The sequence below is a fragment of the Geotrypetes seraphini genome, chromosome 2 (genome assembly GCF_902459505.1).
Source record: "Geotrypetes seraphini chromosome 2, aGeoSer1.1, whole genome shotgun sequence".
Taxonomy (NCBI): Eukaryota; Metazoa; Chordata; class Amphibia; order Gymnophiona; family Dermophiidae; genus Geotrypetes; species Geotrypetes seraphini.
This window is the reverse complement of record NC_047085.1, coordinates 11,590,352-11,734,530: the sequence shown is the minus strand read 5'-3', so window position 1 is coordinate 11,734,530 and position 144,179 is coordinate 11,590,352. Positions and strand designations below refer to the sequence as shown.

Genomic DNA, 144,179 nt, shown 5'->3' with positions numbered 1-144,179 from the left:
ACGGGACAGATCTTCAGGTGTCAGGAGCACCGACAACAGAATCGGTACCATCCGGCTCTGACCGTGGAGAATGTGGGAATTTGGGTCCAGATGCAAATGGGCCAGTTCTAATTCCTGCTCCATCCTGATACTTCACCCCCCCCTCCCACCACACACACATGGAAGGGGTGCAGGATTAAGCTCATCCCAATAAAGATTACCCAAAAGCACCCCAAATATACGAGATGTGGCACAATAGCTCTTTCTGGAAGCTCTTTGCAAACAGATGTGAGCAGGTATCCCTTCCATAGATATAATGGGAGACTGTCCACTGGTGCAGGGAGACTGAGAGATGTATTTGATAGGAGTGTCTGAAGCGTTTCGCAGGGTCTGCAGTTCACAGGTTAACATTCCTGGCCCAGTTAGGTCCAAGGTCTCTAGGGTGTATGGCGGATGGCTGGGGAGGAATGAAGCTGCTTCTGACCAGTCAGATTGGTATTTTTGTATGAGAATAACAAGTAGTCTCCAGGATCTGTTGGCTCACCTTGGCCTGCTCCCATGAGCTCTCTGACAGTCCTTCTCCAAATCACAGCCAGGTTTAGAGATTTACCACAGATCAGAGCCTAGACAGGGACTCCACTGACAGTCACAATCCAAACATAGACTCCTCTGATAGTCAGGACCTGACCACGAACTCCTCTGACAGAACACAAGAGACTCCTCTGACACTCAAGACCCAAACATAGTTTCCTCTGAAGTTCAGGACCTGGGCACAGAATCTTCTGACACTCAGGACCTAACCACAGACTCAGAACCTAAATATGGACTCCACTGATACTCAGGAACTGACTACAGATTCCTCTGATGCTCAAAACCCAACCACAGACTCCTTTGACACTCAGGACATGACCACAGACTTCTCTGACACTCGGGACCTGACCACAGAATCCTCTGACACTCAGGATGACACTCAGGACCCAACTACATACTCTTCTGGCACTCAGGACTCAACCACAGACTCTTCTGGCACTCAGGACGCAACCATGGACTCCTCCAACACTCAGGACCTGACGACAGACTCAGAGCCTAAACATGGACTCCACTGACATTCAGGACCTGATACAGATTCCTCTGATGCTCAAGACCAAACCACAGACTCCTTTGACACTCAGGACATGATCACAGACTTCTCCGACACTTGAGACCTGACCACAAAATCCACTGACACTCAGGACCCAACCACATACTCAAAACCTAAACATGGACTCCAATGACACTCAGGACCCAACCAAAGACTCCTCTGACAGTCAGGACCTAAACACGGACTCTGCTGACAGTCAGTACTCATCCACAGACACCTCCAAAGGTGATCCATTGACTTTGCTACTATGCCCATAGAACATACGCCAGCCCTCATGGTAAGACTGAAAAAAAAAACCCCAACTAATAATAATATTTTTTTTTATACACCGCCAAACCATCAGTTCATGGCGGTTCACAATAATAATGCACTGGGCATTAAAAGTGCAAAGTCATACAACAATGTTAAAAATGAAAATGACACAAATCTAAGTAATTCAACACTAAGCAAAGAAATAGCAACATCCAAAAATGTATTAAAAATGGAATTCGGTTAATAGTACAAATTCATCAAATAATCGATTAGAAACTTAAATGGATTAGTAAAGGTTATAAAATAAAATTAATTCTATGTTTCATGTTTTTTTTAAAAAGATAAGTTTTAAGATCTTTCCGAAATTGATAATAGGAAAGGGATGGGGGAAATACGAACGTTGACTCCAGCCTGGAATGCCAAGGTCCGATCTCAAAAATCTTTTTAACGGCATGGTTTCACTGACGGAAGAGAGAACCAACCTGGTCTTAATATTATAAAATCTAAAATGGGAAGGGAGATAAGAAGGTGCTAGGCCAAATGAAATCTTAAAACAGATACAGCCGAATTTAAACAACACTCTGGCTTCAAATGGCAACCAATGAAGCTTTTGATAATATAAGCTAATATGATCATGTTTTTTAAGATATAAAATCAGGCGGAGAGCTGTGTTTTGTATTATTCTCAATCAACTGTTTGTTTGTTTTTTATAGGAACCCAAATAAATGATATTACAATAATCTACAACCGTTTCTGCAAATTATAGTCTAATAGCTAATATTCTGATTTTAGCAAAATATTTGGGAATACAGTGATGCAGTAACTGAGCGCTTTTGCGGAGGACTGTGCTGTTGTGGAGAGTTACAGGCAGGGCCAAGTTTTGCACCCAGAGCAGAGCTAATACTAGTATTCGTTCAAGGTGAAATCTTGAGGAATATTGATGCTGATTGTCAAGCTTAAGTGACCTTTCTTCAGCTTTCGACCTCATCAGTCATATAATCCTTCCAGGAAGGTGCTAGCGTTGGAAGAACGGCTTTGCAGCTACTGTGGCTGTTTTAAATTCCTTGTAGTTTGTCACGGGAATCATCTGTGTCTCCTTTACTGAGATGTTTGTGTCTCCACTGGGACAAGTTCTTTGATCTATGGGACTCTATGTCAGTGGTTCCCAACCCTGTCCTGGAGGACCACCAGCCAGTCGGGTTTTTGGGATATCTATAATGAATATGCATGAGAGAGATTTGCATATAACGGAGGTGACAGGCATGCAGATCTGCTCCATGCATATTCATTAGGGCTAGCCTGAAAATCTGACTGTCTGGTGGTCCTCCAGGACAGGGTTGGGAACCACTGCTCTAAGCCTCCAACAAGGCAGAAAATATTAAAATTCTTAATCTCATAGGTACAAACCAAAATAAGGTCCAAGTCCGACTCAGCCAGGACATATATGTTATCTCATTGCTAATAAGCGAATATTTAAATGGCATATGACAAAGATAATAATAAGAATAATTTATTCTTTTATACCGCCGTACCAAAAGAGTTCTAGGCGGTTCACAACAACTGGGCAAGTCCATAAAATACAGATGAAATACAACAGATTGGAATAATAAAATTTAACAATAATCAGAATGCATATTACAATATTATTATTACGAAATCTTTTTTATTGGCAAAGAGAATAACAATTCACAACCACTGAATACAGACAAGGATTGTAACTATTCTAATAACTGACAAAAGAGGGACAACTCCCCCCCCTAAGAGGATTGGACTCTGATGTCCTCTCAGGGAACAAAGAGACCCAAATACCCCCCAACAGAACAGTTTCCCCCCTCCCCCCAAACCACCCTCCCCCCTACCCCAACAAAAAAGAATCCCAGGTCAGACAGGTGGAGCAGAATACAATTGCAATCCGTTCACAATACGACTATGACTCCTTGGCGGCAAACTGTCCAAGAAAGGAGCCCAAGTATGAATAAAGTCTCTGCTCTTACGACGAGAGGAACAAGCCAGCCTGGCCTCCCAGCACATCAGCTCATGAAGCTTGTTCCGCCAATACCAAAAGGAGGGAGGAACATCGGCCATCCAATGGTTCAAAATACACTTCTTCCCCAAAATATAACATTTGCTCAAAAACAATTTTTCAGCAGAAGAAAAAACTGAGAATGCAGGGAAGTGAGCAAACAGCATAGGAAAAACAGAAAGAGGGACAGGAACCTGAAGAAGACCCTGAAGAAAAGAGGCCAGAGCCCCCCAAAAACCCTGAATACTCTCACAACTCCAAAAGCCATGAAAGTAAGAATTCACCTTGGTGAGACAATACTGGGTATCCACACAGCCCATATAGAAGGCCCGGCTCTGGGAGGCATAGGCCCGCAACATGGTTCTGAAATGGCACTCACGCAGCTCCGCATTATAGACTAAAGCCGGAACCCGGCGGAGAGCGCGGTGCAACCAGTCCGCCCCAAGCTCCCTCCCATATTACAATATAATGCCAGTGAAATACATTAGAAGTAAAAGAGTGCAAGAAAACAAACTGGTAGAGCAGATCCATTGACTTTGAACAGTTTAACCATTTCACCTGCACAATTCATGAAGAATCGGGCTTTCGTTTTGATTCCGGGTCTCTTTGACGAGGCCATGGGCCGCTGTGATAACAGTCCTGAAGCCAGTGGCATATGGTTAGGGGATTCAAGGAATCCCCAGCTCTACAGTCCTGCTTTTTAAAAAAAAAAATTTGTGTACTTTTTTGCTTGATGTAGTTTGATTTGTTGAGCGCTCAACCACTCAAACTGCATCAAACAAAAAGTAACCCTCCCCCCCCAAAAAAAAAAAAAAGCAGAGCTCTTGGGGCTGGGGATTCTCTGAACCCCCTGAAGGCCCCGGCAGTACTAATCTAAATTTGATTGCGTGAGCTGCATCTGCCTGTTACCTGCTCAACCAATCAAATTCAGAGCAGTACCATCAGGGCCTTTAGGGGGGTGGAACGAATCCCCTGAAGGCTCTGGCCGTACGCCACTGCCTGAAGCCCCTAGAGATTTAAAGGGCATCGGGGCCGTTGCCACGTGGCTTTGTAAAAGAGGAGGTCAGGTGGCACAGTTACACACACGACATTTTCTGTTATGACCTGAATTTTATAATTTAGAAAATACTTAGGGCTCCTTTCACAAAGCAGCATTAGCGATTCTTCTGTGGCAAATGCTCCAAAGCCCTTAGGAACTGAATGGGCTTCGTCGCATTTGCAGTGGGAGAATCGCTACCTTAAAGATTTTTTATTTTTTGCTTTATAAGTGCACACCGATGGCTTTATGACATTCTGGATTTTTATTACTATTACTAGTCGTTAAGCCCATTACATTAACGGGTGCTAGAATATATGTCTGTCTGTCTATCTGTCTCTCCCCCCCCCCCGAGCATAGCTGTCTGCCTCCAGCACACCCCTCCCCCCAAAGCAGCCCCCTTTCTCTCTCCCTAACTGTCTCTCCAAGGCCCTCTTCTGTCTTCCCCCCAGTGCAAAACTGTCTGTCCCCAGCACACCTCCCCCCCAAAGCAGCCCCCTTTCCCTCTCCCTAACTGTCTCTCCATGGCCCTCTTCTGTCTTCCCCCAGTGCAAAACTGTCTGTCCCCAGCACACCTCCCCCCCAAAGCAGCCCCCTTTCCCTCTCCCTATCTCTCCATGGCCCCTTCTGTCTCCCCCCAGCACACCCCTCCCCCAAAGCAGCCCCCTTTCCCTCTCCCTGTCTCTCCATGGCCCCTTCTGTCTCCCCTCAGCACACCCCTCCCCTAAAGCAGCCCCCTTTCCCTCTCCCTCTGGCCCCCTGTATTGATTCCCCTGCTTACCCTCCCTGCATCCCGGCGTCTTCTGGCCTGCTCCAGGATGCGATCGTGGTGGCCGGCCCCAGCGAACCTCACAGGCCGCTCCCCAACCCGGAAGCACGCTCCCTCCCGACGCGATCCCGTGCGTCAGAGGGAACGTGCCACCGAGGCCGGAAAGCAGCCCGCGAGGCCCGCCAAAGCCGGCCACGATCGCAGGCTGCCCTGAAGAGAAGGATCAGCGGCAGCGGCAGCGGTGAGCGAGGGCGGGAGGTGAGGAGCTTGCTTCCGATTGGTGAGTGAGGAGGGGAGTGGCCAGAGTGATCCCTGGCCGCGTTCTAAAATGGAACACGGCCACGGATCAGAAAACACGGCGCCAGGGATCACGATTTTTCAAGAGCGCGTGCGCGCTCTAGGGTTTTATTATATAGGATTTTAATTATATTTTACAGCCGTTTTTTTTTTTTTTTACCGAGGCGCATAGAGGTTTTTAGCGTGGGCTGGCGAGGTAAGTGCTCTGACGCTCACAGGAATTCTATGAGCATCAGAGCATTTACCGCGCCGGCCCGCACTAAAAATCTCTAGAAAAACTTGATGAAAGGGGCTATTTTGTCTTAATATTATGGGCTCCTTTTATCAAGGCGCATCGGACATTTCATCACGCGCTAACCCCCGCGGCAGCCTAAAATCCTAACGCCTCGTCAATGGAGGCGTTAGGTACTAGCATGGCAGGCGGTTTAATGCGCGGTATTCCATAGAAACATAGAAATAGACGGCAGATAAGGGCCCACGGCCCATCTAGTCTGCCCACCTTAATGTCCCTCCCCTACCTTTGCCCTGTGAAGAGATCCCATGTGCCGATCCCATTTGGCCTTAAAATCAGGCACGCTGCTGGCCTCAATCACCTGCAGTGGAAGACTTTTCCAGCGATCAACCACCCTTTCAGTGAAAAAGAATTTCCTGGTGTCACCTCGTAGTTTCCCGCCCCTGATTTTCCACGGATGTCCTCTTGTTGTCGTGGGGCCCCTGAAAAAGAAGATATCTTCCTTCTATGTGTATGTGATACATATGTACTGCATTTACAAGCTCTGCCTAGAACCAAAGGATAGAGCGGACTGTAAATATTTTCTATACATAACTACAATTTTCAATGACATTTATTGTGTAAATTGCATCCTTTGCTACACATTATATCCATCCAGGTGCTAGTCCTGCCTTATTAGGATTACTCTAATGTGTTTTCAGAGGTCTAGAAATATACAAAAATAACTTCAACATTAATAACCACAAAAAAATCATTTTTTTGGGAAAAAAAACCTCACCCCTCTTTTACACAAGCGAAGAAGAGGTTTTTAGCGTCGGCCGGCGCACTGCTCCAATGCTTGTAAAGTTCCTATAAGTGTCGGAGCAGCGCACGGCATTCAGAATGCCGGACAGCGCTAAAAACCTCTTCCACGCTTTTGTAAAGGGGGGAGGGGGTCAGTGGGGAGGAAAAAGTCTCAGAAAGCAGCAAAATAATATTGCTCACCACTTTACCATCATTGGTTATTAAAAAAAAAAAACCCCAACAAACTTCCCATAATTCAAATTGAGTCCGTCCCAAAATCAGCGTAGCATTTTGTGCAAAAGCAAATAAATATATCAGGCGGAGATTTAACTTCTACTCCTTGGTTCTCATAGAGCAATCTCAGGATTTGAGTGCAGTGGCGTACCTAGGGTATGTGGCACCCGGGGCCCATCATTTTTTGACACCCCCCCCCCCATGTAAAAAAATATTTTTTGTAATGACCATGAAACGGAATAAATGGTCAGAATAGAAACAGGCAGTGAAAATTTTCTTATATTCCAAACATAACATAACATAACATAAATTATGTCTGAATTGTCATGACATCAGAAGTACATATGGAGTAGTTGCAGGTGATGCTTGGGACAGTTCTGATTGTGTTAGTTCGGTTTTATGTGTTTTTTGAATAGAAGGTTTTGCAGTCTGTGGTTGATGTCAATTGGTTGTAGAGTTGGGGGTCGAGTGTTGCAGCTCGAATGGCTAGGAGGTTGTCGAACAGTTTTTTTCTTTTGACGTTTTTGGTTGGAGGGTGTGTGAATGGTGCGTGAGTTCTCCTATGTCTGTTTGAAGTGGATTGAATTATTTAGCTGAAGAAATTAGTTACCCCCTCTTCCCACACACATTAATTCTCTTCCATTTTTGTTCCCATTATAAAAAACACTGATAAGTTCCCAGAAAAAAAATACATTAAAATAAGAAGTGAAAACAAAGGCCCCTACAGATGAGAACATAACATAAGAATAGCCTAACTGGGTCAGACCAATGGTCCATCATGCCCAGTAGCCCATTCTCATGGTAGCCAATCCAGGACACTAATACCTGGTCAAAACCCAAAGAGTAGCAACATTCCATGCTACCGATCCAAGGCAAGCAGACACTTCCCCCATGTCTTAATAACAGATTATGGACTTTTCCTCCAGGAATTTGTCCAAATCTTTCTTAAAACCAGCTACACTATCTGCTTTTACCATAACTTCTGGCCACTTCATTTTTAAGTTTAAATCTTTCCTTTCAAACAGAGACCTTGCTAGATGTCAAATACAGCACAAGGTAACTTCACATGGACTTAGCAGTGCAGGAAATGTGAATCTCCTCATACACCCACCATATAGTGCAAAAATGTGCAAAGGTCTGTTTTTTTCTTTCGATCACTACATAGCCTAATGCCACACAAGCAGCGCTGTTACAAACATATTCTGTAGGTCAATGCTAAGGATAACAAAGTTTCCTTCCTTGGACCAGAAGGAGATAAACCACTGGAAGAGATCCCAAAACAACACCCAAAGACCCACTCAGTGTGTGAACCAGTTGAGTGGAGTGGACTAACTGGGGGGTGGAAATGGGCCCGGAGTTTGCTCAGCAGAATTTCCCAGACCACCTCTTCCTCTCAACACATTGACACGCTGCCACCATCACCACTAGGAACACCTCACTGGGTAGGCCAGCTATGCTATAAACTTTATAAAACACATTATTATATTTTCTTCTAAAGCACATATTTTAACTGAACTCTCTGACATCCTCAGCCTTTCCATTCACAAAAATAGAAGGAAGAATAGTTCCCATTTCCTGCTGTCTCATGTCCCCGGCCTATACAATATTTTTTTTCTGCAGACCCTTCAAAAGTCTGACTAAATCCTCGTTTCACTTGCATTATAAAGTACTGAGGATGCCATCTCTCCCCAATCCCAGGTCCTAAAGTCTAAGACAGTAGCGCAAACTAATGCTGCCAGATACAGGAAAAAAATTTTTGATTCGATTCAGCCCTATTGAATTGGTTTTTCAATTCGATTTTCCTGCCCAGTTGGGTGATTTTTTTCAAAACTCCTGGTGGGTTTTATAGCTTTTTCACCCCCTTTGGCTTCTCCTAACCACACTGGCGCTGTGGTGTAAATAAAATAAAGAAACAAAAAGGACTTTTCCTCTCTCTGTTAAATCCTAGCTCACGTTTGCAGTCCAACACCAGCTCTGTCAGGATACTCATTTCAAATCTGACATATTATAATCACAAAACAGAAAATAAAATTAATTTTTCTACCTTTTGTTGTCTGGTTATATTTCAAATCTTGTTGGTCCAAGGCTCTGGTTATCTTCTGATAACTTGCTTGCCAGGGTCTCCTTCTTTCTGCATGCTAACCATCCATCTGCCAACTCTGTCCTCCCTTTCCATTTCCCTTCCCTTCCCAGGAAGTCTGGTATCTTTCCTTTTTTTCATCTCCCTCCACAGATCCACCTTTTCTTAAATACCCTTTCATCCGGCATCTCTCCCTCCTTCCCCATCACCCCAGAGTCCACCATCTCTCCCTTTCTTTTCCTAATTACCCTCCTTAACTCAAGTCCTTAACTGGTTTTCTTCTTATCTTACTAATCGAACCTCTCATGTCAAATTCAACAACGAAGAATCAGAAGAATATACAACAACCTTTGGCATCCCTCAAGGTTCAATCCTATCTCCCCTGTTATTCAATATTTATCTTGCACCGCTACTGAATCTATGCCAGTCTATAGGATTCACTGCTTTTTCATACGCAGATGATATACAGTTAATTCACCCATTTAATCCTGAAAATTACGAAGACATCAAATCTTTAAATGTAAAACTCAAACAAGTTCATAATTGGCTTAACAATAATAAATTATCATTAAATATAAATAAAACAAAAGCAATGATTTTTAACTGGAAAAGAGATATAGGACTAAATTCTTCTTTCCTACTTAACAATAAACCCATTGAAATCGTCCCCAAAACAAAAATATTAGGCGTAATAATTGACGATAGTCTGGAATTTAAAGATCACATTAATAATCTAGTTAAAACCTGCTTCTACAAATTGCGCTTAATTCGATCTCTTTCTAAATTTCTCGAACTCAAATCTCGCAATATCTTAATTCATTCTTTGGTTATATCAAAACTGGATTATTGCAACTCTTTGTTGCTCAATGTTACCCAAAAGCAAAAACGACAAATGCAAATAGTTCAAAACTCGGCCATAAAACTAATTTATGATGCCAAGAAATTCGATCACGTCACTCCACTCTTTAAAGATGCACATTGGCTTCCTATTTGCCAACGCATACAGTTTAAAGTTTTACTACTTATCTATAAAAACTTGATCTTCAAAGAACCACAATGCATTTCTAAGATGCTAATCCCCTATTGTTCTGCACGCTCTCTCAGATCATCTTCCCAAAACCTATTAGTAATTCCATCTTTGAAAATTATAGGCACCCGTAGATTGGAAATGTTTTCGGTCGTCGGCCCCCAATGGTGGAACTCTTTGCCCCAATATATAAAAAACGAAAAAGATGTTCCTTCTTTTAAGAAATCTCTTAAAACTTATCTTTTTAAAAAAATTTTTTTTAATACATAAATAATAAAAATTAAATTCTCCCATTTTTTAATTTTTCGTTTCAAGTATTTTAATACCTCCCTGATGTTCTTTCCTTAAATGTATTTCTTTTTTTACGATATGTAACTTTAACCTCCCTTTCCTCCCAATTGTTGTTGGTCTTGTCTAAAATCTATCGTTTTTTTATTGTATGTTATCATTATTTTAATGAATTGTATGTTTTTATTATCTTATCTGATTGTATTTTAATGTACATCGCTTTGTATAACGATATAGCGATCCATCAAATATTTAATAAACCTTGAAACCTTGAAACCTTGAAACCTCCTATCCAGTATTTCTATCCCTCCTCCACACCATCCCTTGTGTCCAATTTCTCTCCCTTTCTGTTCCTTCCCTCCCTAAATCCCATGGTCCATCATCTCTCTCCCTCTCCTCTATTTTCAGACCCATTATTTCTCCCCCCCCCAAAGTTTGGCATATGCACGTCTCTTTGAACACCCCCTTCCCTCCGTGTACTTCTAAATCATGGTCCCCCCAAAGGCCTGTCCCCCCTTAAAGGTCTGCCTGTCCCCCCTTGAAGGTCTGCACCCCCCGAAGGCCTGCACCCCCCCGAAGGCCTGTCCCCCACTTGAAGGCCTGTCCCACCCCCTTGTAGCTTCTCCCCCCCCTTGTAGGCCTGTCCCCCCTTGAAGGCCTGCCTGCCTTTCCCCCCCTTGAAGGCCTGTCCCCCCTTGAAGGCCTGCACTCCCTTGAAGGCCTGCACCCCCCCCCCGAAGGCCTGCACTCCCTTGAAGGTCTGCACCCCCCGAAGGCCTGTCCCCCCCTTGAAGGCCTGTCCCACTCCCTTGTAGGCCTGTCCCCCCCTTGTAGGCCTGTCCCCCCTTGAAGGCCTGCCAGCCTTCCTTTCCCCCCCTTGAAGGCCTGTCTCCCCCTTGAAGGCCTGCACCCCCCCTTGAAGGCCTGCACTCCCTTGAAGGTCTGCACCCCCCCCCGAAGGCCTGTCCCCCCCTTGAAAGCCTGTCCCACCCCCTTGTAGGCCTGTCCCCCCTTGTAGGCCTGTCCCCCCCTTGAAGGCCTGCCTGCCTTTCCCCCCTTGAAGGCCTGTCCCCCCCCCTTGAAGGCCTGCACCCCCTTGAAGGTCTGCACCCCCCCAAAGGCCTACACCCCCCCTGAAGGCCTGCCTGCCCCCCCTTGAAGGCCTGCACCCCTTGAAGGTCTGCACCCCTCCCCGAAGGCCTGTCCCCCCTTGAAGGCCTGCCTGCCTGCCTGTCACCCCCTCCCCCTTGAAAGCCTGCCTGCCCGCCCGCCCCACCCTGAAGGCCTGATGCCCCGACCCACCCCAAAGGACCGCTCGCCCCCCTGGCCTCCCCGCACCACCTATGAAGCAACCGCAGCAGGATCGCGAAGTCAGTGTCAGCGATCCCTGCGCTGCTTCCTGCGCCACGGTCCCGCCCCTCCTCTGACGTCAGAGGAGGGGCGGGATCGCGGCGCAGGAAGCAGCGCCTAAGCAGCGCAGGGATCGCTGACGCTGACTTCGCGATCCTGCTGCGGGCTGCTTCACAGGTGGTGCAGGAAGGTCAGTGGGGCGAGCGGTCCTTCGGGGGTGGAGGGGGACTGAACGGCAAGGCCGGGAGCACCCCCTTAGGGCTGGCACCCGGGGCGCACCGCCCCCCCCTTGGTACGCCACTGTTTGAGTGGACTATTCCCGCCCCTGCTGGTTCCTATTGATCCAGATGGGTGTTTCATTTTCTTTGTTGTAAACTTTACTGTGAACCTTAGCGATTGAACATTCCCAGATCCCAATGCATACTATAGCTATCAACCTTGTAAACTCCCTGGGAATGCCCAGGCTAATTTCTTGTTCTAAACCGCCTGGAACTCAAGTTTCAAGTTTATTAAGGTTTGTTATCTATGCAATATCATATATTTATCAGGGATCTCAAAGTCCCTCCTTGAGGGCCGCAATCCAGTCGGGTTTTCAGGATTTCCCCAATGAATATGCATTGAAAGCAGTGCATGCACATAGATTTCATGCATATTCATTGGGGAAATCCTGAAAACCCGACTGGATTGTGGCCCTCAAGGAGGGGACTTTGAGACCCCCTGATATATTTCAATGCGTAAAACAGTTTTTTAAAAAGGGGAGGACAAAACAAACATTGTATACAAATTATATATGTTCTCATACAAACTGGTACAAAGGGCAAGAGGAATGAGCTACAATCTTTAAAGGAAAAAAAACATTTAGGAAAAAACACATATGGTGGGAACACATAAGAAAAAAAAAAAGGAAAAGTAGAAGAAAAAAAATAAAAGGATAATTTAGCGACCTAGTCGTAGGATTGATTAAGGTCTAAGGATTTAGTTAATAGTAAGTTATGCTGTCTATGTTTCAAATGCATCCTTTTACAGAAAGCTTTTTAAGGAGCGCTTGAATTTATCTAAGGAAGGTTCATTACATAGGTATAGTGGTATATTGTTCCAAAGCTGGGGTACTATGACCGAGAAAATGGTAGATCTCCTGGTCCCTATCATTTTTAGAGAAGGTATTGGCGGGATAGAAGACATCAATGTAATGTAATGTAATAATTTCCTTAATGGTTGCTATATACAGCGACACCTAGTGCTTGAACTGTGTAGTTTCTTACTGGTTGCTCTGTATACTGTCAACTAGTGGTGAAGAAGCAGAATACATCTTGCCCTGAGTTTAAGCTATAAAAGCAATCCTTTGGACTCTGTTCACAATGACGTCTACTGGTAAAGCTGCTGCCTCTGCCCCCAGAGGTTGTAAGATCAAATCCCAGTGCTGCTCCTTGTAACCCTGGACAAGTCACTTAATCCTCTAGGGCCAGATTTTGTAACTGTGTGCAATAAAATCTGACGGTTCAACGTGTCAAAAGCAGAAAAACCAAAATGCTTATCTCATCTATAGTTGCTGCAATTAACACCTCATTCCTGTGTACCTTGTGGAAAACATGTTATTGATATGTCATAGGATATTAGATAGTGCTGGGGAGGAGCTGGCTGCCTTGGTACATGTAGGTACTAATGACAGGAAAATATGAGGGGGAGATTCTGGAAGCCAAATTTAGGCTCTTAGGTAGAAAGCTGAAATCCAGATCTTCCAGGGTAGCATTTTCAGAAATGTTTCCCATTCCACGTGCAGGACCCGAAAGGTAGGCAGAGCCCCAAAGTCTCAATGTGTCAATGCGTGGTTGAGAAGGTGTTGATACCCCTGTACAGGTCGTTCGTGAGGCCCCACTTGGAGTATTGTGTTCAGTTTTGGAGACCGTATCTGGTGAAGAACGTAAGAAGACTTGAAGCAGTCCAGAGGAGGGCGACAAAAATGATAGGAGGTTTGCGCCAGAAGTATGAGGAGAGACTGGAAGCCCTGAATATGTATTCCCTAGAGCAGGGGTGCCCACACTTTTTTGGATTGCGAGCTACTTTTAAAATGACCAAGTCAAAATGATCTACCAACAATAAAATTTTAAAAAAACACAACGCACACTGTACGCATAGTGGTTTTTAGCGCAGGGAGCCTATGAGCGTCGAGAGCAGCGCTGGGCATTCAGCGCAGCTCCCTGCGCTAAAAACTGCTATTGTGGTTTAGTAAAAAGGGAGGGGGTGGGTATTTGTCTATTTTTGTATGGTTGTTACTGAGGTGACAGTGCATAGAGTCATCTGCTTTGACCTCTTTGATAAAACAATTCTATTGCGGTTTAGTAAAAGGGGACCATATTGTAAAATATAGACAGCAGATATAAATTCAGACACATTTTGATCACTAAATTAAAAATAAAATCATTTTCCTACCTTGTCTGGTGATTTCATGAGTCTCTAGTTGCACTTTCTTCTTCTGACTGTGCATCCAATCTTTCTTCCCTTCTTTCAGCCTGTATGCTTCCTCTCCTCCACACCTCATTCCCTCCCCCAACATTTTCTTCCTCTCTCCCTGACCTTTCTTTCTTTCTCTCTTCATGCCCCCTTTCTTTTTTTCTATTTTTCTTCTGTCTCCCTGCCTGCCCCCTTTCTTTCTTTCTCCCTGCCCTTCCCCAAGCCACTGCCGCTGCCGCTGCCATCGGGGAACAGGACCCAAATCCCCACCAATGGATAACAGGCCCCAAAGCCAACGCCGACCCACCCCATGCTCTGCCTGCTTCGGGCCGACCAGCATATCTCTCCCCGACGTCAATTCTGCCGGCGGAGAGGAAGTTCCGCCCAGCCAGGCAGCGATTGGCTGGCCCGAACTTCCTCTCCGATGGCAGAATTGACGTCGGGGAGAGGAAGACTGATCGGCCCAATAGATCGCCAAGGCAAAGTGAGTCCTGGGTGATCGACTCACTTTGCCTTGGCGAGCTACCCGTCGATCGCGATCGACCTATTGGGCACCCTTGCCCTAGAGGAAAGGAGAGACAGGGGAGATATGATTCAGACGTTCAAATACTTGAAGGGTATTAACTTAGAACAAAATCTTTTCCAGAGAAAGGAAAATGGTAAAACCAGAGGACATAATTTGAGGTTGAGGGGTGGTAGATTCAAAGGCAATGTTAGGAAATTTTTCTTTACGGAGAGGGTGGTGGATGCCTGGAATGCACTCCCGAAAGAGGTGGTGGAGAGGAAAACGGTGACGGAGTTCAAAGAAGCGTGGGATGAACACAGAGGATCTAGAATCAGAAAACAATAGTAAATATTGAAGAACTAAGGCCAGTACTGGGCAGACTTGCACGGTCTGTGTCTGTATATGGCCTTTTGGTGGAGGATAGGCTGGAGATGGTGTAGATGGGCTTGAGTGAGCTTTGACGGAGACTTCAGTAGTTGGAACCTAAGCACAGTACCGGGCAGAACTTTGGATTCTTGCACAGAAATAGCTAAGAAGAAAAAATATATATATTTAAATTGAATCAGGTTGGGCAGACTGGATGGACCATTCGGGTCTTTATCTGCCATCATCTACTATGTTACTATGTGCAGAGATGAGGGATTTAGATTTGTTAGAAGCTGGGCTACCTTCTGGGAAAGGGGAATCTATTCCAAAGGGATGGACTCCACCTTAACTGGGATTGGAACCAGGCTGCTGGTGCTAACATTTGAAAAGGAGATAGAGCAGCTTTTAAGCTAAGATGCAGGGGAAAGCCGATAGTCGCCCAGGAGCTGATGGTTCGGTGTGAGGCATCCTTGAAGTATACTATTGAAACAGGATATTTAGGGAGTCCCGGTGGAGAGGTTTCAATAATGGTGAAAGAAAGGCAGAAGTTTTTAAGAGGAAGGCAGAGTAAAAGACTCAAATTTCCCCTGTCTTCTCAGCAGCCTGTAGTTACAAGGAATAAAATAGGAGAGTTAAAGTATATAGCACAGAATGATGAGACAGATATAATAGGCATCTCGGAGACCTGGTGGAAGGAGGACAATCAATGGGACACTGTTACCTGGGTACAAATTATATCGGAAGGATAGAGTAGATCAAATTGAAGGGGGGGGGGTGCAGTATATGTTAAAGAGGGAATTAAAACAAATCAAATAAACATTCTCCATGACATAGATAGCAGTGTGGAATCCTTATGGATAGAAATTCCATGTGCGAAGGGAAGGAATATCAAGGTAGAGTTATATTACCGTCCCCCTTGTCTAAGGGCTCCTTTTATTAAGGCGCGTTAGGGCTTTAACGCACAGAATAGCATGCGGTAAATTTCCGTGCACTCTAGACCTTAATGCCAGCATTGAGCTAGCGTTCGTTCTAGCCGCGTAGCACGCTAAAATGCTGCGTGCGCTAAAAGCGGCAACGCAGCTTAGTAAAAGGAGCCCTAAGTCGTGTTAGTGATGTGTTCAAATACGCTGGATGTCTTATCCCCAATTTTAAGGCATTGTCCATCGCTTAGAAATCTGATACGCGATCAGATCAAATTTTTAATAAATTAGAAACTTGAAACATCAAGATTTTGTAAATATAGTAACATAGTAACATAGTAGATGACGGCAGATAAAGACCCGAATGGTCCATCCAGTCTGCCCAACCTGATTCAATTTAAAATTTTTTTTTTTTTTTCTTCTTAGCTATTTCTGGGCGAGAATCCAAAGCTTTACCCGGTACTGTGCTTGGGTTCCAACTGCCGAAATCACTGTTAAGACTTACTCCAGCCCATCTACACCCTCCCAGCCATTGAAGCCCTCCCCTGCCCATCCTCCTCCAAACGGCCATACACAGACACAGACCGTGCAAGTCTGCCCAGTAACTGGCCTAGTTCAATCTTTAATGTTATTTTCTGATTCTAAATCTTCTGTGTTCATCCCACGCTTCTTTGAACTCAGTCACAGTTTTACTCTCCACCAACTCTCTCGGGAGCGCATTCCAGGCATCCACCACCCTCTCCGTAAAGTAGAATTTCCTAACATTGCCCCTGAATCTACCACCCCTCAACCTCAAATTATGTCCTCTGGTTTTACCATTTTCCTTTCTCTGGAGAAGATTTTGTTCTACGTTAATACCCTTTAAGTATTTGAACGTCTGAATCATATCTCCCCTGTCTCTCCTTTCCTCTAGGGTATACATATTCAGGGCTTCCAGTCTCTCCTCATATGTCTTCTGGTGCAAGCCTCCTATCATTTTCGTCGCCCTCCTCTGGACCGCCTCAAGTCTTCTTACGTCTTTCGCCAGATACGGTCTCCAAAACTGAACACAATACTCCAAGTGGGGCCTCACCAATGACCTGTACAGGGGCATCAACACCTTCTTCCTTCTACTGACTACGCCTCTCTTTATACAGCCCAGAATCCTTCTGGCAGCAGCCACTGCTTTGTCACACTGTTTTTTCGCCTTTAGATCTTCGGACACTATCACCCCAAGGTCCCTCTCCCCGTCCGTGCATATCAGCTTCTCTCCTCCCAGCATATACGGTTCCTTCCTATTATTAATCCCCAAATGCATTACTCTGCATTTCTTTGCATTGAATTTTAGTTGCCAGGCATTAGACCATTCCTCTAACTTTTGCAGATCCTTTTTCATATTTTCCACTCCCTCTTCGGTGTCTACTCTGTTACAAATCTTGGTATCATCTGCAAAAAGGCACACTTTTCCTTCTAACCCTTCAGCAATGTCACTTACATACATATTGAACAGGATTGGCCCCAGCACCGAACCCTGAGGGACTCCACTAGTCACCTTTCCTTCCTTCGAGCGACTTCCATTAACCACCACCCTCTGGTGTCTGTCCGACAGCCAGTTTCTGACCCAGTTCACCACTTTGGGTCCTAACTTCAGCCCTTCAAGTTTGTTCAACAGCCTCCTATGAGGAACTGTATCAAAGGCTTTGCTGAAATCCAAATAAATTACATCTAGCATATGTCCTCGATCCAGCTCTCTGGTCACCCAATCAAAAAATTCAATCAGGTTCGTTTGGCACGATTTACCTTTTGTAAAGCTATGTTGCCTCGGATCCTGTAACCCATTAGTTTCAAGGAAATACACTACAATAAAGTACAATCAAAGATGTAGGGCAGGTTTTTCACAATATCTCTATGATTATGCCTCGGAGAGATTTGCATACGCACGGGATTCTCTCTCATGCATATTCATTAGGAATATCCTGAAAACCTGAGCTGTGACGGCCTTCAAGAACTGACTTCCTTCGAGCTTCTCCTGTCCGGGCAGTGATCTTTTTTGTGAATCCTTTTTTAGGTTATGAAGCTCCATTGAGCTGCTGAAGAAATCATAGCTATTGGAAGCTTCTTTGAAATATAAGAACATAAGAAGAGCCATACTAGGACAGACTGAAAGTCCATCAAGCCCAGTGTCCTATTTCCAACAGTGGCCAACCCAGGTCCTAACTACCTGATAGAAACCCAAAGAGTAGCAACATTCCAGAACTGAGATTGTGACGTCATAATGCCTCATTCCACTAATGCCTAAGAGCCCATCTCAGCAGTGATGTCACAATGGCTGGATTGTCCTATACTTGGCTCTCATAAGAGCTGCCATACTGAGACAGACTGAAGGTCCATCAAGCCCAGGATTCTGTTCCCAACAGTGGCCAATCCAAGTACCTGGCAGAAACCCAAAGAGTAGCAACATTCCAGAGCTGAGATTGTGATGTCATAATGCCTCATTCCACCAATGCCTAAGAGCCAACATCATCAGTGGCTGGATTGTCCTTTACTTGGCTCTCATAAGAGCTGCCATACTGAGACAGACTGAAGGTCCATCAAGCCCAGGATTCTGTTCCCAACAGTGGCCAATCCAAGTACCTGGCAGAAACCCAAAGAGTAGCAACATTCCAGAGCTGAGATTGTGATGTCATAATGCCTCATTCCACCAATGCCTAAGAGCCAACATCATCAGTGGCTGGATTGTCCTTTACTTGGCTCTCATAAGAGCTGCCATACTGAGACAGACTGAAGGTCCATCAAGCCCAGGATTCTGTTCCCAACAGTGGCCAATCCAAGTACCTGGCAGAAACCCAAAGAGTAGCAACATTCCAGAGCTGAGATTGTGATGTCATAATGCCTCATTCCACCAATGCCTAAGAGCCAACATCATCAGTGGCCGGATTGTCCTTTACTTGACTCAAGAACATAAGGATTGCCATACTGGGACAGATCGAAGGTCCATCAATCCCAGGATCCCGTTCCAACAGTGGCGAACCCAGGGCCCAAGTACCTAGCTAGATCCCAAGTAATAAAACAGATTTTATGGTGCTTATCCTACGAATCAGCAGTGATGTCACAATAGCTGGATTGTCCTATACTGTACTTGGCTCACATAAGAACATAAGAGTTGCCATCCTGGGACAGACTGAAAGTCCATCGAGCTCAGTTTCCAACAGTGGCCAACACAGGTCCCAAGGGCCTAGCTAGTTCCCAAGTAGTTACTCCATAAGGGGAGCATTTTAGAATTGTGTTACACGTTAGGGCACTTTGTTTTCTCCTCATTTCTCTGTCTCTTTCCTCTGAATTTTCTTTCCTTATTCCCCTTCTTCCATCTCTCTCGCTTCTGCTTAGACTCCTAGGCCCAAATCCTATATATGGTGCTGCTAGCTAGGCCAGATTCTCTGGACACAGACGTAGTCAATATAAATTATACTCAATGTAAACGTGCTGCTGTGTAAGTATTATTGGGACCGCCATTCAAACAAGCATAACTAAGAGAAATAAATAATAAAGGACAAAGTGGAGAAAAACAGACCTCATGTTAGGGTTACCAGACGTCCGGATTCCCTTTTGAGGACATGTCCAGGGGTCCGGACGGCTTTTCAAAACCCATCGCTTTGTCCAGGTTTTGAAAAGCTTCAATCAAATCGCCGTCGGGCAGGAAGGCATCCAGGCAGCAGGGGGCGGGGCTAGGGCAGGATTGGGGGTGGGACTGGGGCGTGATGGGTTGAAATGGGCGGGGCTAGTGATCCGGATTTTCCAAATGGAAAATCTGGTAAGCCTAGCCTAACTGGCAGTAACCTGGGTGAGCTCTCATGAAAACTGTCCCAGTGTATCATCAAAAAAGACGGTGCCTCCGCAAACGGCACCAGAGCTGCAACGGTGGTAGGCACCCAAGAGTAACATAGGCGTGGATGATGCCGGAAGTACCCTTAGGCGTCACTAGGCACCTCCGTAGTCGTGATTCTAGTCACAGATGTAGGCCTTGAAAACCCTGTCATACATTTCTGGCGCCTTTCTGTGACATAGCTGTGATTCTGTAAATGGCGCCAATGCGTGACTGACACGCCATCAGCGCCACTTATGTGGGCAGCTGCCATTCACGGTGCAATTTGTAGTGGAGTTACCAGACGTCCGGATTTCTCTGCACACGTCCGGGGGTCCGGACTGCTTTTCAAAACCCGGCACATTTGAAAAGCTTCCTCAAAGTCACGTCAGGCAGGAGGACATCCAAGCATGCGCAGATACATAAGAACATAAGCAATGCCTCTGCTGGGTCAGACCTGAGGTCCATCATGCCCAGCAGTCCGCTCACACGGCGGCCCAACAGGTCCAGGACCTGTGCAGTAAACCTCTATCTATACCCTTCTATCCCCTTTTCCAGCAGGCAGTGGGGGTGGGGACTGGGGCAGGGCTCGGGCAGGATTGGGGTAGAACTGGGGTGTATAGGAGTGGGGATGGATGGAAGTGGGGGCAGGCCTAGGGGTCCGGATTTTACTAGAGTAAAAAAAAATCTCATAACCTTAAATTATAGAATCTGGGCCCTAATGTTTTCTCCCTCCCTCTCTAGACTCCATCTTACTCCCATCTTCTCCCTCCCTCTCTCTCTCCTACTACCTTTCTTCTCTGTGATCTCTCCCCCTCCTTTTCTACTCTGCATCTCTCCCTGCCCTTCCCAGTACTCCATAGCACTAAGAACATAAGAAGTTGCCTCCTCTGGGTCAGACCAGGGGTCCATTGCGCCCAGCAGTCCGCTCCCACGGCGGCCCATCAGGTCCATGACCTGTAAGTGATCCTTTGTCTAAAACCTTTCAATACCCTTTCATCATCCTATCTCTGTCTCTAACTATATCCCTCAATCCCCGTATCCTTCAAGGACTTGTCCAATCCCTCTTTGAATCCTCTTAATGTATTTTGTCCTATTACATCCTCCGGAAGCGCAGTACAGGTGGCAGCAAAGGTAGTGGCAACCCAGTGAATCTAGGCAATGTTAAAAGCAATCATGAGTCTCCTGTATTCTATTAGGTGAGAAATTCAACCTGGATCCTGTCAAAAGGATTTTATCTGCTGTTGATTTGAACTTTTCACATTATTAATAGTCGGCCCAGCATCTCTGGGTCTCCTTATCTGCAGAGGAAATGTTCCTGGCTGTCCTAATCTTGGGCAGCACAAATATATCTATTCAAATGTCAGTAAACTGAGTTTCTGGCTGTGACGAGGGGGGGGGGAAGCTTTCTCTCTAGGACCACAAATATGAATCTTAGTAGCCTGAGCTGCTCTGCAAGGCGACCCCCATTCCTCAAAGTCTGTTCCGGTTTTTCCCTTCATCATGTCCTCTGGGCGTCTATCATATGCATGCCCCAGAGGAAACAGAGACGTGAGGGCCTGGGATAGGCACGTGAGATCTCTCGGAGCAAGAAAGAGATTATGGTTACTATGGATGGACAGACTAGATGGGCCATTTGGCCTTTATCTGTCGTCATGTTTCTAAGGTACTGAGTGCCTCAAATTAGTCATTGCTCTCTCACCACATAAGAATAGCCTTAGTGGGTCAGACCAATGGTCCATCAAGCCCAGTAGCCCGTTCTCATGATGGTCAATCCAGGTCCCTAGTACCTGGCCAAAACCCAAAGAGTAGCAACATTCCATACAGAGCAGGGGCAGGACCGTAGCAGAGAGAACGTGCCGCTGAGGATGTCAGGCAGCTGCAGGGATCGCTAATGCACCAGCGATCCTGCAGGCCACCATATTAGCTGCTTAAGGTTAGAGCGGGGAAGCTGGGGGAACATCCAGGCCTTTCTGACTGACCCTCCCCGCTCAAGCAGGAGCGGCTGCGGACGGCCAGCAAGAGGCAGCGCTGCCGCTCCTGCTTTAGGAAGGGCAGGTCATCGAATCGGGAGGCCGATTTTTTTAAAAAATTGAATCAATTTGAATCGTGAATCGGGCAGCACTAGTCCAAACCTTTCTCAAAACCAGCTACTTTAACCACTCTTACCACAACCTTTGGCATTGCGTTCCAGAACTTAACTATTCTCTGAGTGAAAAAAAATGTCCTCCTATTGGTTTCAAAAGTATTTCCCTGTAACTTCATCGAGTGTCCCCCTAGTCTTTGTAATTTTTGACGGAATGAAAAATCGATCCGCCTGTACCCGTTCTACTCCACTCAGGCTGGCACCGCACACACGTAATTGTCATAATACAGCAATTAGGATCAGGAAGGGCTGGCCCTGTGATCACCCGTTTTGAACGTACTCGTTGTGCCCGGATTCACAGCTCAAGCTCCCAATGCCCCATCAGGCTGACGAAATTTCCTCCTCTGCTGGCAGGGCGTAAGGATCTCTTCCCGCCACGCTGCTCCATCCGGCTGCCTCCACGTGCGGTTTTGCTGCCCCACCCCCCTGAATTCAGGCCCTCCCTTAGTAGTAGGGCGGACCTGGCTTTATGCTCGATCTTTGCTGTTTGGGCCAAGTGTAGGCTTACTCCTACAGATTTAATACCCCTGCTCCTGGGGGTATTATAGCGTGTCTCACTTCCCAGCAGGATTAGATGGTGTTGCTCCTAAGTTACCCTCGAACACTTGCTACCTTGGCTGAAAACAGCAGAAGAATAAATAAAACATTTCAAGGTCTCCAGAATCTTTTAGGAGCTGTAAATTATGGTGATGTATTTTATGCCCCTAATTTAATACAGCCTAAACTCCTTTTATGTTGGCTCATCGTTCTATGATAACAAGGAGAAAATGAACCAGAGTACACACAGAATAGCGATAAGGACTTGTATACTGTCTTTGTATAGTTGTACAAACACTCTCAAAGCACGTTACATACAGGTAACATAGAAACATAGAAGTCTGCCCACTCTGCTTACCCACCCCTGTCTATGCCCTAATGACCCAATTTCCTTATCTTGACCCTCATAGGGATCCCACATGGGTATCCCATTTATTCTTAAAGTCTGGCACGCTGTCTGCCTCGATCACCTGCACTGGAAGCTTGTTCCAATGATCAACCACTCTCTCTGTGAAGAAATACTTTCTGTGTCGCCATGAAATTTTCCGCCCCTGAGTTTGAGCGGGTGCCCTCTTGTGGCCGAGGGTCCCTTGAGAAAGAAAATATCATCTTCCACCTCGACACGTCCCGTGAGGTACTTAAATGTTTCGATCATGTCTCCCCTCTCCCTACGTTCCTCGAGAGACCCTTGAGCCCCGAGATCATCCTGGTGGCCATCCGTACTTCAAGCATAAATGTTTCGATCATGTCTCCCCTCTCCCTACGTTCCTCGAGAGACCCTTGAGCCCCGAGATCATCCTGGTGGCCATCCGTACTTCAAGCATTTTCCCTATCTGTCCCAATGGACTCACAATCTGTCTAATATACCTGGGGACGTGACTTGCCCAGGGTCACAAAGAACAGCACGGGGTTTGACCCCACAACCTCAGGGTTCTAGGGCTGTACTCTAATTACTTTGCCACACTCTCCTCCAATATCAGAACTGAGCCAAATATAGAACAATGAAGCCATTGTGACATCACTACTGAGGTTGGCTCTTGGGCATTGGTGGAATGAGGCATTATGACATCACAGTCTTAACTCTAGAATGTTGCTACTCTTTGGGTTTCTGCCAGGCATTATGACATCAGGGAAAGGGACTGGGACTTGTATGCTGCCTTTCTGTAATTTTATAACCATACTCAATGCAGTTTACATACAGGTACTTCAAGTATTTTCCCTGTCTATCCCGATGGGCTCACAATCTATCTAATGTACCTGGAGCAGTGGAGGATTAAGTGACTTGCCCAGGGCCAGAGGGAGCAGCACAGGATTTGAACCCACAACCTCAGGGTGCTAAGCACTGCGCCACACTCTCCTCCCAGAAAAGAAGCGGCCTGAAGAACGGGGACCAAAATAGTTTTTTATTGGTTGATCCGACACGGCCCATGTTTCAGCAAGAAGCCTACGTCAGGGGTCCTTTGGATTGCTCTGTCCCTTTGTTGTATCTGACATGTCAGAGCTAGCAAAGTCGGATGAAGAGTCCCAATACTTGAAATGAAGTCACGTGTCAACACACCTAACTCCTCGTTCTGATAATCAAGCCATGAGACTTGCCTTCACATTACAGGGGGTTAATAATAATAATAATAACGGTTTATATACCACAGGTTCTATGCGGTTTACAATGATTATAGAGAATGTTACAAATTGAATAGAATTGACATAGTTAGTGTCTATTGTTTAGCAGATCTGGAGGTCTGGTATTGAGAGAGATATTCTGCGAATCAGTTTCCTATGTACTTTAAGAACAAGTATGTTTTCATTTGTCTCCTAAATTCCCTATATGTATTGGCAAGCGTCAGTAATTGTTTCAGATCGTTGCCCCATAATGCTGCTTGATAAGAGAGAAGGTATTGGTGATGAATTTTGAATTTGCATCCTCTAACTGGGGGGGGGGGGGGAACGAAGTGCAAGTTAGAGCTTCTTTTATGTCTGTTGGTTGAAAAGGAGAATAGGTCGGTTATGTATTTGGGGGCTAGACCGACTAGAACCTTGAAGCAAAAGCAACCGAACTTGAACCTCACTCGCGCCTCCATTGGCAACCAATGCAGGAGTCGGTTGGAGGGAGTTATGTGATCGAACTTCTTCAACCCGAAGATCAGCCTGGGTCATTGATTTGATATACTGCCTTTCTGTGGTAAATCAAAGTGAATGACTTATTATGTATAGGGACTTTCTCTGTCCCTGGTGGGCTCACAACCTAAGTTTTGTACTTGGAGCAGTGGAGGGTTAAGTGACTTACCAAGTCACTTAAGAGTGTGGGGAGAGTGTGGCATAGTGGTCAAAGCCCCAGCTCCAGCACCCCAAGGCTGTGGATTCAAACCCATTCTGCTCCCTGTAACTCTGAGCAAGTCACCCAATCCCCCCATTGCCCCAGGTACATTAGATAGATGGTGAGCCCACCAGGACAGACAAGGAAAAATATTTGAATGCCTGAATAAATTCATGTAAACCATTCTGAGTTCCCCTAGAAGAACGGTATAGAAAACTGAATAAATAAATAGCGTGAAAAGTTTCAGCCTCTGATAGGCAGAGCTGCTATTGTGATGTCATAATGCCTCATTCCACCAATAAGAGCCAACCTCATCAGTGATGTCACAATGGCTGGATTGTCCTACACTTGGATCACTTTTGCTACATTTTGATTTCTAGAGTGGTGCAGTGGTTAAAGCTACAGCCTCGGCACCCTGAGGTTGGGGGTTCAAACCCACGCTGCTCCTTGTGACCCTGGGCAAGTCACTTAATCCCCCCATTAATTAGACAGATTGTGAATGACAGACAAGGAAAATGCTTGATTAGCTGAATAAATTCATGTAAACTATTCTAAGCTCCCTTGGAAGAACAGCATAGAAAATTGAATAAACAAGGGGCTCTGGTGGGAACTGAACCCTATTCTCTACTGATTTGTATGTCTCAGGTCCTATATTCAGAGTAGATAATGACACAGTGACAAAATTCATCACCGTTCCCATCTCCACAGGAAACCATCTTCCAAGTTTCCAAGTTTATTGGTTTTTAATATCCCGACCATCAAACAATTGTCTGGCCGGTTAACAATTAATTAAAAAAATAGAGTTAAATGTAGCAATATGTGTAAAGTGATGTCTAAAGATAAACATAAATGACAAAGACTTGACGTACTGGAGTGTGAGGGCAGTAAGTGAGGAAAGGGGAAAAAGTTACATTGTATTGGTGAGAAGGGGAGAGTGGGGGGGAGGATTGAACAAAAGGGAGGGGAGCGTTAAAATGATGGATGCTTGCTTAGCAGAAAGAAGAGAGAGAAGAAAGAAAAAAATATATATATATATATATTTTTTTTTTTTTCTTTTTTTAGGTTTGATTAAAAGCATCTCGAAATAGGAAAGTCTTTAGATTGATCTTGAATTTGACTAGTTGTTGTTCGTCGCGGAGATGTTGTGGAAGTGAGTTCCATAATGTAGGGGCTGTTATAGCGAAGTTTGTTTTGCGAGTATAATAAAAGTCTTTAAGGGATGGAATATAAAGAAGTTTTTGGTCAGATGATCTTAATGTGCGAGTGGAACTTTGAGGTATAAGGAGTTTATCGAGGAATGTAGGTTGATGTAAGAGTTTGATTTTGAAAGTGAGTAGAATAATTTTATAAGTGATGCGATGAGAAATTGGAAGCCAATGGGCTTCCTTTAAGAGAGGAGTGACATGATCATATTTGTTTTTTTTATAGATAAGTTTTATTGCGGTATTTTGTATCAGTTGAAGGCGTCGTAGTTCTTTTTGAGGGAGGCCGTTTAGAAGCGAGTTGCAGTAGTCTAAGTGAGAAATTACTAAAGAGTGAGTCAAAATAGTAATGGAATCAGTATTTAGAATGGAAATTAATGATCTGATGATGCGAAGTTTAAAGAAGCAGACCTTTGCTACGGAACTAATATGTTCATGAAAAGAGAGATCTCTATCAATAATGACGCCAAGTAGTTTAAATTTTGTTTCCATATGTAGTGGGATGGATTTGATAGAGATACAGTGGTGCCTCGCATAACGGACGCCTCGCACAGCGAACGCTGCGCACAACGAACTTCTTGTCTTGATTCGTACAACGGACTTCGTTTCACACAACGATCGCCCGAGCTGCATCGTTCAGTGGCGCTACATATTTTAAACCTCCCCCCGCCGCCACCGCATATTTTTAAACCTCCCCCCGCCGCCACCGCATATTTTTAAACCTCCCCCTGCCGCCACCGCATATTTTTAAACCTCCCCCCCGCCGCCTGGGCCTGCGCTGATCTCTGAATGGCTGCAGTCAGCTCTCGCGGGACTCACAAGAACTAACTGCAGCCAGCTCTCGCGGGACTCACAAGAACTAACTGCAGCCAGCTCTCGCGGGACTCACAAGAACTAACTGCAGCCAGCTCTCGCGGGACTCACAAGAACTAACTGCAGCCATTCGGAGATCGGCATGGGCCCACACAGGCGTGCAGAGGAATTGCTCCTGATCTCTGCGCTTCTGGCCTGTACGCCACTGGCTGGGAAAGATGGGAGGAATTAAAAAAGGTACTGGGGAGTATGTGCGGGGTGATTATAATACACAGCAAGGATCAACAAAACCCCTGTCTCCCCTCCCCTTCACATATATCCCCTCTATATCATGCTAACAGCTCTAACAAGATAAATTTATCTTTTTTTATGTCATCTTAGCATATTTTATGCTACAGAACGAATTATTTTTTTTTACATGTATTGTTATGGGAAAACGCGTTTCACATAACGAACTTTTCGCATAACAAACTTGCTCCTGGAACGAATTAAGTTCGTTGTGTGAGGCACCACTGTAGTTCCTGGTAATGATTCTGATTGTTTAATGGGGAGTAGGAGTCCAGAAGATTTGTCAATGTTAAGTGAAAGTTTATTTGTGTATAGCCATTCGTTTATGATATCCAATTTATTATTTATGTCTTTTATGTCAGAGATGCTAGTGGTGTTAATAGGGTGAAGAAGTTGAATATCGTCTGCATAGGCGAAAATAGTAAATCCTATTGATTGGGCTAATGTAAGGAGAGGAGAGAGAAATACATTGAATAATAATGGTGATAATATTGAACCTTGTGGCACTCCGAAAGTTTGAAATATAGTTGAGGAAATTTCGTTTTTTACGCAGACTTTAAAGCTGCGTTCCTGAAAGTAAGATAAGAACCAAGAGAGTGCAGAACCAGAAATGCGGCAATCTTTTAATCTAGAAATAAGAAGAGAATGGTCGATAGTGTCAAAAGCTGCGGAGAGGTCTAAAGAGATTAGAATGACAGATTTTTGGTGTTCATGGTAATATTGTATGGTTGAAATAAGGCCCAGTAAAGATAGTTCTGTAGAATGTGAAGAGCGGAAGCCTGTTTGACAAGGATGTAATGCATGAGTTTTTTCGAGAAAGTCTGTTAATTGGGAGTAAATTATTTTTTCCGTAATTTTGGAGAGTAGAGGAAGATTAGCGATAGGACGATAGTTTTTGGGGAGAGAAGGATCTTCATGTCATTCTTTAAGGAGAGAGGGAAGAATCAGAGTATGAATGGCCACAACCACTGACCCGCAAGCTTTGCTTTGAAGAATGCTGGTGTAGAAGGACTGAGGTTGAGATAGACACTAAAGAATGACAGTCTTTGGTATCCAGAGCAGATATTGTGATGTCATAATGCCTCATTCCACCAGTGCCTAAGAGTCAATCATATCAGTGATGTCACAATGGCTTCATTATCCTTGGCTCACATAAGCACAGCCACTGACCCCCAAGCTTTGCTTTGAAGAATGCTGGTGTAGAAGGACTGAGGTTGAAACAGACACTACAGAATGACAGTCTTTGGTATCCAGAGCAGATATTGTGATGTCATAATGCCTCATTCCACCAGTGCCTAAGAGCCAATCATATCAGTGATGTCACAATGGCTTCATTATCCTTGGCTCACATAAGAATCAGAGTATGAATGGCCACAACCACTGACCCACAAGCTTTGCTTTGAAGAATGCTGGTGTAGAAGGACCGAGGTTGAAACAGACACTACAGAATGACAGTCTCTGGTATCCAGAGCAGATATTGTGATGTCATAATGCCTCATTCCACCAGTGCCTAAGAGCCAATCACATCAGTGATGTCACAATGGCTTCATTATCCTTGGCTCACATAAGAATCAGAGTATGAATGGCCACAACCACTGACCCGCAAGCTTTGCTTTGAAGAATGCTGATGTAGAAGGACCGAGGTTGAAATAGACACTAAAAAATGACAAGGGACTATTTCTCGCGGTTATCCGCGGGGACAGGAACGGTGATGAATTTTGTCACCGTGTCATACTCTAATTCAGAGCCCCTCCTTCATGGGTTCCTTTAACATTTGCCCTTGTTTCTGCAGGTGGAATATCCAGCAGATCTTCAGCCCCCATCAGCAACACTCCCATTACTCTTACAGATGTCTTGGGCTAAATTTCCATCCAACTATTCTGCTAGAGCTCTCAGATTATACTAGATCCAAGACCATCCAAGACCCCCTTCTTCCCAGCCCCACACCTTGTCAGGGCCATAGAAGGCAGAAAATGCTAAGAAAGACTGACTGGGCTTTCATGGAAATACAGGACTGGATGGCATCTCAAGATAGGGTGACCAGATTTTAGGGGTTCATAGTCATCCGCGTGCAGGACTTCGGTGCGCTGACATTGCAGCGCAGAGAAATCAGCACAAGACCCCAGCGCGCCACCTAAAAAGTTACGTGAGGTGTGAATGGGGAACCCCTCCAGTTTACTTCATACTCTTCACACTGCCGTTGGTTGGGGGGGGAGGTTGGAACCCTCCATTATAGAGTAAACTTAACTTTTTCCCGATCATCAATACATTCATACATACATCACTTGGCAACCCCCAAAACCCATTAACCCAATAAGAAAAAAACATAAGAATAGCCTTAGTGGGTCAGACCAATGGTCCATCAAGCCCAGTAGCCCGTTCTCACGGTGGCCAATCCAGGTCCCTAGTACCTGGCCAAAACCCAAAGAGTAGCAACATTCCATACAGAATCCCAAGGAGTAGCAAGATTCCGGAATCCCAGAGAGTAACAAGATTCTAGAATCCCAAAGAGTAGCAACATTCCATGCTACCAATCCAGGGCAAGCAGAGGCTTCCACCATGTTTTAACAGTGTTAATATTCAACATAATCGAAACAACCCTATTCGGCACTTGGACGATCTAAAAGACAAGTTGTCCAAGTGCCGATATTTGCATATTAACGCTATGGACATTGGTTTAATGGGTTTGGGGAGATGCCAACTGATGTATTTATGATGATTTATATTTGTATTACAATTAAATTATATTGTAATTAGAAATTAGGCAATAGCTTCTTCGTGTGTTGAATGTATATTCATTAGGGATATCCTGAAAATCCCACCCATTAGTGACCCTTGAGGACTGGGAGTGAAGATGAAGGATCTAGACCAGGGGTGTCAAAGTCCCTCCTCGAGGGCCCCAATCCAGTCAGGTTTTCAGGATTTCCCCAATGAATATGCATGAGATCTATTTGCATGCACTGCTTTCATTGTATGCTAATAGATCTCATGCATATTCATTGGGGAAATCCTGAAAACCCGACTGGATTGCGGCCCTCGAGGAGGGAGTTTGACACCCCTGATCTAGACCAGTGGTTCCCAACCCTGTCCTAGAGGACCACTAGGCCAATCGGGTTTTCAGGCTAGCCCTAATGAATATACATGAGAGAGATTTGCATATAATGGAAGTGAAAGGCTTGCAAATCTGCACCATGCATATTCATTACGACTAGCCTGAAAACCCGATTGGCCTAGTGGTCCTCCAGGACAGGGTTGGGAACCACTGATCTAGACCAGGGGTAGGGAACTCCGGTCCTCGAGAGCCGTATTCCAGTCGGGATTTCAGGATTTCCCCAATGAATATGCATTGAAAGCAGTGCATGCAAATAGATCTCATGCATATTCATTGAAGAAATCATGAAAACCCGACTGGATTGCGGCCCTCGAGGAGGGACTTTGACACCCCTGATCTAGACTGTCCCTTTCCTCTGCAGGACTCTCTCTGCCCAAACCATCCCAGTCAGCTGAGTTCCTAACCTGGTCTTGATAGCCGTCAGCCACTGAGATGGCATCGCTTTCCTAGGTATCTCCTTTCAGAGCAGAAATGCCTTCACAGTGAGAAAGTTCACTCTACCATGTTTATAGAAAGCTGGTAATTATCAGTAGGCAAACAACTCCACATTTATGAGAAAGGTGTTAACCCAAGTGTTTGCATGGAAAAGATGAAGTAGGAGTGAACGGTGCAGGAGAAATATTTGCACTTATTAGTCTCTGTTCCTCCTTAGTTTTCACACCTTGTTTCTCTGCTTTCATTTAATAATGGGGAAGGGCTGGAGCTGACTTCCTGCTGCAGTTCAAGAGGAGAAGAATGCCAGTCCACATCATAAATCACATCCAAGAACTGTGATGACTCTGTGCAAGATAAGAACATAAGAATTGCTATATTGGAACAGATTGAAGGCCCATGAACCCAGTATCCTGTTTCCAACAGTGGCCAATTCAGGTCCCAAGTACCTGGCAGAAACCCAAATTGTAGCAACATTCCAGAGCTGAGATTGGGATATCATAATGCCTCATTCCACCAATGCCTAAGAGCCACTCTCTCCCCTGTGTTCAATTTTGGAGGCCACATTATCGAAAGGATGTGCTGAGAATGGAGTCGGTTCAGAGATTGACCACTAGGATGGTCTCAGGACTCAAGGATCTCCCATATGAAGAACATCTTAGGTAGGCTGCAGCCATACTCTCTCGAGGAACGCAGAGAAAGGGGAGATGATAGAGACGTTCAAATATGTTCAATTTTGGAGGCCACATTATCGAAAGGATGTGCTGAGAATGGAGTCGGTTCAGAGATTGACCACTAGGATGGTCTCAGGACTCAAGGATCTCCCATATGAAGAACATCTTAGGTAGGCTGCAGCCATACTCTCTCGAGGAACGCAGAGAAAGGGGAGATGATAGAGACGTTCAAATATGTTCAATTTTGGAGGCCACATTATCGAAAGGATGTGCTGAGAATGGAGTCGGTTCAGAGATTGACCACTAGGATGGTCTCAGGACTCAAGGATCTCCCATATGAAGAACATCTTAGGTAGGCTGCAGCCATACTCTCTCGAGGAACGCAGAGAAAGGGGAGATGATAGAGACGTTCAAATATGTTCAATTTTGGAGGCCACATTATCGAAAGGATGTGCTGAGAATGGAGTCGGTTCAGAGATTGACCACTAGGATGGTCTCAGGACTCAAGGATCTCCCATATGAAGAACATCTTAGGTAGGCTGCAGCCATACTCTCTCGAGGAACGCAGAGAAAGGGGAGATGATAGAGACGTTCAAATATGTTACTGGCCGCATGGAGATGAATGAACACATCTTTTTCCTTACAGGACCTACGACGACAAGAGGGCATCCGCTAAAAATCAGGGGTGGGAGATTTCATGGGGACATTACGAAGTATTTCTTCACCGAAAGGATGGTTGATCATTGGAATAATCTTCCACTCCAGGTAGTAGAGGCCAGAAACGTGCACGATTTTAAGAATAAATGGGATAAACATGTGGGGTCACTTCGAGGAAGTGCTTAGGGGGGTGGGTTATTTGAGTGGGCAGACTTGTTCGGCCGTTGGCCCTTTTCTGCCGTCATGCTCTATGTTTCTATATGTCACAATGGCTCCATTGTCCTATACCAAGATCCCTAGCTAGATCCCAAGTAGTAAAACAGATTCTATGCTGCTTTTCCTAGGAATAAGCAGTGGATTACCCCAAGCCATCTCAATAATGGCTTATGGATTTCTCTTTTAGGAAATTATTCAAATCTTTTATAAACCCCGCTAAGCTAACAGATTTCACCACATTCTCCGGCAACATATAATGATTTCTCAGTCCCCTCTAAAACCTGATTCAATCAGAAAACTTGATAAACACTGCAGTAGATTTGACTTTGTCTGAACTTGCTCTGCCATCCCTGACCTTAGCTCAGGTTGGTCTGACCATTGGAACAATAGGGCAGTGCCCAAGGGTCCACAGCAATAGGGGCCCCACTCTCCCCTAGCTTCAATCTAATTTAATCTCTGTTGATAGGTGGTTAGGGTCCACCTTGGGAGTTAGCGCCCAAGAAAAGAATCTGGGCATCATCGCAGACAATACGATGAAACCTTCTACCCAATGTGCGGTGGCGGGCAAAAAAGCAAACAGGATGCTGGGAATTATTAAAAAAGAGATGGTTAACAAGACTAAGAATGTCATAATGCCCCTGTATCGCTCCATGGTTCGATCTCATCTGGAGTACTGTGTTCAATTCTGGTCTCCTTATCTCAAGAAGGATATAGTGGTGCTGGAAAAGGTTCAAAGAAGAAGCGACCAAGATGGTAAAGGGGATGGAACTCCTCTCGTATGAGGAAAGACTAAAATGGTTAGGGCTCTTCAGCTTGGAAAAGAGACGGCTAAGAGGAGATAGGGCTAAGGGGAGATAGGATTGAAGTCTACAAAATCCTGAGTGGAGCAGAACGGGTGCAAGTGGATCGATTTTTCACGCTGTCAAAAATTACAAAGACTAGGGAGACACTCGATGAAGTTACAGGGAAATACTTATAAAACCAGTGGTAGGAAATATTTTGTCACTCAGAAAATAGTTAAGCTCTTGAACGCATTGCCAGAGGTTGTGGCAAGAGCGGATAGCGTAGCTAATTTTAAGAAAGGTTTGGACAAGTTTCTGGACGAAAAGTCCATAGTCTGTTATTGAGAAAAATTGGGGGGAGGTCACTGCTTGCCCTGGATCGGTAGCATGGAATGTTGCTACTCCTTGGGTTTTGGCCAGGTACTATGGACTTGGATTGGCCACTGTGAGAACTGGGCTTGATGGACCATTGGTCTGACCTAGTAAGACTATTCTTATGTTCTTAATCCTAAATTACATAGAACAGGTCAAGTGAATTAATTTTTTACTCCATCAAAAATTACAAAGACTAGGGAACACTCAGTGAAGTTACAGGGAAATATTTTTAAAACCAATAGAAGGAAATAGTTTTCATTCAAAGAATACTTAACTCTAGAAATCATTGCCAGATGATGTGGTAACAGCAGTTAATGCAGATGGGTTTACAAAAGGTTTGGGCAAATGCCATTGAGACAGAAGCCACTGCTTACCCTGGAATTGAGAGCATGGAATGTTGCTACTACAGTATTTGGGATTCTGGAATCTTGCTATTCTTGGGGATTCCGCATGGAATGTTGCTACTGTTTGCGTTTTTCCCAGATACTTGTGACCTGGATTGGCCAGTGTGGAAACAGGACACTGGGCTAGATGGACCCAATCTAGCCCAATGGTATGACCCAATATGGCTATTCTTATGCTCTTATGGAATGCTGTGTGCAATTTTGGAGGCCGCATTACCGTAAGGATGTGCTGAGACTGGAGTCGGTCCAGAGAATGGCCACCCGGATGGTCTCGGGACTCAAGGATCTCCCGTACGAGGAACGGCTGGATAAGTTGCAGCTCTACTCACTCGAGGAACGCAGAGAGAGGGGTGACATGATCGAGACATTCAAGAATCTAACGGGCCGCATCAAGGTGGAAGAAGATATCTTCTTTTTCAAAGGTCCCTCGGCAACAAGGGGGCATCCGTGGAAAATCAGGGGCGGGAAACTGCACGGGGACACCAGGAAATTCTTTTTCACTGAAAGGGTGGTTGATCGCTGGAATAGTCTTCCACTTCAGGTTATTGAGGCCAGCAGCGTGCCTGATTTTAAGGCCAAATGGGATAGACACGTGGGATCTATGCACAGAGAAAGGTAGGGGAGGGTCATTGGAGTGGGCAGACTAGATGGGCCGTGGCCCTTATCTGCCGTCTATTTCTATGTTTCTATGTTTCTATTTACTATGTTACCTGGAAGAAACCCAAAGAGTAGCAACATTCCAGAGCTGAGATTGTGATGTCATAATGGCCTCATTCCAGCAATGCCTAAGAGTCAACCTCTTAAGTGATGTCACAATGGCTTGATTAGATGGCAACTTCAGCAGCTGGAACCTATGACAATAGCCCAGAAATATCAAAGAAGAGACAAGTTAATTTAATCATGTATTTGTAATGGGTATAACTAATGGGCAGACTGGATGGACCGTTCAGGTCTTTATCTGCTGTCATCCGTCATCCGTGGAAAATCAGGGGCGGGAAACTGCACGGGGACACCAGGAAATTCTTTTTCACTGAAAGGGTGGTTGATCGCTGGAATAGTCTTCCACTTCAGGTGATTGAGGCCAGCAGCGTGCCTGATTTTAAGGCCAAATGGGATAGACACGTGGGATCCATTCACAGAGAAAGGTAGGGGAGGGTCATTGGGGTGGGCAGACTAGATGGGCCATGGCCCTTATCTGCCGTCTATTTCTATGTTTCTATTGTCCACTCCTGGAAAGGAACATGGGGACAGATATAATCTGGGAAAGACATGCCATATGTTCTATTTTTACTGTGGTATTTTTCCATGTTTTGGCCTCCTTTTTTTCTTCAGATACAGACTTGGGGACTTCTGTGATGGTGGGCTCCTATGAGCTGAAGGTCTCAAAGGTGTGTAAAGGGTTAGCTTATTATTTAAGTATTCTGGCCCATTTTATCTGAGGACCTTGAAAATCAAACAGAGAGATTTAAATGTAGCCCTGGACGGTACTGGTAGCCAGTGTCGGTTTTGCAGGAAAGGGGTGATGTGGTCACGCTGCAACATTCTGGTGCAAACTTTTTGGATTTGCCCAGCGTACGGGGCATTGCGGTAGCCCAGTCCTGACGTTATGGTGGCACGCACCACCTTGATCAGACTTGTCTTCGATATATGGAGAGAGATTTCATCACTGCTATGGGTGATAGGAACAATTTTTAAAGGTTCTTTGGGCATTGGAGGAACCATCGTTTAATTTTATTTGAGGCTTGGGAGGTTCGTAAATTTCCTAGAAGAACTCGGGTTTTTTTTTGAAAATTTTGGACCCTTATATACAAAATTATCCACTAAAGCAAGAAGTATGATTCTTAATGTTTTACACTGAAGCTTTGGAAACGTTCTTTGCATTTTAATACTTGGTACATTCCTCCAATGCCAAAAAGTTTTTGGCATTGGAGGAATCAATTACATCGCTTATTTTTATTTGAGAGTTGGGAGGTTCGAGGTTCGCCTATGGAGGTTTGGGATCCTTATATTCAGAATCTTTCACCAAAAATACGAAGTTTGGTTATCAATGATTTATTATGAAAATTAGGTTTACTAATTACATTCCAGTTATTTATTTTAATTCTTTATTTTTGTCAACTTTCATCCAGGGTGAGGGATTTCATTTAGGGGAAGATAATGGGTAGGGGATGGAATTAAGGGGGGTGTAGCTAAGATTGAATTAATTCATATGGAAATTAAATTTGAAAGAATGATTTAAATTTGTATGGAATTTATTGTAATTCTTATTTATTGAATGTGTTTTTGTATTATCCTATTGTATTGATTATTTGATTCTTTCAATAAAAATTGTTATACATAATACTTGGTACATGATGTCACCTTTCATTCAAGGGTAAGGGAGGGATGAGAGTTTTTGTGTGGAATTACTTGAATTGTATTTTTGTTTAATTCATTTATTATTATGTTATAATTATTACTAAAACAATGGGGGGGGAGGGGGAGAGGAGTATGGGGGTATGGGAAGGGGGAAGGAAACAGGGGGAGTATATTCAGAGATGTAATGGATAATATAGAATATATATTTTGAAGGAATGATAGACAAATGATAAAATTTATGATGAAACTTCGGTTTTCTAATTACATTCCAGATATTTATTTTATTTCTTTATTTTTTGTCAATTTTCATCCGGGGTGGGGGATTTCATTTGGGGGGAAAGGTAGGGGGGTAGGGGATGGAATTAAGGGGGGTGTAGATAAGATTGGATTAGTTCATATGGAAATCTAATTTGAAGGAATGATATAAATATGTATGAAATATTATTATTATGATTCTTATTGTAATGAATGTATTTTTATATTATCTTATTGTATTTCTTATTTGATTCTTTCAATAAAAATTGTTATAAATTAAATGTAATGATTATTTTATTGGATATTATTGGATATTTATTGGATTCCTTCAATAAAATATTATAACCTAAAGGTCCTTTGAATTTGTGGGATCAACATACAAGATGAGTCTAGCACTATTCCTGAATCCCTGACCTGCCATTTCAAGGGGGAGTGGGGGGGGGGGTTATACTTCTCAAATTATATTTTGAAGTCTGATACCTGTCCGCTTGTGAGGAACCCACAGAATCTCTGTTTTGCTGGGTTCAGGCAGTTTGTGGTCAGTTCGCTCTATCTGGTCCATAACCTTATGATCTCGTCTTATTGCTTTCAATATCATCATGCATACTGGGAGGCAGGGGGAGCGGTCCACCCCGGGCGCCGCCTTGCTAAGGGCGTGGCCCCATCCCACGCTCCTCTCCTTGCTGCGCACACGTACCCTTTGCTTTCCCCTGTATCTTTTTTACTTCCCTGGCGAGAGGTGGCTGTCCACGTTGGCATCAGTGCTCTCTCTGACATCAGTTCAGGGACCCGTGCCTAGGAACTGATGTCAAAAGGCGAGCCGACGTGGGCACACTGATCACGCCAGAGAAGTTTAAAAGGTACAGGGAGAGGGAAGGGGGGCGTGCGCATGGCGGGAGGAGCGCCGCTCACCCTTACTACACCACCGCATGCGTGATATCTCTGAAGCAGTGTCTTGCAAACTTTTTCAAGCCCTGGTGCACTAAACTCAGGGCCTTGTCTGCAGGGCCTCCGGGCATGCGCAGATGTCGACACAAACAGACCTAAAGTGAAATCCTCCCATTTGGGAGCATCCTATGGTTCCCTTTTGTTATAAACACTGTCCTGGTTACCATCGAAGCCTGGAAGCCTGAGTAGATGGAGGGAGAAATGGAATTTGTAGAGAAGCGGGAGCTTTGCCCTGAAGAATCAGTAGAGGTGACCTCCTAGTGGATTTAAACTAGCTTCTGTGATATCGATTGCAGTTTGCTGCCGTGTAACAACGAACCCAGCAGGTGGCTGCCAGGCTTATGTTGACTCCTGACTTTATTTTATGATCACAAAATCCGGACCCATGGCCCCACCGCCCCCAAAGTCCGCCCAGTTCCATCCAGCCTTGCCCTGTTCTGCCAAATTCATGCATGTAATGTCACTGCGTTGCATCCGTGCATGCGTAGATCAAGATTCAAATTTAACAATAATTTGAGGAGGAGAGAAGATGCCTAGTTTCCTCATTGTTTTCAAAGGAAGTAAAACCCGGATGTCTCAATCCGTCCTCCTTACTTCCATGGCTTTCAGTGGAAGTAAAACCCGGATGTCTGAATCCATCCTCCTTACTTCCATTGCTTTCAGTGGAAGTAAAACCCGGATGTCTCAATCAATCCTCCTTACTTCCATTGCTTTCAAAGGAAGTAAAACCCGGACGTCTCAATCCATCCTCCTTATTTCCATTGCTTTCAAAGGAAGTAAAACCTGGACATCTCAATCCGTCCTCCTTACTTCCATTGCTTTCAGTGGAAGTAAAACCCGGATGTCTCAATCCGTTCTCCTTACTTCCATTGCTTTCAAAGGAAGTAAAACCCGGACATCTCAATCCGTCCTCCTTACTTCCATTGCTTTCAGTGGAAGTAAAACCCGGATGTCTCAATCCGTTCTCCTTACTTCCATTGCTTTCAAAGGAAGTAAAACCCGGACGTCTCAATCCGTCCTCCTTACTTCCATTGCTTTCAGTGGAAGTAAAACCCAGACGTCTCAATCCGTTCTCCTTACTTCCATTGCTTTCAAAGGAAGTAAAACCCGGACGTCTCAATCCGTCCTCCTTACTTGCATTGCTTTCAGTGGAAGTAAAACCCGGATGTCTCAATCTGTCCTCCTTACTTGCATTGCTTTCAGTGGAAGTAAAACCCGGATGTCTCAATCCGTCCTCCTTACTTCCATTGCTTTCAGTGGAAGTAAAGCCCGGATGTCTCAATCCATCCTCCTTACTTCCATTGCTTTCAGTGGAAGTAAAACCCGGACGTCTCAATCCGTCCTCCTTACTTGCATTGCTTTCAGTGGAAGTAAAACCCGGATGTCTCAATCCGTCCTCCTTACTTCCATTGCTTTCAGTGGAAGTAAAACCCAGACGTCTCAATCCGTCCTCCTTATTTCCTTTGCTTTCAGTGGAAGTAAAGCCCGGATGTCTCAATCCGTCCTCCTTACTTCCATTGCTTTCAGTGGAAGTAAAACCCGGATGTCTCAATCCATCCTCCTTACTTCCATTGCTTTCAGTGGAAGTAAAGCCCGATGTCTCAATCCGTCCTCCTTACTTCCATTGCTTTCAGTGGAAGTAAAACCCAGATGTTTCAATCCGTCCTCCTTACTTCCATTGCTTTCAGTGGAAGTAAAACCCGGATGTCTCAATCCATCCTCCTTACTTCCATTGCTTTCAGTGGAAGTAAAGCCCGGATGTCTCAATCCATCCTCCTTACTTCCATTGCTTTCAGTGGAAGTAAAACCCGGACGTCTCAATCCGTCCTCCTTATTTCCATTGCTTTCAGTGGAAGTAAAACCCGGACGTCTCAATCCATCTTCTTTTTTTCTGGAGCCATATAGTTTAGAGAAGGAAGAGCTAAGAGGCCTGTTTCCATGCAGTACGTGGCACTTCTCTTTCTGCCAAACCAGAGAGCAGGAGCTCCATTTTGTTGGATCCCTGCCCAGAATTGTTTACTGCATAGAAACCTTCCTGTTTATGAAAGCTGGCATGATATTGGTCTCTGTCTATTTTTGGTTTCAAGCTGGTGTGGTTGAAACACTGACACATTCTCTCTTCCATAAAGATTTAATGTGAGCTTATTTTCTCCATGGTTGAATTGTATTGCTTTTGAAGGGCTGGTCTGTGAAGAGCCCCCTGGGATGGCTGCTAGCATGTGCGTTGCGGACAAATGAAGACACTTGGAGTTTCCTTTCAAAACCACCTGTATGGCCACTCTTACTGGAGAGCTGAGGGAAGTATATGAGATTAATAGTCCACTGGCAGCCATCAGTGGCTTCTTAAATGCTGACTGCTCCCACAAAACGTTTGCCCTGACAGTGGCGTAAGTAAGAGGGGAGGCGGACCGTCCCAGGCGCTGGCACATCTCTGCCCCTGCACACCACACCATACTCCTGCCCTCCCCCCTGTGCCTCTTTAAATTTTCACCAGCACGAGCAACTTCCTCCGCCTGGCTCCCCTCTGAAATCACTTCCTGGTTGCAGAGCCAGGAAGTGACATCAGTGAGAGAGAAACTGCTCACACTGGCGAAGATTTAAAGAGGCATAGGAGGAAGGGTGGGCACAAGTGTGGCGTGGAGGGCGTGCAAGGAGTGGGGGAGCTAGAGAGGAGGGCGTGGGCACCTCCTACCCTTGCTAGGCCACAGTGCTGACCCATTTCGGGTACATATCCAGGTATGTGCTGGCACTTAACCGGATCAGTACAGATATTCAGCCCATAACCAGATATGTTAAGCCAGTCAAAGACAGGACGGCTGTTTATGGGGTCTGATTTGCCCACTTAACTAACCTGGCTAAGGGCTGTCTCTGCCCTGTACTACCCAACACCATAGCCAGTTTCAACGTTAGTAGTTGGGGGAGGGGAGGTGTTTACTAGCACTATCTACTAAATATTTCCTCGGGGTCCAGTCAGTGTGAGTTAACCATAACAAGAAAAGAAGAACCATCCTGGGTCAGACCAATGGTCCATCTAGCCCAGTGACCAATCCAGGACACAAGAATCTGGCAGAAACACAAATACAAGTAACATTCCAGAATCCCTAAGAGTATCAAGATTCCAGAATTCCAAATAGTAGCAACATTCTTTTCAGAATCCCCAAAGAATAGCAAGATTCCATATAGAATCCCAAAGAGTAGCAACATTCCATGCTACTGATCCCAGGGCAAGCAATGGCTTCCCCCATGTCTGTCTCAGTACAGACTTTTCCTCCAGGAACTTGTCCAAACCTTTTTTAAACCTTTCTATGCTAACTACTGTTACCACCTCCTCTGGCAATGCGCTCCAGAGCTTAACTATTATTTGAGATAAAAATATTTCCTCCTATTTAATTTAATGGTATCTCCATGTAACTTCTTTGAGTGTCCCTCGGTCTTTGTAATTTTTTTAAGCCATAAAAAGTCGATTCACTTTTACCTGTTCTACACCACTCAGCGTTTTGTATGGGGCCAAATAAATTGTTTGTTGGAAGAAGGTGATTCTTTCTGTCTGGATCGGAGACACTTTACCCTCCTTTTGGCCTCGGAGGAATCGTTTGCATGCTCTTCTGCTGCTAGAATGGAGGGATGTGTGTCATAGCTTGTGACGAAAGCGACAGTTTCTTCAGATTTGGGACTCCTATCTCCATTCTCTATCGCCAAGGGCTCGAAGTGACATTTTGAATTCCTTGTAAACCTCTCCAAGGCCAGGGCTCTCTATACTGTTCTCGCGGGGGCGCCAGGGATGCATGGGAGGCTGTGAACTTTTCTTCTGTTTTATTTTTATCTTTTTTTTTGTTTGTTTGTTTTGTTTTTTGTGGGGTTTTTTTTAGGGTGTTGGGGTTTCGATATTAGTCCTTGGCAGTGGGCTATAAGAGTCTAAGCCTACTGCACTTTGGTTTTTATTTGTTGTTGGTTCGGGGGGTGGGAAGGGTTTGGGCTGGGATTGTTGGATCTGTTTGCTTTGTACTTGGGTTTCTTTCTCTTGTTTTCTGGGTGTTGGTATTTGTTGGTTGGACTTTTGTTTGAAAATAAAACTGATTCGACATAAATTGTTTGTTGGAAAATCCAGTGGCATTATCCTATGATACTGTGCTATTTGGCATTTCAATGAGAGTTAAAAGCCAAATATCATCTAAGAACAACAGGCTTTTATTAATAACGACAGGAGTTGCCATACAACAAATTACGAGCAACTGGAAGAGACTTAACTAAAGTTTTTGGTGAAATTCCTTGTGTCATATGTATAAAATGGAAAGAACGTTAGCCACTCAGAAAGGGAATTTCAAGAAATTTCAGGAGACTTGGGAACCATTAACAAAATATTGTAATGTTTAAATATTGTTTTTTTTCCCGTGAGGGGGGAGGGGGGGTTTAATATGATAATGGATTTTGGTATGTAGATATAGGGTCCATGATAGATATGAAAAATGTGATTGATTAGGGGGGGAGGGGGATTAATTCTGATATGGACATTAATAGAATATTAAGTGTGATATTGAGTTGTATTGTATTTACTGTTACACTTATTGTAAGTTTTAAAAAGAATAAAGAATTGGAAAAGGATTTTGTAGCCTTCAATCATATCTCCCCTATCTCTTTTCCAAGCTGAAGAGCCCTAATGCTTTTAGTCTTTCCTCATATGAGAAGAGTTCTAGCCCCAATTAGTCCAGCGTTAATTCCAGGAGAACTTTTAAAACTGAGGTTTTTTGGGTGCAGTTTAAGGGTGGGGTTAACATAGGAACATAGTCGATAGACAAGGAGAGTGTGGTGTAGTGGTTAGAGCTACAGTCTCAGCACCCTGAGGTGGTGGGTTCAAACCCTGTGCTGCTCCCTGTGACCCTGGGCAAGTCACTTAATCCTCCACTGCCCTAGGTATATTAGATAGATTGTGAGCCCACCGGGACAGGCAGGGAAAACGCTTATAAACCACTTTGAATGTGGTTGTACAACTACAAAAAGGTGGTATAGAAGTCCCAAATCAAACCCAACCCATGATAGTAGGTAAAGACCTACAGGCTAGAAGTCTGCACGGGAACGGGGATCGCGGGAATCCCGCGGGGGTCCCGTGGGAATCCCCCCTAACCCATGGGACTCCCACGGGGACCCCCCTCTGGCCCACGGGACTCCCACGGGGACGGAAGGCTTTGGAAGCAGGGTTCGTCCATATAATATGATGGACACGTCAGCCTTAGTAAAAGAGGGGGTTTATAAGTGAATTACCTGAACAGAAAACAAAAAAAGGGTTCCACCAAAGAGATTCCACAAGGAAAACAGCAGCACAAACACAAAAGAAACTGTGGAATTGATGATCCTGTCAGAAGTAATTGCTGCTTTTTATGGGGACAGGCGGGGATGTAAGTAATTCCTTGCGGGGACGGGTGGGGACGGAGAGGATCCTGACGGGGACGGGTGGGGACGGAGAGGATCCTGGCGGGGACGGGTGGGGATGGAGAGGATCCTGGCGGGGACGGGTGGGGACGGAGAGGATCCTGGCGGGGACGGGTGGGGACGGAGAGGATCCTGGCGGGGACGGGTGGGGACGGAGAGGATCCTGGCGGGGACGAGTGGGGACGGAGAGGATCCTGGCGGGGATGGGTGGGGGTGGAGAGGATCCTGGCGGGGACGGGTGGGGACGGAGAGGATCCTGGCGGGGACGGGTGAGGATGGAGAGGATCCTGGCGGGGACGGGTGGGGACGGAGAGGATCCTGGCGGGGACGGGTGGGAACGGAGAGGATCCTGGCGGGGATGGGTGGGGATGGAGAGGATCCTGGCGGGGACGGGTGAGGACGGAGAGGTTCCTGGCGGGGACGGAGAGGATCCTGGCGGGGACAGGTGGGGACGGAGAGGATCCTGGCGGGGACGAGTGGGGACGGAGAGGATCCTGGCGGGGATGGGTGGGGGTGGAGAGGATCCTGGCGGGGATGGGTGGGGATGGAGAGGATCCTGGCGGGGACGGGTGAGGACGGAGAGGATCCTGATGGGGACGGGTGGGGACGGAGAGGATCCTGGTGGGGACGAGTGGGGATGGGTTGGATTTCTGTCCCCGCGCAACTCTCTACAGGCCCATCCAGTCTGCTTAGCATCTCCACTACCACCAGGCTCCCCCTCTGGCTGAATCAACAGGACCTCCCCTTTTGCTCTAGGAATAGGGTAACCAAGTTACCCATTCCAGAAGGGAGGCTTTTTGGCCAGTCCAACCTCATCCTGGTGCATCATGGGACCTGCAGCACTGGTTTCAATGCATAGAATCATGGACAACAAATACTGCACTGCTTTGGGGTGTAAGTTTAAAACCAGGATTGGCCAAAAAGTCTCCCTTCTGGAACTGGTAACCTGGTCACCCTATTGCCATGTTAAAACTGTGACAGTAATTAGCAGCTCATTGTGAAATGTCAGTGCCTGAGCTCTGAATGGTTCAAGCACTGACAAGAAGAGTGACATTTTTTAAAAAACAAATTTGCTGGCTGATTACCCTCCCCCCCCCACCCAACTGAACCCAAACTCTCTTGACATAACCAATATCGGATCCCTCACCATGAAAAGCACTGAACTCTCCCTCCCTCTCTCCCAAACTTTGAATTTGCCCTTTCCTCCCATCCACCTATCCTGTTTTTTTTAAGATCCTGATATCCAGTGGGGACCCCTGAACCCTCACTTAGGCCACCTCCAGAACCATACCTCAAATGCCTCTGGTGTTGTCATCTACAAAATGCTGGCTTTCTGCCCTGTGCAGTGCATCCTGGGATGCAGCAGACAGTCCCTCCTGCCGGAACCCCCCACCCCAAAAAGTAGCCCACCCAAACCCCTCCAAACCCATCTGGACACCCCCCCCCCCAACCTTATTGATATGGTCAGCTGGAGGCATCCTTTCTGCCTCCAGCCAGCTGGCCTGCCTTCACTAGAATGGTTTGCCTGCCCCTTCCTGGTGCATCGTGGGATGCACTGGGGAGGGGTCTAAGGCTCTGGTTGGCACTTAATTTTTATTTATTCAATTTTCTATACCGTTCTCCCAGGGGAGCTCAGAACTATTTACATGCATTTATTCAGGTACTCAAACAGTTTTCCCTCTCTGTCCCGGGAGGCTCACGATCTATCTAACGTACCTGGGGCAATGGGGGGATTAAGTGACTTGCCCAGGGTCACAAGGAGCAGCGGGGGTTTGAACCCACAACCGCAGGGTGCTGAGGCTGGAGCTTTAACCTCTCCTCTCATGTAGGCTCCTGGGCCAACTGTAATCTTAGGTCTCTCTTGCAGGGCATTCTGGGATGCACTGGTAACATAGTAACATAGTAGATGACGGCAGATAAAGACCCGAATGGTCCATCCAGTCTGCCCAACCTGATTCAATTTAAATTTTTTAAATTTTTCTTCCTAGCTATTTCTAGGCAAGAATCCAAAGCTTTACCCGGTACTGTGCTTGGGTTCCAACTGCCGAAATCTCCGTTAAAACCTACTCCAGCCCATCTAAACCCTCCCAGCTATTGAAGCCCTCCCCAGCCCATCCTCCCCCAAACGGCCATATACAGACCGTACAAGTCTGCCCAGTAACTGGCCTAGTTCAATCTTTAATATTATTTTCTGATTCTAAATCTTCTGTGTTCATCCCACGCTTCTTTGAACTCAGTCACAGTTTTACTCTCCACCACCTCTCTCGGGAGCGCATTCCAGGCATCCACCACCCTCTCCGTAAAGTAGAATTTCCTAACATTGCCCCTGAATCTACCACCCCTCAACCTCAAATTATGTCCTCTGGTTTTACCATTTTCCTTTCTCTGGAAAAGATTTTGTTATACGTTAATACCCTTCAAGTATCTGAACGTCTGAATAATATCTCCCCTGTCTCTCCTTTCCTCTAGGGTATACATATTCAGGGCTTCCAGTCTCTCCTCATATGTCTTCTGGTGCAAGCCTCCTATCATTTTCGTCACCCTCCTCTGGACCGCCTCAAGTCTTCTTACGTCTTTCGACAGATACGGTCTCCAAAACTGAACACAATACTCCAAGTGGGGCCTCACCAATGACCTGTACAGGGGCATCAACACCTTCTTCCTTCTACTGACTACGCCTCTCTTTATACAGCCCAGAATCCTTCTGGCAGCAGCCACTGCCTTGTCACACTGTTTTTTCGCCTTTAGATCATCGGACACTATCACCCCAAGGTCCCTCTCCCCGTCCGTGCATATCAGCTTCTCTCCTCCCAGCCTAAGATTTCAATTGGCCAGATCCCTTAGGCCACTCCCACTGAATATTACCTGCTAGCCCTAAACAAGTGATTTAACTGTCCAGGAGCCATTTCTGGCTTTTAAATAGCATTGAACATTGACCTCATAATGTGTCCAGAAATTGCAAGAAGAAGTTGTGAGTGAGTTAATCAGGACAGTCTGAGTGGGTAAATAGGTTTTTAACTGCCTATATCCTACATACTTTCTTTCACACCAGCTTTTCAGAGTTTATGTGAGCATTTAGCAATTTGAAAGGGGGCTTCTTTCTGACTGAGAGATGTAAGCAACATTCATTACATATTTTTTCTATATATAATGCTGTAAGTATTAGTATACTTTGGAGGGGAAAGCTGTTAAGGGATATGAATACAAGAATAGCCATACTGGGTCAGACTGATGATCCATCTAGCCCACTATCATGCTTCCTACAATGGCCAATCCAGGCCACAAGTACTCGGCAGAATCCCAAAGAGAAACAAGATTCTGGAATCCCAAACAATAGCCAGATTCCAGAATCTCAAAGAGAAGCAAGATTCCGGAATCCCAAACAATAGCCAGATTCCAGAATCTCAAAGAGTAGCAAGATTCCGGAATCCCAAAGAGTATCAAGATTCCGGAATCCCAAACAATAGCCAGATTCCAGAATCTCAAAGAGTATAAAGATTCCGGAATCCCAAACAATAGCCAGATTCCAGAATCTCAAAGAGTATAAAGATTCCGGAATCCCAAACAATAGCCAGATTCCAGAATCTCAAAGAGTAGCAAGATTCCGGAATCCCAAAGAGTAGCAAGATTCCGGAATCCCAAACAATAGCCAGATTCCAGAATCTCAAAGAGTAGCAAGATTCCGGAATCCCAAACAATAGCCAGATTCCAGAATCTCAAAGAGTAGCAAGATTCCGGAATCCCAAACAATAGCCAGATTCCAGAATCTCAAAGAGTAGCAAGATTCCGGAATCCCAAACAATAGCCAGATTCCAGAACTTACTCCACCCCACGCAATCTGGCTTCAGAACTAACTTCAGCACTGAGTCATTACTAGGCTCCCTTATTGACACAGCAAGACAACACCTCAGCATTGGGAAAAAAAATGTTGCTCATACAGCTAGACCTGACGGCGGCATTTGACTTGGTAGACCATAACATCCTACTGCAAATTTTGGACTCAATAGGCATCTCAGATAAAGTATACTCATGGTTTGAAGGTTTCTTAAAATCCAGAACATACAAAGTAAAAGCAGACAAAGAAAAATCCAAACCTTGGTCCAACCTCTACTCTCTTCAACCTATATACAGCCTCTCTCGGTGTTTACTTGAACAAACAAGGCCTAACCGCTTATAACTATGCCGATGACATCACCATCCTCATACCTTTCGACCAACCAAAGCTCGTAATGACAGACACACTACACCGAACACTAGTTACAGTTACGACGTGGATGGAAGATCACAAACTGAAACTCAACCCAGACAAAACTAAATTCATCCTCCTAGAAAATAACAAAGTCCCAACCATAACCAACTTAGAAATCATCTCTATCAACTACCCTATGCAAACCACCCTAAAACTACTAGTTATGATTATTGACAGAGGCTGCACCATGCAGCCACAAATAAACAAAACAATACAGAAATCTTTCGCAGTTATGAGAAACCTTATACAAGTCCGAAAATTCTTCGAAAAACCTTAATTTCAGCTCCTAGTACAATCACTAATCCTTAGTATACTGGACTACTGCAACATCCTCCACCTCCCCTGCCCGGCAATAATGATTAAACAACTACAAACAATTCAAAATACAGCTCTGAGACTCGTCTACTCATTGAAAAAATATGACCACATCACGGAGGCATACATCGATTCACACTGGCTTCCAATCCAGGAAAGAATACAATTTAAATTCTACTATATACTATTTAAAACTATAAACGGGGACAGCCCAATCTACCTAAACAACCGCCTTATCCAAACTACCTCTACCAGGCATAGAAAAACACACACCCCATTCACATACACATAACAGAAAAAACTATACGACGGCCTACTAGCCACTTAAGCTTCAAAAATAGATAACCAAATCTCCAACCTATTGATATCAACCCCAGACTACAGGATGTTCAAAAAGGAAATAAAAACTATACTCTTCAAGAAATCCCTGAATAAAGCTTAAGACCACGAATACCTCCCTCTTACCTCCCACTCCCTAACCCCTGAACCCACCTAACCCTCTCTTGGAAACGACCTCTGATCTAACTTTGTAATCCTCCCTCCACAACTCTTTTTGTAATTCGCTTTGAACCGAAAGGTAATGGTGGAATAGAAATCTGTAATGTAATGTAATGTAATCTCAAAGAGTAGTGAGATTCCAGAATCTCAAAGAGTAGAAAGATTCCAGAATCCCAAAGAGAAGCAAGATTCCGGAATCCCAAACAATAGCCAGATTCCAGAATCTCAAAGAGTAGCAAGATTCCAGAATCCCAAACAATATCCAGATTCCATAATCTCAAAGAGTAGCAAGATTCCGGAATCTCAAAGAGTAGCAAGAATCCGGAATCCCAAACAATAACCAGATTCCAGAATCTCAAAGACTAGCAAGATTCTGGAATCCCAAACAATAGCCAGATTCTAGAGAAATTCTCCATCCTCTTACCCTACCAATACGGCTTTCGTCCCAATTTCAGCACCGAATCCCTACTGACCTCCCTAATCTCCAAGGTCCAACAACTTCACTCCCGCAACAAGTTCGCTGTCCTCTTGCAATTTGACCTCTCTGCCGCTTTCGATGTTGTTCATCACGACATTCTACTTTACCAACTTTCCGAGATTGGCATCACCTCCACTGTCCTTGAATGGTTCTCAAAATTCCTTCGTTCCCGCTCCTACATTGTCAACATGAATGGTACCTCTTCCTCCCCCTGGACACCAATCTGTGGAGTCCCGCAAGGTTCACCTCTTTCTCCTATCCTCTTCAACATTTATATGTCCTCCCTAAAACTCCTCCATCTATCCCCCTCGAAACAATTTACACCTATGCTGATGACATCCTTGTCCTTCTTGAGACCGACTCGAACCTCACTGATCTCCCATTGAACATATCCTCCTGTATCTCAAACCTCCAATCTTGGGCCCACTCCGTCCAAATGAAATTGAATGAATCCAAGACAAAACTACTTTGGCTTGGCCCAAAATTAGCTCAGCTACCCCCCTCAATCCCACTGCCTTCCGGCTCCTCTCTGCAGCTCGAATTCTCCAGCAAGGTCCTGGGCGTCATCATTGATTCCACACTGTCCTTCAACGACCACCTCAACTCCCTGGTAAAAAAATGCTATTTCAGCCTTCACATGCTGAGGTCAGTAAGATCCTGTTTCCATCAAAAACATTTTGCTGTTCTCGTCCAATCCATCATCCTCTCAGACTGGACTATTGCAATTCCATCTTCATATGCCTAACGAAGAAAAACCTCCACAGACTCCAGCGGATCCAAAATGCCGCGGCCAAGCTTATCTTTTCTAAAAGTAAATTCGATCACGTCTCACCACTCCTTTCCAAGCTTCACTGGCTTCCGATAACTTCCAGAGTCCACATCAAATGCATCAGTCTAACCTTCAAGATCCTCCACGGCATCCTTCCTCCACTAATTCCTCTTTCCTGGAATTCCTCGAATCTTAGTACCTCCAGACCTACCCAAAAATCGAAACTATCCTTCCCCTCACTAAAAGGCATTTCCCACCCAGGAAAACTGGGGACTTCCCTCCTCTTCAGATTCACCGAGCTCTGGAATAACCTCACCTCCCCCCTTCGGAACCTGAGTGCTCTCCAACCCTTCCGCAAACATCTGAAAACCTGGCTTTTCTCTAAAATCTAACTTCTCCCCCTCTCTGACATCCTAGCTCTCTAACACTCTTCTTCCCTCCGATCTTCATCTACCCTTTCCCTGGAGTTCCTTTCTTATTACAATCCCTGTAAACCGTGCCGAGCTCCACGACCATGGAGATGGTGCGGTATAAAAACCTAAGGTTTAGTTTAGTTTAGTTTAATCTCAAAGAGTAGCAAGATTCCAGAATCCCAAACAATAACCAGATTCCAGAATCTCAGAGTAGCAACATGCCATGCTACCAATCTCAGGGCAAACAGTGGCTTCCCCCTGTCTGTCTCATGTCTGGCATATATCTAGAATATATTTTGGGAGCATTTTTATATAGTGGGACTTAGGAGTATATGTTACATATGCATCTCAAAGCTGCTATCAAATTGACAGATGCCTTTGTGCACTGGGCTTTATTTTATAAGGTAACATCTATGTAAGTGCCATAGCTCCTAACTGCAAGGGGACCTACACATGGGTGGACCATAGGTGTTTCTGCCAGTTAGAGGAATATACAGAACACTATAAGCTATGCCAGTCACCTGGTGTCCTTCAGCGCATCATATTATGGCTGTAATTGACATAACATGAGAGGGTGTCCCTTCAAGTGTCAACCTTAAGGTTAATATTCTACAATAGAATCTTGGCACCAAGGTGTCATTATACAATTGTCGCTAAACACATGGCATTGGGGCCCCTACACTAAGGTGCCAATTTATAGAATTACCCTTATTGCTCTTATCCGGTGGCTGATGGTTTTGTGCTAATGGCCAGGGATTTTCCTGTCCAGGAGCTGTTCAGCACGATCAGCAGAGTTAGAACAGGAGCTGTCCAAGTGCTGAAGGACACCTCCAGCTGTCTGGCTGTGTTCTGGGCAGACCTCCGTTACATTGCCTGGATCTGTCTGTATTCAGCAGCTGTTTTTCTAGACAGAGCGATCACTTATTTGTCCCCTAGTTTTTAAACACAATTATTCAGTTTCAGCTGTGCAAAGGGTCACACCCAAGGTGTCTTCCTTCTGCAGTGAATCTTCCATGAAACACTCTCTGTGTGAAGGAGGAGGGAAGGGGGGATGTTTATTTCATTTTAAGCTTCTATATATCCCTTGCTTATGTTGGGAATTGTTATGTGGAATATTTTGAAAAATGTATTCTACTGTCTAATTGTTTATATGAAAAAAATTTTCAATAAAAATTTTTGAACGTAAAAAAAAGAAACAGTAGCGAGTTTGTAAAGATGCTGAGTGCCCCCCATCCTCCTCCCAGAGTTAAGAACCTTTCTCACTTTTCTCCAGATCCCCTCCTCCTCTCATGTGTCCAACCCTTTTCTCGCTTCCCTCCAGACTCCAGACCCTCTCCTCCTCCTATGGTCTGGAAGTACATTTCCCCCTTCCCTTCAGCTCCCCCTCCTCCTCCCATGGGTACCCTTTCTCCCTTCCCTCCAGGCTCCAGCTCCCCTCCTCCTCCTATGGTCTGGCAGTACATTTCTCCCTTCCCTTCAGCTCCCCCTCCTCCTCCCATGGGTCCAACCCCTTTCTCCCTTCCTTCCAGACTCCAGGCCCCCTCTTCCTCCTATGGTCTGGCAGTACATTTCCCCCTTCCCTTCAGCTCCCCCTCCACCTCCCATGGGTCCAACCCCTTTCTCCATTCCCTCCAGGCTCCAGCTCCCCTCCTCCTCCTATAGTCTGGCAGTACATTTCCCCCTTCCCTTCAGCTCCCCCTCCTCCTCCTCCTCATATGGGTCCAACCCCTTTCTCCCTTCCATCCAGGCTCCTGCTCCCCTCCTCCTCCTATGTTCTGGCAGTACATTTCCCCCTTCCCTTCAGCTCCCCCTCCTCCTCCTCCTCCTATGGGTCCAACCCCTTTCTCCCTTCCATCCAGGCTCCTGCTCACCTCCTCCTCCTATGGTCTGGCAGTACATTTCCCCTTTCCTTTCAGCTCCCCCTACTCCTCCCATGGGTCCAACCCCTTTCTCCCTTCCCTCCAGGCTCCAGATCCCCTCCTCCTCCTCCTCCTCCTCCTATGGTGTGGCAGTACATTTCTCCCTTCCCTTCAGCTCCCCCTCCTCCTCCCATGGGTCCAACCCCTTTCTTCCTTCCTTCCAGACTCCAGGTCCCCTCTTCCTCCTATAGTCTGGCAGTACATTTCTCCCTTACCTTCAGCTCCCCCTCCTCCTCCTTCTCCTTCTCCTATGGGTCCAACCCCTTTCTCCCTTCCATCTAGACTCCTGCTCTCCTCCTCCTCCTATGGTCTGGCAGTACATTTTCCCTTCCCTTCAGCTCCCCCTCCTCCTCCTCCTCATATGGGTCCAACCCCTTTCTCCCTTCCATCCAGGCTCCTGCTCCCCTCCTCCTCCTCCTATGGTCCGGCAGTACATTTCCCTCTTCCCTTCAGCTTCCCCTCCACCTCCTCCTCCTCCTCCTCCTATAGGTCCAACCCCTTTTTCCTTTCCCTCCAGGCTCCTGCTCCCCTCCTCCTATGGTCTGGCAGTACATTGCAAAAGAGTGACATTGTGCCAGCAGACCAATGTGTGTGAGATTACAGGACGGTGTGTCAGTGTGCATGCATTTGCATGCAGATGAGCATTCAACAGAGAGCACATCTGTTCATCTCATTAGAGCCATGTTGCCTCACCACTGTATAACAGCTAGTCCATTTGGATCAATAGAAGAGGCTGAGCATTGCCTACAGGCATGAAAAAACTTGCAGCCTCTAGGGAAGAGAATAACCTTCCAGCTCAGCAGTGCGTCAGAGAGCGATACTGCCAACTCCTGACTCATTCTCCAGCAGTTCACAAACACAAGAAATCCCTTGGGTACATTTTTATCCCAAGTCACATCCTAGGTTTGAACAGACTGCCTGGTGCCTCCCTCCAGCACCCCTCTGGACTTTTGGGGCGCTCTTGTGTTTTTAGGACCTGGATTTGGTTTCTGGGTCTGGTGTTTCACTCTCTGGCTCAGCCAGAGTGGAGGACACTGTAGAGCAGGGGTGTCAAAGTCCCTCCTCGAGGGCCGCAATCCAGTCAGGTTGTCAGGATTTCCCCAATGAATATACATGAGATCTATTTGCATGTACTGCTTTCATTGTATGCTAATAGATCTCATGCATATTCATTGAGGAAATCCTAAAAACCCGACTGGATTGCGGCCCTCGAGGAGGGACTTTGACACCCCTGCTGTAGAGGCAGCTTTGAGAGCCCCAGGGGAAGGAATCTCAGTCATTGAGCAATGGTGACACCTAGTGACCAGATTTAGTATCTACAGTTGTAGGGTTCAGAAGGGTACCCTGAGTTATAGCCCTCCACAGCAGAGAATGGTCACTGCAATGTCTAGGCAAAGTGAGTTGGGAGAGGTATAAACTTAAAAAGTTTTCTTTTTAAAGATGCTTTTAATCTTTAAATTATACTTAAATCTTACAATAGTTACCCTCCAGGTTTATACTACTCCCTTCCTAAAGTTTTTTCCATCTATGGTTCTTTTTTTCTACTTTAAAACACTGAATTGTAACTTTATTCCTCCATCCCTTGTGTATCGATTAGTTTGTAAGTCTGTCGGTCAACCCATCATTTTTTTTATTTTAAATAGTATGTCTAAATGTATGTTTTTCCCTTTTTTATTTGAATGAGGTGATTGGAAACCAAATAGTGTCCAAAAATATAAATGTTGAAATTAATCAAATGCGATGGAACACCAATAGTGTATATAATGCAATTTAAATCAAGGGTAAAAAGACCTCAAAATACCCCAAGAATGCAATCAATGAGTCACAATCATATTGGGGTTGGGTATCATCATAGGTCAAAAACCCTTGAATTTTTAATTTTAATTCATTAATAATCTTAATTTTATATTATTTTTGTGATTGACTTTTCATTATCTCAACTTTCTTCTTGCAAATGAGCATTGAAAAACCAGCAATTGTATATTCAAGATTTTCAACTGGCTTATTCAAAAAATATCAATAAGCACTTATCTTAGTAACCCTAAGATAAGTGCTTATTGATATTTTTTGAATATACAATTGTTGGTTTTTCAATGCTCATTTGCAAGAAGAAAGCTGAGATAATGAAAAGTCAATCATAAAAATAATATAAAATTATCATATAAAATTAAGATTATTAATGAATTAAAATTAAAAATTCAAGGGTTTTTGGCCTATGATGATACCCAACCCCAATATGATTGTGACTCATTGATTGCATTCTTGGGGTATTTTGAGGCCTTTTTTCCCTTGATTTAAATTGCATTATATACACTATTGGTGTTCCATCGCATTTGATTAATTATCCTTTTTTATTGTAACTCGCTTAGCAAATTTGAATAAGCGATTCATCAAATTAAAATAAAACTTGAAACTTGAAAATCTTACAGCACCAGATCTCAGACAATGTTCAACTCGGGTGGAAACTAGAGAAAGACGCGGGGAAAAAAATTCATCACTGTTCCTGCCCCCGTGAGCTCATCCCCATCCCTGCCCCGTCCCCATAAGCTCACTCCCCATCCTTGCCCTGTCTCCGTGAGCTCAGTCCCCATCCCTGCCCCGTCCCCCTGAGTTCAGTCCCCGTCCCCGCCCTGCAAACTGTCAGATCCCATTCGCATAAGCATCGAATAGTTATGATTTTATACTGAACTTATTTTATTAAAGTATAAAAAGAGACTATTCTTTACAATTGTCATTTTATAAACACAAATAATACAGAGCAAGGATCAACAAAATCCATCTACCCTCCCTTTCACAAATATCCCCTCCACTAACGTGAAAACTGAACAAACCAAATTACTACAGAATGCTACATAGAAAAATCAAACTAGCAGAATACTTCAGTCCACATGGCAGGAATAGTGTTAGGGGAGAGCAACTAGGGCAACTGCCCCCTGGTCAGAGAGAGAGCCCTAAGCCAGCTGGAAGCTAAAGAAGCACAGCCTGGGCTTTGCGGTTCCCAGTTATGTCTAATACGAGCTCTAACAGGATACATATTTCAAATCTGAAATATTCTAATCACAAAATATAAAATAAATTTACTTTTTTTTCTTTTTGTTGTCTGGTAATTTTATTCTTCCAATCACATTGGTCTCAGGCTTTGGTTTTAGGTTCCTTCTAAACTAAACTAAACTAAATCTTGGATTTATATACCGCATCATCTCCGCAGATGGAGCTCGACACGGTTTACATGGTTAGGGAAGGAACGGAACTCCAGTGGAATTATATAAGTAAGAGAGGAGAGAGGTTAGATGTAAGAGTGCCAGGAACGGGACGGGGTTACGTTTTGGAGAAGAGCCAGGTCTTCAGATCCTTCTGTCTTCATCGTGGCATGGCTGGTTCCTGAAGGTAAAATAGGCGCAAGAGGAGCTGGGGAGAAAATGCCAAGTCTAACACGGGCACAATTTTTTTACCACAGGAGTAAGACTTTTCACCGCTCCCACGGGGTGGTGAAAGGTCTTGTCCCCATTCCTGCGGTAAACCAGTTGCAAATGTCTCCATTCCTGCGGATTTATTGTGGTGACCCGCAGTTTACTGCGGTAAATGGTTCCCGTGTCATTCTCTAGTGGAAACCCAAAACAGTGGGAGGAAACCATTGGCCTGAAAAGGGAAACAATTACGATATCTGGCGAAACCTTTGCCAATAAACCCTGATTGTCAGCAGGGGTGTGTGTGTGATACTGGAACAACGGTGTGAGGGATCTTTTTCCTTAGTACATTTTCCTGAGAATTTAAGCGGGGAAAATCGGTGCTGAGTTTTCTTAGAAATCAATGGTTTACACTTACTGCTGAGGCCAGACACTGGGACTGCTGGAGTGCGTTGTAAAGACAATGCCCATGCTGGCGCTCCTGAGGATGTAAAAACTATTTTAATGCCTTTGAACCAAGAAAGTGCTCAGATTCTATGAATGGAACGGAAATTCTCAAAGCAGGGGACAAGCCCCTATAGAGTCTTTCTCAGAGTCTATCACTGCACCAACAGGAAATGAGAAGCTATGGGCAGAGAGTCAGGAAGCATTTAAATTGGAGCTACATAAAAAGAAAAAAACAGCTATATTTAAATCAACAGAATTGTTATAATGGACATTATTTTAATTACCTTTCTACCTCAGAGGTTGGTGCAGTGATAGACTCTGAGAAAGACTCTATAGGGGCTTGTCCCCTGCTTTGAGAGTTTCCGTTCCATTCATGGAATCTGAGCACCTTCTTGGTTCAAAGGCATTAAAATAGTTTTTTGTCCCGTTTTTTTGTATTTGTTTGATTCATTCATTTTGGGACATTATTTTTGTACTTCTACCCAGTTGTTATATTGGGCTCCTGAGGATGTGGCCAACTCCTGGCAACATGAGCCAGGGATCCACAATGGAATGTGCATTTAGAAACATAGAAATAGACGGCAGATAAGGGCCACGGCCCATCTAGTCTGCCCACCCCAATGACCCTCCCCTACCTTTCTCTGTGAATAGACCCACGTGTCTATCCCATTTGGCCTTAAAATCAGGCACGCTGCTGGCCTCAATAACCTGAAGTGGAAGACTATTCCAGCGATCAACCACCCTTTCAGTGAAAAAGAATTTCCTGGTGTCCCCGTGCAGTTTCCCGTGCTGCTACTGAGGGGAGGGAAGGGTTGCTTCAGCCATCGGTGCTTCTGGGCCCTAATTTCAGCCCTCAGTCATTGGCAAGACAATTTATTCATCACACTAGACCAAAACGAGTCAAGGTGATTTACATCTGAAGAAGCCGTAAAACCTAAGGGAAAATACAAAAGCAATCAATCATTAAAATATCATCAAACCATGAATATTACAGGAAGTCATACAAAAAAGCTTTCAAATTTTTACGAAACCTTAAGTAATTGATATCAGTCCTAATGTAAACAGGTGGATTATTCCGCACTGTAATGGCAGCGTACGCAGAAGAGGAGGCGAGCTGTCGTTTATACCGTAAGAAAGTGCCCATAATCTGGTGGAAGAATAATGCAAACAAGAATAAAGCAAAATCAGATGATCTGACGAGTCAGTCTGTAATATACAATAAACTATGCAAGCGGATTTAAACTTAATTCGCCTCTAACTAATGAAGATTTTTCTACGCTGATGCAACACTTTCATATCTTTTCAGACCAACAAATGAATCTAACCGCAGTATTCTGGAGCAACTGAGATGATGAGCCCTTGTTAAGAACTTTGGCCCTGATTCTGTATAGGACGCCCGGGAGAGGTGTCCTATTCAGAATCGGGCCTAAACTAAATCCCGATTCTGTAACCGGCGTCCATGGTTCAGACGCTGGTTAGAGAATCGGGTTAGATTAGACACGGCCCGCTACACTTATTGCAGTAAGGGATCTCTCTGCCGCTATAAGTATAGCGGGCCGCGGCCGCCTGTCCGATTGACGGCAGGAGGGTGCCCAAACCCTCCTGCCGGAAGATGCCCCCCCGACTCTACCGACCGCCCCCCCGACACTACAGACCGCCCCCCCCCCCCCCCCGACACTACCAACCGCCCCCCCCAACACTACCGATCGCTGGCAGGAGGGTGCCAAAACCTGAGGAAGCACTTATATAGCGAAACTCGAGTCGAAGGGAGGACTTGGGTTTCTTGGCTTCCAGGAGCTATTTTAAAGAAAGCATGAGCACTTTATAACGCTGTGCTGCCTGATATGTGACCATCCTGTGTGACTTACCACCAGCAAAGATAAGTCTTTAAAGATATTAGTCACAACAGATTATTTTGTTATATGTAAGGTGGTATAAGACATAAAATGATGCTATGATGGTCTAATGGCAGCCAGTGTTTTGTTTCATACACTTCAACACTGAAATCTGAGCACTATTTAAAAGAATATTTTAATGAAAGATATAAAATTTATAATATTGTGACATATTTTGTAGTTCTATAGAAACATAGTAACATAATGGCAGATAAAGACCAAATGGCCCATCTAGTCTGCCCATCCGCAGTAACCATTATCGCTTTCTCTCTCCGAGAGATCCCACGTGCCTATCCCAGCCCTCTTGAATTTAGACACAGTCTCTTGTCTCCACCATCTCTTCTGGAAGACTGTTCCACGCATCTAACACCCTTTCTGTAAACAAGTATTTCCTCAGATTACTCTTGATCAACGTATAACATATAAAATATTGCTTCAAGTTTTTAAGACATTATCTACTAACCAACCTCAATTTATCGACCGACTACTAATACCACATAACACGACTCGTTCTCTTCGTTCCACAACTCAAGGGTTGCTTATGGTTCCTTCCTTAAAAATTATCGGAACCAGACGTCATGATATATTCTCAGTAATGGCGCCTCTTACCTGGAATTCCTTGCCTTTATACATAAGAGAAACAAAAGACCTCAAAATATTCAAAACCTACTTAAAAACTTTTCTCCCAAACCTCATGTTTTTTCCCCGTCTGGCTTTTCCTTTCTTCTCATCTGAAGAACAACAATTTTGTAACTTTTACCCTTCCTCTCTCTTTCCCGTATGTACCCGAGTAAGTTTGTTTTGTCAGTTTGTTTGCTTCCCTCTTTTAAAAATTGTACAACTTATATTTTATTGTAATTCGCTTAGTATGTAATAAGCGATTCATCAAATCTGATTAAACTTGAAACTTGAAACTTGACTTCATCCTATGCCCTCTCATTCCAGAGCTTCCTTTCAAATGAAAGAGACTCGACTCATGTAGGTATTTAAACGTCTCTATCATATCTCCCCTCTCCCGCCTTTCCTCCAAAGTCTACAAATTGAGATCTTTAAGTCTGTCCCCATTCTTTGTAGCTTCATCACAACCACTCGATACAAAAACTTCATTGCGCATCAATCATCTTAGTTACCCTATTCAACCTACTATGAAAGTTCTGGATGTAATACTGGCCCAGGGCCTAACCATGAAAGACCAGGTGGACTCTCTGGTTAAAAAAGGTCTCTTCACTCTCTGGAAGCTTCGGTCCATCAGTGCATACTTTGATGCTTCATCATTCAGAATTCTAGTTCAATCCCTTATACTGAGCTAACTTGACTACTGTAACATCGCCTATCTAGCAACTTCCCAGAAACTGATTTTTGGGTTGAAGAAGTTTGACCATGTATCTCCTTCTTACCGACTCCTGCATTGGTTGCCGATGGAGGCACGTGTGAAGTTTAAGTTTCATTGTTTCTGCTTTAAGGTACTATTCAGTTTAGCCCCTAAATATATAACTGATCTTTTCTCCTTCCCAACCAAAACACATAAGAGAAGCTCACACTTGAATTTTGTATCTCCACCGGTTAAAGGATGTAAAATCAAAAGTCACCACCAACATCCTCATATTAAGCAGCATTATGGGTTAAAGACCTGGAACAATTACTTATGCTAGCTAACACTTACAGGGAATTTAGGAAACACCTGAAAACATATCTGTTCCTGAACTACTTCGGCAACTGATTTGTACAATCTTTCCCACTTAATTGATCCCTAGAGCCACGATTCACTAGTATTAACTTGTCCATTCCACTCAATTTGTACTATTTTTAATCATTGTATACCGCATAGAACTTCACGGTCCTGCAGTATATAAACTGTTATTATTATTATTATACGCCTTATGACGAAGACCACCCACCATTTTCGTAGCCTTCCTCTGGACCGACTCCATCCTTTTTATATCTTTTTGAAGGTGCGGCCTCCAGAATTGTACACAATATTCTAAATGAGGTCTCACCAGAGTCTTATACAGGGGCATCAATACCTCCTTTTTCCTACTGGCCATACCTCTCCCTATGCACCCTAGCATCCTTCTAGCTTTCAACGTCACCTTTCCAACCTGTTTGGCCACCTTAAGATCATCACATACTGTTCTTATACTATTTATAAGGCACTACTTACATCGGTGAGCGATATTTATCTAGCTTTCAAATGCCCTTCATCTACATTAGAGAATGACACGGTGACACAATTCATCACCGTTCCCGTCCCCGCAGATAATCGCGGGAAATAATCCCATGTCATTTTCTAGTGTCTATTTCAGCCTCAGTCCTTCTACACCAGCATTCTTCAAAGCAAAGCTTGAGGGTCAGTGGTTGTGGCCATTCATACTCTGATTCTTATGTGAGCCAAGGATAATGAAGCCATTGTGATATCACTGATGTGATTGGCTCTTAGGCACTGGTGGAATGAGGCATTATGACATCACAATATCTGCTCTGGATACCAGAGACTGTCATTCTGTAGTGTCTGTTTCAACCTCGGTCCTTCTACACCAGCATTCTTCAAAGCAAAGCTTGGGGGTCAGTGGTTGTGGCCATTCATACTCTGATTCTTATGTGAGCCAAGGATAATGAAGCCATTGTGACATCACTGATGTGATTGGCTCTTAAGCACTGGTGGAATGAGGCATTATGACATCACAATATCTGCTCTGGATACCAGAGACTGTCATTCTGTAGTGTCTGTTTCAACCTCAGTCCTTCTACACCAGCATTCTTCAAAGCAAAGCTTGAGGGTCAGTGGTTGTGGCCATTCATACTCTGATTCTTATGGGAGCCAAGGATAATGAAGCCATTGTGACATCACTGATGTGATTGGCTCTTAGGCACTGGTGGAATGAGGCATTATGACATCACAATCTCTGCTCTGGATACCAGAGACTGTCATTCTGTAGTGTCTGTTTCAACCTCAGTCCTTCTACACCAGCATTCTTCAGAGCAAAGCTTGGGGGTCAGTGGTTGTGGCCATTCATACTCTGATTCTTCCCTCTCTCCTTAAAGAATGACATGAAGATGGTTTCCCGCGGTTATCCGCGGGGACGGGAACGGTGATGAATTTTGTCACCGTGTCATTCTCTCATCTGCATCCCTTCCAGTGAAGAGTCCGAGCACCACCTTGTTTTGGTGCCAAAGTTTAGAACATGTTCCTGTGACACTGTGATTCTGGGTGCCTGTGTAAATAGGGTTACCAGATTTTCCCGAAGGAAAATTCTGACCCATGGCCACGCCCGCCCAGTTCTGCCCCGTTCCGCCCTCAGTCCCGCCCCCAGATGGCATCCGTGCGGGTGCGGATGAGATGCAATGACTTCACGTGCACGTGTGACATCACCGTGATGCGTCCGCGAATGCGTGGATGCCCTTTCCTGATGCGATTTTGACGGGAAGCTTTTCAAAACCCGGTCAAAATGCCAGGTTTTGAAAAGCCGTCCGGACCCCTCCGGATATGTCCTCGAAAAAGAGGACATGTCCGGTGAAATCCAGATGTCTGCTAACCCTATCTAATATTTAAAAAAGCCCTAAGCGTGCATGCGCACTCCCACCTGCGTGCTCCCGTTTTTCGTGCGCTGTAGGGCACTGCAGGTAGGAGTGCGCATGCGCGAGAATCCCCCGAGGTGGATGTTGGCCGCAGCCGCTGTCAGCGGCTGCAGGCCGCAGCGGCAGATAGCTGAAGCCTGGCTGGAGGAGGACGAGGAGGATCTGCGAGAGCTCCACAGAGGCAGGAGGTGAGGAGAAAGAGACAGAGACAGATGGATGAGAAGAACAGAGGGGCTACTAGGGGGACCAGGAGAGATGATAGGGGATAGGGAGAGATAGACTTCAGGGAGTGTGGAGGGGGCAGGAGAGAGAGAGATGAGAGAGATGGTCTTGGGGAAAGATAGAGGGGGACAGGAAAGGGAAAGATGGCAAAAGGGGTGAAACAGGGCCAGAGAGAGATGGTAGAGGGTGTGAAAGGGGGAAAGGGAGAGATGGAAATGGTAGGACCACTGTTGCTTTGGGGCACTGAGGGAGGAAAGGTTGGTACGTCAGGACTGCTGCTGCCGCCTCGGGTAAGTAAAGACCCTGTCAGGAGGGCCAAAAGGGTACAAAGGAAATGGTGAAAGGTGAGGTGGTGGGACTGGGATCAGTGGGAGGATAGAGGCAGGGTATAGTTGGAGCTATTCTAGCACCCGTTACTATAACGAATGTAACGGGCTAAAACACTAGTATGTAATAATTATTTAGTGTTTTTATTGTTTATTGGGCAGCAGCACACGTGGAATTTGCCGGGGCCCACAGTTTAGAACCTTAAAAAGATGAACCCTGAATCTCCGGGTCTAATTCAACCAGCGGCAGCTAGCATTTTGGAAAAGCACTGCCACCTTCCAACCTCTTCTCTCCCTCTTCTTCTTTTGGTTGCCATCTGCCTGCTTGTCCCTTCTCTTTTTAAAATTCTACTGTTCCTCTCTTTCCATCTCTAGTGGCTGCTTTGGCCGGCCCCGTAACCAGCATATTGTAAGAGCCGTGCTCTTTGAGGGTTTCTGTTTCTTGGAGTCTGTCATTAGATGGTCCATTATTTCAAGAGCTTTGCAGAATATTCCCATAATCCCTTGTCATGCTTTTTTGGATTTGATGAAAGTGTGCTTTTAGCCTGCAATGACCTGCTCAAAGCCCTTCTAATTATAGCTCTCACTTTCCCACAGTAACCTTGCCACGGTCAGCCTTGGAACATAGCTCATAACGGTCTCTTTGTTCATTTGATGCTCCCATTTCTAATGTCCCTTCCTTGTTTATAGCAGAAGGACACAGTGCTCTACCACAGTTACGCTCCTCAACAGACGATACTAGCAAGGAGAGAGGTTAGACTGAAGACAGTCAGGACTGGGTTTGTTTTTTTAGTCCTGTACTGCCCCTGAAGAATGGAATAAACCTCCATCTTACATTAAGAAACAGGCAAGGGGGGGATTTTTTTTTTTTTTAACTACTGAAACGACATTTGTTTTGTCTCACGAAGTATGGAGAATGAGTCTGTATTTGTCTCCCAGACTCATGCTGTGGTTTGTTTCACTGGTGTTTAGCATGGAAAAAGAATATGTAATAACTCAGTTCTGGCAGGGATTTGATGGCTTGGTTATGTATTGTGAAATTTTTTTATATTTTTTCAGCTGTTTGTACGTAATTCTATTGTGTATGTTGCTTTGTGCTCCGCCTTGATAAAATCGGAATATAAATAAACATAGAAGCAAATAAACAGCATGTGAGGGCAGATGAAGGCCAATTGGTTCTTTCAATCTGCTCTCTAGAGCAGTGTTTCTCAACTTCTTCAAGCCAGGTACCCCCTAAGCCTAACAAATACCAACCGAGTACCCCCGCCCAAGCTCCGCCCCAGACCCCACCCCCATATTAATAGTAATAATTATAATGCAATTTCTGCCATCCATTTTTCATATACACATAATATAATCTTATTAATACATAATGGTAACCACAAAATTTTAAAAAAAACACTGTACGCACAGAAAATTTAAATTCTTTTTTTTTAAAGAGGTCAAGGCAGATGACTTTAAAATATACAATCAGTAACAACTACAGAAAAATATAGTGCAAAATATAGACAGCAGATATAAATTCTCAAAACGGACACATTTTGATCACTAAATTGAAAATAAAATTATTTTTCCTACCTTTGTTGTCTGGTGATTTCATGAGTCTCCGATTGCACTTCCTTCTGACTGTGCATCCAATATTTCTTTCTTTCTATCTGCCTCCTGCACGCATCTCTCCTCCAGACCTCATTCCATTCCTCAATCAACATCTCTCTTTGTCCCTCCAGGAGTCCAACTTTTTTTCCTCTCTCCTCCGCCCCTATTGGTAACAAGTTTCCCTCTCTCTCTCTCTCACTGTTCATCTGTCTTGAGAGATCCAGACATCTCTCCACCCCCTCTACTGCCACATCCAACATTTCTCCCTCTCTCATCTCCCAAATCATGTGCAGCATTTTTCACCACTGCCCCCCAGCCCCATGCCCATTTCTCCTTCTATCATCCCTCTTTGACACCATGCCACATCTCTCCCTCCATCACTATGTCCAACATTCCTTCCCCTTGCATCCCCTTCAATCTATCCTTCTGGTCCCTCTCCATCACTATATCAAACATTTCTCCCTCTCATCCTTCTATTCCCCATGCATCTCTACCTCACTCCTATGATTCCATGCTCAATTTTCCTTTCTTCCTTTCCCCATGTGCACCATCTTGAATTCAGAATAGAAGTATAAAAACATGATAGCAGATAAAGGTAAAATGGCCCACCTAGTCTGCCCATCCGCAGTAACCATTATCTCTTCCTCTGTCTAAGAGATCCCTCTCTCACTCACACTCATGCCCAACAATTCTCCCTTTCTATTCCCTCCCCCTCTTGTCCCAAGTTAGTGCCCCCTTCCTCTCTCCATTCTGTGTCCACGCTGATTCCTTCCTGCGTCCCCACCTGCTGCACCCCTGAAATCGACACTGCCACCTGACACACTCCCCCCCCCCCCCACTGCCGCAGCAGCCACAGCAACTCCAGGCAGGGACGGGATGGGCCAGGCGAATGCAGTGACTGCACACAGCCAGCTCACAAGCCTTCCCTCAATGTCGGAGAGAAGCACTTTGGGTTTTGAAAAGCTTCTAGCAATGAGCAATGTTGGGACGGCATCCGTACATGGGCACATGCAACATGGTGTGTGTGATATCATCGCGACACAACATCAGCCGTACTGATGAGCAAACAGGTAGAGGGAGCGGGGCTGGGCTGGGACGGAATGGGGAGACAGAGACTGTCTGAATTCAAGAGGGCCTGGGATAGTCACATGGGATCTCTTGGAAAGAGAAAGAGATAATGGTTACGGCGGATGGGCAGACTGGATGGGCCATTTGGCCTTTATCTGCCATTGTGTTACTATGTTTCTATAAACATGTACTGTATAAGGGACCCTTGAGTTCAGACAGGCTCATCATCTCAGTTGCTCCAGAATACTGCGGTTAGATTCATTTGTTGGTCTGAAAAGATATGAAAGTGTTGCATCAGCATAGAAAAATCTTCATTAGTTAGAGACGAATTAAGTTTAAATCCACTTGCATAGCCCTTTAAGTTCAACACAAGTTTTATTGAATTTTGTGGTATACATACCAAAACAGAAGGAATCAGAAAGTAACAATCAGGAGAAATGTACAGTTCAGGGTACATTCATCAGCATAAAGACAAGTAAATGCAACATAAATAAACTAAAAGTGTATAAGATTCTTCTACATTTGAATAAATATAGAAATAGAGCCTCAGAGTAACATCAATAGATGTGATTGTAAAGAAATAACATTGTGTGTAATTCGTTCCAAAGTGTACAAAAGGTCAATTGTCAGTGTAATCATAGATAGGTTTCCATATATCGTAAAAGTGAGGAAGGTTTCCATTCTTTTCAGCAAAAACTTTTTCAAATTTGGCTGTGATACACAGCGTATTCCACCACGTATGGTAGTTGACTTTGGATAAATCTTTCCAGTTGTATAATAACATTTGGATTGCTATTGACAACATTATAGTCAGAAGAGTGCCTTCAACTGTGGTTAATGGTGTTGATAGGGCCTGGGTTCTTAATAGTAGGACAGGGAAGGAGAAATCATCTTTGATGTTCAGAATAGAACATATTGTGGACCATACCTTGTCCCAGTATAGATGAATGATGGGGCAAGATATGAGAAGATGTTCAAGGGTTCCCTCTTGTTGAAGACACGACCAGCAAAGTGGAGATGCTTTGGAATCAATTTTATTTGATAATACAGGCGTCCAAGTTGCTCTATGATAGACAAAGAATATGGATTGAAGTATAGACGCTGACTTGATTGATTTAAAAAAAGATGACCATATTTCGGTCCAGTCAATGGCGTCAGAGGGTAGCTTGAGTTGATATTGCCATTTGGTCTCAAGTTCTATAGGATCATTGAAAGACGATTTCTGTAATATTTTATACCATATAGATGCCCGTAAGGATGCAGTGGATATCTTAACCAAGATGTTATTTAAGCCTGAGTTGCTTGTCATCTTGGAAGCGCCAGGTAAGGAGTGTTTGATGCAATGTGTGAGTTGAACCCATCTGTAGTATTGAGTGCTTGGCAGGCCAGTCTTGGATGTCAGTTCCTGGAATGATAACCACTCTCCATTTTTCATAAGATCCTGTACTGACCATAATTTATGGTTTTGCCAGATTTTCCAATCTACTACCGCATTCTGTATTTTGAATTTATCATTGTTCCATAATGCATGTAAATTAGAGTTCTCCCGTGTCATTGAGAAAGTGGAATCAACAGCTGTGATGGCCTTTTTGTATGCCTGTAATATGAGATCTCGTTTATCCTGTTTGGTCAAGTCTGTGCCTGCTAGATAATAGAGTCGATGCTCGCCATATATTGCTCTTTCCATGTGCAGCCAAGCGGGGGGGTCAAGATCACGTGAGCCATGGTAGCCTTCAGACCATTGCCGCATAATAAATGCTTGATGATAGTGTATGAAGCTAGGAAAATTTACTCCTCCATGTGATCTGGGTGCCTTTAATTTTGAGAGAGCTATGCGTGGTTGTTTATTATTCCATAGGAATTTCGTTAGTAAGGAATCAACCTGCTTATAGAAGGATGAAGAGAGATAGAAAGGCAGCATGCTCAGTACGTAGTTGACTTTGGGAGCCAGCATCATCTTTATCGTCTCAAGTCTGCCCCACCACGTCAACTTCAGTGGAGACCATCTATTAATATTGGTTTTGAGAGTGTCCATTAAGTATTCCTCGTTAAGACGGATGGTGTCGTCCAGTGAGGGGCCAAAATATACTCCTAAATATTTCATGAAAGAGGCCACCCAATGAAAGCCATATTTAGAGACTTCAAATTCAGCCGCTGAACAGTTTATCGGCATTATCTCAGATTTGCTCTTGTTTAATTTATATCCGGACACAGCGGCGTATTCAGATATTGTGGATACTAGATGAGGCATTGATGATGGTGTAATAAATAATAGTATATCATCGGCATAGGCCGAGGTTTTGAATTCACGCTCATCAATTTTAATGCCAGAGATATGCGGGTTGTGTCTAATTCGTTGCAGCAGAGGTTCTAGTGCCAGGTTAAATAGTAAGGGCGATAACGGGCATCCTTGTCGTGTACCCCTGCTAGGATGGAATGCAATAGATGATGTTCCGTTAATAAACGTCTTGGTGGTAGGTTTGGAGTATAAGACCTTTATTTTTGTAATGAAAGCATCAGAAAGGCCATACCATTTCAAAACCTGAAATAGGAAAGGCCACTCTATTCTGTCGAAGGCCTTCTCGGCGTCCAGCCCAACTGCCATAATCTCTTGGTCTTGACGGTGAATTTGAGATATTACGAGGGCAAAAGATCTTGTATTATCGCTGGAAAAACGGCCAGTGACGAAACCACTCTGGTCTGAAGAGATTAATTTAGTAACAACCTGTTGAAGTCGAACTGATAGCAATTTAGCGTAGATTTTTGCATCGACATTGATTAGTGATAGCGGTCGGTAATTGGCGACATATCTCTTATCTTTACCCGGTTTTGGAAGTACTATCAGAGAAGCTTCCGTAAATGTACCAGATGCCTCACCATCAGCTATGAGGTGTTCAATGAATTGCAAATAAAATGGTGTCAGGACTTCTTGAAAGGCTCTATAAAATTCGACTGTTAAGCCATCTGGGCCTAGAGCTTTCTTAAGGGCCATAGACTGTATGATATCCGTCAATTCAGATATTGTTATCGGATTATCCAAGGCTACATTATCGTTGTGATCAAGCATCAGGTGTGGAATATCTCTCAAAAAGTCACAAGAAAGTTGAGGATCGCATGGATTTGATGTGTATAAATTGCTGTAAAAGTCCTTGAAGGCCTGGGATATATCAGTAGGATCAGTGACCTCTATTCCGGAGTCAAGTTTGATGGATTCAATGTGTGATTTCTCACTGCGTTTCTTAAGGTAATTAGCGAGTAGACGTCCACATTTGTTTCCTGTCGCATAATAAGACGCAGATTGCTGGAAAACATTTTGAGAAGCTCTATGACTCATGGCGGAGTTATACCGAAATCTAGCCTTATTTAGATTCAGTAATAGAGACATATCCGTTGGTGTGCATTGGTGTTGTGATTCTAAAGATTTAATATTATCTTCCATGAGTTTCTGTTTGGCTTTCCATTTTTTAAGGGTATGTGCAGAATAATTAATAGTTACTCCCCGGACATAAGCTTTAAAAGCATCCCAGCAGCAAATCCATGATATATGTTCAGGTTTGTTGAATCTGAAGTATTCAGAAATCTGTAGATTCATATGTTGGCAGAATTGTGGATCTTGCAGAAGGGAATTATTAAATCTCCATTGAGAGGTGGTCGAACGGGGTATCTTCTGTTTGAGCTGTATAGATATAGCTGCGTGATCCGAAACAAGTATAGGAAAAATATCCGACTTTAGCACAGAGGTGCTTAAGGATTCACTTACCAAGAAAAAATCAATACACGAATAAGATAAGTGTGGAGGGGAGTAGAATGTAAAAGAGTCGATATCTTGATGCATGTGTCTCCAAATGTCAAGGAGTTTGGCATCTTCAATTAGATTATGCAGGGCATACCACGAGCGAGTTTTCTTGTAAGCACAAGAGGACTTTCTATCTCTGCTGGAGTCCATAATAAGATTAAAGTCACCCGCCAATATCAGTTGGGAATCGTTATCCTCAAGAAGGGTTTGATGCAATGCATGGAAAAAATCTGGGCAGTCTGTATTTGGACCGTAGATGTTCAGGAGGCAATATACCGTTCCAGCATGAAGGAATTTAACCTTAACCCATCTGCCATTAAGATCCGTAAAAGAGGATATTATTGAAAGATCAATTTTTTTTCTAAATAGTGTCAACACTCCACCTTTTCTGTCAATAGCAGGTCAAAAATATGGAGGTAGAGCCCAGGGGTATTGGACTTTAGCTGAGGAGTTGGAATCCAAATGAGTCTCCTGAAGCATTACAATATCTGGTTGAAAACCTTCAAGATACATCAATATTTTCTTGAGTTTAATTTGATTATTGAGACCTTTTGTGTTCAAAGAAATAATGTTAAGAGACATTGTTAGTCCTGTAGTAACATAGTAGATATCTATCCACAGCACAAGCATATATCCCGGTTGCCAGGCACAGTAGCCCGATGGAGGTCTCAGGCATTTTTTTTTCTCTTGAACACTCTTGTTTCATTATTTCTTGTCATATTTCTCTCCCGTGCTCTGTCCCAATCCTCTCTTCTCTCTCTAAACCATATTTAGATCCAGCAAATGTTTCTGGCAGGACAATCTGCATAAGTATTGCCAATTAAAATAAAAGGCAAGACAGAAAAAAGAAGTCATGCCAAGGGTAATAACAGTGAAATAAAATTAGAGGGAAGAGAAAGAACACTACCGAAGCCAGTGTCTAAATCAAGCCCTCTTCCCTTGTGTCTTTGGCTGTCCTTGACTGCATCATAACATAGCCGAGAAATTGGCTCGGTGCTTGGAGCACTGCGCTCAGCCTCTGATTTGCCATTTTCCTTAAAATATTTGGCACGGCCATGTGCATGAGTGAGCTGCAGGCGTCGCAAAGGGGCAGAGGAAGTGGCAGTACGGAGCGCGCATGAGGTGGCTATCGATAACCCAGCGTCTTGGCTGAGATTTGCATTCAGGGCTGGCTCAACCGTTAGAAAAAAGAGGAGGCGTTCGCCTAGGGCAGCAGTTTCAAGAGCCGTGGCAAAGAGCAGCTGTTCACAAAGCAAAGTGATACATTCTGACTGTCCACTAACTCAAAGCAGTTTTTATTTATTTTTTTAAAATCTTTATTCATTTTTAAAACACAATAAGTGTAACATAAAATACAATCATTTTATAGTTTAACATCACTTAATATATCATCAAATTCGAACTCTCATCAAATATCCCCCCCTCCTTTATATCCAACAATTATTCTAAAGCAAAAAAAAAAAAAAAATAATCATAAAATATTCCCACCCACCCCCACCCCACCCTGGACATGTATGAACAAAAGGGAAAAAAAATTAATATTTATTCTATGCAGTAATCTCAATCTTTACAGTATCTTGTTAATGGCTCCCAAATAACCTGAAATTTCTTAAAATTTCCCTGCTGCATGGCAATTATCCTTTCCATTTTGAATATCTGACATAAAGAGTTCCGCCAAAAGCTATAATTCAGCCTATCCCAATTTTTCCAATCATTCATAATCTGTTGTATGGCAACCCCTGTCATAATGAGTAGAAGCTTATTATTATTAGAGTGACTGGCTGGCCCGGAACTTCCTCTTTGACGTCAGAATTGACGTCAGGAAGAAGGCTTCTGGGCCGGCACCTGGACCTTCCATTCTGGGCGGCAAGAAGAAGTGGCGGTGGACTGGGGGGAGGGGTTGAATCGGCCCTGGAGGGAAGGAGGGAGGCTGGCAAACAGTGGCAGCGGTGGCGGACTGTGGGGAGGGGTTCAATCGGGCACTGGAGGGAGGGAAGGAGGGAGGCTGGCTTTGGTGTGGCAGGGAGGAAGGAAGGTAGGCAGGCAGGCTGGCTTTGACACGGCAGGGAGGGAGGGAGGTAGGCAGGCAGGCTGGCTTCGGAGAGAGTATGAGACAAAGGCTGGAAAGCACTGAGGGGGGACATAGGAAGGAAGGAGGGAGGAAGGAAGGAGAGAAAGAGGCAGAGAAAGGGGGGGTTGTAAGCAGAAGAAAGACTAGAGAGAGAAAGACCTGGACCAAAGGGGAAAGACAGGAGGCAGATGCAGGACTATGGGAGGTGCAGACAGAGAGGGAGAGACCCTGAGGAAGAGCAGAGAGAGGCAAGATCATAACAGAGGAGGGAGAGAGAGGGAGACCTGGAACAAAGGTACAAAGGAGAACTGACACTGGATCTGGGGGCACTAAGGACATAGGAAGGAGGCACTGAGGGCATTAAGGATATAGGAAGAGGCACTAAGGACATAGGAAGGAGGCATTGGGGGCACTAAGGACATGCGAAGGGGCACTAAGGACATAGGAAGAAGCTCTGGGGCACTAAGGACATAGGAAGAGGCACTAAGGACATAGGAAGGGGTACTAAGGACATAGGAAGGAGGCACTGGAGGCACTAAGAACATGGGAAGAGGCACTAAAGACATAGGAAGGAGCACTTGGGCACTAAGGACACAGGAAGGGGCACTAAGGATACAGGAAAGGGCACTAAGGACATAGGAAGGAGGCACTGAGGGTACTAAGGACATGGGAAGGAGGCACTGGGGCACTAGGATATGGGAAGGGGCACTAAGGACATAGGAAGTAGAGAATGACATGGTGACAAAATTCATCACCGTTCATGTCCCCATGGATAACCGCGGGAAACTATCTTCATGTCATTCTTTAAGGAAAGAGGGAAGAATCAGAGTATGAATGGCCACAACCACTGACCCACAAGCTTTGCTTTGAATAATGCTGGTGTAGAAGGACAGAGGATGAAATAGACACTAGAAAATGATATGGGTTTATTTACATTACATTACATTACATTAGGGATTTCTATTCCGCCATTACCTTGCGGTTCAAGGCGGATTACAAAAGGTTAATTTAGAAATACAGAGTTACATTGATTGGCTAGATAGGTAAGTTGTAGCTTTTATAAATATTAACTGGTTGTTGAGGGTGAGGTGGTTTGTAAGAGAATTTATAGTTGGTCATATTGGAGGTTATTTCTCGCAGTTATCCGCGGGGACAGGGACGGTGATGAATTTTGTCACCGTGTCATTCTCTAATAGGAAGGAGGCACTGGGACATTAAGAACATAGGAAGGGGCACTAAAGACACAGGAAGGAGGCAATGGGGGCACTAAGGACATAGGAAGGAGGGAGGAAATAGAAAGGGATAATTGTTGGGCCTGAGTGCAGAAAGAAATGAAAGAAAGGATGCACAGTCAGAAGGAAAAACAACCAGAGACTCATGAAATCACCAGACAGCAAAGGTAGGAAAAATGATTTTATTTTCAATTTAGTGATCAAAATGTGTCAGTTTTGAGAATTTATATCTGCTGTCTATATTTTGCACTATATTTGTCTATTTTTCTATAGTTACTGAGGTGACATTGCATATTTTAAAGTCATCTGTCTTGACATCTTTGAAAAAAACCCCGACTATAAATGATAATTAACATTTTCTCTGCATATCGTGTGCTTTGTGGGTTTTGTTTTGTTTTAATTTTTTGGTTACCATTATGAATTAATAAGATATTATGTGTACATTAAAAATGAATGGAAGAAATTGGGGGTGGGATTGGTGGCGGGACTAACAATTAATAGATGTCCCGTTTTGATGATAAAAACAAATGGTCGCATTAAGTATAACCGTCCTTTTAAGGATGTTTTATCTCCTCCTTTATCTCGTCTCCATGGCTAGCACAGCCATTTAGGCTGAGCTCTCTGTTCCCCCCGTCCTTCCGTTTTTTTTCCCTTTTTGTTCTTTCCTATCATTGATTGGAGTTCTTCCACCTCCTCTCATGCCAGTTCGTTTTGGTCAATCACGTTAGTCATGATAGTTCTTTTGATGTTTCTCTAATGTAAAGTCTGTGGCGTTTATTTTTTCCCTCTATTTTGTACCTTTTTGTTTTTTTTATTATGTAAAGCCGCCTTGATAGGCGGGATAACAAAATTTTAATAAACTTGGTGAGGACGGGCTACTGGGCTTGATGGAACATTTATCTGACACGGTACTACTTGAAAGGGTCCAGAGAAGGGTGACTAAGATGGTTAAGGGGCTGGAGGAGCTGCCGTACAGCGAAAGATTAGAGAAACTGGGCCTCTTCTCCCTCGAACAGAGGAAATTGAGAGGGAACATGATCGAAACATTCAAAATACTGAAGGGGATAGACTTAGTAGACAAGGACAGGTTGTTCACCCTCTCCAAGGTAAAGAGAACGAGAGGGCATTCTAAAATTAAAAGGGGATAGATTCCATACGAACGTAAGGAAGTTCTTCTTCACTCAGATAGTGGTAGAAAACTGGAACACTCTTCCGGAGTCTGTTGAAGTAAATGCTGCTTTGTTTACCTCACTGGAATGACTATGAGACGGCATTGTATGTTCCAAAAACAGACAATATTTGTTTATTGTTAGTATAAAAACTTACAAAATTACAGCAGCAAAGGCATAGCAGAAAGGTGTATATTGTCAGTTCAGAATATGCAATGGAGAGTAGAACTTGCACTCATATGCTTAGCAGGGGGCTAGCAGTTCCCCACAGCATAAGTAAGTGAATCTCTCTCTGGCTCTACCTGTGATGCACGTGTTTTTTAATACAGAGAAATTCTTCCTTTGTTTCAAAAAGCACATCCCCGAATTCTGGTCATGTACTTCCCTATTGGTACAAAAATGTACACCTAACTATTCCTCCCCTCAGTCCACGCCTCTCTCACTTCCCCCCCAGGAGGGGGGGCCCTTGCAGAAACAGAGAATTCTTGGTGAACTTTCTTCCTCCAGCTCTGAGATCCTTATCACCTTCCAGATGCTAATTTGTGGTTTTACACCGCTGTACATCTTCAGGATGGCGTCCTTGTATGCTGAAAGTTGGCAAGGGTGACTTTTCAACAACCCAGCTGTGCTTGGTTCCCATAACTCACTTCAGAGACAGGCAGCAAATGTTGTGGTACCAAGTTCTCTCTACACCCACATCGTCCTGCAGGGATCCTGGCTCGTTATAAATGTTTTATGGCTTTCCAGGGCCCTGGCATATGTGAAGTCATATAGCACTGATAACAGTTCACCAGAACCTTGGAGAAATATCCTCCCAGCAGGGAATGGAGACAGGAACTTTGCAGCACAAAGACCAACTGGGTTAGCATTTCAAAGGATGCATGTGTTCACAGACAGCAAGGTACAGGCTGGGCCTGGCTTTGGGAAAATATATGTTTAAAATGTCTGTAGTGTCCAGCATACACAAGTGAGGCCAGTATGTCCAGTTTATCCATCTGTATGTCCAGGTTGTCCATCTCACTGTCATAGGGGAAAACACCCTCCAGGGATTCAAGACAAAGTTAGAAAAGTTCCTGCTGAACCAGAACGTACGCAGGTAGGGCTAGTCTCAGTTAGGATGCTGGTCTTGACCAGAGGGACTCCGAGTGAGCGGACTGCTGGGCACGATGGACCACTGGTCTGACCCAACAGCGGCAATTCTTATGTTCTTTTTTTATTTGTTTGTTTAAATGTCTTTATTGAATTTCATAAAATACAATAGTTCAACACAATAATTAATCTAATGACATTTAAGCCTTTCCCCCCCCTCCCCCCAACAAAATGGTTAAAGTAGACGAATCAGGAGTACAAACCAGAAAGACAAGTCAATTAGCATGTACTCTACACTAGTCATCTAACATAGTAACATAGTAACATAGTAGATGACGGCAGATAAAGACCCGAATGGTCCATCCAGTCTGCCCAACCTGATTCAATTTAAATTTTTTAATTTTTTCTTCTTAGCTATTTCTGGGCAAGAATCCAACGCTTTACCCGGTACTGTGCTTGGGTTCCAACTGCCGAAATCTCTGTTAAGACTTACTCCAGCCCATCTACACCCTCCCAGCCATTGAAGCCCTCCCCTGCCCATCCTCCACCAAACGGCCAAACACAGACACAGACCGTGCATGTAATGTAATGTAATGTAATGTAATTTATTTCTTTAATACCGCTACATCCGTTAGGTTCTAAGCGGTTTACAGAAAATATACATTAAGATTAGAAATAAGAAAGGTACTTGAAAAATTCCCTTACTGTCCCGAAGGCTCACAATCTAACTAAAGTACCTGGAGGGTAATAGAGAAGTGAAAAGTAGAGTTAGAGGAAAAATAAAAATAAAATAAACATTTTAACAAGACAGCATTGATCTAAATACTTTGGAAGGTAGAAGAGAGGAGAGAAAGGAATTGAAGCAGAAGGGAGAAATTTAAATGATAGAAATAGAACAAAACAAAGACAAAAGGCAAAACAATAGATAAGATTAAAGATAAATCATAAGCTGGAAAGAAAAATAAAATAAAACTTTGTCTTCAATCCACGGTTTCAGCGTCAGTGATGAAGTGGAGCAAGTAAGTTTAGGAGGAGCGATTGACGTTTCCAGAAAGGGCTTCTTCAGGGAAGAGACTTGGCAGACAGTCCCAGGATGCCTATGTCTCATCCCCTGCGATGTTCTCCCATCCATGCATTCCCTCCCAGACACACTGCCCGTGCCCCAGCCGCTCCAAGGAGGCTGCCCCAGATGAGGCCCACGGTGAATGCAGGATACTCTCCTCTGCGGGAAAGCCGCCCGGAGCCGACAGTCGATCTTCTTAGCGGATTGCATGGGGGGAAGAGTTCACACTCTTGGTAGGATCGGGTCTGTGTGCTCTCGGTGGTTGTGGCTGGTCTCGTTGCTGCTTAGGTGTAAAAGCAGTTGATCTCCTACTTCTGATAATATTTAAAAGCAAGCATATTGATTTTTCCAACGGAATGCTGGGGGAAGAGCTTACTTGTTTGGCTGGATCAGGGCAAAGGGCTCTCGGTAGTGGTGGCTGGTCCTGCTGCTGCTTAGGTGTAAAAGCAGTTGATTTTCCTAGCGAACTGCAGGGAGGGTGGAGCTCATATTTTTGCAGGACCGGGACTGTGGGTTTTTGGTGGGTTGGTCCCGTTGCTGCTTAGGTGTAAAAGCAATTGATCTCCCACTGCTGCTGATATTTAAAAGCAGGCAGATTGTCCAGGGAGAGGAGCTCTACACTCAAACTGCCATCCTCCTCGCCTCCAAGTTCCGGAATGTCTGCCCAGTAAATCTAAAAGAGCCCAAACCCTCTTAAAATAGCAAACTGAACAGCAGCTACTTCTTCATATTTATGCATAAGACAGATTCCCGCCCACCACGCAGGAAGAGAAAGAGCTGCACTATTTTTCCATTCTGACCCGTAAGAACATGAAATCATTCAGCCTTATACTTTTTAACTAAGGGCTCCTTTTACTAAGCTGTGTTAGCGTTTTTAGCACATGCTAAACACACACTACACGGCTACGACTAACCCCCGCTCAATGCTGGCGTTAAAGCCTAGCGCGCGTTAAAGCCCTAACGCGGCTTAGTAAAAGGAGCCCTAAATGTGATAAGATAGCAGAACGCAAACGTCAGTTTCCTAAGTCCGCTCCATTCCATTATTCGTGGATGCTAATCATTTATTCTTATCCTGATGATCTATTTTTAATCTGCTCTATTATGGACCAAATGACCGATCTCTCTGATTCAGAATTCCGCGGCCAAGCTCATCTTCGCTAAAAGTAAATTTGACCATGTCTCCCCGCTCCTGGCCAAGCTCCACTGGCTTCCGATAATCGCCAGGGTCCACTATAAATGCGCCTGTTTAACTTTCAAAATCCTATATGGTATCCTCCCTCCCTTTATCCCTCTTTCTTGGAATTCCTCAAACCCTAATACCACCAGATCCTCCCACAAATTAAAACTATCCTTCCCCTCGCTAAAAGGCATTTCCCACACAGGAAAGCTCGGGACCTCCCTTCACTTCAAAATCACTGAGCTCTGGAACAACCTTACCTCCGCTCTTCGGAACTTGAGCTCTCTCCAAGTTTTCCGCAAACATCTGAAAACCTGGCTTTTCTCAAAAAATGTAAGTCTCCCTCCAACTTAGGAATCAAGGAAACTCTTATATCTTGGCATCCCAAGTCCTGTAAATTTTCTTCACACTTCTACCTCTAACCCTCTGTTGTAGTTCCTTCCTATTTCTCCTACTGTAAACCGCGTCGAGCTCTACGAACGTGGAGATGATGCGGTATACAAACCTAAGGATTAGATTAGATTAGATTATTTAAGTCTTGTAACAGATAAGATAAAGAGCCGGGCTGTTCAAAATCTTTTCAAATTGAATCAGGCTGAAACTAAACTGATTGCAATTGGGAATTGTGAGAATAGATCAGAGAGAGATGTACGAGGGGGTGTTGAAAAGTTCTCAGCCCAGCCAAGACGAGAATGACGCGGATAAGGTTCCATCAATGATCTGAAATGATGTCAAGACATAGAATTTTGTTTCTGCAAATTGGCACTTCATGAAATAAGATAACGCTCTTCTCAGCTCCAGTGGCAAAATAACGCTCAGAATTTAGGAAGTTGGTGGGTTGGGCTGAGAACTTTTCAGCACCCCTTCGTATGTAATAAAAGTAAGCCTAAGTGTAGAACAATCCAGCCATTGTGCCATCACTGATGAGACTGGCTCTTATTGGTGGAATGAGGTATTATGACATCACAATCAGAGAATGAAACTCTTCACACTACAAGGGGGTGCTGAAAAGTTCTCAGCCCAGCCAAGAATGACGTGGACATGGTTCAATCAATGATCTGAAACAATGTCAAAAAAGAGAATTTTGTTTCTGCAAATTGGCACTTAACAAAATAACCCCCCTTTATTATCCCACAGTAGAGGTTTCTACTGAAGCTCAGAATTCTATGAGCGTTGGCGCAGCATTGGAGCATTAGTACTCTGGGCCGTGGTAGAAACCTCTACAGCAGCTTAGTGAAATGGAGGGGGGGGGAGGGGGGTAAGACAACACTCTTTTCGGCTACAGTGGAAAATAACGCTCAGAATTTAGGCCCTATGAGCATCGGAGATTTTACCAAAAAGCCATAACGTGGCTTGATAAAAGGGGGCCTTGAGGGCGTGGTTGGAGGTAGAACTGGGCGGGGCTGGGTCAGAATGGGGCGGTGTCTCTCTGATCTACTCTGCTCCAGGGCATTTAACCACTCTCAGGGGTGGGGGGAGGGCATCCTCTGACTCAACTTTTAGCATGGCAGGTTAGTCCCACCTGCCATAAGGTGGCTTAACTGCAACTTCAGCGAGGGAGTGTTCTCAGGGACATCTACAGCTATACCACTCCCTCCCTCACACTAGCTCTTAGATTGTAAGCTCTCTAGGACAGGGAACATGGCTTAACTGCAACTTCAGCGAGGGAGTGTTCTCAGGGACATCTACAGCTATACCACTCCCTCCCTCACACTAGCTCTTAGATTGTAAGCTCTCTAGGACAGGGAACATGGCTTAACTGCAACTTCAGCGAGGGAGTGTTCTCAGGGACATCTACAGCTATACCACTCCCTCCCTCACACTAGCTCTTAGATTGTAAGCTCTCTAGGACAGGGAACATGGCTTAACTGCAACTTCAGCGAGGGAGTGTTCTCAGGGACATCTACAGCTATACCACTCCCTCCCTCACACTAGCTCTTAGATTGTAAGCTCTCTAGGACAGGGAACATGGCTTAACTGCAACTTCAGCGAGGGAGTGTTCTCAGGGACATCTACAGCTATACCACTCCCTCCCTCACACTAGCTCTTAGATTGTAAGCTCTCTAGGACAGGGAACATGGCTTAACTGCAACTTCAGCGAGGGAGTGTTCTCAGGGACATCTACAGCTATACCACTCCCTCCCTCACACTAGCTCTTAGATTGTAAGCTCTCTAGGACAGGGAACATGGCTTAACTGCAACTTCAGTGAGGGAGTGTTCTCAGGGACATCTACAGCTATACCACTCCCTCCCTCACACTAGCTCTTAGATTGTAAGCTCTCTAGGACAGGGAACATGGCTTAACTGCAACTTCAGCGAGGGAGTGTTCTCAGGGACATCTATAGCTATACCACTCCCTCCCTCACACTAGCTCTTAGATTGTAAGCTCTCTAGGACAGGGAACAGGCTTAACTGCAACTTCAGCGAGGGAGTATTCTCAGGGACATCTACAGCTATACCACTCCCTCCCTCACACTAGCTCTTAGATTGTAAGCTCTCTAGGACAGGGAACATGGCTTAACTGCAACTTCAGCGAGGGAGTGTTCTCAGGGACATCTACAGCTATACCACTCCCTCCCTCACACTAGCTCTTAGATTGTAAGCTCTCTAGGACAGGGAACATGGCTTAACTGCAACTTCAGCGAGGGAGTGTTCTCAGGGACATCTACAGCTATACCACTCCCTCCCTCACACTAGCTCTGAGATTGTAAGCTCTCTAGGACAGGGAACAACCTACTGTACCAGAATGTAGCCCACCTCTAGCTCAGCTTTGGAAGTGTGTGTAGTCGAACCTAAATTTCAGATCTCTATATGTCATTCAGGTTTGTAAGGTGATGACTGAAATGCTGGCCAACCTCCCAGAGGACAGGGGTGAGAACCAGCTATCATAAGGTCCTAATTCACAGCGACCTGTCATAAGAGGAAGAGCGAGAGGGGTCTGAGGGACAGGTCCTGTGCCATCCATTTAAGTCAGACAGTCAACAGCTCGAATCGCCACCCGGGACACATAGTGCCAGCTACTCTGACTGCAAGTCAATCCGAGTTTCGAACGAGCCTCACACATCTCTGTGCCGGGTGTTTTACGATCAGGAAAGGCGTTCGATCACTTTTATTAGTGGTTCCTCTCGGCTTTATTCTCCACAGGCTGTCGGTCTGATTTAAGAGCGTGGTTCGAGGCCCCGTTCTGTGGGGAAGGCTCATTCATTAGGAGTCAATGTCAGTCTGTAGTTTTAAGATTTAGACCGAGCAACATCTACATTCAGCTGCATTGTTCAGATCACCTCTGGATCCTGTTCTATTCAAGTTCTTCACACACTACGCTAAACATAAAGTTTAAGAGCGGTTTACAGTCTGATGCATGGATTACAAAAAAACATTGGAATTAAATAATAACAATGTACATTCAAAAATACATATTTACTAAGCAGTAATGTAGAATACAGTAAAATCCCAGTTAACGGGTAAGGGTAAATTAGATGCACATCTCCCTTGAGAAGCATACAGTGATATGGGGACTAAAACTAGGCCAGGGTACACCTGGCGGGGCCTCCGGACTTGATGGACCCAGGGTCTGATCCAGATATGGCAATTCTTATGTTCAACCAACTGGCAAAAAAAAATTTGTCTCCTATGCTTCTGACCCAACAACCCCCCTCCAGCTTCCAAAACAACAACAGCAGCCAGTCCTAACCCAACAATTCCCCTCCCTCCTTCCAGCCCCCAAAGCAACAACAGCAGCAGTCCTGACCCAATAACTCCCCTCTCTCCCTCCAGCCCCCGAAGCAACAACAGCAGCCAGTGCTGACCCAACAACTCCCCTCCCTCCCTCCAGCCCCCAAAGCAACAACAGCAGCCAGTCCTGACCCAACTCCCCTCCCTCCCTCCAGCCCCCAAAGCAACAACAGCAGCAGTCCTGACCCAACAACTCCCCTCTCTCCTTCCAGCCCCCGAAGCAGCAACAGCAGCCAGTGCTGACCCACCAACAGAAGCCAGTGCTGACCCAACAACTCCCCTCCCTCCCTCCAGCCCCCAAAGCAACAACAGCAGCAGTCCTGACCCAACAACTCCCCTCCCTCCCTCCAGCCCCCAAAGCAACAACAGCAGCAGTCCTGACCCAACAACTCCCCTCTCTCCCTCCAGCCCCCAAAGCAACAACAGCAGCAGTCCTGACCCAACAACTCTCCTCCCTCCCTCCAGCCCCCAAAGCAACAACAGCAGCATGGAATGTTGCTACTCTTTGGGTTTTAGCCAGGTACTAGTGACCTGGATTGGGCACTGTAAGAATGGGCTACTGGGCTTGATGGACCATTGGTTAGACCCAGTAAGGCTATTCTAATGTTCTTATGTCTCTTCACCTTTTTGTTATTTTCCCGCTTGTTTTTCCTCCAATAACATTGTAAACCTTTCTAGCCCTTGTCTGCCTATTTGTGTTCAGTTTGTTAATTAGTCTCGGTCTTCTTACCTTCTACGTCCTTATTGATTTTTAACTTTTATCCATTGTTTTTAATCTTGTAAAACACATTGGCTTAACTTATTTTTTTGTTAAAAATTGCAATACATTATATCAAATAAAATAATTAACTATAGAATGGATAGAAATGGATCGATTTTTTTTACTGCATCAAAACTTACAAAGACTAGGGAACACTCGATGAAGTTACAGGGATATACTTTCAAAACCAATAGGAGGAAATATTTTTTCACTCAATGAATAATTAAGCTCTGGAACACATTGGCAGAGGTTGTGGTAAGAGCAGTTAAGAAAGGTTTGGACCAGTTCCTGGAGGAAAAGTCCATAGTCTGCTATTGAAAGAGACAGACAGACAACGATTAAGGAGAGAGACAGCAAAAAAAGAAAGACAGACAGACAGTGACCAAGGAAAGAGAGAGACAGAAAGAAAGAAAGACAGACAGACAGAAAGTGACCAAGGAAAGAGAGAGACAGAAAGAAAGAAAGACAGACAGACAGAAAGTGACCAAGGAGAGAGACAGCAAAAAAAGAAAGACAGACAGCGACCAAGGAGAGAGAGAGACAGAAAGAAAGAAAGACAGACAGACAGAAAGTGACCAAGGAGAGAGAGAAAGACAGACACACACAATAAGTACCCGTTAATGTAACGGGCTTAAAGACTAGTATATAAGTACATAAGTACATAAGTACATAAGTAGTCGCCTCCGCCGGGGCAGACCAGAGGTCCATCTAGCCCGGCGGTCCGCTCACGCGGTGGCCCATCAGGCATATTGCCTGATCTGCGGTCCTTTGACTAATTTTATGCCTACCTCAACACTTATCTCTAAACTTTCCACTGCTCTTATCTGTATCCCTCAATCCCTTTGTCCTCCAGGAACCTATCCAGGTCATCCTTGAAACCCTGTACTGTGCTATTTCTTATCACGGCCTCCGGAAGGGTGTTCCATGTGTCCACCACCCTCTGTGTGAAGAAGAATTTCCTTGCGTTTGTTTTAAACCTGTCCCCCTTCAATTTCATCGAGTGACCCCTTGTTCTTGTGGTTTCTTTCAAATTGAAAAATCTATCCTTGTCAACCTTTTCGATGCCCCTCAGGATCTTAAAGGTCTCTATCATATCTCCTCTGAGTCTCCGCTTTTCCAGGGAGAACAACCCCAGCTTCTTCAGTCTGTCAGTGTATGTAAGGTTTTCCATACCCTTAATCAGTTTAGTTGCTCTTCTCTGGACTCTCTCAAGCATGAGACTTCCCACATGATCAAAAACTTCTGTTGCTGCCCGTTGCCTCCAACTCAAGCTGAGTTTCAGCGCACTCGTCGTCAGGGAGGTTTAAGAGTTATCGCTCAAGATTGTTTTTCATACATTTCTCCAGCTGGATCTCCTTTAAGATGGACTTTGAAATGATTAAGAAGATCAAAGGCCAACACAAATTGAGGAGATTTACCATAGGGCTCCTTTTACTAAGCTGCAGTAGTGTTTTTAGCGCGCGCTGAAGATTACGCGGAAAAACTAACGCCACTGCTTTCCCTGGGATCGGTAGCATGGAATGTTGCTACTATTTGGGTTTGTGACCTAGATTGGCCACTGTGGCAACAGAATACTGGGCCAGATGGATGACATGGTCTGACCCAATAAGGCTATTCTTGTGTCCTTACATGCATGCTGTCCTTAGAGAACACCTGCTATAGGTATGTAACTTTGGTTTATGCACACATGAGAATTTCTTTTTTAATAACTGTTTAGTAACTTACCCACGGCTGTTGAAAGACCCCATGAAATGATGGACAAATGAACGAGCAGCGGAGGCCAGACACGACATAATGAGAAGCATTTAATGGAGGGGAGGAATGACCTGTTTAGTTTCAGAAAACATTCTCTTCCCTTCCGACATAAAATTAAAAAAATGTGCAATGTTGTAGGAGGAAAAGGTTCAGAGATGGGCGTTGCACCCAGGTGCGGGGGCAGCTGCTACAAGCATTCTCCGTTTTAATTAATGAGTTGCAAGATGTTGTTCTTTCTGGAAACTTTGTATCATTTGTAACTATGGTGACAAATCTGAAATACAAAGTCTTGGTAGAAGCATAAAAGCACTTTTCTCATGTAGAAGCACCAGATGCTCCACCGTCCAGTCGTAGGATAAGAGGTTCCCTCTTAGAAGATCTATTAGGGGTGGGTGTTAATAATAATGGCTTTATTTATATGCCATCCTTTAATTAATTTTCTGTTAATAATTAATTTCTTTATTGTAATTATTCTTAAAAACATTCTATCTATCGCAACTACCAGGTTAAATAAACTGCTCCGTGAACTAACAAACGGCCCTTGGCCAGAACATCCCGGAACCAGAAAAAAAGACTATGGGCTCCTTTTACTAAGCTGCGCTAGCGGTTTTAATGTGCGCTTAGCACGCGTTACAATGCCGCACGTACTAGACACGAACGCCGCCATAGAGCTGGCGTTAGTTTTTCCGTGTAATCTTCAGCGCGCGCTAAAAACACTACTGCAGCTTAGTAAAAGGAGCCCTATGGTAAATCTCCTCAATTTGTGTTGGCCTTTGATCTTCTTAATCATTTCAAAGTCCATCTTAAAGGAGATCCAGCTGGAGAAATGTATGAAAAACAATCTTGAGCGATAACTCTTAAACCTCCCTGACGACGAGTGCGCTGAAACTCAGCTTGAGTTGGAGGCAACGGGCAGCAACAGAAGTTTTTGATCATGTGGGAAGTCTTTAGAAGATATACTAGTCTTTAAGCCCGTTACATTAACGGGTACTTATTGTGTGTGTCTGTCTTTCTCTCTCTCCTTGGTCACTTTCTGTCTGTCTGTCTTTCTTTCTTTCTGTCTCTCTCTCTCCTTGGTCGCTGTCTGTCTTTCTTTTTTTGCTGTCTCTCTCCTTGGTCACTTTCTGTCTGTCTGTCTTTCTTTCTTTCTGTCTCTCTCTCTCCTTGGTCGCTGTCTGTCTTTCTTTTTTTGCTGTCTCTCTCCTTGGTCGTTGTCTGTCTGTCTGTCTTTTTTTCTTTCAATCTCTCTCCCTGGGCCCCTGTGCTTCTGTGTGTGTCTTTCAGTCTGTGAATGTCCCGTCTGGTTTGTTTGTTTTTCTTTCTATCTCTCTCTCCCTGGGCCCCTGTCCTTCTGTGTGTGTCTTTCACTCCCACCTACCTGTCTTTCAGTCTGTGAATGTCCCGTCTGGTTTGTTTGTTTTTCTTTCTATATCTCTCTCCCTGGGCCCCTGTCCTTCTGTGTGTGTCTTTCACTCCCACCTACCTGTCTTTCAGTCTGTCAATGTCCCGTCTGGTGTGTTTTGGTTTTTTTTTCTTTCAATCTCTCTCCCTGGGCCCCTGTCCTTCTGTGTGTGTCTTTCACTCCCACCTACCTGTCTTTCAGTCTGTCAATGTCCCGTCTGGTGTGTTTTGTTTTTTTTTTCTTTCAATCTCTCTCCCTGTCAATTATCGTGCCCCATCCTATCTTTTTTTTTAATCACACGTTGTGTTAGGAAGGGCAACTGGCACACAGTAACCGCTGCTGGATTAGGTTAAACCGCCACTCAAAGCAAATTGTCATGCGCACACACGCCAAACGGGCGTATGCGCCGCATGCTTTAAAATTTCTCTGCCGGCCACGGAGCTACGGACGCGTGGAGCCACGAAAATTGAAGTGTGCATGCGCGCTAAGGGTATTATTATATAAGATTTTAATGGACACTGCGCACAAGCACTAGGTCACTTTTCCTTGTACTGGATACGGCAGTGCTGGACCAGAACCTAAACTAAGCAGTATGAGTGATCGGGACCATCTGAATCTTTCAAACGGATTTGGACTTTGAATGATTAAGAAGATCAAAAGCCAACACAAATTGATGAGTATAAGATTTACCCCCTCTTCTACGAAACCGCGCAGAGAGCCGCGCTGAATGGCCCGCGCTGCTCCCCCTGCTCATAGGAACGCAATGAGTGTCGGGAGCAGCGCGGGCCATTCAGTGCGGCTCTCTGCGCGGTTTCGTAGAAGAGGGAGTTAGTCTTTTTTCTGCTTCTATGAAGTTCTGGCTAAGGGCCGTTTGTTAGTTCACGGAGCAGTTTATTTAACCTGGTAGTTGCGATAGATAGAATGTTTTTAAGAATAATTACAATAAAGAAATTAATTATTAACAGAAAATTAACTAGAGGGCAATTTTTTGTACGATATCTAAGAGTGATTTCCAGAAAGTTAAATTAAATACCCCATTTATATGCCTTCATATCTTTTCAGTTCAAGACGGTGTACTACAAGAGGCGACGTAAGGACAGCGAGATAACATCATTTAGATTTGGGAAGGGGTAGATGGACAGTTATGTGACGGGGTGGTAGAGGGTAGGAGGGAGGAACGTGTAAGACGAGGTAGGAGAGCAGAATTGAAGGATCACATAAATTTGTCGAATAAATGGAGGATCAACTGAATGGGGCCCTTACATCTCTCCCTGTTTGCAGCAGCATCTATCGCAGTGTCTCGCAGACTTTCTGGCCGGCAGCACACTAAATCCAGTGCCATGGCTGGAAGGCACCTGGAAGTGCGCGGATGTCGAGACTATGACATCACGTGCGTGCGTGACATCTGCTCATGCGCGGAGGCTCATCTGGCCGCGAACTGCTTCGCTGGAAGGATCTGGGAGGTGCGGGGAGAGGAAGAAAGACGCCAGCCAGGAGGAGAGTCATCCGCGCCGGCTGACTTCCTCGCCACGAGAGACACGTCCTGTAGGCAGTCAGCTGCTGTGGACGACTCTCCTTATCTCCGCTAGAAATTACCAGATCTCTTCTTCGTGTAATACCTTTTTTAATCCGCCTTGAACCGCAAGGCAATGGCAGAATAGAAATCTCTAATGTAATCTGCTAGATTTGAGGAACAGCCTGAAGTGGATTCCTTTATACTGAACATTTTTCCCGTGTGATGTGTGCTGGCAGCACGATTTGCAGGGCCACCTACCATTCTTTTTTATCTGCGTGTCTTGCAATAAACCTGGCTCCTTATACATCTCTCTCTCTCTCTCCCTCTCATTGACTCACCCTCCGCCTCTCTTTTCTGTATCTTGCTGCCCCTTCCATGCGTAAGGTCATCTGAAATCAGCAGGAACTTTCACCTCCCGCTCTTATGTCCTTCAAGTATTTTTCTGTGCTTAATGAGAAGCCGCAGGGTGTTCGATGAAAGTTTAACAGAGCAAGCATTCTTTTTATTTACTGTGTATTAAGGCGTGTGGAAGGCAATTAGAGCAAAGACAGATTGAGAAGCCAGCCATTCCCTGGCTACGGAGCAGAAAACGAGGCTTTCATGATATGGGCCTGGGAAAATAGATGTCTTCTCCCATACAGTGGTGCTGAGGCTTGCCGAAGGCTCGTTTGCAAGGGAACACACTTTCCCTCTACGCCAGATACAGCAGAAAGACATATGGAAGGGGTTTCAGGTCCCAGAGAAGGAATGCTACCTCAGTCCATAGAGTAGTATCTAGCTAGGTACAGTACTTGGGATCTGGATTGGCCACTGTATGAAACAGGAGACTGGGCTTGATGGACCTTCGGTCTGTCCCAGTATAGCAATTCTTATGTTCTTATGTGAGCCAAGTCTAGGACAATCTAGCCATTGTGACATCACTGATGAGGTTGGCTCTTAGACATTGGTGGAATGAGGCTTTATGACATCACAGTCTCAGCTCTGGAATGTTGCTATGAGGGAGTGCTGAAAAGTTCTCAGCCCAACCATGAAGAAAAGGACGTGGATACGGTTCAATCAATGATCTGAAACAATGTCAAAACCCAGAATTTTGTTTCTGCAAATTGGCTACACTGGCAGAAGGAAGTTGGTTGGCTGGGCTGAGAAATTTTCAATACTTCCTTCTCTCTTTGAGTTTCTGCCAGGTACTTGGTCACAATTGGAGACAGGATAGTGGGCTGTTCTTATGTGAGTCACGTATAGGACGATGAAACCACTGTGACATCGCTGATGAGGCTGGCTCTTATTGGTGGAATGAGGCATTAGGACATCACCACCTCAGCTCTGGAATGTTGCTGCTCTTTGGGTTTCTGCCAGGTACTTGGGACCTGGGTTGGCCATTGCTGGAAACAGGATACTGGGCTTGATGGACCTCTGGTCTGACCTAGTTTGGCTCTTCTTAAGTTCTTATGTGAGCCAAGTATAGGACAATCCAGCCATTGTGACATCACTGATGAGGTTGGCTCTTAGGCATTGGTGGAATGAGGCCTTATGACGTCACAGTCTCAGCTCTGGAATGTTGCTACTCGTTCGGTTTCTAACAGGTACTTGGGACCTGGGTTGGCCATTGTTGGATACAGGATACTGGGCTTGATGGGCCTTTGGTCTGTTCCAATATGGTAATTCTTATGTTCTTTTTAGGTTTTTTTATTAGCATGTAATCATTATTCACAAGAACAAACTTGTTTGAGAAATACAGAAAGAAATAATTGTATTAACACTTTACTACTAACATAAAGAAAATGTCTAAATCTTCCTTAGGCCCCTATTACTCAGGAGGAATCCAGGTATCCATCAAATAAGAGAATTATTGCATAAATCAATTATAGAAGCAAGACTTAACAGCTTTCCCACAACAATATATTAGCTGTTGCTATACTAAACATTACCAGTTAACAGCTTTTTTCATATCTATAAATGCTTTTAGTTGTTCCGGGGAAAAGAAAACATATTTTAACCCCAAATATTTAATCCTACATTTACAAGGGTGGGACAAAAGAAATATCGCTTCTGATTTCATTGCCAGAGACAATTTTCTTCTAGTCACATCTGGGAATATCCAAACCTTTTTGCCATAGAAAAATTTCTGAGAATTACGGGAAAAAACGTCTGTAGTCTGGTGTTCTGTCTACCCTGATCTGACAGCTGTTTCCAGAGCTCGACCCCGTTGCCCCATATCTGGAGATAGACAGCGGACTCGCTGCGGTGCTGTGTTTGAACCAAAGATGTCAGAATACGGACAGAGGTTAACCTGTTTCCAAGTCAGCCCTGATTTTACAGTGAGAGAGCTTTAAAGCAGACCCGGCTCAGACGGTCTTTGAGGACCAGGAGGGTTGACAGCTCCAGCCTTGTGATGGACGTGGCCTGTGCAATATCACGGCCAGACTCCTCTGTGAACACATGTCCTATCGCCATGACAAAACTGCTACCGACTGACTTACAGGGTCGGCTAAGATATGTCTCCAGTAGAATGCTGATAAAGGAGAAGGGAGCAGCTTCTCTGAGTGATCCGCTCTCTCCCACTGCAAGTCAGACAGCTGAGATTCTTATCTGTCCTGGATTTTGGATAGGGCGCGGCGAGCCATCCTTCACAGATCCTGGCTCCGTTCCCTAGTTCCAACATTATCAGCCACTTCAGCTGGTGGAGGTGAGATTGTAGCGTGGCACAGTGGTTAAAGCTACAGCCTTAGTAACCCGTAGTTATGGGTTCAAAGCCATGCTGCTCCTTGTGACCCTAGGCAAGTCACTTAATCCCCCACCCCCATTGCCCCAGTCAGTGGCATAGCGAGGGTGAGAGGTGCCCGGGTAGTGGCACCTCTCCCCTGCCCTCTTCTCGCACCAGCGCCAGCTCTTTCTCTAACGTCACTTCCTAGGTGCAGGTCCACTGAGTGATGTCAAAGGAACAGCCGACACTGGCGCAAGCAGCAGGTTCGAATTGCTGCTCGTGCCGCAAACGTTATAGAGGTACAAGGGAAGGGGTGTGCATGGTAGTGGGGGTGGGGGAACAGAGAGGAGGACTGGTGCCAGCACCCGGGGCGGTCCCCCCCACTAGGGTTACCAGATGTCCGGATTTCCCCGAATGCTTGGAACAAAATGCCCAAATCTCTACAGTGGGCTCCGTCTCTGGCAATCTTCAAGTCCAAGTTCAAAGCCCACCACTATGAGACTGCTTTCAACTCCTAACTCCTCTCACTTTGGGTTCTATATCCCCAACCATACATGTCATGTCCAAGATATTTTGTAAGCTCTTCTGAGCAGGGAACGTCTATTAAATGTACAGTGCTACATATGCCTTTCAATGCTATAGAAGTGATACAAAATAGTAGGCTCAGGAGTAATCTAAGAAAATACTTTTTTACAGAGAAGGTGATAGATGCGTGGAGACAAAGACTGTGTCTGAATTCAAGAAAGCATGGGATAGGCACGTGAGATCTCTTAGGGAGAGGAGGAGATGGTGGATGCCGCAGATGGGCAGAGTAGATGGGCCATTTGGCCTTTATCTGCCATCAGATTTCTATATTTCTATAATCATAAAGCTCTATGACCTCACAATGCAGGGGTAAAGAGCCTTAGCTTATAGGAAGAGGAGATGCAAATGTTAAGAGCCTTAGCCAATAGGGAAAGGAGGAGATAGTGGATGTTGTGGATAGAGCCATTTGGCCTTTATCTGCCATCCTTGTTTCTATTTTTCTATAACCATAAAGCTCTATGACCTCACAATGCAGGTATAAAGAGCCTTAGCCAATTGGAAGAGGAGATGCAAATGTTAAGAGCCTTAGCCAATAGGGAGAGGACGAGATAGTGGATGCTGCGGATGGGCCATTTGGCCTTTATCTGCCATCATGTTTCTATAACCATAAAGCTCTATGACCTCACAATGCAGGTGTAAAGAGCCTTAGCCAATAGGAAGAGGAGATGCAAATGTTAAGAGCCTTAGCCAATAGGGAGAGGAGGGGATATAGCTGTATGACCTCACAATGCAGGTGTAAAGAGCCTTAGCCTATAGGAAGAGGAGATGCAAATGTTAAGAGCCTTAGCCAATAGGGAGAGGACGAGATAGTGGATGCTGCGGATGGGCCATTTGGCCTTTATCTGCCATCAGGTTTCTATCTTTCTTTTTTTTTGTTCAATAATGTTTATTAAATTTTTCAAGAAACAATTACAATAAAGGAAAAACAATGAGCAAAGAATAGCATACTTTCTTGCAATATTTTTAAGATACAGGGTATGATTGATTACGGAGCCTAAAGGCAAAAGACAAAAATTTATCCAAGTCGAATGTGAATAACAATTGACACAATCATTCCATACTAGAATTGATGATCTATGCAGTATTCGAAAACTTTACCCCAAGTCTTATCAAAAGAAGAGACAGTATTCCACCACTCGTTATAATTTAAGGTAGTGAAATCTTTCCAGTGGGAAAGTATTAGTTTCACCATTCTCAACAGTTTATCCTCGTATTTATTCAATTTTGAGGACAATGCTGAGCCACCCAAAATTATGATGTTAAGAGAAAGTGGTTCATGAATCGACCATATTTGACAAACAGTAGACCAGATTTCACACCAATGATAGAGCGTATGATCTAGCGTGCCAGTTTGGGCTGAGCAAGGCCAGCACAAATTTGGGCTGTATGAGGATAGCTTCGATAACTTGTATGGTGTCCATTATGCCCTGTGAAACAGTTTGTGAGCAGCACTAAATGAATTAAGCCAAATAGATTCCCATGTTGAGTATGATAATGATATGGAGAGGTCCTTTGACCACACATCATATAGAGCAGTAGGGTAGGGAAATTTATATTTCTTTAATAATTTACACCAGGCAGATGCGTCCCCTCCTTTGAGCCTAAACAGAGCACACCAAAGTAAAATGGCTGGAATTTCGTTCGAGATGAGATCTTTTTTTCATAAAAGATTTAATTGAAGCCATTGAAAAAATTGAGTCGGAGGTGATTTACTAATTGAGGTTTCGATCTTTCTATAATATCTATCCAAATCAAATAATTTATAGTGCTCAGCCCCACAACCTACTCAATGTTCCAATGTGAAGTGAACTGAACATAGGCTGCCATCAGACCATCATTGCAACTACAGTGTCTGTTCCACCACAGTCAAGATATAATATTCATAAAACAGAAAACAAATATTCACTTATCTGCTTGCAGTGGTGTCAGTAGTGGGTCACGTGACAGGCAGCCATGTTGAAAGTGCTAGTGCTTGATTAAAATGATCCTATTGCCGTGAAACACAAGTCTTCCCCCTGACTCGAGTTTCGCAACTCAGTGCTTCCTCAGGAGGAGAAATTCTAAAATACAAAATAAAAACCCTTAAACATCAATATTACCCATTTCACTACATAAATATCATTCCTCCTAACTTACATTCAGTTGTAACAATTCACCATTCACCATTCTCCTTCCGTTCGATCAACCAGCACCATCCATGACAGCCACAATACACAGAACACCTGAAACAATAGCAACTTGGATGAAAGACCATAAACTAAAACTAAATCCAGACAAAACAAACTTCATCCTACTCAAAAATAGCAAAACCCCAACCGTAACAAACCTTGTCATAAACTCTACAACATACCACATCCAACCCACTTTAAAACTCCTGGGAGTGCTAATAGGCAGAGGCTGTACATTGCAGCCACAAATCAACAAAACAATAAAAAAATCATTCACAGTCATGAGAAACCTGAGGCAAGTCAGAAAATTATTTGACAGAAAACAATTCCAACTCTTGGTACAATCCCTAATCCTAGGTCTAATAGACTACTGCAACATACTATATCTCCCCTGCACAGCAACCATGATAAAACAATTACAAACAATACAAAACACAGCCCTAAGACTGGTCTACGCACTGAAGAAATTCGACCACATCACAGAGGCATTCCACGACTCACATTGGCTCCCAATACAAGCGAGAATACGCTTCAAATTTTACTGCTTACAATTTAAAGCAATAAACGGAGACAGCCCAGCCTATTAGAACAATCGACTAATTCAATCCACCTCAACCAGACACAGGAGAACTCGCGTACCATTCACACACCCTCCAACCAAAAACGTCAAAAGAAAAAAACTGTACGACAGCCTCCTAGCCACTTGAGCTGCAACACTCGACCTCCAACTCTACAACCTACTGACCTTGACCACAGACTACAAAACCTTCAGGAAAGAAATAAAAACCCTTCTATTCAAAAAACACATAAAACTGAACTAACACAATCAGGAATGTCCCAAGCATCACCTGCAACTACTCCATAAGGGTGTCAGGTCAAAAGCGCGCCGCGACAAAGGCGCGCCCAGACAACTGAGCGCAGCGCGCACCGCCGCGCCGCTCTAAATTACTGTTTTTAGCGCTCCGATGGGGGGGCGTGGGGGGGAACCCCCCACTTTACTTAATAGACATCGCGCCGCGTTGTGGGGGTGTTGTGGGGGGTTGTAACCACCCACATTTTACTGAAAACTTTACTTTTTCCCTGTTTTTAGGGAAAAAGTTCAGTTTACAGTAAAATGTGGAGGGTTACAACCCCCCAAACCCCCCATAATGCTGGCGCGATGTTTATTAAGTAAACTGGGGGGGTTCCCCAACAAAACCCCCAATCAGAGCCCCTAAAAACTGTAATTTACAGCGGCGTGGTGGCGCACGCTTTTGTCTTTAGCGCCGTTGTCTATGAACCCTCTATATGTACTTCTAATACCATGACAATTCAAATGTAATCCTTAGCAACTCAAAGAATTGTACAAACTACTCCCTAAATACTTCTAATGTCCTGACAATCCATTTGTAATCCGCCTTGAACCGCAAGGTAATGGCAGAATAGAAATCCCTAATGTAATGTAACAATTCATTAAATTATGCTTAATCAATACCTTATCACAGATTCAAATCGCTAGGGTTTCCTAGCCGAGCCAACTCAGTGGGTAAAATCACATAAGACGCCGACTCTCTCACAGATTTAAAAAGAGGACAGAACGACGTCACTTCCTTATGAGACACTACCTACGTCAGGGGCCCGAAGAACATAACCCATTAAACTGAAAACCAGTCTATTTCATTATTAAGACCGGTAGGACTTAACGTGTGCCAAGTTAAAATAAAACGGTTTTCTTTTTCTAACAAAAACTGAGAAACATCACCCTTGTAAGAGGCGGCATGTATTAACACAGTATATCTTAACTCATCTGTCTCATGTCCAGCCTCGATCCAATGGGAAACCAACGGGATGGAGACTCTGCCTATTCGAACATTACTCAGATGGTCTATCTTTCTATAACCATAAAGCTCTATGACCTCATAATGCAGGTGTAAAGAGCCTTAGCCAATAGGAAGAGGAGGTGCAAATGTTAAGAGCCTTAACCAATAGAGAGAGGAGGAGATAGTGGATGCTGTGGATGGGCCATTTGGCCTTTATCTGCCATCATGTTACTATGTTTCTATAACCATAAAGCTCTATGACCTCACAATGCAGGTGAAAAGAGCCTTAGCCAATAGGAAAAGGAGAACATAACTGTGGATGGGAAGATTGGATGGGCCATTTGGCCTTTATCTGCCATCATGTTTCTATAACCATAAAGCTCTATGACCTCATAATACAGGTGTAAAAAGCCTTAGCCAATAGGAAGAGGAGAAGATAATTGTTACTGCGGATGGGAAGATTGGATGGGCCATTTGGCCTTTATCTGCCATCATGTTTCTATAACCATAAAGCTCTATGACCTCACAATGCAGGTGAAAAGAGCCTTAGCCTATAGGGAGATGAGGATGGGTAGACTGGATGAACCATTTGGCCTTTATCTGCCATCGTATTTCTCTGTTTCTGTTGTGTGATGGTGCAAGGAACCAATATCAGGCTCAGGAACAGAACCCGCATCGCCTGGCTAACATCCACTAACCTAAAACACAGGCCCCTGAAGTAGAACTACAGATCCCAGAATGCATCAGGACTAAACTTAAAAAGAGAGCTCCCCCCTCCCTAGCCTGGCTTTCTCTTTGTTTTTTTCATCTCATGGGTTTCTTTGCACTCCCAGAAAGCGGCTTTCCAAAGCTGATCCATCAGTGTATCACCTGGACAGGTTCACTGTGTAATGAGGGCTTGAACATGTGTGCTGGGATCATTACCCAGCCAGGTCTCAAATCCACTGTCCTCTCATGAAGCTGGAACCCACTCCTTCTTCCCTTCTTCCGAACTCTCCTTACTGTGCTTTAACAGGCAGTGCAGAGTTTGTGAACAGGCAAGCTGAGTGTCCCAGAGCTTCATGTACAGCAAGATTTTAACAACTAACTCTAAGGGACATGTTCAAATATTTACATTTCAGAGAATTGGCAGCTGTATATTGTTTATGTCTTTTATTCAATTTTCTAGACCATTCTCCCATGGGGAGCTCAGAGCAGTTTACATGAATTTATTCAGGTACTTAAGCATTTTTCCCTTGTCTGTCCTGGTGGGTTCACAATCTATCTGATGTACCTGGGGCAATGGGGAGATTAAGTGATTTGCCCAAGGTCACAAGGAGCAGTGTGGGTTTGAACCCACAACCTCAGGGTGCTGAGGCTGTAGCTTTAACCATTGTGTCACACACTCCCCATGCTATAATTGGATCCTATAATTACCACCTCTCCTTCCCTGAAGGGTATTTCCAATTGTTCATGCTCTATTCAGATTCTGGGTGTCTACAGATGCTCTTTCCCCCCTTGAGATCTATCTTCAGCCAGATTCAGGCTTTGAATATCTCAGGTTGCTTTCTCCTCCCAAAAGGTCTCCCTATTCTTAAAGATCAGAAGGTATCAATTGCCACAAAATCCAATCATAGACCATTCCTTTACCAAATTACTGGAAGGTTTAGTTAATTTAGTAAGTTATTTGGATAAATTTAATATCCTTAATGACCATCAGTCGGGATTTAAAAGCGGATATAGTACGGAGACCTTCTTAACTTCAATGCTTGATTATCTTCATGGTCTATTTAGCAAAGGCACTAGTACCTTAATTCTTCAGCTAGATTTTAGTAGTGCCTTTGATCATGAAATATTGTTGAGTTGTTTAGACAAAATAGGACTTTCAGGAAGGGTCTGGAACTGGTTTCATGGTTTTTTGAAGAAAAGATCTCATCAAGTGATTTGTGACGGTAACTGTTCTCATTCATGGAGCAACCCTTCTGGTGTGCCCCAAGGTTCTCCGCTATCGCCTACTTTATTCAACATCTACATTTCCCCTTTAAGACATTTTTGACAGAGTTTAAATGTAAAATATTATATATACGCAGATAACATTTCTATTTTAATCCCTCTAAATAATTTTACCACTGAAATTTTAAACCAGATATCTTCTACTAGTCTTTAAGCCCGTTACATTAACGGGTGCTAGAATATGTGTGTGTGTCTGTATTTCTTTCTTTCTTTCTCTCTCCTTAGCCTGTTTCTGTATTTCTTTCTTTCTGTCTTTCTTTTTCCTCGGCTGTCCACCACCACCCCTTGCCTGCTCCCCCTGTCCATTCTCCCTTCCTTTTTCTTCCCCTGTGTCCACCACCACCCCTTCACTGGTCCCCTTATCCAGCAGCAGCCCTTCTCCCTTTGTTTTAACTCCCCCCCCCCTGTCCAGCAGCACCTCTTTCCTGCTCCCCCTGTCCAGCAGGAGGACTCTCTTCCTTTTTCTGCCCCCCTCCGTCCAGCAGCACCTCTTTTCTGCTCCCCCTGTCCAGCAGTAGGCCTCCCTTCCTTTTTCTGCCCCCCTGTCCCTCAGCACCTCTTCCCCTGTCCAGCAGAACCTCTTTTTTGCTCCCCCTGTCCAACAGTAGGCCTCCCTTCCTTTTTTTGCCCCCATCCATCAGCACCTTTTCCCTTGTCCAGCAGTACCTCTTTTCTGTTCCCCCTGTTGAGCAGTAGTCCTCCCTTCCTTTTTCTGCCCCCCTGTCCATCAGCACCTCTTCCCCTGTCCAACAGCACCTCTTTTTTGCTCCCCCTGTCCAGCAGTAGGCCTCCCTTCCTTTTTTTGCTTCCCCCCGTCCATCAACACCTTTTCCCCTGTCCAGCAGTACCTCTTTTCTGTTCCCCCTGTTCAGCAGTAGGCTTCCCTTCCTTTTTCTGCCCCCCTGTCCATCAGCACCTCTTCCCCTGTCCATCAGCACCTATTTTTTGCTCACCCTGTCCAGCAGTAGGCCTCCCTTCCTTTTTTTGTCCCCCTCCTTTTTTTGCCCCCCCGTCCATCAGCATCTTTTCCCATGTCCAGCAGTACCTCTTTTCTGCCCCCCCCATCCATCAGCACCTCTTCTCCTGTCCAGCAGCAACCCTTACCTCCTTTATTTTTTGTCTGCTCTCCACCGATATCTGCCTAAAGCCGCCGCGGCCTGCAGGCACCGACAGCCTCTGCGGCCTGCTCCCTCTCCCTCCTCGCCGTCGCTTGTGGTGGCTCCGTGCTTAGCCGCGGTGGCCTGCAGCTGCTGACAGCCGCCACGGTCTGCAGCCGCCGACAGCCACCGTGGTCTACAGCTGCAGTGGCCGACAGCCGCCGGGGCTATTAGGCTTTCACCTCTCATTTTTGCCAGTCTGGTCTGGCCTGCTCGCCTTGCTGTATTTTTTTTTTTAGTTGAAACACGCGGCGGTGGCTCCTCTCATGATCCCCACCTGCGTCGGAAGTCCGACGCAGGCGGGGATCGTGAGAGTAGCCACCGCTGCATCTTTCAACTAAAAAATGCAATACGGCAGGGAGCAGGCCAGACCATAAGCCGCGCATGCGCACTTCCTATGGGTCGCTACAGCTCACGGAAAACCGGCACACGCATAGGAAGTGCGCATGCGCAGCTTACCATTTTATTATATTAGATTATGACTCAGATAGAACAGTGGACAATTAATTTCAAACTGAAACTCAATACGGAAAAGACCAAACTTTTCTTGGCTAGTCCCAATGACATAAGAACATAAGAAGTTGCCTCCGCTGAGGCAGACCAGAGGTCCATCTCGCCCAGCGGTCCGCTCCCGCGGCGGCCCATCAGGCCCATTGCCTGAGCAGTGGTCCCAGACTATCCCTATAACCTACCTCTACTCCTATCTGTACCCCTCAATTCCTTTATCCTCTAGGAACCTATACAAACCTTCTTTGAAGCCTTGTAACGTGCTCTGGCCTACCATAGCCTCCGGAAGCGCGTTCCATGTACCCACCACCCTCTGGGTGAAAAAGAACTTTCTGGCGTTTGTTTTAAACCTGTCCCCTTTTAATTTCTCCGAGTGCCCTCTTGTACTTGTGGTTCCCCATAAACTGAAAAATCTGTCCCTGTCTACCTTTTCTATACCCTTCAGGATCTTGAAGGTTTCTATCATGTCTCCTCTAAGTCTCCGCTTTTCCAGGGAGAACAGCCCCAGCTTTTTCAGTCTGTCAGTATATGAGAGGTTTTCCATACCCCTTATCAGTTTAGTTGCTCTTCTCTGGACTCCCTCAAGTACCGCCATGTCCTTCTTGAGGTACGGCGACCAGTACTGGACACAGTATTCCAGATGCGGGCGCACCATTGCACGATACAGTGTCAGGATGACTTCCTTCGTCCTGGTCGTGATACCCTTCTTAATGATACCCATTTTGTTTGCTTTTCTTGAGGCTGTGGCGCACTGTGCCGACGCCTTCAAAGTTGTGTCTACCATCACTCCCAGGTCTCTTTCAAGGTTACTTACCCCTAGCAGTGATCCCCCCATTTTGTAGCTGAACATCGGGCTCTTTTTCCCTACATGCATGACCTTGCATTTCCCTACGTTAAAGTTCATTTGCCATTTCTTGGCCCATTCTTCTAGCGTCATTAGGTCCCTTTGCAGATCTTCGCAGTCTTCCATGGTTTCAACCCTGCGGTAGAGTTTGGTGTTATCCGCAAATTTAATAACTTCACAATTTTTTCCCGCCTCCAGGTCATTAATAAATATATTGAACAGGAGCGGTCCCAGCACCGACCCCTGCGGAACTCCGCTCGTGACCCAATGCCAGTCTGAGTAATGGCCCTTTACTCCAACCCTCTGTTTCCTGTCTGCCAGTCAGTTTTTGATCCATCGGTGGACCTCACCTTGCACCCCGTGGTTCCATAGCTTCCTTAGCAGTCTTGCATGTGGTACCTTGTCAAAGGCTTTTTGGAAGTCAAGGTAAATGATATCTATTGATTCCCCTTTATCCACCTGGCTGTTTACCCCCTCAAAGAAGTACAATAAGTTTGTGAGGCATGACCTACCCTTGCAGAAGCCGTGCTGGCTCGACTTTAGCTGTCCATTGTTTTCTATGTGTTCACAGATACTGTCCTTAATCAGTGCTTCCATCATCTTTCCTGGGACCAAGGTCAAGCTCACTGGCCTGTAGTTTCCCGGGTCCCCCCTTGAACCCTTCTTGAAGATGGGCGTGACATTTGCAATTTTCCAATCCTCCGGGATCTCCCAGTTTTTAAGGATAGGTTACATATTTGGCGAAGTGGCTCTGCTATTTCGTTCCTTAGTTCCTTGAGTACCCTTGGGTGAATGCCGTCCGGACCTGGCGATTTGTCGCTCTTTAGTCTGTCTATCTGCCTGAGGACATCCTCTTGGCTTACCTCTAGTTGGACCAGCTTTTCATCCCGATCCCCATTTACGATGTCCTCCGGTTCCAGAATATTGGAAGTGTCCTCCCTCGTGAAGACTGACGTGAAGAACTTATTTAACCTGTCAGCTATCTCTTTTTCCTCCTTTACCACTCCTTTTTTGTCTCCATCATCCAATGGCCCCACTTCTTCCCTTGCCGGTTGCTTCCCCTTCACATATCTGAAGAGCGATTTGAAGTTTGTTGCTTCCCCCGCCAGTCTCTCCTCATATTCTCTTTTAGCTTTCCTAACCACACGGTGACACTCCCTTTGTTGTTCTTTGTGCTCCTTTTGGTTGTCCTTTGTTTGGTCCTTTTTCCATTTTTTGAACGATGCTTTCTTGTCACTTATCGCTTTTTTCACTGCAGTTGTTATCCACGCTGGTTTTTTGGTTCGTTTTTTTTTGCACCCCTTCCTGAATCTGGGGATGTACAGGTTCTGTGCCTCTTGCACCGTGCCCTTGAGTAGGGACCAGGCTTTTTCTACAGACTCCATCTTCCTTGCACTGCTGTTGAGTTTCTTTCCCACCATTTTCTTCATGCCATCATAGTTCCCTTTTTTGAAGTTGAGTGCTGTCGATGTGGTTCTTTTCACCTTCGATGATCCAATTTCCAGCTTGCACTGGATCATGTTGTGATCGCTGTTTCCTAGGGGTCCTAGCACCGCCACCTCCTTTGCAGGTCCCTCTAGCCCGTTGAGGATTAGGTCAAGAGTGGCATCCCCCGTGTTGGTTCTGTAACCAGCTGTTCCATGAAACAGTCCCTCGTAGTTTCCAGGAATTTGGTCTCCCTCATGCAGTTTGAGTGTCCAATACTCCAGTCTATCCCAGGGTAGTTGAAATCCCCCATCACCATCACACTTCCGCTTTTGCATACCTGCCTCAGCTCAGCCTCCAGGTCCTGGTCGAGTGCTTCCGGTTGTCCAGGTGGGCGATAGTACAGACCCAGTTTTATGTCTGCTCCAGTTCCTCCAGGTAGCTTAATACATAGTGATTCCAAGTCGTCCGCCCTTACTGTTGTTTCCATCTTGGTTGAAGGTATGGAGTCCTTTATATAAAGCGCTATTCCTCCACCCTTCTTGTGTGTCCTGTCCCTCCTGTAGAGTTTGTACCCTGGTATGGCCACATCCCATTTGTTGTCATCAGTCCACTATGTTTCTGTGACTCCAATTATGTCCAGGTCCTTTGTACTGGCTAAGACTTCTAGTTCTCCCATTTTGGCTCTTAGGCTCCTAGCATTAGTGTATAGGCAATTTAAGTCCCGGTTGTTTGCCTTTTCCGCTGGTTCTCCTCGTGGTTTGGCGACCCTGCCAACCTCCTCATGGGTTGCCCGCCCCCGAGCATTGTTGTGTTCGTCCCCATCCTGCGGTGTTTCTGTGTCGTCCTCAGCCTGCTTCCCCATGTTTGGATGACCCTCTGGCTCCTGTTGTTCTCTCTTAATCCTGTTTGCTAGGTTCATTTGTGCATTGGCTCCCTGCATTGCATCCTTGTGTCCTTTTCCCAAAAGTTCCCTCTCAGTCCCGAGCCCTCTTTTACAAATTTCTGGTTCAGTATCCTTGTTCGATACTTTGGTCCGATGTGTCGAGGTCAGATCGACTGTCGGCTTTCCCCTTCTCTTCAGTTTAAAGCCAAGTCTATGCCGCTCTGGACGTTGCGTGCCAGCAACCTCGTCCCAGCTGTGCTCAATTGCAGTCCGTCCCTCCTGTAGAGCTTGTTCTTCCCCAAAAAAGTTGTCCAGTTCCGTACAAAGTGGAAACCCTCCTCTTCGCACCATCTCCTCAGCCAACCGTTTACTGCTTGCAGCTCGGTCTGCCTCTTAGTATCCACCCTCGGTACTGGCAGGATCTCTGAGAAGGCTATCCTCCTTGTCCTCAGCTTCAGCTTCCTCCCCAGGATCCTGAACTGCTCAGTTAGTGTAGTCCTGTTGTAGCTCCTCCTGCTGACGTCGTTGGTTCCAACATGGATTATCACCGCTGTCTCCTCTGTCTCAGCTCCGTCCAGGATTCTCTCTATTCTGTCAATGATGTCCTTCGTTCTCGCCCCCGTGAGATATGTCACTAGTCAGTCCTCTCTCCCTCCTGCTATGTGACTGTCCACTTCTCTCAGGATTGAGTCTCCCACTACAATAGCAGACTTCCCCTTCCTCAGTTGTCTCTCTGGTCTCAGGTCCGTGTCAGTGGTGCGATCCGCTAATTTTTCCTCTGGGTTCTGTTGGGTCACTATCTCCTCTGTCTGTCCAGATCCTCCGCAAGGTCCTACTCCCATGGCGTCTGGTGGATTCTGTCGTCCAATTGTTGGTTCCACTCTGATGTGCTGTTTGTCCTGTGCCGCCACCATCCTGCAGGCCTCCTCGATGAATTTCTCGAGCTCTCTTACTCGCTCCGTGACGTGACTCTCTCCGGTGGTATTCTCCGTTGTCCAGCACGGTTCCTCTAAGGTGCACAGTCCTTCCAGCTCCTGGACTCATTGCTTCATCTTAATGGTCATGACTACCCGATTATTAAATCTATCAAAATTCTGGGAGTCACACTAGACCGACATTTAACACTAGCAGAACACCCGAACTTAGTGGTACAAAAATGCTTTTTACATTGTGGAAATTAAGAACCATAAAAAAATATTTTGATCCTTTATCGTTCAGACTATTGGTGCAGGCATTAGTTTTATCTATTTTAGACTATTGTAACATCATCTATTTAGGAGCACCCAAAAAAATTCTAAGGAAATTAAGGATAATTCAGAATACAGCTGTTCGATTGATTTTTGGTTTAAAAAAGAACGACCATATTAGTCGTTTACTTCATTGGCTGCCTTTGGAGGCAAGAGTATTATTCAAATTTTCCTATATCTGCTTTAAGCTGATATCGGGATTGAGTCCAGCTTACCTTTTCCTCATTTTGTGCTGCATAGACCATCAAGAGAAACTAGAAACTTCTACATATTTGCTTATCCAAAAATTAATGGGTGTAGATATAAGACCTTCTTAGATAGGACCCTAGCAACAATCTTGGTTAGGTAAATGTATTCAGCAAGCTTTGTTATCGGAAATTAATTAAGACCACTTTGTTCGATAAGTTTATTACTTAGTGAGTTTTATTATTGAAATTCTATTTTACAAATATTTGTATTTTTTACTGTATTATTGTAGTTTGCTGATTGTCCAGCTCTTTTTAATGTAAACTGCCTAGAACTTTTGGTTATGGCGGTATAAAAGAATAAAGTTATTATTATTATTGTATTTAGATTTGGGTGTCTCAGATGCTCTCTCTTTCCCTGAGGTCTCTCTCTAGATGTTCATATTGTACTCAGACTTTGGGCATCTCAGGGTACTCTCTCCTCTCCCCTGAGGTCTCTCTCCAGCTGTGTAAGCTGTATAGTATTTTGGGGAGTTTCCCGAGGAGGGAGATAGATAAAGGGAAGGAATAGAGGAATGAGGTAGGGACAGAGAGAGGAAGAGGGTCATGTGGAGGTCTTACCTCACTTGGCACTACAGAAGCTATCACAATCTTTAGATCACCTAGGTGGCCTTCCTGGCCACTCAGAGTCTGTCAGAAGGGGCTTGTCAGAGGACAGGCTGGTTAGCAAGAGCTGCCCTTTGGGAGCAGTCTATTGTGATTTGAGACGCACAAGTGAGCATGAAAGCAAATCACCCAACAGCAGCTGCCTGTAGGCTCTGGAAATCAATAGCGGCTGATAATGAGAAATCAGTGAAATGAGCTGATTAATGCTGAGCTGAAGAGCCTGTGCCCGGGATTCCCAGTGACTGCAGAGCACGAGCACCCCCCAGGGAGAGGTCACAGGAAATTCACCACTAGATTCAGGGCTTGGGCATAATTCCCAAGGTCAGCCAGCACAGACACCCCCATCCTGAGGCAGCGACCTCTTTACTATGTGTGAGACAGACCCAGGGTTTCAATCCCAACAAAAGGCCTCCTGTACACCAGTCTGCTTGGGATTTTCAGAATATCCTTAATGAATATACATGAAATAGAAAACCCTGCATGGATTGGGAGCCACAGGGACTAGCAAACCGTTTAGATACGCCTTGATAAATGGTACGAGGGTCATTTCATAAATAATGCACACTTTTTTAAAATTTAAATGTTTTTTTTTTCTAAGTATTTCTTTACAATCCTTCAATATAGTCTCCCTGCTTTGCAATGACCAAGTCCCAACGTCTGGGAAGCTTCATTATTCCATCCACGACACCGTTTTTGTTCAGTTGCCGAATGGCTCAGGTAATGGAGGAAGAAAGCTCTTCTTTTAAGGGCAATTGAGCAAAAATACTATTGAGGTTAACAGCAACCCTCCCTCTTGGTTTTTCCCTTAATTGTTCTCTTTTACTTTGCCTAATGTAGCTCTTGCCTTTTACCTTTTGTTCTTGTTTGTCGTTGTTTTTAATAGTTTTAAAAAGTTTTTATAGTTATAGTTTGGTGACGTATTGTCACCTCAAACTTGTATTTTAGCTAAAGTTTGTTCTCTGTTTTTACAAAATTGTACACCACCTAGAACGCTGATTGGGTGGTATAATAAATTTCAAATAAACTTGAAACTTCCAGAGATGCAAAACAATGACCACGCATAGTTTCAAGTTTATTTAAAATTTATTATACCTCCCACTCGGGCCTTCTAGGTGGTGTACAAAAATGTCATAACAATATGCCAATTAAAAATGCAATATAATAAAAACAAACCGAGGGAAAAGACAATGTTAAGACCAAAGACGAACGGAAACGAAAGGGAAGAAGGGGCTGGAACTACAATTGATAGAAAGAAAGAGGACACTTAAGGAGAAGAACAGAAGGATGGGGAACTGTAAGTAGAAATCTTTCTTACATCTAAGTCATCCTTAAAAGGACAGTTTAAGTTTCAAAGGCATCAAAGAAAAGGAACGTCTTTAGCTTCACATTAAAATTGATGAGTTGTATTTTCGCGCAAGTAGTTAGGGATACTGTTCCAGAGAAAAGGAGCATTAACAAAAAAAAATGTAGTCCTCTTTGTACTGATATATTTCAATGAGGGAAAGTAAGGAGATTATGAACAGAAGATCGTAGGGTCCTAGTTTGATTATAAGGGACTAGCTGATGCCCCGGCGTTGCACGGATATTTAATTATAGCAATAACACTGTAAATGGATTTAAATAAAGATACTTTATAGTGGTGAATGAAATAATTTTGTTACAGCTTTATAAAAAGTAAAATATTGAAAGTATAATGTGAAATATTTGACAAAATGAATACAATTCAACTAACACAAAAATTGATTATAAACAACATTTTTAGTTTCACCTCCAGGAGCAAGAACATATACATTATTGGGTGAACCCACCCTTCCCACGTGTGCAGGTGGGCCGCGAGACCCCCAGAACATATCACCCCAGGTAGTGAGGGATCTGCATACCAAGTTTCGTTCAAATCGGTCAAGCCGTTTTTGCGTGATCGCGGCACATACACACATACCTCCGATTTTATATATATAGATAAGTAAGTTATTAATAAATTCTGGCTGGTTATTTACTTTAGTTTTAAAGGTTAGTAATATAATTTTGTAGGTGATCCTTTGCTCTATTGGTAACCAATGAGCTTTATGTAAAGAGGAGTGACATGATCATATTTTTTTGCGTTAAATAAAATTTTTACTGAAGTGTTTTGAATCATTTGAAGTCTTTTTATTTCCTTTTTTGTAATGCCCTTAAGGAGGGCATTGCAGTAATCTATACAAGAGATAACAAGTGAATGGATTAAAATAGTCAAGGACGCGGGCTCTAACAATTTTGGTAAAGCTTTAATCATGCGTAACTGATGAAAGCAACGTTGGTGATATGTAGGTGATAGGTGAATTTACAATCAAAGGTGACTCCCAGTAATTTTAGAGAAGGTACCACTTTGATAGGGAGATTTTTGAGTTTGGGGGGTTGGTAGAGAAAGGCCATCTTTGAAAGGAAAAATCATTAATTTTGATTTATTTATATTCAGGGAGAGCATGTGTGCATTAAGCCAGGAATTGATCTTTTCTAATTTTTCATTAATGATGGTAATGTCATTCGGGTTATTTAAGTCTATTGGATGCCCTCCTGCCAGACGGGGATTTGTTGGAAGCTTTTCAAAACCCAGACAAAGTGCGGGTTTTGAAAAGTCGTCCGGAATGATTGGCAATACTTTTATGAAATGATATTCAGTACCGAGCCTGCTCAGCTCCTGAGCAAAATTAAGACTCCTTTTGGTGCTGTCCTACATTTAACCCGTAAAACACTTTAAGATGCCGGTGTCCACGTAACCTCTGACTCTTCCCTGGCTCTGTTTCTGACCCGCCCTGCCACTAACCGGAGACTGCTGCACCAATCACGCTGGATTTTCAGTGGCAACGTGCAATTAAGTGCTTCTGAAAATCTAGAGATGGCTCAGGAGCCCTCTACCCCCTCCTCGGTTATATATCGTTCTGAATATCAACCCCTCTGTAACCTCACTCAAGGCCGAGTCTGTTTTCTGCAGATCTACCTGTACAGTTGGCTTGAGACATCCGTGTTTTACTTCCATTGCTTTCTCTGTCCTCCTGTTTCTGGAGCCATATGGTAACCCTACACTTGGGAGCAGATTACCTGTAGTTTGTCAATCGCTGGAGGTGAAGGACATGGGAAGGAAAGATTTAAGAGGTGTTACTGAAGTCCCTGGAGGTCAATGGTTGGCGTTGCAAGGTCACATCGCTGTGAGAATAAACTGAGGGTTCTTTTCATCCCTCTACCCCTCCTCCCCCTCTCGTCACTGTTCTCAGACTTGTAGAATCTTGAAATTAACTGTTTTCTAAGGGGATTATTTATCATTATTTTTATTCTTATCAAATTGTTCATTCTACCCTTAAGGCACTTTGAGATAAAATTTGCAGGTATCATTGTAGGGGATCTCTCTCCATCAGACCTAAGAAAGGACTAAGAAGCTTCATAAAGAGACCTCATTAGAAAAGCATGTCTCTAGACCTCGACAGCCCCGATAAAGCATCGTTTAACATCACTTGCTTATAGGCAGAGTCAGGGCATCTGAATATTCACATCATACTCCATCACTGTCAGAATTAGTAGCACTCTCCCAGTCCATGACTTTATTTATTTAGCTCCCAAGGGAGCTCAGAACGGTTTACATTACCTTCATCACGTAATCCTCCAAGGTAGGGTACCAAGAAGCAGCATTTCTGCAGTTTCCATTGTTAGGTTACTCTGAGAGGCTCATCCCCTGAGCAGTGAGATGTGAAGACTGGATGAAATTTTATTAGTCTCTGACATCAGTGATAGGGGGAATGAATGAGACTACCACAGTGTGTGAGGTCAGGGATGGGAGGAATGAGTGAGACTCCGCTACAGTGTGCGAGACATAAGAATAACCTTACTGGGTCAGACCAATGGTCCAGCAAGCCATGTAGCCCATTCTCACAGTGGCAAATCCAGGTCCCTAGTACCTGGCCAAAACCAAAAGAGAAGCAACATTCCATGCTACCGATCTTAAAACCAACTATGCTATCCGCTCTTACCACATCCTCTGGCAACGTGTTCCAGAGCTTAACTTCCCCCCATCTCAGCCCCCCCCTCTCCTCTTCCTTCCTTTTCCGCCCGCCCCCCTTCTAAGTTTGTTGCTCCCCCCCCTTTTTTTTCCATCTAATATGCTTTGTTCCCCCCCTCTCTTAAACTTAATTGTATCCTACTACAGCACACTCTGTATGTACCCCGTATTTGGCCCTTCCCTCACCTAAATTGTTAATGTAAACGAGTTTGACCCTACGATTGCTTTGTTATGTTCTTCTTTTTTCTAATCGCACTGTATGTAATTCATCTATCTGTTGTGAACCGCCTTGAACTCCCTGGGTATGGCAGTATACAAAATAAAATATTATTATTATTATTATTTCCTCCTATTGGCTTTAGAAGTATTTCCCTGTAACTTCATGTAGTCTTTGAAATTTTTGACAGAGTGAAAAATCGATCCACTTGTGCCCGTTCTACTCCACTCAAGATTTTGTAGACTTCAATCATATCTCCTCATAACTGTCTCTTTTCCAAGCTGAAAAGCCCTAACCATTTTAGTTTTTCCTCATACGAGAGGAGTTCCATCCCCTTTACCATCTTGGTCGCTCTTCTTTGAACCTTTTCTAGTGCCACTATATCTTTCTTGAGATAAGGAGACCAGAATTGAACACAATACTCCAGATAAGGTCGCATCATGGAGCGATACAGGGGCATTATAACATTCTTAGTCTTGTTAACCATCCCTTTTTTAATAATTCCAAGCATCCTGTTTGCTTTTTTGGCCGCCGCCATACATTGGGCAGAAGGTTTCATCGTCTATGATGACACCCAGATCCTTTTCTTGGGCACCAAGAGCTGGAATAACCTCCCGACTGACATCAGGATGGAAATATTCTACAACAGAATCCGAAAAAATAAATAAATAAATAAAACCTCTCTTCTTTGAAAGCATACACACCGCAGACAACTAACTTGAAATATTTAGGGCTCCTTTTACTAAGCTGTGCTAGCGGTAGATTGACAATTTGTGGATGATCTTAAGGTGTTTGTTTTCTTTTTATCATTTTTATTAGGGAGTCAACAAGAGAAACAAGCAGGTTACATGGATGAAATGGTCAAACAGAGGCATCAACAAAAAAGAATACAATGTCCAACAACAATAGCACTTAGGGGTTGGGTATGTTCTATTGAAAATTTATGAAGCTGATGAGGGAAACGGGCTGTTCTTGCTCTTAGACAGTCCCGTGTCTTATTGGTGTCCTAAGTGTTTGTTTTCAATGTGCCTGTGGGTTGGTCCACTGAGCGCATGCAACGGTGATGGTACACATGTTACAGTGTTCACAAGCTAAATGTTGGCCAACAGAGGTAAGCGAAGTAGAATCAGACAAAAATGTTGAATGCACAACTCGATCAGAGAAGTTTCTAGGGCGAGTATACGTAACATCTGTTCTTGGAAGCAACTGAAAGACACTCAGGCTCCTACACCAGAACAACAAACCTTTTTAGATACATAAAATCCGTTTACATCATAAAAATATCAACAAAATAACATAGTCAATTATTGGCACCTTACAGTAGCTTAAAAACACCTGCATTTCATAATCATACTTTATTTACTGAAATGTGCCTGTCTCCAAAATTTTGGATAAAGGATTGTGCATTTAAGAACATTAGAATACAAGGACTGCCTTACTGGAACGGACCGAAGGTCCATCGATCCCAGTATCCTGTTCCCAATAGTGGGAAACCCAGGTCCCAGGTACCTGGCAGAAACCCAAAGAGTAGCAACATTCCAGAGCTGAGATTGTGACATCATAATGCCTCATTCCACCAATGCCTAAGAGCCAACCTCAGCAGTGATGTCACCCAAGTACCTGGCAGAAACCCAAAGAGTAGCAACATTCCAGAGCTGAGATTGTGACATCATAATGCCTCATTCCACCAATGCCTAAGAGCTAACCTCAGCAGTGATGTCACCCAAGTACCTGGCAGAAACCCAAAGAGTAGCAACATTCCAGAGCTGAGATTGTGACATCATAATGCCTCATTCCACCAATGCCTAAGAGCTAACCTCAGCAGTGATGTCACCCAAGTACCTGGCAGAAACCCAAAGAGTAGCAACATTCCAGAGCTGAGATTGTGACGTCATAATGCCTCATTCCACCAATGCCTAAGAGCCAACCTCAGCAGTGATGTCACCCAAGTACCTGGCAGAAACCCAAAGAGTAGCAACATTCCAGAGCTGAGATTGTGATGTCATAATGCCTCATTCCACCAATGCCTAAGAGCCAACCTCAGCAGTGTTGTCACCCAAGTACCTGGCAGAAACCCAAAGAGTAGCAACATTCCAGAGCTGAGATTGTGACATCATAATGCCTCATTCCACCAATGCCTAAGAGCCAACCTCATCAGTGATGTCACAATGGCTGGATTGTCCTATACTTGGCTCACATAAGAACATAAGAGTTGCCACATAGTCCATCAAGTCCAGTATCCTGTTTCCAACAGTGGCCAACTCAGGTCCCAAGTACCTAGCTAGATCCCAAGTAGTAAAACAGATTTTATGCTGCTTATCCTAGAATAAGCAGTGGATTTCCCCAAACCATCTTAATAATGGCCTATGGACTTCTCTTATAGGAAATTATCCAAGTCTTTTTTAAACCCTGCTAAGATAAATTATTTCACCACATTCTCTGACAATGAATTCCAGAGTTGTGTGAAGAAATATTTTCTCTGGTTTGTGCAATTTTCACTGAAATTTGAAACGGTTGCTGAGATAATAGCAAAGAACTCTTGGGGGTTACTTTTTTTTTTTTTGCCTCTCCTTGTATGTAAACTGCTGTCACTGTAACCACAGAAAGGTGGTATATCGTGCCCTGTTCCGTTTCCCTTTTAGCAAATGTTAAGGTGAAGAATTGCTCCTTTCAATCTGTCCCCACCCCCTCCAAACTACCCCATCAGCACTCCCCAGTAATGATCAATTACAGACATGGCCACATACAAGAGGAACATATTTCAGTGTCAGGAGCATTGGCTGGGGTCAGAGGAGAGAAGTGTGAATGTTTATCCAAAGCCAGGGGAATTCTTGTTAATGAATCAGTGCAAGAGCAGGCTTTAAGTACCTGTCAATCCCGGAATCCTGGAACAATGCCAGCGCTGCCTCTCCCTCTGACCTCCTGGCGTCCCCTATCCAGAATCTAATTTAGATCCAATCGAATGGTCCCCTTTTGTCATTCAGCACAGAAAAGGGAGGCACAGGGAATCGGTGCAGAACCGGAGCACTTGCACAACGGAAGCCCTTTTCCCAGACTGTTATACAGGGCACCCGGGGTCCAAATTTTTGGAAGGTAAGGCATAGGAGATAAGCCTCAAAGGGCACCAAGGGCTAGGTTCACTAAGCAAACCGATCAGTTTGCGACCAGATTTCCCTCCTGCACTATTCACTAACCTCTCCTGCGATCCGATTCAAATCCGTGCACGCAAACTGGACAGCGACGCGATTCATCAACCAAAAATGTAAAACCGACTGGGCTGGCCGGTCAACCCAAGAATGAGCCATTACAACAGAGACAGACATCAATGTCTCACCAGAAGTGGTGGGAAAGGTACCAGAGTACAACAAAGTCTGGCATAAGCACAGAGGATCCAGAGCTGGTAGTTTTTCTAGGCGCCGGCTGATTTAAGTGTCGTTTACAGAATCCAGTCCTAAGTGCGTACGTTCTAGAATTCTAATGTGCGCAAATGATACCTAATTATAGACCTGTTATAGAATTAGGGGGTACTTAATTAACATAAAACTGACAAAATATACATTGGTGTGGGAACTCGGGAACTGAAAACTTGTTTCTTCAAACTACGTATCATTCGTTCCCTCAGATCTATTCTAACTACTGACTCGATTAACACTTTAATTCATTCCCTAGTTATTTCACACTTAGACTACTGTAATTCTCTTCTAAATGGACTCCCCCAAAAAGAACTTCGTCGGCTGCAACTTATTCAAAACACTGCTATCAAACTCATTTATAGAATCGGTAAATACGAACACGTCACCCCTCTTCTTAAAGAGGCCCATTGGCTCCCAGTCACTCATCGGATAACTTATAAAATCATATTGCTTACTTTCAAAATTAAACATTCCCACCTGCCCCTATTTCTAGATAAACTAATAATCCCCCAAAGTTCTTCTCGTTCCTTAAGATCATCAGATCAAAAACTTCTTTACATTCCGTCTCTAAAAGAATCCTTTTACTCAAGGAATACTAATTTCGCTATAATTGCCCCCACATTGTGGAACTCTCTCCCCCAATTTCTTCGGGATGAAATTCAACTACTAAAATTTAAGACTAATCTTAAAACCTTTCTATTTAAAGATGCCTACACCAAATCTTAATCTTTTCGTCCACTTGTTTTTCCCTTTTTTATATCTAATCTTTATCTTCAGCGCATTTCACTCATATCATGCACCCCCGCCCTCTATGTTATATCCCTTCCCTCTATCTCATTTCTGCTAAGATTATGTAACTTTTTCCCTACCTCCCCATTTACCCTCACTGTCAGGTCCGTTCGTATGTTTTATATGTTGTTATCTTTACCACTAATCTTCATTAAATATTTCATTTCTTCCTATTTAAATTTTATTGTTAACCGGTCAGATATTTGTTTTATGGTCGGGATATAAAAAACCAATAAACTTGAAACTTGAAACTTGAAACTGGGGGTGAAGCTTGGGTCTCCCCCCTCAAAAAAAAAACAAAACCCTGAAAAATCATTCTGCTTGTAGTCATCATGTCCTCTTTTTAGAGGACGGTCTGGATGCCTGAAGGCATTTCCCAAAGCCAGCAGTTTGTCTGTTAGTGTGCGTGCGTGTGATGTCATTGCATCGCATCTGCGCATGATCGGAGAAGCTCAAGGCTTTCCAAAACTAGGACATACTGTTGGGTTTTGGAAATCCATCTTGACACCCGGATAATCCTCAAAAAAATATGACATGTCCAGGTTTTCCAGGACATCTGGTGGCAAAGCCCTTCCAGGCTTCAACCAATTTCCATCTCCTTCTAGTTCCAGAGCTTTCCTCTACTGGAACAGAGGTCTGCACGGGAATGGGGATCGCAGGAATCCCACGGGTCCCGCGGGGTTCCCGTAGGAATCCCCCCTAACCCATGGGACTCCCACGGGGACCCCCATGTGGCCCACGGGACTCCCATGGGGATGGAAGGCTTTGGAAGCAGTGTTCGTCCATATAATGTAATGGACACGTCAGCCTTAGAAAAGAGGGGGTTTATAAGTGAATTACCTGAACAGAAAACAAAAAAAGGGTTCCACCAAAGAGATTCCACAAGGAAAACAGCAGCACAAACACAAAAGAAACTGTGGAATTGATGATCCTGTCAGAAGTAATTGCTGCTTTTTATGGGGACAGGCGGGGATGGGTGGGGAAGGAGAGGATCCTGGCGGGGACGGGCGGGGAGGGGTGGGATTTCTGTCCCTGTGCAACTCTCTACGAACCCTCCTTAGACTAGCTGGAGTCATTTCTAGGAGGTGCAGGATGCAGAGTTTGGCAAAAGACCAGTAGCGGTACCTCTACTGTAACAGGAACAGTAACAGGAACAGTAGCGGTACCTCTCTCCTATTGGCAGGCTGATCTCGCCCTACTAACACAGTGCGAACACTGACACCAACTGGACTTTTAGGAAACAGCAGTGAAAATTCAGGCAGATTTCTCATGTTTTTATGGGAACCACCTGGAATCTTAAGCTAGTGCGTTCCATAGTAGGGTTACCAGATTTTACGGAAGTAAAATCCAGACATATGGCCACGCCCCCAGACCTGCCCAGTTCCACCTACCCCTTTCCACCAGAGTCACGCCCTGTTCTGCCCAAGCACCGCCCCCAGCCCCGTCCCCCTCAATCTGTTCACTCCTTCGGACCAGCGTCGGGAGGTCATCTGCGTTTAGACCACGTGACATCTCCGCGTTATATCTGCGCATGCCCAGAGGCCCTCTCGACACCGCTCCCAGCTGAAAGCTTTTCAAAACCTGGACAAAGTGCCGGGTTTTGAAATGCCATCCGGATGCCCAGACATGTCTTCTAAAAAGAGGACATGTCCAGTAAATCTGGACGTCTGGTAACCTTAGTCCATAGGCGTCAGAATGGGGGAGGCCACAGGGGCCATGGCCTCCCAAAAATTGGCGGTCAACTTGGTGCCCATCCTCCCACCTGTTTCCCGATATTGTACTTTATATCTTCGGGGCAGCCACCGCATAGCGTCAACAAGCAGGCCCGCCCCGGAACCCTTCATTCTACTTCCGGGGTCAGGCCTGCTCGTTGATGCTACACGGTTGCTGCCCCAAAGATTTAAAGTACAATGCCGAGAGGAGGTAGGGGGTGGAGTCGGGAGCTGGTGATAGCCATGCCGCAGGATTCTGCTGGGGCTAGGGCGGAGCTCCTGCTCCCCCCCCCCCCAGACTAGGATTGCCAGATTTTCCTTTTGGAAAATCTGAACCTCTAGCCCCGCCTCCAGGCCCACCTAGTTCTGCCAAGCCCCGCTCCCCGCTCTTGTCAGGCAGGGAGGAAGTCTTCACATGTTCAGATGCTACGTGATGGCCATGCATGCGCGGACTTCCTCCCTGCCCAACACAGCTTTTCAAAACCCGGACAAAGTGCTGGGTTTTCAAAAGCTGTACAGACCCCCGGACTTGTCTTCAAAAATCCGGACATACCCAAAACCAAATAGTGTTCCGCTGCCTATGGTGTGGTCTAGACTAGTTCTGCCTGATTCGCGATTCGAATCGATTCACCGATTCACTTTGGGTGAATCGATTCAAATCGATTTGTTTTTGTAAAATATCAAACTCACCGATTCGTCAGCCCCCTTGCTAGAGACCCATTCGGGCTTTCCCTCTGTCACCGGAGTCCTTGCGAAACTAGAAGTTACATCAGAAGCAACAAGGTGATTTTTAATTGGTTGGCTGGCAGCAGATGCCCACACCTCATCTTCCCACATGCACGCTCATGCTTTCCCCAGAGCCCGGCAAACGCCCCCAATCCGTCACCTGCATGCGCCGCTCTTGCTGCGGCTCAGTGGCGCGCGCCTACTCTCCCGGGTCCTACCAGTGGCTGGCCTTTCATTGGCCACATGATGGCCAGAGCCCCGCGCACCTGCGAGTGCCGGGTGACATGGTGGCACACAGGGGCTCCCAAGGAGTGGTGCGAATGCATTGGAAGTGCTGCAGTGTGGAGATGCTTCTCACTCGGCTTTTGCAAGGCCACGTTTTCTGCAGCTCATGGGAAAAGTGTTTGTCCACTGTGCAAAGCACCTGGAGCTCTTGGTAGGTGCCACAATGCACGAGTGTTGCCCTCTGCCAGCCAAATGCTGGGCTTCTGTGTTGGGAATCAGAACTGGGGGGTGAGGGGAGATGGGAGATGGACTTGGAGTTGGTGGACTGGAAAAGGAGAGATGGGAAGAAGATGGAGGGGGGAAGATGGATGGTGGAGGGGGAGATGGACTTGGGGGAGATCATGGAGAAGGGGGATGGATTTGGGGGAGGGAGAGATGAATTTGGGGAGAGGGCAGATGGGGAGGGATAGAAAAAATAATGGATCTATAAACAGGAGAGGGAGAGAAATGGTGGACAATGGGATTTAGGGAGGGAAGGAACAGAAAGGGAGAGAAGTTGTACATAAGGGATGATGCTGGGGGGATAGAGATACTGGATAGGAGGGTAGTTAGGAAGAGAAAGGGAGAGCTGGTGAAACTTGGGGTGGTGGGGAAGAAGGGAGAGATGCTGGATGAAAGGGTAGTTAAGAAAATGTGGATCTGGGGATGGAAATGAAAAGAAGGAAAGATGTCAGACCTCCGGGAGAGGGAAGGGAAACAGAAGGGGAGGACAAAGATAGAAGATGGATGGTTAGCACCAAGAAAGAAGGAGACCCTGGCAAGCGAGTTATCAGAAGACAACCAGAGCCTGGGACCAACAAGATCTGAATAATGACTAGACAACAAAAGGTAGAAAAAATAAATTTTATTTTCTGTTTTGTGATTACAATGTGTCAGATTTGAAACGTGTATCCTACCAGAGGTGGTGTTAGACCGTGAACGTGAGCTAGGATTTAACAGAGAGAGGAAAAGACTTTTTTGTTTGTTTATTTTGTTTACACCAAAGCGCCGGTGTGGGTAGGAGAGGGCAAAGGGGGTGAAGAGGCTACAAAATAAACCCACCAGGATTTTTGAAAAAAAAACAAAAACCAACAACAAAACACCCAATTGGGCAGGAAAATCAAATCGAATTGAAAAATCGATTCAATAGGCTGAGTCAAATTGAAATATTTCTTCCTGAATCGGGCAGCACTAGTCTATACATTGTCTAAATAAATATTTATGAGTATGTATTTTTGAGTTAAATTCGCAATACCAGAATCTCTGGTTCTACTGAGAGCTCTTCTCATCCTCAGATATCATAAGCAGACACTGTATTAGGATAACAAAGGTGTTCTCTTAAATGTCACTTACAGCAAATATTTACAAAAGGAAAAGCGAAAGAGTAGAAACAGAGAAAAAAGGTGAAAATAAAGGCAAGCAATGCACAATTGTGCTACAGATTACACGTAGAGTCAAATCACAAATGTGCATATTCTGGCTTCATTACATGTCATGGGGTTAGCCACGCCCATATCTGGTGACCTCATTCCTTTAATCTGGTCTCAATGGAAACTGCTCAATCATCCCATCCTAAATCAGTCTCTGCTGCCACCTGCTGGTCATGAGATCACTTGTGCTGCAGATAGATTAAGATAAACTGTGAAATGAAAACGTTAATGACTCTTTTTTGCATATCTGTGTCAAGTCTCCTCATTTTCTCTCAGCGGCTGCTAATGAGAGGTCATTGTCTTGGAACTCAATATTGTATCTTTATCTCATACCGCAGTCGGAGGCTCCCCCTCCCTTCTCTTCATGCTCCAGTTGGCTCAGTGTCTTGCAAAGTGAACTGGTGCCATGAGATTAGCAGAGGCTTGGGCCTGGGCCTGGGCCGTCCCTCACCAGCTCTGAACTCAGAGGCCAGAAATGGAGCAGGTGGACCGGCACTTTCTGCTTCATCTGTCCTGCAGCTGAGCCTTTGGGGGCATTGGAAAGAGACCTTTGGAGGATTTGGTATTCCTGTGATGGAGGCAGGACAGGGAGGGTTAAAGGTGGAAGAAGGCAGGGCTGGGGCAGAACAGGGCGTGGTCATGCGAGTGGGTTTTCGCCTCCTTAAATATGCGGCTCTGTGAAAAATATCTCTGTTGAGTTTTATAGTAACTCAGAGCCTGAAAACTGTTCGGTATGCCAAATCCAGAATGACAATGTTGTCCGTGGCGGGGGTAAAATTCTGGAATTCCCTCCCTGGCATTCTGAGGACCTGTTCTGACCGATTACAGTTTAAAAAGATGTTAAAAGACACAACTGTATGTGGAGGCTTTCCTCTGAAACTTTGCTAGTAAGCATATTTGATAAAAAAAATCTGAATTGTGATTACTGCACCTTATTAAATCCGTTGAGCTTTTGACGTGACTTAAGTGGATAGGAGGCTTGCGCCAGAAGACGTATGAGAAGAGACTGGAAGCTCTGAATATGTCTACCCTAGAGGAAAGGAGAGACAGGGGAGATATGATTCAGACGTTCAAATACTTGAAAGGTATTAACGTAGAACAAAATTTTTTCCAGAGAAAGGAAAATGGTAAAACCAGAGGACATAGTTTGAGGTTGAGGGGTGGTAGATTCAAGAGCAATGTTAGGAAATTCTATTTTACGGGGACGGCGATGGATGCCTGGAATGTGCTCCCAAGAGAGGTGGTGGAGAGTAAAACTGTGACTGAGTTCAAAGAAGCGTGGGATGAACACAGAGGATCTAGAATCGGAAAATAATATTAAATATTGAACTAAGGCCAGTACTGGGCAGACTTGCACGGTCTGTGTCTGTGTATGGCCGTTTGGGGATGGGCTGGGGAGGGCTTCAGTGGCTGGGAGGGTGTAGATGGGCTGGAGTAGGTTTTAATGGAGATTTTGGCAGTTGGAACCCAAGCACAGTACCGGGTAGAGCTTTGGATTCTTGTCCAGAAATAGCTAAGAAGAAAAAAATTTAAATTGAATCCGTTGGGCAGACTGGATGGACCATTCGGGTCTTTATCTGCCATCATCTACTATGTTACTATGACTAAATTACTGCGTGATTGTGAACTATTGTGAGTGCTTTAATTGTTAACTGCGTAGTTATAGGCGGTTTAGAAATTTTAGAAATAAATAAATTTAAACAAGTGCTCGCTTAGACCAGGGCTTTACACTAGGGATTAAGGAAGAGAATTCTCTATCCCCCAATATTTATTTCCATAGAAACATGATTAGGGTTACCAGATTTTCTAAACGGAGGACATGTCCGGGAAAAACCCTAAACATGATGGCAGATAAAGGCCAAATGGCCCACCCAGTCTGCCCATCCGTAGTAACCATTATCTCTTCCTCTCTCTCGTTTCCACCTCCAAAGTGAAAACAAATGCATGTAAAGCGCTGTCAATTAAGGTGTGGGTTTGTAAAACGGGACAGCTACAGGTGGAACTGGTGCTACATCCATGTGGGAGCTGCCAGGCTGTGCCACTCATTTCTAAAATGGCTCCTCCTGCTTGCCTGCCAACAAATAAGTGCACATTCCTATGGGTATTTTGGAAAAGGCCCCCTAATCCTATACACTTGTGAGCACCAGTTTTGTTTAAAATGCACAGTTGCCTGTAGTGACTTAGTAAGGGGGGACAGAGGGGGAGGAACGCTCTGGGTATCGTCTTCGTGGGGGCATCAGCATTGGCACCTCTCCTCCTCGCCACCCCCCCCCCCCACCCCTGCATACTGTCAGCCATACATACTGTCAAATCATTTCGAAAAGAAATCAAAACCCTGCTTTTCAAAAAATTTATCCAGTTATCTTAACTCTCCCCTTGCCCTTCCCCCTCCCTTCGTAAATTCCCCCTCAAATTGTTACTCTTCTTGCACTTTCTCCTCAAAGACTCAAGTATGAAACCAGTCCCCTAAACTGTAATTTCCCTGTAATGTCCAATTCTCTTCTGATTTCTTCTCTTCTTGTAATTTCTCCTATGTTCGCCACCCATCTTGTCATTTTTCCTCTAAGACTCTTTTATGTAACCAGCCTCCTAGAGTGTAATTTTCCTGGAAATGTCCAGTTATCTTCTGATGTAATCCGCCTAGAACTGCAAGGTACAGGCGGAATAGAAGTCACTAATGTAATGCAATGTAATTGCTAGCTGTCAGCATTTTCTGTTGGCCTAACCAATGTCAGCAAAGGCCTATGGGAATTGATATTAAACAGATCTGACCCTGGTAATGTCAGTGCTTAAGATTGACAAAGAGCCCTGTCAGAAGGCTGGGCGGATCCACAGTTTGAATAGATTTGCTAAGGTCCGGTGCTTAAGATAAAGCAGGGGTAGGGAACTCCGGTCCTCGAGAGCCGTATTCCAGTCGGGTTTTCAGGATTTCCCCAATGAATATGCATTGAAGCAATGCATGTAAATAGATCTCATGCATATTCATTGGGGAAATCCTGAAAACCCGCCTGGAATACGGCTCTCGAGGACCGGAGTTCCCTACCCCTGAGATAAAGAATAGCTCCTGCTGCATGTTCTTTAAGAAAGAGAATTGCCACAGAGAGATACTGGAAAATAGCAGAAACTCAAGTCTATGAGGGCAAGCTTAGCCCCTGTTTCTTTCTCTGTTACACCTTCCTTACCATTGTTTCAAACAGCTTCCGAATTATAAACAGAAAGGTACTGAAAAAGGGTACTTAACCACAATAGATGCTATTTTTAGAACAAGATTCTAACCCATAAAAGCCTTCTCTCTTGATCACCCCCTCTCTCTGGCTCCCTTCTCTCTTGCTGAATTTCCCCCTTTGCCTCTTTCTCTTTTTCTGCCTATTCACACCTATACACCCATTATTCAGGCATAAGACACACATTTATGCAGGTAAACCACAGTCTCTCTCTGTTCTGGAAAAGCCATATGTTTTCCTCCACACAAACACACAGAAATAGCTCTCTTACAAAATATCTTTCTATATCTTAGTATCAAGCATATGTTTGATGCATTTTTCTTCTAAGCATTGCTTATCTGTAATATTAAGCCTATTTCTACACAATATATTTTATGCAATCACTCTTGGCTGTCATTGTCATTAATTTCACTTCCCGCTGAACCTCCATAAGGGTATTGGACCCTGGACCTCTGGTGCATTGTAGGGGCACCTCCTTACACATACCTCTTGAAATGTTCGGCAGCACAAGCAGGCGGCTCCCTTCTGACGTCATATCTTGGTTGCAGGACCATGACGTGATATAAGGGAATTGAGGCCGGCGCAAACAGCAGGTGGAAGGTGCTGCTTGTGCCAGCAAACATTTCAGGAGGTACGTGGAGGAGGGGCACACGCATGGCGGGGAAGAGTGGGGGATGCATAGCATGGAAGAGTGGGGGGTACATGGCACAGCAGGGAAGAGTAAGGGGGTGCAAGGTGTGACGATGCCGGGCGCCACCCCACTGGCCGCCAACCTTCCTCACTATGCCACTGATAATATGATTGATTAACAAGCTGCTAATTGTGGCTATAATTGGTATTAGTTGGCATTAATTAGCAGTTAGTGTATTCTATGAACTGTGCATATCATATCACTTTATTATCAAATGCTATGAGGGAGGCTGCTGTGCATCTCAACAGGGAGAGGAAGTCAGCTTGGGTTTCATACATTGTTCCAAGCCTGCATCATATTTAACTGCCTATTTGTGCTGACCAGAGTTTAATCATGAATGATTATAACCTAGCAGAGTGGACATCAGTTGCTGGGTTAGTTATACGTTGGTTTATCTGGTGGTCAATATTTGAAAGCTGTGCATTTCGCCTTTAGTAAATCTGCATTTTCCGTTGTTTTATTGTGTACTTTCTCCTCAGTCGCAGTCTGATGTCTAAAATGGCGCCTGGGGACCCCATACTCACTCTCTTCATATCAGGCCTCCTCATTCTCAGGACCCAGGGCTGTCCAGCAGAGTGCCGGTGTTACAGCATGACTGTCGAGTGTGGGTCCAAAAGTCTCAAAGTGTTTCCTTCCAGCATCCCCCCCTCTACTCAGGTATGTGCACAACTCTCATCCCTGCACCTTCCTCTGACCTCTTCCCCCCTCCCCCATTTATTTCTCATTCTTCCCTGGGTTCTGGCTCTTCCTACCAGCTCAGTGCTGCGGTTACCAATATTGCCCTTCTCACCCTCACAAAAACGGTCATCCTCCAATAGGTATCCATAATATTTTCCCCAGCATTCAGTGCTGCACAATTTGGGTCTCTTCTTCATCCTTGCACAGGTCACCCTTGGTAAAAGCTGTGCCAAACATTATCACAGTGTTCTTAAAGCTGTCTCTCACACACATTGAGCCCCTTCTCTCACTAATTTGGAGGGTGTTGATCTCATTTGAAGGTTCTCCCATGCTCACGCTCTCCCGAACCCTTCTCTCATTAATTAGGAGTGTGTGAGATCAGTGACACTTCATCACAGTTTGTAAGGCCAATGATAGGAGCATGGAATGTTGCTACTCCTTGGGATTCTAGAACCTTGTTACTCTGGGATTCCGGAATCTTGCTATTCCTTGAGATTTTGTATGGAATGTTGCTATTCTTTGGGATTCTAGAATCTTGTCACTCTTTGGGATTCTGTATGGAATGTTGCTACTCCTTGGGTTTTGGCCAGGTATTAGGGACCTGGATTGGCCACCGTGAGAACGGACAACTGGGCTCGATGGACCTTTGGTCTGACCCAGGAAGGCTATTCTTATATTCTTATGAATGACACTCTGGTCACAGTATGTAAGGTCAGTCGACTACTGTAATAGCCTATGGCCCATGATTCTGTAACCAGTGCTGTTGTCGGCGGCCGCCAATCGCCTGACACTCACATGACGGCGTCGGGTACAGAATTATGCCTCTGTCAAAGGTAGGTGCCAGAAATGTAGGCCAGGGTTTCCCAGCACCTAGCTATAATGTGAATGCTTTAGGCCGACTAACGCCACTTCCGGCATTAGTTACACCCACAGTGGTGTTAGGCGGCCTAAGCACCTAAGGAGGTTAAGTTCCAGTGCCAAATTTTTAGACGCCTTGAAACTCAGTTAAAAATGTGGTTTCATCTATAATGCTAAGAAATCCGACCATATCACCCCCCTCCCCTTTCTGAAACAAGCTCATTGGCTTCCTGTCTCCCTCAGGGTCTCTTATAAAATACTAATTTTAACCTTTAAAACTCTCATTTCAGGGGAACCTGCATATGTACACCGATGCTTCATTCCATACAAACAACTTTTAGTCCCTAACTATTGTGATACCGCCTATGAGCACATTCGGAATTCAACTTTTTCTGTCCTTGGTCCAAAATTATGGAATTCCCTGCCTGTTCCCTTCCAACTCTTCACATCATTTTATATCATTTCTGTCATTTTAAATTTCGCCAGAATTCTATTGTTTAACGGTCTCCCTTATGCATTTACTCTTTGATCTTCTCTCTTCTATCTACCAAAGAATTTAATTCAATGCTATCTTGTTAAAATATTTATTTCTACTCCCTCTTCTATCTTTATTTTTAATTAATTTATTAATCTCCAGGTACTTTAGTTAGATTGTGAGCCTTCGGGACAGAAAGGGAATTTTTTAAGTACCTTTATTATTTTCTTATTTTTAATTTTAATGTATATTTTCTGTAAACCGCTTAGAACTTAACGGATGTAGCGGTATATAAGAAATAAATTACAAGAAATAAATTACATTACATTACATTACATCACTTGAACAATTTAAAATAGAATTAATAATAATAACTTTATTCTTATATACCGTCAACACCAGCAGTTCTAGGCGGTTTACATAAAGAAGAACTGGACAATCAGTGAAAAATACAAGTTATATAGGAAATATAATAGAAAATACAAAATGCTGCATAATCAGTCGAGTCAAGTTAAAAATTTATCAAACAAATTAGTCGTAACTAGTTTTCTAAAGGAACAGTAAGATGAGGCCCGAAAACTAATTTCACCTAACCGAGTATGTCCTTTCCAAGAACGTCTTATAACGACATTTGGATTTGGGTAGGCAAAAAGGTGAGAACTTCGAGTAATCTTAATAGACCCATATAACTCAAGCCAAATACAACTTTAAAGCAGAGGCAAGCAAATTTAAACCGGACTCTTGCTTCCACCGATAGCCAATGTAATTGCTGGTAATAAGGGCTACCATGGTTATGCTTCTTCAGCCCAAAAATTAACCTGACAGCTGTATTCTGAACTAACCTAAGTGTTCTTAATAGTTTCTTGTAGGAACCCAGATAGATAATGTTACAGTAATCTAAAATGGACAAGATTGTCGCCTGGACTAACAATCTTAAAGATGTAGAGCCAAAATTTTTTTGATGGTCCACAGCTTCCATAAAATGAAGAAGCATCGAGTGTCCCCTAGTCTTTGTAATTTTTGACGGAGTGAAAAATCGATCCACTTGTATCCGTTCTACTCCACTTGAAGTCTACAAAATCCTGAGTGGAGTAGAACGAGTACAAGTGGATTGATTTTTCATTCCGTCAAAAATTACAAAGACTAGGGGACACTCGATGAACTTACAGGGAAATACTGTTAAAACCAATAGGAGGAAATTTTTTTTCACTCAGAGAATAGTTAAGCTCTGGAGCGTGTTGCCAGAGGTTGTGGTATGAGCGGATAGCGTAGCTGGTTTAAGAAAGGTTTGGACAAGTTCCTGAAGGAAAAGTCCATAGTCTGTTATTGAGAAAGACATGGGGGAAGCCACTGCTTGCCCTGAATTGGTAGCATGGAATATTGCTACTCTTTGGGATTCTAGAATCTTGTTACTCTCTGGGATTCTGGAATCTTGCTATTCTTTGAGATTCTGAATGGAACGTTGCTACTCTCTGGGGATTCTAGAATCTTGTTTCTCTCTGGGATTCCGGAATCTTTCTATTCTTTGAGATTCTATATGGAATGTTGCTACTCTCTGGGGATTCTAGAATCTTGTTACTCTCTGGGATTCTGGAATCTTTCTATTCTTTGAGATTCTGTATGGAATGTTGCTACTCTCTGGGGATTCTAGAATCTTGTTACTCTCTGGGCTTCCGGAATCTTGTTATTCTTTGAGATTCTGCATGGAATGTTGATACTCTTTGGGATTCTGTATGGAATCTTTGGGTTTTGGCCAGGTACTAGTGACTTGGATTGGCCACCATGAGAATGGGCTACTGGGCTTGATGGACCATTGGTCTGACCCAGTAAGGCTAGTCTTATGTTCTTATTTCTTAACTAATAAATCAGTGCTCAACCAAGGTTAAATGACGATCTAGCGTAACTGCCAGAATTTTGATGGAGGAACCTATCGAATATTCCTGCCCATTAAGAAGGAGTATCATATCTGTAATTTTATCATTGGGACTTGCAAGAAAAACTCTAGTTTTATCTGTGTTTAGTTTCATCTTGAAATCTATAGTCCACTGTTCGATCTGTTTCAAAATAAACGATATTTGATTTTTAATTTCCATAGAAAAAGAAGTAATAGGTATCAAGTAGTGATGTCGTCTGCGTAGTTATGGAATTTTACATTTAAACTCTGCAGCAGGTTCCCTAGTGAAGCAATATAGATATTACACAGCCTAGGTGACAAAGGTGACCCTTGGGGTACACCACATGGGTTACGCCACGAATAAGAGTAGTTGCCATCGCTGATCACTTGGTAAGATCTTTTTCTCAGGAAACCCTGAAACCAATCCTTCTCCAAGGATGTCTATAGCTACATTTTTTTTCTCTCCTTGATTTCCAATTTTTGCAGAGATTTCACGGAAACAAAGAGCTGCCCCTTTCAGAAATTTCTAGTTCTACTTCCTATCCTCACTATTTCATATTTGTCTTTTCAATGACATCCTATTTTCCTTTTTATTAAAATTCTAAAACCACCTAGAAGGTCAATTCACATAGCGGGTAATAGTAAATCTAATTATTTATATACTGCCTATCAAAGTTGTTTACATTCAGGTACTCAAGCATTTTTCCCTGTCTGTCCTAGGGGGTCACAATCTATCTAATGTACCTGAGGCAAAGGGGGGGATTAAGTGACTTGCCCAGGGTCACAAGGAACAGTGTGGGTTTTGAACCCACAACCTGAGGGTGCTGAGGCCGTTGCTCTAACCACTCTGCCACTCCTTCCTCCTTGGATACTGTAACTGAATGTGCTTGGTATATGTAGGGTTACCAGACATCCGGATTTACCCAGACACGGCTGGAGTCCGGACGGCTTTTCAAAACCAGACACTTTGTCCGGGTTTTGAAAAGCTTCCAGCTCGGGAGCCGCGTCGGGAGGGCATCTGCGCATGCACGGATGCAATGCGGTGACATCACGCGCGTGATGTCATCGTGTCAGAACTGTGCATTCGCAGATGCTCTCTCGATGCGGCTCCCAAGCAAGAGAACAGGTTGAGGGGCGGGGCAGGGCCGGAATTGGGCATGTCTCAGGTGGAACTGGGGCGTGGAATAGGGCGTGGCCAGGGGTCCGCGTTTTACCCTAGGTTAGGGTTACCAGACGTCTGGATTAAAGGTCTACACTGGAACGGGGATCGCGGGGATCCCGCCGGAATCCCCCCTAACTCATGGGACTCCCACGGGGACCCCCCTCTGGCCCACGGGACTCCCACAGGGACCCCCCTCTGGCCCACGAGACTCCCACGGGGACCCCCCTCTGGCCCACGGGACTCCCACGGGGACCCCCCTCTGGCCCACGAGACTCCCACGGGGATGGAAGGCTTTGGAAGCAGGGTTCGTCCATATAATATGATGGACACGTCAGCCTTAGTAAAAGAGGGGGTTTATAAGTGAATTACCTGAACAGAAAACAAAAAAAGGGTTCCACCAAAGAGATTCAACAAGGAAAACAGCAGCGCAAGCACAAAAGAAACTGTGGAATTGATGATCCTGTCAGAAGTAATTGCTGCTCTTTATGGGGACGGGCGGGGATGGAGGTAATTCCTTGCGGGGATGGGTGGGGATGGAGAGGGTCCTGGCGGGGACGGGTGGGGACGGAGAGGATCCTGATGGGGACGGGTAGGGACACAGAGGATCCTGGTGGGGACGGGTGGGGACGGAGAGGATGCTGGCGAGGATGGGTGGGGACGGAGAGGATCCTGGCAGGGACAGGTGGGGACGGAGAGGATCCTGACGGGGACGGGTGGGGACGGAGAGGATCCTGACGGGGATGGGTGGGAACGGAGAGGATCCTGACGGGGACGAGTGAAGATGGAGAGGATCCTGACGGGGACAGTTGGGACTGAGAGGATCCTGACGGGGACGGGTGGGGACTGAGAGGATCCTGACAGGGACGGGTGGGGACGGAGAGGATCCTGACGGGGACGGTTGGGACTGAGAGGATCCTGACGGGGACGGGTGGGGACTGAGAGGATCCTGACGGGGACGGGTGGGGACTGAGAGGATCCTGGCGGGGACGGGTGAAGACGGAGAGGATTCTGACGGGAACGGGTGGGGATGGGTGGGATTTCTGTCCCCGTGCAACTCTCTAGACTCTGGATTTCTCCGGACGGCTTTTCAAAACCCGGAAAGTTGTGTCGGGCAGGCAACTGGGGGGGTGGGACTAAGGCGTGGATGGACTTAACAAGGCGGGCCTGAGGGTGGGCTAGGGGTCCAGATTTTCCAAAAGGCAAACCTGGCAACCCTACCCTAGGTATTTGAGGTATCCTCATAGTCTGATTCTCCTTCTTGCCTCCCTACAGACAGTGTTCCTGCAGGATAACAGCATCGCTCAGCTACGGCAACAGGACCTAATGCAGCTCTCCAGGCTCCGATACCTGTACATTCAGAACAACAGCATTTGCACCCTGGAGCCGGGAGCTTTCCGCAGCCAGCAGCTGCTGCTGGAGCTGGCCCTGAATGGAAACCACATCCAGCAACTGAACAGCAGCATCTTCCAAGGCCTGGAGCACCTCAAAGTGCTTTACCTGGCAGGGAACCAGGTCAGCAGTCTGGAGGATTACACCTTCTACCCCCTGCAGGTAAAGATGCACCTCAAGGCGAGCTATGCAGACACATATTTATCAGACCCGGGCAATCTTCTCAAGACGGGTTAAATATGCAAAAAGGACCAACAATTTGGGATATTATAAGGAAGATGACAGCTTTTCAGTCAGCCACTGTGCTAAGGCCAGGGCATACAAGCATACTAGTGAGAGGAGAAAGGGAAGGGAATGGGGTCTTGTATACCACTTTTTGTGGCTTTGGCATTCAAAGTGGTGGGCACTGGAGGATTCAGTGACTTGCCTAGAGTCACTGCAATTTGACCTCATGACCTCTGCTAGTGAGCCACACCTTCAGTCTGTCAACTCTAATGGGTTGGCCACAGTTGGAAACAGGATACTGGGCTTGATGGACCTTTGGTCTGTCCCAGTATGGTAGCTCTTATGTGAGCTGAGTATAGGACAATCCAGCCATTGTGACATCACTGCTGAGGTTGGCTCTTAGGCACTGGTAGAATGAGGCATTATGACATCACAATCTCAGCTCTGGAATGTTGCTACTCTTTGGGTTTCTGCCTGGTACTTGGGACCTGGATTGGCCACTGTTGGAAACAGGATACTAGGCTTGGTGGACCTTCAGACGATCCCAATCAAGCCACTGTGACATCACTGATGAGGTTGGCTCTTAGGCATTGGTGGAATGGGGCATTATGACATCACAATCTGAGCTCTAGAATGTTGCTACTTAGGATTTTAAAGTGAGGCTTGTGCAGATGAGGATGGAGCTTAGGCATTGGTGGAATGAGGCATTATGACATCACAATCTCAGCTCTGGAATGTTGCTACTTAGGATTTTCAAGTGTTTGAGGCTTGTGCAGATGAGAACGGAGCTTAGGCATTGGTGGAATGAGGCATTATGACATCACAATCTCAGCTCTGGAATGTTGCTACTTAGGATTTTCAAGTGTTTGAGGCTTGTGCAGATGAGAACGGAGCTTAGGCATTGGTGGAATGAGGCATTATGACATCACAATCTCAGCTCTGGAATGTTGCTACGTAGGATTTTCAAGTGTTTGAGGCTTGTGCAGATGAGAACGGAGCTTAGGCATTGGTGGAATGAGGCATTATGATGTCACAATCTCACCTCTGGAATGTTGTTACTCTTTGGGTTTCTGTCAGGTACTTGGGACCTGGGTTGGCCACTGTTGGAAACAGGATACTGAAAGGTGAAGGGAATGGGGGCTTGTTGTATACTACCTTTTTGTTGCTTTGGCATTTCAAAGCTGAAGGCACTGGAGGGTTAAGTGACTTGCCCAGGGTCACAAGGAGCAGCACCGAGATTTGATCTCACAACCTCTGATTGCAGAGGCAACAGCTCTACCAATGAGCCACACCTTCCTCACAGAGAACCGATAGCAGCTCGTGTTAAATATTTGGGCATATCTTTAAACATGGTGGCTAGCATTTAAATGCACTACTTATAATATATTGCTAGGGAGATTAATATGATAATCTGTGAGGATTAATAATAATAAACTTCAATGCTCACAGCTCTAATAAATTTCAAAAATTGTAAAGTGCTCAGACCCATAACCAAATACATCTGAGATAACTACAGACTATCACGGTTGTTGTGGGACCATCAGGCCGGATTTTCCTATAGGCTAACTTGGCTAACTAGGCTTCAGCCTAGGGCCTCAAGATCCGTGTCACATTTTTTATAAAGGTTAGTACCAATAACAACATGTTTCATTTAACATATTGATATATATCAGAGTAATGATGTATTTTATTATCTCTCATGTAATTTACAAACTTAAAAATGGGAGGTGAAAGGGCCTCATAAGTGGAATAGCCTAGGGCCTCTTTTCATCTAAATCCGGCCCTGGGGACCATCATTGCTCTTTACAGTCCCAAACCACTCGCTATATTTTGAACATATTGTATAATGAGAAACGCTGTAATCACTTATCTGATATATCGAGCGGTTGACAGTAGTTCTAACAAACAACCATAGATTCAGTAAAGTGCCCGTGCTCAGGAAAGTGCTAATGACCCCCCCCGACTCGAGTTTCGGTAACGCTTCCTCAGGAGGGGACACCTGGGTTGGCTACAATCATCTCGGACTGCAAAAAGTCGGGGTCATCAGCTTTAATGTTTTCTATTAGCACTTTCCTGAGCTATGATTTGATATATTTTTGAAATTTATTAGAGCTGTGAGCATTGACGTTTATTAGCATTTAAATGCCACACAATCATTAAGTCATCAAAATAAACACAACCATGAACTCGAACTGACCTGTACGTGTTTCCTCCACGTAACGAAACCTGTAAGAATTTACACACAAAAAAAAATAATAAAAATCCCATCACAATGAAAGCGTAGTTGTACCACACCCTGGTCTCCGGTGCTGATGGTGAGCTCTTACGAGGCTGTCGCAGGTAACAAGTTCTTCTTGGTCTGTCTGTTTCAGCGGCTGCAGGAGCTGCATCTCCAGGAGAACAGAATCGAGAGTCTGGAGGAGCAAACCCTGGCTGGCCTCTCCTCCCTCGCCCTCCTGGATCTCAGCAGGAACCACCTGAGAACCATCAGCCGAGCTACTCTCAGGCCTCTAATGAGCCTTCAGGTCCTGAGACTGACAGGTGAGGGCAAACTGATTGGGTCTCCACTGTTTACCGACTTGGATCCATCCAAACTCCAGATTCTGTAGTCTAAATCCAAAGAATTCAAAATACAGCAATAAAAATGATTTTGTATTCTAGGAAATTCGACCATGTCACTCCCATTTTGAAGAATGAACACTGACTTCCAGTATCGCATAGGCTTACGTACAAGATAGCTTTACTAACCTTCAAAACACGATTCTCCAAACCGCTTATATCTTTAGATAGACTTCTCATATCCTATGCCCCTTCACGAACGCTAAGATCAACCAAGCAACCCCTATTGTCCGTCCCTTCACTGAGAGTTAGTAACACTCGGCGCTCTAATATCTTCTCCGTCACAGCCCCACAACTCAAACTCCCTACCAGCTTACCTGAGAAAGGAAACATCCTGAGATAGATTTAAAGGAAGCCTAAAAGGTTTCTTATTTAAAGACCCTTTCGAAGCCTAAGTCCCTCTTAAAGGATCTCTTTGCATTTTTATCTTTTCCCAATCTCTAGACCAGGGGTGCCCACACTTTTTTGGCTTGCGAACTACTTTTAAAATGACCAAGTCAAAATGATCTACCAACAATAAAATTTTGAAAAACACAAAGCACACTGTACGCAGAGAAAATGTTAATTATCATTTATATTCCGGGGGGTTTTCAAAGAGGTCAAGGCAGATGACTTTATGCAATGTCACCTCAGGAACAACTATACAAAAATAGACAAATATACCCCCTCCCTTTTTACTAAACCGCGATAGCGTTTTTTAGCGCAGGGAGCTGTGCTGAATGCCCCCACGCTGCTCTCAACGCTCATAGGCTCCCTGCGCTAAAAACCACTATCACGGTTTAGTAAAAGGGGGCCATAGTGCAAAATATAGGCAGCAGGTATAAATTCTCAAAACGGACACATTTTGGTCACTAAATTGAAAATAAAATCATTTTTCCTACCTTTGTTGTCTGGTGATTTCATGAGTCTCTGGTTGCACTTCCTTCTGACTGTGCATCCAATATTTCTTTCTTCCTCCTGCATGCATCCTATCCTCCACACCTCGTTCCATTCCCCAACCAACATCTCTCTCTGGCCCTCCATGAATCCAACTTTTTCTTCCTCTCTCCATGCCCCCTCCCCTTTTTTTTTTTTTTCTTTCTCTCTTTCTCCCTGCCCCCTTTCTTTCTCTCTCTCTCTCTGACCCCACCCCCTTTCTTTCTTTCTGTATCCCTGCCCCCCAAGCCCTGCCGCCAATTTCTCCCTGCTTCCCCAACGCTGCAAAAGCCAGGCCCGGAACTTCCTCTCTGATGTCAGAATTGACGTCGGGGAGGTGGGGAGGCTTGTGGGTTTGGCATGAGCCTGGCTTTTGCGGCATCAGGGAAGCATGGCGAACACAAAGGCAACACAAGTCGTTCGCGGAGCCCATCGCGTTACCCTTGTGATCTGCTGGTCGATCGCGATCGACCTTTTGGGCACCCCTGCTCTAGACCGTCTGAAATTAATATTCTTTTCTTCACCCCTTTATGCACATCCCCCCCCCCCTACTGTTTTCACCTTCCATGTTCTTCTGTCCTGTAACTATTGTAGTTCTTTCCCCTCTTTCTCTTGCTCTGTGTGTTTGTCCAAGTCGTGTTTGTGTTGTGTACTAGGTACCTAGATTGGCAACCGTGAGGATGGGCTACTAGACCTGATGGACCATTAGTCTGACCCAGTAAGATTAGTTTTATGTTCTTATGTGTTCAAATATGCTGCATGTATTAACCCCAATTTTAAGCTATTGTACATCGCTTAAAAATCTGAGAAGCCAAATTGTTTATAATAAACTTGAAACTTGACCATTCAAATGGAAATGGTTACCGCATTTTATTGGTAGGCAGCCAGATGACCCTTAAATGTCATTCTGTGACATCAGGGAATTTTGACATGCATTTTTTTGTCTTTTCCCCCATTTTTTGTCTTCTTCACCAATTTACCTATCTGAGCACCTTGAAATTGCTGGCCCCTCTCGTACTCGAAATACCTGCCTGTTTTCCTTTCCCTCTACAAGAAATTCCTCGACCGATCTCTAGCATTCCAAGCGGGCAAATGGAACAAATTCCTCTCTACTCTCATCTCCAATTCCCCCCCCTATCAAACATTCAGGAAATTAATCAAAACCTACCTTTTTGACAAATTCCTCTGATCTACCCTCCCTCCTCCTTCCTCCTTCTTTGACCTCGACTCACCCCCAGACTCTTTACCTCCGTATGTAACACTGCCATTTGTAACACCGCTGTATGTAACTTATAGCGAATGTAACTACCCCGAATATACAACCTAGCTGTAAAAATAACTTCACCGTAATGTTATCGTCTAAAATGTAAATGTAACATGACTGAAAATGTATAGTCTATTATGTAAACGCAACATTAACGAAATTGTAACTTCGCTGTAAATGTACAGTCTCTTCATCTGTTAACCGCATAGAACTTCCATGGTAATGCGGTGTACAAGAATAAAGTTATTATTATTATTATTATCTTGTGGGGTAAAAATCAAAGGGCTGAACGGACGACTCATCTAAGATACCCCTTAGGAGCAGTCACTGGCCAGCTGTAACAGTGACCTCTCTTCCTCCACGGCACTTACCAGGCCCAAATCGCTAGAATGGATGGGGAGTTTGAACCCAAGTCCTCCATGCCACATAATACAGGGCTATAGTTCAAGACATGGGGTCAGGCCCTGGACCTGTACTTTTGCCTGTAGAACAGCAGTCTCCAGGGTATAGTGGGATAGGGGTTAGGTGGCTGGAACTGGAACCTTGTAAAGTCTCCCGCTTTCAGCATTATAATACAATCTCACGTCATTGACTTACAATGTTGTCAGGTGGACACCCTTAAAGCGTTCTAGTGAACAAAACTGGACTCATCCACAGAATACTGTCTCTTTTGTGTTAACTGGAAATCAAACGCATATGCCAAAGATCTCAAACAGTGCTTAACGATAACCTACAATATATTGCACCCAATATTCTTTCCTCAATTGGTGTCTCGGACGAACTGTTGTCGTTATTTTAATCTATCACTGTTACCTATTGCATGGACGCGTTCATATTGCTCAGTCATAGAATAAGTGGGAAAATATTACACTGCTCGTAAAGAACCTTGTTTTCCTTCTAAACCCCCCCCCCAAGGATTTTGACACTCTCGTGTATGTCACATAGTTTTATATCACACTTAATTTTGTCTGCACAAAAAGATAAAGGAGAAAAGCTGGAACACCAGTGTAATGGCAGCAAGTACCGTGTTTCCACGAAAATAAGACAGTGTCATATTAATTTTGGGTCCAAAAAATGCATTAGGGGGATGTCTTATTTTTTTTTTTATTGTACAATCATCTCTCCCTTCCTCTCCTCCACTCCAATTCTTTCTCTTTCTTTTCTCCACCCCTTCCCCAAGTGCATCTTTCTATCCCTCCCTCCCTTCCCCCCTGTGCAGCAGAACCGCACCGACCCTCCCACCGTGAAATTTACATACCTCTGTTCTGAGGACTCCAAAAACAGCAGCAGCGGCAGTGCTCTGATCAGGCTGCTTCGTGGGGTTGGGCCTTCCCTGCTCGGGCTGCATCACGGGGCTGGGCCTTCCCTCAGCAGCATCTTTCTATCCCTCCCTTCCATCCCCCTGTGCAGCAGAACCCACTGACCTTCCCACTGTGACGCAGCAGAGGGAAAGCCCCATCAGGGAAGACTACGAAGCAGCCCATTCAGAGCTTTGCCACCATTGCTGCTTTAGGAGGCCTTGGAGCAGAGGTATATCAGGTCTCACTGGGGTGGGGGTGGGGGTTGCTGAATTGACGAGTCTGATTTTTTTCAGCGAATCCGGCAGCACTAGTGTCAGGGATGGAGTCGGAGAGTGTCGGGGATATTCATGGAGGCTTCAGGGGTCGATCTTAACGGTGTCAGGTCAAAAGCGCGCCAGGACAAAGGCGCGCCCAGACAATTGAGCGCAGCGCGTGCCTCCGCGCCGCTCTAAATTACTGTTTTTAGCGCTCCGACGGGGGTGTGTGGGGGGGAACCCCCCCACTTTACTTAATAGACATCGCGCCGCGTTGTGGGGGCGTTGTGGGGGGTGTGGGGGGTTGTAACCCCCCACATTTTACTGAAAACTTCACTTTTTCCCTGTTTTTAGGGAAAAAGTTCAGTTTACAGTAAAATGTGGAGGGTTACAACCCCCCATAACGCCGGCGCGATGTCTATTAAGTAAACTGGGGGGGTTCCCCAACAAAACCCCCCGTCGGAGCCCCTAAAAACTGTAATTTAGAGCGGCGCGGCGGCGCGCGCTGCGCTCAATTGTCGGCGCGCACTTTTGTCTTTCGCGCCGTTGTCTATGAACCCATCTTAACTAGGGCTTATTTTTGGGGAAATAGGGTGTGTTGGAAAACGCCGACGCATGCGTATAAAAAGCCAACACTCGCGCATACGTTGTGCTTATTGGAAGAACACAGTGGTGATCTTAAGAGGCCCTGGAGCTCCCTCAAGTTGTGAAAAAAATGAAGAGACGTGATCTTATAAAAATGATATATGCGCATGGATTCAGCTACAGCGCATAGGTCAAACAAGTTTCAAGTTTATTTCAATTTGATAAATCGCTTATTACAAACTAAGCGAGTAACATTAAAATACAAGATAGATCTAGAGTTCATTATACAGCTTTAAAAGGGGTTAAAAACAAACTGACAAAACAGACAGACTCGGATACATAAGGGAAAGGGAAAGGAAGAGAAGACAGTTACAATATTAATATTTTTCATAATTGGGAAGAAAAGAAAAACCAAATAAGGGAAGAACATATGGAATGGGATTTAGATTATTAGAAATGAATTATTTAAACATTAAATGCATCTCTAAATAAAAAAGTTTTTAAATTATTTTTGAATCTGCTGAGATCTTTAACTTCTCTTATATATATAAAGGCAGGGCGTTCCAGGTTAAAGGGGCCATTACAGAATATATATCGTGACGTCCAGTCATATCATGTTAGAAATCTTAAAGAGCTCCAGCACAAATATTGGATTTCTTACTCTCACATCGCTGCTGTACCGATCTAACCCATATAACAATTCACAGGGCTTACAATTTATCACCGGTGATCATCTACAAAATTATCTAAAACTTGGATCTCATTCTCTATACCGTGTCATCAGCTAAAAGGAGCTCGACTCGGTTAACAAAATAGCTATGAAACAAAAGAAACATAAAAAATATAAAAACTCAGATTAAAGACGTAGGAAATTTTCTAAAAACAGAGAAATAATAAAGAAGATTATTTTGGTAACCTACAAAGATTGAAGATCTAAATATTGTTGAAATAATGTTTTCATAGATTGGCGAAATTGGAAAGAATGGGATACCATTCCAAATTTCGGTCAATCTGAAAGAAAAAAAACGACTCAACTTTCCAACAGATTTTATGCCCCTAAAGCAGGGGTGTCAAAGTCCTTCCTCGAAGGCCGCAATCCAGTCGGGTTTTCAGGATTTCCCCAATGAATATGCATGAGATCTATTAGCATACAATGAAAGCAGTGCATGTAAATAGATCTCATGAATATTCATTGGGGAAATCCTGAAAACCCAACTGGATTGCGGCCCTCGAGGAGGGACTTTGACACCCCCGTCATAGAGCTTTATGATTATAGAAACATTGTAACGTGATGGCAGATAAAGGCCAAATGGCCCATCCAGTCTGCCCATCTGCAGTAACCATTCTCTCTTCCTCTCTCTAAGATAGGGGTGTCAAAGTTCCTCCTCGAGGGCCGCAATCCAGTCGGATTTTCAGGATTTCCCCAATGAATATGCATGAGATCTATTAGCATACAATGAAAGCAGTGCATGTAAATAGATCTCATGAATATTCATTGGGGAAATCCTGAAAACCCAACTGGATTGCGGCCCTCGAGGAGGGACTTTGACACCCCCGTCATAGAGCTTTATGATTATAGAAACATTGTAACGTGATGGCAGATAAAGGCCAAATGGCCCATCCAGTCTGCCCATCTGCAGTAACCATTCTCTCTTCCTCTCTCTAAGATAGGGGTGTCAAAGTTCCTCCTCGAGGGCCGCAATCCAGTCGGATTTTCAGGATTTCCCCAATGAATATGCATGAGATCTATTAGCATACAATGAAAGCAGTGCATGTAAATAGATCTCATGAATATTCATTGGGGAAATCCTGAAAACCCAACTGGATTGCGGCCCTCGAGGAGGGACTTTGACACCCCCGTCATAGAGCTTTATGATTATAGAAACATTGTAACGTGATGGCAGATAAAGGCCAAATGGCCCATCCAGTCTGCCCATCTGCAGTAACCATTCTCTCTTCCTCTCTCTAAGATAGGGGTGTCAAAGTTCCTCCTCGAGGGCCGCAATCCAGTCGGATTTTCAGGATTTCCCCAATGAATATGCATGAGATCTATTAGCATACAATGAAAGCAGTGCATGCAAATAGATCTCATGCATATTCATTGGGGAAATCCTGAAAAGCCGACTGGATTGTGGCCCTCGAGGAGGGACTTTGACAACCCTGCCCTAAAGGAAGGAAATGAGAGTTACGTATGTTTCTTGAGTCAGAGAATCGATTAACATTCAGAGTCAATGGAACCAAAGAGAGAAATATGCCATAGAGAAGTTTGAAACCTGCACACGCACACTTAAACTGTATTCTCTAATAAACCGGGAGCCAATGAAGTTGTCTCAGTAATGGAGACACCTGATCAAATTTTCTCTTCCCAAAGATTAATTTAGCGGCAGTATTTTGTATGACTTGAAGCCGCTGCAAAATGTGGTTACTCAGGCTTAAATAAACCAAGGCCTCCTTTTATTAAACTGTGCTAGCAGTTTTTAGCGCAAGGAGGTGCGCTGAATGCCTTGCCCTGCTCCCAACGCTCATAGGAACTCTATGTGCGTTGGGAGCAGCGTGGAGCATTCAGCTGTTAGCGCAATTTAATAAAAGGGGATACAAGTTGCAGTCTGTTCCAGGCATACAGTGCAGCAATATAGAAGGGACGGAGTCTGGAGTTGGCAGTAGATGAGAAGGATACAGATAAGAGAGAACATAAGAGCTGCTATACTGGGACAGACCAAAGGTCCATCAAACCCAGTATCCTGTTTCAAACAATGGCTAATCCAGGTCACAAGTATCTGGCATGATCCGAAAGAGTAAAACAGATTTTATGCTGCTTATCCTTGGAATAAGCAGTGGATTTCCCCAAGCCATCTCAATAATGGCCTATGGACTTCTCTTTAAGGAAATGATCCAAACCCTTTTTTTTTTTTTTTTTTTTTTTTTAAACCCTGCTAAGCTAACTGACTTCACCACATTTTCTGGCAATGATTTCCAGAGTTTAATTACATGTTATGAGAGATATCCAATGAATGAAGTTCCCAGGGAGGAGTATGAGGAGAGATTCTGAGGAGCTGCAGAATCAACTTAAGAGCAGCCATGTACACCAGCCTTTGACATGGCCCACATGCTCATGCCTAAAGTTAGAGGTGCATGTTGACTCACGCTCTATTCTATAACAGCCATTTTGTACGCAACTGCCATTATAGATTTGGTGCTTAGAACCCAGATTTTCTGCACCGAATTGTTAATACTGATTTTGAATGCCTAAATGCATGCACCAAGTTTCATTAGCCTTGAAAATGCAGAAGTCTAAAAAGGATGTGGCAACAGGGGAGGATTTAGGGAGGGATAAATAAATTAGGAGCTTAGCAGCGATTTCGGACCTAGGCTCATTAACAAGACTCCTTAACGTAGGCAACAGATCTAAATTTAAGAGAGGGAGAGGGTGGTTGATGCCTGGAATGCGCTCCCGAGAGAGGTGGTGGAGAGTAAAACTGTGACTGAGTTCAAAGAAGTGTAGGATGAACACAGAGGATCTAGAATCAGAAAATAATATTAAATATTGAACTAAGGCCAGTACTGGGCAGACTTGCACGGTCTGTGTCTGTATATGGCCGTTTGGTTGAGGATGGGCTGGGGAGGGCTTCAATGGCTGGGAGGGTGTAGATGGACTGGAGCAGGGTTTTTTTTTCTTTTCCTCCATAATTGTTTATTAAAGTTTTAAGCATAAAAACCAAGATGAAACACCATCAAAACAGCACAAATCACACAAAACCAGACGTCATGACACCTCGTCTAGACACATATCCTCTAGCTATATACAAAGATCAGCACGCAAAAAAAAAAAAAAAAGGAAATCATGACCATAACTAATACCCTTCCCATGGTGAAACAACCCAACCCTCGAAGTACCCCTCCACAAAACCCCCACCACACCCCAACTCCCCTCCCTCCTAATCCAATTCTAGGTTCGTGTGGAGTGAGGAAGACCTCCAAGCGACATAACCAGATCATACTTTCCGATAGGGTTCCATGTGCATCTGGCGCATAGCCATCAATTTACACAATCAATTGAATAGTATCCAAATGAAGTAGGTTTTAACGGAGATTTCGGCAGTTGGAACCCAAGCACAGTACTGGGTAGAACTTTGGATTCTTGCCCAAAAATAGCTAAGAAGAAAAAATTTAAAAAATTTAAATTGAATCAGGTTGGGCAGACTGGATGGACCATTCAGGTCTTTATCTGCCGTCATCTACTATGTTACTATGTAAGAGCATAATTTTTAAGCTTCCACGTTTAGGTGAATTTTCAGCTGAAAACAGGGATCCAATTTAGAGATCTATCTGAAATTTCTAAATATAAGAGCGCAGCTCCTTTTTAAAAAAAATATTTGGCCTTATGTTTCCAGTATTGTACATATTGCTGGAAATGTTAGGTCATGCTTTGGCCATAACTCTTGGTGACCCTCTCTTTCTGTTTTCGATAGAGAACCCCTGGCGATGTGACTGCGCTTTGTACTGGCTCAGGGCCTGGATGAAAGAGGAAGGCCAACGGCTCCTTAGCTCCTTGGACAAGAAAATCACCTGTTCAGAGCCACCACGCCTCTCTTACCAGAGCCTTCTGGACGTCTCGGGGAACAGCCTAATCTGCATCCCGCCCCTGGTGCAGGTGAAACCCCTGGAGGTGACGGCCCACCTGGGTGATGATCTTCGGGTCTCCTGTCAAGCATCAGGATACCCACAGCCGCTGGTCACTTGGAGAAAAGTGGTGCATTCCAGAACAGGCCCTTCCAAAGTCAGTATGAGCCCCAGCAGAGGTGGAACCTTTGAACTCAGTGAGAGGAGCGTGGGGGAACAGTTTGACTCAGACACAGGGAGTGGGATGCTGTTCTTGAGCAACATCACGATGGCCCATGCAGGAAAGTATGAGTGCGAAGCTTCCAACCCTGGGGGAACAGCTAAGGTATTGTTCCACTTAATGGTCAATCTGTCCAACCAACAGTCTCGCTCCTACCCTTCCATAGACATCAGTCAGGAGCCGTTGTATGACATGGAGAGCATGGACTTCAATGCTCTGAGCATGGCCACCCAGACTGTCATCGCCATTGGCATATCCCTGCTGGCACTCATTGCCCTTCTTCTGATAATCATGATCTACAGGAGACACCGTAAAAGGAAAAAGGCCAAGAAAGATCAAAATGTCCTCTTTGTCAATGACTACTCCGATGGACCCACCATCTTCGCCCAGCTAGAGGAATACCGGGATGACCGAGGACACGAGATGTTTGTCATTGACAGGAACAAACCACTTTTTGCCTCTTATACGGACTCTGACGGGCTGGGTAACTTCCCGTCACTTCCCCAGCTGGTGGAACAGCTACAGGATCAGGCCACGCAGACTCTGGAGGTAGAAGAACCGTGCGGACAGGAAACCAGCGACATCTTTGGAAACCAGGGACTTCTGTTCCAGCCACAGGTTGCTTACGAGATCCACTGCTGAGGGACGGCGAAAACAAATGAAGGGGAAGGACTGTGGAGGGGTTTCTTTGGATGTAATACCACTGTGAATCTCTGGAAATTGCTAGAGTGCCAACATTGTTCAGGATGGGTAAACAAGCGTGTGCCATCATACCAGTGTAGAGATTGTCCATGCCCAGTGCTGGCACACTGCCTCACCACTCTCTCCATGGGCCACTAAGAAACATAACCCAGAGAAGGAGAGGCAGGAGCAAAAGGACGATCCATTTCCTTGTTTAAGTTACAGCTTTATGGTTTTCCTAACATCTTGGGACAGAACGAGTCAGTCTAGAACATTGCAGTGAGCCAACTGCTAAAGCCTGGAGTGGTAACCGTCCAAGAGTTCAAGGGTGGGGTACACTGGAAAATGTTCACTTGCGCCTCCAAACTCAGCCCACTGTTTATACCAGTCTCACCACGCACCTCTTTTAATCTGGCACAACAAGCTTTGAAATGCTGTATTGCGGGGCATTTTTATGCACCTGTGAGAGAAATAAGGAACATATCATTTAGACTAGGGTTTCTCAACTTGGTCCTGGAGCACCCCCTTGCCAGTCAGGTTTTCCGGATATCCACAATGAATATTAATAAACTTGATTTGCATACACTGCCTCCATTATATGCATATTCATTGTGGTTATCCTGAAAACCTTACTGGCAAGGGACCGAATTGAGAAACCCTGATTTAGACTGAATGAAACTCATTGGTGTGGACTTTTTTTTTTTTTTTTTTTAAATCTTAGGGCAGAAAACATACAAAGTTTAAAATTCAGAATAGGGGCTGATCCTCTGAATGCAAACCCTGTGCACAAGAACATCACCTAACCAGCTGAGGACCAGCCAGGGGCATCAACCTCATAGCTAAGCAAATGAGTGAAAAGGGCTATAAACCATGGACTTCAGTATTATCCCAGATGTTCTGTCAGGTCTTTCCCAGAATCCGCTGCTGGATGGGGCTTTCTCATGAACAGAGCAGGACGTTGGCTAGCCAGCATGGGTCACCAAAAGGAAAAGCACTTGGACCATCCTTCTTCTCCTGTTTCCTGGAAGCAGATGCGTCTTCCACTAAAAAGGGAGCAAAGCAGTTACGTTTTTTGATGTTGCGTTCTGAACGCTGCATCTCTCATGCACAGGTGTCAGAGGCATGGATTTAGACACTCCATCTTGCAAGATCCATAGAAATCGCACCAGAGGATCCTTTGTATACCGAGGAAAGGCTGGGCCCAGTCTGCGTCTTCCCCATTCTCATCCCATGGATGAATGAACTTCTCAACGCTGGCTTCTTTGACATACATGGAGATAAAGACCCCAGAATTGTGTAAGCCAGTGCCCAGTAAGGACAGGGAAAGAGATGACCAAAAATAGAGTAAGGTCTGTGGACAAAAGATCTTTATCTACTGGAAGTGGTAATGTATGCGAGCTCTCTCTCTCTCTGAATCAGCAATGCAGGAATATTTTGCACATTTGCTTTCCTTAATGTTTTTTTCCTTCCTGTGCATTCCAGTAGGGTTAACACCCATCCACACCCTCCTTCTATTCATAGTAACATACCATATTTCCCCAAAAATAAGACCTAGTGGGTTTTTTGGGCCCAAAATTAATATAAGACATTGTCTTATTTTCGGGGAAACAATGCCCAATCACAAACCCACAGCATCTTTCTATCCTCAGCGACCCTTCCGGTTCTCCTTCCCCTTCCATCTCTTCCTCCCCACGCCGACCGTGAGACCGACATACTATTACCTTCCAAACGGCAGCATCGCGGCAGCAATCTAAACGGACTACTTCGGGCCTTCTACCGCCGGGGTGTTGCTGATGACATCATCAGTGATGTGGCAGAGAAATGCCCCGGTGGGTGAAGGCACGAAGCGGCGCGTTTAAATTGCTGCTGCGACGCTACCGTTTGGAAGAAGGTAATGGAATGTCGGTTTCACGGTTGACGTGGGGAGGAGGAGATGGAAGGGTCGGCGGGGGAAGCGCTGATGCCTGCAAATCCAGCGCTTCAACTAGGGCTTATTTTCAGGGAAACACGGTAGTAAATGATGGCAGATAAAGACCCGAATAATCCATCCAGTCTGCCCAAACATACACTCTCTATAATTTAATGTTTTAATTTAAATTGTTCTTTTCTTAGATATTTCTGGGCCAGAGCTCTGCCCAGTATTGTGCATCTACTGGAGTCTCCGTCAAAGCTCACTCCAGCCCATCCTCAACTGAATGGCCATATACGGGACAGACCGTGCAAGTCTGCCCAGTAGTGGTCTTAGTTCTCCAATATATACCATTATTTTCTGATTCTAGATCCTCTGTGTTCATCCCACGCTTCTTTGAACTCAGTCATAGTTTTCCTCTCCACCACCTCTCTCGGGAGCGCATTCCAGGCTTCCACCACCCTCTCCATAAAGTAGAATTTCCTAACATTGCCTTTGAATCTACCACCCCTCAGCCTCAAATTATGTCCTCTGGTTTTACCATTTTCCTTTCTCTGAAAAAGATTTTGTTCTACGTTAATATCCTTCAAGTATTTGAACGTCTGAATCATGTCTCCCCTACCCCTCCTTTAGGGTATACAGATTCAGGGCTTCCAGTCTCTCCTCATATGTCTTTTGGCGCAAACCTCCTACCATTTTCGTCGCCTTTCTCTGGACCGCTTCAAGTCTTCTTATGTCCTTTGCCAGATACGGTCTCCAAAACTGAACACAATACTCCAAGTGGGGCCTCACCAACGACCTGTACAGGGACATCAACACTTTCTTTCTTCTACTGGCTACGCCTCTCTTTATACAGCCCAGCATCCTTCTGGCAACAGCCACCGCCTTGTCACACGGTTTCTTCTTTGCCTTGAGATCTTCGGACACTATCACCAAGGAAAGGCTGGGCCCAGTCTGTGCCAACACCTATGTATTGACCTAACCTGTATGCTATTGGGTCAATATTCAAGAGCACTCCTCTACCATGAGGAAAAAGAGCTGACCGACAACCCATCGGACCAGGCCGTGTGTGCATCCTGAACCAATCGACTTTCCCCTTTTGTTTGGTCCAGTGTATTTGTAAGAAGAGGTTTGTCAGCTGACTCAAGGTCAGCAGGGACAATCTGATCCAGTCCTTATTTTTCCCCCCAATTGTATCTTTATGTCTACAAGAGCAAGATTATACACCCCCACATGCAATGGAGTAAAATCAGGCCTGGTTCGGCAATCCCTAATGGCCTGGAGCCAGCTGATAACCACAATGCCTCACTTCTGTTTTATAATTTTGCTTTATAAATAAAGTATACTTTTACTGTATAATTAAAAAGAAAACACTACTGTAATTTATGGTGTATGTGAAGAATATTTATAATTTGTCTGAAGGCTGGGAAAGGTGAATGAGACCACAGCAAGGAAAAATCAGCAACTTCTTCAGTTACATAGGCCCACATTATTGTACAAGCGTGAAGAAAATACAACAAAAAGATAACTCTGTTGAATAAATAACTCAGACAAAAAGAACACATCTTCATCTTTTAAGGGGAGCTTATCAACACAGGCTACCATTAAGACAAGTCATTTTATCACAGAGACCTACTGTTAACCCACTTTTATCAGCCACTAGGTTTCATTTTGTAAAATGGAACCTGTGGTATAATAACCCATCTTAACGGTAGCCCATGATGATAACACCACCCTCTAAATAGTTGCTTAACCTAGAAATAAGCAGTGCATTTTTCCTAGTTCATCTTAATACTGGCTTATGGACTTTTCTTGTAGGAAATGCTCCAATCCTTTTTTAAACCCTGCTAAGCTAACTGCTTTTACCACAATGAATTCCATCGTTGAATTACACTTGCGGCCTTGACTATGATAAAACTAGAGAGATCTTGAAAAACACCTCATTCCAAACTGTACTATCTTTCAGATATCTTGGCGTTAAAATCTCCTGTAATCTATCATGTTATTCCCTCTTAATTATGATAAATAGTAACTCGAGTCATAATGAACCTAAAAAAAGTGGCAAGATACCACAATATCTTGGTTGAGAAGGATACATATCTTAAAATTACAATTTTCCCTAAATTATTCTTCTCTCTTCACCAATCTTTTTGCCAAGATTCTTTTTCAAAGAAGTAAAAAAGATCTTTTCCAACGTGTCTGGCAAGGTAAAAAAAAGGTGACCACAGGTGCTTTCCCAAAGTTAGTGGGTGCTCTAGGAATCCCAAATATAGAATTATATAATTGGTCAGCATGTCTTAAATTTCTATGAAATTTGTATGGATTATCTGAACAAAATCACTGATTAAGATTAGAAGCTTTAATGTTTGCCCCTCTTACACCAAAGGAAGGAATATTTCATGTAGATACTATCCACCCCCCCCTGAGGTAACTGCCCCAAAGTCCATAGAGATTTAAAGGGTTTCGTGGCTTTTGCACAACTTTGTAAAAGAAATGGGGGGGGGGGGGAGGTTAAGTGCTTGGATCATCCTTTCCTCAAGCCTCTGCCAACACATGGATTAAAATATGTGGCACATCTCAAGCAGTGGCGCAGCGAGGGTAGGTGATGCCCCCGGCCCTGCTCCTTCCCGACTCCCCTGCCACACGGTACATAGATGAAAGCGTGTGAGACAAAGACGCGCCAACAATGCTGCCCAGGCAATCGTGCGCAGGATTCTATAGTTGGCTCCATTATCGGCGGCCGCCTAGAAAAACGACTGCCAATCATGTGTCAGTCGCACAACGGTCCCGTTTACAGAATTACAGGTAAACAAAAACAGAGGTGCCTAACTATAGATGAGGATTTTAAAAGCCTATATTTAGGGCACCTTTCTTTTTTAAAAATATTTTACTAGTTGATTACCCGGCGTTGCCAGGATATTTATTTATCCCAATCTTCCGGTATCGATAGACTTGTATTCAGTGATTACGCCTGGTAAAATGGGAAGTATTGGATTGTTTATTTCATGGACATTAGTGCTGCCTGATTTCCGATTCAAATCGATTCCCATCCAATCAGCTCTTTCTTCAGGTCCTCTCCCATGCTAATAAAAGCATGTTTGAAATCCATCCTCCTCTTTGGCCGTTATATCAAACCAAACCGTATGATGATCGCTACTTCCCAGGTTAATCTTAAGCCTAAGTATTTAATTACTTTTGATAGACCACAAACCCCAATGAAGAAAGAATGTCAAAACTGTGAAAAATATATATATTCTTTCAAAAATAGGCTGACTGGGAGATCAAATGTCGAGATGTCACACTGAATTTAATAGAGTGACATCTCTACACTTGATCTCCCAGTCAGCCTATTTTTGAAAGAATAGAAGTATTTAATTTAAGACACCCTTTGAAGCACATCAATCACAAATGGATCACTGCTGAGGCACGTAGGACCTATTGCTGAGAGATTGATTGAAAAGCTGCTGGAGTGAAGATAAGTACACTGTGGAACTTTACTGTGCAATTGATATATATAATAAGAACAGTGCTGGGACCGCTCCTGTTCAATATATTTATTAATGACCTGGAGGCGGGAAAAAATTGCGAAGTTATTAAATTTGCGGATGACACCAAACTCTACCGCAGGGTCGAAAACATGGAAGACTGCGAAGATCTCCAAAGGGACCTAACGACGCTAGAAGAATGGGCCAAAAAATGGCAAATGAACTTTAACGTAGGGAAATGCAAGGTCATGCGTGTAGGGAAAAAGAACCCGATGTTCAGCTACAAAATGGGGGGATCACTGCTAGGGGTAAGTAACCTTGAAAGAGACCTGGGAGTGATGGTAGACACAACTTTGAAGGTGTCGGCACAGTGCGCCACAGCCTCAAGAAAAGCAAACAAAATGGGTATCATTAAGAAGGGTATCACGACCAGGACGAAGGAAGTCATCCTGCCACTGTATCGTGCAATGGTGCGCCCGCATCTGGAATACTGTGTCCAGTACTGGTCGCCGTACCTCAAAAAGGACATGGCGGTACTTGAGGGAGTCCAGAGAAGAGCAACTAAACTGATAAGGGGTATGGAAAACCTCTTATATACTGACAGACTGAAAAAGCTGGGGCTGTTCTCCCTGGAAAAGCGGAGACTTAGAGGAGACATGATAGAAACCTTCAAGATCCTGAAGGGTATAGAAAAGGTAGACAGGGACAGATTTTTCAGATTATGGGGAACCACAAGTACAAGAGGGCACTCGGAGAAATTAAAAGGGGACAGGTTTAAAACAAATGCCAGAAAGTTCTTTTTTACCCAGAGAGTGGTGGACACATGGAATGCGCTTCCGGAGGCTGTGATAGGCCGGAGCACGTTACAAGGCTTCAAAGAAGGTTTGGATAGGTTCCTAGAGGATAAAGGAATTGAGGGGTACAGATAGGAGTAGCGGTAGGTTATAGGGATAGTCTGGGACCATTGCTCAGGCAATGGGCCTGATGGGCCGCCGCGGGAGCAGACCGCTGGGCAAGATGGACCTCTGGTCTGCCTCAGCGGAGGCAACTTCTTATGTTCTTATAACAGCAATGATAAGCAGTAGAGATTGTGCGTTACTCCAGGCAGAGTAAAGGGAACGATATGGTACAATGATGGTTCCCTGAATATTCTGGTCTTTATCTGTTTCAGAAGTGACCTGGTGGAGGTACTGAGCACTTTATATTCATTAGATACTTGTATTTACACTTCTCCCTCCGTATTTGCGGTTTCAGCATTCGCGGTTTTGATTATTCACAGTTTTTAGCTTGCTGGCTCCTCTCCCCCAAATGACGTCAGCTTGCATAGAGAAATCGCTGATTCCCAGCACATTGTTCACCGTGTTTTGCCTCTCCTTCAGGAACAGGCCAGGTCTCCCACCATGTTATTCGCGGTTTCACCCTATTCACAATGGTTTTTAATAGAAAACAGCGAATAACATATGAAAATGTTATTCACGGTTTTTCTGTATTTGTGGTTCTGTTAATCCCCTATCACAGCGAATACAAAGGGAGTAGTGTAAAAGCTGCTTTATAGGATATCGAAGATTTTAGTAAAGGCATTAGTATATTTTAAGCACAAGCATAAACATAAATAAAATATTATAAACATATTTATTGATATGAAATAATCACTGTGCAAATGTAGTCGTCATAATATCTATCAACAATATTTAATAAGGTGCAATAAACCCAAATACCCCTTCTCAGAAGCAATATTATTAAAAGTGCAATGGCATATCAAAACGTTCATGAATTTTCAAAAGGAGTTCTTCAAAAACCTCTTAATTAACTCTGTAAGACAAAATCCTTGGGTTCGTTTTGGATTCTACTCTCTCTTTGACTAATCAGATTAACAATGTATCGGAAAAATGTTTCTTTAGTTTACGGATTTTGAGGAGGGTCCGTCGTTTTTTCCATCAGCATTATTTTGCTGTGTTGGTCCAGGCAATTATATTAGCTAATTTGGATTATGCTAATTCTCTTTACATCAGTTTAAGTAAATGCAATTTAAAGAGATTGCACTTATTCAAAACACGGCTGCCAAATTAATTTTCGGGAAGAGTAGATATGATCGTGTTACTCCAGTACTGAGGGCATTGCATTGGCTCCCGGTATACTGGAGGGTTCAATTTGTGTGCTAGTGTTGTATTCAAAAGTTTATATGGGATCTTCTCCCCATTACTTACTCTTTCTTTTAATTCCCAACAACCCCTTTCTACTAGAGGAATACATAAATTTAAATTAGTATTCCCTTACATTAGGGATATTCAAACTTTACGTAGGCTGTCCTATTCTATGGCATTTGCCTTGTTAAAAATCTGGAATGACCTTCCATCAGAAATTAGACTCCTCCCCTCTTTGACATGTTTTAGAAAAACTTTGAAGACGTATTTGTTTAAGAAATTCTAAACTGACGAATAAGGGATTGTAATAGATGAACTTTATGTCCAATTATTGTTTTCCTTTGCCCTCTTGGGTTAATTTTGTGAACCGGATCAAGTCCCTTTTC

The 144,179-nt window shown here is 44.5% G+C and overlaps 1 protein-coding gene across 1 annotated transcript; it reads left to right on the top strand.

Annotated features, from left to right (window-relative positions):
- The first annotated feature begins 39,722 nt into the window (after nt 1–39,722).
- On the top strand, nt 39,723–136,216 carry LRRC24 (leucine rich repeat containing 24). The gene is made up of 5 exons (XM_033935070.1): nt 39,723–39,823; nt 117,595–117,772; nt 123,455–123,733; nt 126,169–126,337; nt 135,204–136,216. Exons 2-5 carry the CDS (start codon nt 117,605–117,607, stop codon nt 136,214–136,216), a joined length of 1,629 nt encoding a protein of 542 aa, XP_033790961.1. The 5' UTR covers nt 39,723–39,823; nt 117,595–117,604.
- The last annotated feature ends 7,963 nt before the right edge of the window (nt 136,217–144,179 follow it).

Bases quoted from the DNA above. Each gene is read 5' to 3' on its own strand.
- LRRC24 (XM_033935070.1), top strand. From the start codon at position 117,605: ATGTCTAAAATGGCGCCTGGGGACCCCATACTCACTCTCTTCATATCA. The intron at 123,734-126,168 runs GTAAAGATGCAC...TGTCTGTTTCAG, and splicing joins ACACCTTCTACCCCCTGCAG to CGGCTGCAGGAGCTGCATCT. The intron at 126,338-135,203 runs GTGAGGGCAAAC...TGTTTTCGATAG, and splicing joins TCAGGTCCTGAGACTGACAG to AGAACCCCTGGCGATGTGAC.